Source organism: Xenopus laevis, chromosome 4S (assembly GCF_017654675.1).
Source record: "Xenopus laevis strain J_2021 chromosome 4S, Xenopus_laevis_v10.1, whole genome shotgun sequence".
Taxonomy (NCBI): domain Eukaryota; kingdom Metazoa; phylum Chordata; class Amphibia; order Anura; family Pipidae; genus Xenopus; species Xenopus laevis.
In genome coordinates, this window is record NC_054378.1 from 76,555,415 (window position 1) to 76,687,216 (window position 131,802).

Sequence of the window (131,802 nt, forward strand, 5' to 3'; positions counted from 1 at the left end):
AATGTAGGACTATGTAATGGGGTCTGAGAAAAGGCAGATGCCAGATTTATTACAATAGATAAGCAGTGGAATCTATAGAGGCAGTATGCAAATGGAAGGGTGAGAACTAATGCATTTGGTTAAACTTCAACTCAAAGCAACCATATAATCTATTGCGCGTGAATCAGGTCAAACCTCTTTTCCCCTTGACCCCCCCCCCCCAGCGTTAGCAAGTCACTCAAAGTATCCTTGCTCACTGCTAATACCCCAGTCACAGAATAAGCACCAGGCATGTCCCTTTTCTACCCATCTACTAGTATGTCTGTGTGCACAAGGGTTTAAAAAAAAAAAATCACTGGTAGCCAGCCCCCCCTCCCCCCTTACAAGTTAAAAAAATCATTGGTCGTCAGGACTCGGGCCGGTCACCTGAAGCAGATTCTACGGTGGAATTAATGTGAAATGAATGTGATACTTTATACTGTGTGCCTATAACTGCCTTATTTGTTGCTCCTGTCTTGACATGCTGCAGACCAACTATAGCTTGACTTAGCAATTCCTATTTTGTTTTAAATGCATAAATAAAAAACTTACAAAAGAATAATAGACTATATCTCCTATCTTGTAAGTGTGTCCATTTGCCATAAAAACATAACATTAAGAATAATAAAATATTGTCAACCAAATGTTGTTAATTTCTGCGCACAGACGCATTTTCTGTTTGTTTTGTCTAAACTGCCTTTTTAAAGAATTGTTGACAGTCTAGACATGCTTGGAATACAGATTTCAGGAGAAGAAATAACTGACTGAATTTCTAAGTGCACTTTTTTGCCTGGTCCATTTCCCCCCTCACTTGGCTATGCTTAGAGAATGATTTGAAATTATTTTCCTCTTTATATAAAACAGCTGTAATTATATGTTAGTTAAAGGCTAATTTTAGCAGATGACACATTCAACACATATTCTAAGTGCAGGGAAAGTGGGGATGTGAATTATGCTGTAAACACAGCAGGTGCTGTCCCCTTTTAGTTCATTAAAGAAGTCATAGGTGTCAGAACTAGGGGGCCATGGCTGCACCAGAATTTTCACTATTTATGGTGACCTAGCCACTACTGACCACTTTTGGTCCCTGTCCATAGCTTAATAATTCATGTTCTTGGGAGTTATTATTTCTTGATAGCTGTAGAACAGTAAGTTAGAGTGCATTAGTAATAGATCAGAATTGCAATAGTATCATTGTTGTTGCCTCCCCCCTCACAGACTGATAAATGTCAATGATACATCACATTCTGTATTCATCTACCCAGCTGCATATTCAATTATATGTATTTCCCACGCAGACAGAACTATTACAAATAGACATCAACATGGATGTCAAGGTCCCCTACCCCAATGCAGACAATGATGATTAGGTAGAGGGATGCACCGAATCCAATTTTTTGGATTCGGCCGAACCCCCCAATTCTTCACGAAAGATTCGGCCGAATACCGAATCCTAATTTGCATATGCAAATTAGGGGAAAACATTTTTTACTTCCTTGTTTTGTGACAAAAAGTCACGCAATTTCCTTCCCACCCCTAATTTGCATATGCAAATTAGGATTCGGTTAGGCCTTCAGAAGGATTCGGCCAAATCTGAATCCTGCTGAAAAAGGCTGAATCCCGACTGAATCCTGGATTCGGTGCATCCCTAATAGAAATAGTGGTTTTGGGGGCATTTAAATGAAATGATTGGCCTTCTGCAATGAATAATTGCACGCCCGAGAGGTAGGTTTGTTACACTGATGGCCTGAAAGCTAGAGAACTAGGTCCTAATTAAATTCTGTGGTGCATGTTTTAACTATTTTTCAGAGCAATTTACCAAATGTAAAATAACTCTCAATGTTAGAAAAGAACTTTAAGGGGGTTATCAAAATCTGAATTTTTCGGATATTTTAAATAAAACTCCAACCAAACTAGAATCCACGATTTACCCTTATTTATCACTAAAAAAACGGGTGGGGAAAAACCGTGGCTTTTTCTGATTTCGTGCCAAAATTTCCGGATATGACGCCCAAAAAGTCAGAATATTTGATTTGCACTTTTTGCAACCTCAGGTATAATAAATCTATCAATTCAGATTTTATAGTAAAAAATTTTTTTTACTTTTTTTGTGTTTTTTTGCATTCGGACGGAGTTTTTATTATTCTACTTCCTGTCGAGGAAATTTATTTTCGTTTATGTGTTCTGCCCTAAACAATATAACAATGGCCTAATTTTTTTTTACACAACTTTCTTGAACTATTTCTCTAACAGCACAAATAATTATTTCATGTTTTCATTACCATTGCAGAAGAAAGGGATGAGCAATAACTTCTATTGGCGGGAAGCCTCTTACCGGAGACCTTATGCACACAGGTCACTTGGATTTATAAGGTAGGTTTCCAGGCAACTAGATTTTTCCTAAGTTATAAGTAAAAGTACAGGAGGAACCAAGAAACAAGTATTTATGTTTAAAGGGAACATAAACATGTTTGAGCAATTTTTGCAATGCAAATTAGGGGCGGGGAGGGAAATCACGTGATTTTTGTCACAAAACAAAGAATTAAAAATGATTCAGATTCTTTTCGGTATTCGGCCGAATCTTTGCGAAGGATTCGAGGGGCCAAATCCAAAATATTTATTGATAATATATATATATATATATATATATATATATATATATATATATATATATATATATATATATATATATATATATATATATACGATTTGTGTGCATGTGGTCATCTGTAGTCACTGAATCCTTTTAATATATTAATATGAATCTAAGTTAATGCAAAAAGGTGAATCAAGTCTCACAAAAAATATAAAGCAAGATTCCATGGAGGTGGGAGAGATATAAATGAAGAAAATATCTAAAAAGTAGAAAATGGTCTAATTTATATTTATAACTACTTTCAACCAGCCTCCTATCCGTATTGGTATGCAACCCCTTCTTTCAGACCACTTCCAGAAATAGAGTAGTGCAGTGTAGAGTAGTAGACTAGAGTAGTGTATATACATACATCAAGGATGAAAAGGTCCCCAAGTGGGATTGAAACGTCGGATAAGATGCTATCATAATAAAAAAGCATACATTCACAATTTAAAGAGTGTGCTGCTGTTCCTTACACACAATGGCTGATTAAATCATTTGTGATCAAGATTAATCCCAATTTTGAAAAATCTGTCAGGGTAATATACTTTATTTTTGACCACTTAAAATATAGTTTTATTACAAAAAAAATTTGCATTTACATTGAATCATCAACACATCACATTTATGTGACTTTTCTTATTCAAATGTACAGATATTTATTTTTCAGAGCTTTTGGGAAAACAACCAAAAGTTTAAATGTTTAAAATAGGACACAGGCAATTCTTGACGCATTTACAGTAAGTGCCAAACGCAACATGTTCTGTTCCACCTGTGTTCGGCACTTACATGGGTCTTTGAGAGGACGCCCCATTAAAGAAGAATTGAGTCTAGACCTGCGCTCCCCTGTGGTTGAGCATATAATATATGGTTATCATGTACTGGTAAAAGCTGCTTGTTTGCTATAGTTTATATAAATAAGATGTTGTGCAACCATGGGAACAGCCATTCAACCTGGAAAAAAAGGAGAAAAGGTAAAGATTACATAGCACATAACAGGTAAGCCCTGTAGAATACAATAGTGTTTTATCTGTTATCTGCTATGAAACCTGTGCTTTTTTTCCCCAGAGTGTGTGTTGTATTTATAGATATACATAAACACGTTTTGTTTTTAATTTCAGGGGGTTATTTACTAAAAACAGGATTCTCATTACAAAAATGTGTTTTCCCCTTTAAAACTCCAACCAGAAAAACACTGTGCTATGCAGTGCCAGTATTAATATTAAAAGCTGAAGGATGAGAGAGACCAAAATCATTCAAAACACTAAAGGTAGTTATACTAATCTGGTTCTTAATACCACCAAGGGCAGTTATCAAATTCACAGTAAAGTTATAAATATGCTGTAACATTCACTTTAAAGGGGTGGTTTACCTTTAAGCTAACTTTTAGTAGGTCATAATATGACGAATTCCAAGCAACTTTGCAATTGGTCTTCATTATTTATTTATTTGTTATCGCTTTTGACTTATTTACCTTCTTCTTCTTCTGTCTCTTTTCAGCTTTCAAATAGGGGGTCACTGACCCCTTCTAAAAATAAATGCTCTGTAAGGCTACACATTTATTGTTATTGCTACTTTTGATTAGTCATCTTTCTATTCAAGGCCTCTCCTATTCATATTCCAGTCTCTTGTTCAAATCAATGCATGGTTGCTAGGGTAAATTGGGCCCTAGAAACCAGATTGCTGAAATTGCTAACTGGAGATCTGTTGAATAAAAAGCTAAATAATAATAAAAAATGAAAACCAATTGCAAAGTATCTCAGTACAAAGCTCTCTACTGCATATGAAAAGTTAATTTAAAGGTGAACATCCCCTTTGAAATTTAAGACTGTAAGTAATTAACAGAGAATACAAATCCCTTAGGGTCAGCAGACCTTGTATATGTATAATTTATATTTAACGGCTAACAGGGGGACAAAGTCTTTATAAAGAATCAGGTCAGTGTAGTGTAAACCTGTGGACTGTATTTAAATGTATTTTTAGTCTCCTGTACCCCCCACATCTGTAAAATATAGTAAAGTAACACTTTTACTTTAAGCAATAATATGTGGCCTGAGAACTTTTATATTGATAAAAGAGAACCAAAGAAGCATACTGCACAGAAGAATAGTTCTTGCCCCTTTACAGTGGAGCTTGCACAATTTTTACCCTGGTTTTATGGGAAAGGCACTTTCTACAGTAAGCTGCCAAGATAACCTCTTGCCTTATATCTGTAGCATAATTATGCAGTCATTCATACTGTTTAAAAAAAAAAAAAAACCACACGTACATCAGAAGATATTTTTTAAAAATTGATTTCCCTTTTATATCAAACCAGCGTTTTAGAAGGGCTCTTGGCAAACAAGATAAAAGTGGGGCTTTGATGCTACATTGCCAAGATATTCAAGAGTAAGAGAATCTGTAAAAGAGAATCTGGTGAGCGTGACGTAGATCAGCCTCATATGGCTCCTGTGCATTGCAGTGCAGGTCCATTACAGTATGAAAAAATGTGCTGGTATTATATTCCCAGTCAGGTATGTAACTCTGGTTTAGTCACAGAGTGGCTCATTATAATTATCAGGTAAGATACCAGGGTTACAGCTCATCTATATGTTTCATAAAGGAGTCTCCCGTGAGCTTCTCTTGGGCTTCCTTCATTGCCTCAGTCACTATAAAACAAGCAAAGAGATGTAATGAGGCAGAATGCATAGAGCTTAGCAAAAAATACATGACTAAAGGCCCAGCTAATAAGCATACAATGTGTCTGAAAACTACTTATAATACACAAAAGCCATGAATATCCTTATAAATGGTGACTAGTGATGTCATCAGTTATAAATGGGGAGTAGTGATATAATTTGTCACATGACTCACTAAAACGTGTGTGTTATAATAAATAAAGTACCCCTTTTTGGAAAATATGAAGATATTAGAAGTAACCTCGGAGTACCATGACCTGTATAAAAGCCGGAGGCCTTCAGTCATGGGACTCCTCTGTGACTTTTAATATCCTTATATTTTACAATAGGGGTTACTTTATTCACTATATAAACTGAACAAGTGCACGGGTGCTAATAAAAATAAATACTTTATCTAGTGATCACATCAGCAATATGGCAATATACAACCTCAACCAAATAAAGCCAATAAAAAAGTCCAGTTCTGAAAATCATCATCATCATTTATTTATATAGCGCTGTCAAGATACGAGATACGCAGTGCTTTAAAATGCAGTAAATAAGTATAGCACAGCATCATACAATGCAAGCAAGGTTTCATTTTAGACTTGGTACCACCCTTGATTTTAGAAACAGTGTGGCAGGAGGAAGTGATATTTAGATTATCTTTCCCAGCAGAGCCCCCCTATACAATAAATTTCTCCTTATGTATTATGCTTGAGGCAAGGCTGGCTCTGATGAATAGGCAGTAGCTATTTTCACTATACATATTAAGGATTTTTGGAATAATCACAATTGGCAGAATATGAAGTGCCACAGGGCTCTAATTATCCTTTTACTAAGCCTTGAAGGAGAACGAAAGCTTACCCAATAATCTTTGCAGAAATAAAAGTTCACAACATAGTGTACCGAGTCGCTAAGTTAATTCAGTGTTACAGGCATTTGAAGAGTTAAAATCTACACTCCTAAATGTCTTTGTTCCATTTATCATATGGCAACACCAGGGTAACCAGTTGCTCATGCATGAAAATTCCTCCAACCGTGAGCGATGTCAATCAAAGAAGCAAAGCAGCGATCATAAGTGGAATGCGGCTGCACGTAGTGTTAGTTCACACGAGGAGATTTTGTCTCCTGGAGACTAATCGTCTCGTCGCGAAAATCTCCCTGAACTGCCTCAGCGTGTTTTCCCATAGGCTATAATGAAAAGTCGCCTGTGCTAATGCACACGCAGCGACAAAATCTCCCCGAATCTCCTCGTTTGAACTAACCCTTAGAAGGGAAAATGCCTCAGGTAGTGTGAGGATAGAATGCAAAGAATTTTGTGAATTTTTTGAAAAGAGCAGCATACAGAGCAAATGAAAGCACTGATAGTAAAAGCAGAGTTTCAGAATTCTCTGAAAAATTTATGAACATGCAGTTAAAATGCATTACACTTAGGGGCAGATTTATCAAAAGGTTGAATTTCGAAGTTAAATATACTTCTAAAATTCGACCATTCGGCTATACTTTGACTTCGAATATCGAAGTCTAAGTTTTTTTACCGAATTTGACCATTTTGCGGTCGAAGTAAAATCGAACGATTCGAATGATTTCAGCGATCGATCGAACGATTTTACTTTGACTACAAAAAACTTGCATTAGAAGGTCCCCATAGGCTAACATAGCACTTCGGCAGGTTTAATTTGGCGAAGTATTGAAGTCCAATTTTTATTTTTTAACAGACAGTACTTCGATTATCGAACGGTCGAATATTTACTTTGAATCAAGTCGAAGTAAATTCAAAGTTGTAGGATCCTATTCGATGGTCGAAGTATCCAAAAAATTATTTTGAATTTTGAATTTTTTTACTCGAAAATTCCCTTGAATTCACTTCGCCCCTTGATAAATCTGTCCTTTAATATCAACCTTTCCTTGTCCTTTAATTAAGGCTTGAAAAAAGGGCTACTTAAAATCTTTTTTGCATCTAGATTTGGAGTTCTCCTGAACAATTTTATTTTCTGCTTGTGTAAATTTGACGTAAGTTTTCTCGGCGTACACCCGACCCTATAATGGGAAGAACAGTTTACAGTCTAGAACTCTTAATTAACTAACCTTCTCAAATGGCAGAACCCATCCAACAAGTTCTATTTCTCTAGGTCTTAACTAGGGTTAACAGGGTTGTCCTTTCATCAGTTCATTTTAATCCAATGTTCAAGCCATAGATTTAAGTTTCAGTATCTAATCAGCATTTGTCACAAATAGCTTAAAGTTACAGTAGAACAAATTGTTTAGCTCTTCTGCGATTAGCCATATTATACTAAGGCAAAATACTTTTGACTGCGTTCTGCTAAACGGGGTCATTGCATTAATCTGTATCAGCATTTCACTAAGTAGTAAATAGTAATATAATGCTTCTACTAATTGATGGGAGTAAATGCTCTCTCTTTTTTTTTTGTGATGGTGGATAGATTACCAAAAAAAACAATATTTGTTTATAAACACAGACAGCAAGAGACAGACAAGCCCCTTCTTATCAGTAATATATTTCAGGCCTAATGAATGATGATGAAAATTAACAGCATAAGAAAAAGTCAATTCAGAAGAGAGAGTTACAGTAAGTGCCAGCAATGTGCACATACCTTGTTCAGCAGTGTTGTAGAAATACTTATAACTTGGGTTTCCTTTGGAGTTTATAATCTCAGGATGAACTTTACCAGAGGGATCTGCAATAAACAATGTAAAGAGACTCTTACTTGCACAGCAACATGTAATATTACATGATCCAGCAATGGCTTAAATGAGAAACCATGAAGTGCAAGTGCAGCATGTCAATCATAAGCCAACATCTAAAATGGTCAAAGTGATCATAAAACGAGCCTACTTCAGTAAGAACAATACACACACACAAACGGAGGGACACCTTTAGTATCAGAGTACAATATGCAAAATTGCAATAAACTGTGCCTTCTTTACTCCTGTACGCAAATTATCAAGTTTGCATTGGATATGGACATTTAATAAATAGCTTATAATGATACATACATTTGAAGAGCTGTGTAAATACCTCTAGGTAAGTGCAAAGGAAACCATTTGCATTCAGTTCATACATAAACTAGAAGATTTAAAACATTGTTTACCAAGGAAGAGTATTCTAGGGATGTAGCCACCATCTGGGCTTAAAGATTCATCTTTTGGCTCCTCTTCATCCTAGGTGAAAATAACGTTGCATTAGTAAATAAATCTTTCCAGTAAAATGAGTACGAGTTGGTGACAATTTCAGTGAATTTGTGCATACATGGTATGTAATTTCAGAATGAAATGAGAGATGTTCACCTTCCACAAAATTAAACTTTACACTTCAATATTAGAAAAAAGGTCAGTAATAGAAAGTGGTTGGTAAAATTCTGGAGAACTATCTGAAACCAACTGAACTAAAAAAAAGTTTTTGAAGGTGAACAACCCCTTTAATGGCCGAACAGAGAAAATGTAGTATGACCTAAGGAGCACCATAATACACACAGTAAAGACAGTGGCAGACGGGGGGAGTGCTTTGTCGTCATCTGGAGGAATCAACCAAAAATACCTGCCCCTCCGAAGCCAGTAGAATTGCTGCATATAACATACTTTACATGCAACAATCCCAAGTAACGGTACTAAACTGTACTTTTTCCACAATTTTCATCTATTTATGAATTTTACACATGTAAAGTGATTTACATGATGCATTTCAAATGGATCTGGAGGTGCAGATATTTTTATGTAGTTTGATGTGACAATTCTTACAGGTGACAGTTCCCAATCTGTCATTGCCCTAATACACAGTGGATATAATTGGTTAAGTGTTAACCCAATTTGCAGCTGCTGGCTGAAGATGCCAGGAATTACAGTGCATATCTGTATGCCACAGGCATGACTTAAAAATAACTAAAAAACATATAAAAAAACTCTCTCACCTCCAAGTTAACCATCACAAAATTATGTGACAGTTCTGAAATCTCCTTGCTCTCTGCAAATTTTGGCTTTAATGCTGTAAATAATACAAACCAGAGATCATACAACAATGTTATTTCTCTGAACATCTAGAATCTATATTTATCATCTCTACAAATAAACCAGCGTCTTAGGCTAACATTGAAGGGGTGGTTCCCATTTGAGTTGACTTTTCATATGATGGTATGTAATTCAAAAACTTTCTTCCGACACTTTCAAAAGGGGGTCACTGACCCAGGCAGGCAAAAAACTATATCTCTGTAAGGCTAAAATTGTGTTACTTTTTACTTATCTATTCAGTCCAACTCTTAATCATATTTTAGTCTTTCTTTCTAATTACTGCATTGTTTCTTGGTTAACTTGCTTAAATTCCATAATGGAGAGCTGTTCAACAAAAAAGAAAATAGTCCAAAAACAATAACAAAGACAAACTGCGCATTTTTGCAAAATTAGTCTCTGCATCATACTAAGTTAATTAAACAAAGAACAACACCTTTACACCTGTAATTTAAAGGAGAATAAAACTAAAAATCATTGGGAGAAGTAGCACTTGTTTGAGAAAAAAAAAGAAAAAAAAGGGTTACTTTTGTGCAGTGAACAGCCAGCCCTCTTGCCTGCTTCCAGGTATTCCAGTCACTGTACAATTTAGTAATCTGTATTTTTTTTTTATTAGAGACAATCCCGACTTGAGAGTACCAAGTACAGGTACAGGCAAATGTCATTTAACACAGTCCTCTGCAGAGATGCAATCTTATAAGCCAATGCTATTTTCTGGCTGTACAAAGACTTGATTTTCAAAATATTATCGTAGTACTGTGATATTGGCTAGGTTACTTAAATAAAAAAATGTTGTATCTTAGCTACCATGACATTCTAATAAAGTCATTCCAAGTAGCAATGGTGAAACAGAAATACTTTTTACTTTACTTTATTTAATTCAAGTACCTTTGCAGGCTCCGCACCATGTCTTGTGGATCACTAGCATAAGAGGTAAGCCACTGAAAAACAAACAAAAATCATATATAAAGTAATGAAACCATAATGTACTGTTGTGCTATACTGTTATAACTGGTGTGTTTGCTTCAGAAACACTACTATAGTTTATATAAACAAGTTGCTGTGTAGCCATGGGGGCAGCCATTCAAAGCTGAAAAGGGAAAAAAGGCACAGGATACACAGCAGATAACCGATAAACTCTGTAGAATACAATGGAATTCTTTGGAACGCATCTGTTATCTACTATGTACTGTGCTTGAATGGCTGCCCCCTTGGCTACATAGCAGCTTGTTAATATAAACCAGGAGTGCTCATACTTTACTTATGCGGGGTCTACTTTTAGTGATGTTGACCCATTATGATCTACATCCATAAAAAGCATTGTTAGCATTCCGTGACATGGAAAATATTACTTAAATATTATATTGATTTGTGAGAATTTATATTGCTATATTTAAAAAACAACTATTTCTGTGTAACCGTAACATCATAAATATCTGAATGAAAAGCATGAAATAGGAGGGTGATTTAGACAAGCGGTTTGTCTTGAGATCTACCGATTACCAGCTAAAGGTCTACTGGTAGATACTGATCTACCTTTTGGGCACCCCTGATATAAACTATGGTTGTGTTTCTGAAGCAAATACACCAGTTTTACCAGCACAATGCAACAGTACATTAAATTGTCATTCCTTCAAAACACTTTCCTTTAAGGCGGTGTTAATGTTTAGTATGTTATAGAATGGACCATTTTAAGCAACTTTTCGATTGGTCTTCATTATTTATTTTTTACAATTTTTTAAATTATTCAGCCTCTATCCATCTTTCAAATGGGGGTCACTGACCCCATCTAAAAAATGAATTTGTAGCCGTACAGCGCATTTGTTTGTCATTGCTACTTTTTATTACTCATGTTTCTATTGAGGCCTCTCCTATTCATATTACAGTCTCTTATTCAAAGCAATGCATGGTTGCTAGGGTAATTTGGACCCTAGCAACCAGACTGCTGAAACTGCAAACTGGAGAGCTGCTGAGTAAAAAGCTAAATAACTCAAAAAACAAATGAAAACCAATTGCAAATTGCCTCAGAATATTACTCTTTACATCATATTAAAAGTTCATTTAAAGGTGAACAACCCCTTTAGGAAATGAGGCTTAAAGGGGTAGTTTACCTTCCAACACTTTTTTCAGTTCAGTTGGTTTCAGATTGTTTAAAGACTTTTTCCAAATTCTTTCTATCTTCTAAGTCTGACCATTTTTCACCTTCTAATGCATTTCTGGGAACTGGGGGGTTGCAGACACTATAAACTGGTCTAAATTGATACATTTAGTTGTCCCTGACAAGCAGAATTCCTGAGTTTCATTAAAGGCTGCTGTTAGAATTGATACAATAGTTGCTAATACTCCAGAGATGCTGCTGAGCAATGTATCAACTAAATGTTGCAAAATTGTAACAGTTCAGAATCTGCATCTGAATTACTGAACTGCCAGACTCAAACACCAGACACAAGGACATTAAACTTTAAAATTAGATTTTGGAAAGACTGTAAAAAAATGGAAAGTAAATGAAAAAAGAATTTATTTCTGGGGAACAATCTGAAAACAACTGAACGTAAAAAAAAAAGTGTTTGGATTGTTAGGTGAACAACCCTTTTAAGGGAACATTTTGAGGATCTCCTTTTAAATAACTTTCAGAATTTATCAGAAAACTTACCTAGAAGTGGCTTCCTTCTTCCCATCTTCCAGGGTTCTCCAATGGATATGATCCCCAAATCCTGCCACAGTATAAAAAAAATATGAATGAGATGTGCAGCAAAAAGTGTTGGGACACCATAATTAGAATCCGGCAGTATGCCTAGGTGTGATATATTACACTACCTGCGAACTATATACTTCCGACCATACAGAGAATCAGTGCTTCCCCTTCAATTAGCATTGGCATACAGTGTCTTTCTAACCTGTGTATTGAATTTAAGATCGGTTATATGAAATATTAATTAACTCATTGCTTGAAAAGGTGTGCACTCTTGTGAGTAATGAAGCCCAAAAAGCTACAATCTGCTTTGCAAAAGAAATGTATTTATTGAAAAAAAAAATGACCTTATAAAATATCTGCATATGGCAAAAGTAAGTGAATCCTTAGGATTATCAAATAATTTAAAGGTGAAATCCGAGTCTGGTGGTTTCAGTCAATGGGTTGACAAATCAGGTGTGAGCAAGAGACACTGCAAAGCCACACATACAACACATCTGTGGATGAGTATCATTGCTCTCTCTCTCTCTCTTATGCATAAAAAAAGGGCATAGTTATGTGACATTAAAACAATTACGATATAGACAGTTTTCTCAAACCATAAAATCAAACATTTTTGTGAGCAATTACAATCAGCTTTTAATCCCTTTGGCAAAGATCATTTAAGAAAAATGACTTATAAATAAGACGTCACTGGAAACTTTCATATTTCCTGGTTTGGCAGACATAATCACATTAGCCAGAAACAGAAAAAGCAGCAACTATGTAATGGTGCTCAATATGCTGCCATTTCTTTCTTCTATTGTACAGTGTGTCTGCTGTAGAAGCCATTGTCTGGATATATTTACAATGGCAATGCTGCTTATTTTTGGTAACTATTTAACCTTGAATGCTTCTTAAATGAATAGTAACATCAAAAAAAATAAGTGTTTTAAAGGAATGAAAATATAATGTAGCGTTGCCCTGCACTGGTAAAACGGGAGTGATTGCTTCAGAAACACAACTATAGTTTATATAAACAAGCTGCTGTGTAGCCATGGGGCAGCCATTCAAGAACAGTATACACAGTAAATAGATAAACTCAGAAGAATCCCATCGTATACTACAGAGCTTATCTGTTATCTGCTGTGTTTTCTGTGCCTTTTCTCCTTTTTCAGATTTGAATGGCTGCCCCCATGGCTACACAGCAGCGCATTTGTATAAACTACTGATGAGTTTCTGAAGCAAACACGCCAGTTTTATCAGTGCAGGGCAACTCAATGTGTTCACCTATATTTCCTTTAGTCTAGCTTTCACTTAGAGGCAGTATGTTTCTGTCCTGTTATGTACTGCTAGTTCTGTTTCAATGTAGCAGAATCGAATAGAAGCTCCTCCTGCACTCCCTGGCCTACGTGTTGATTGCCCGGTGCACGGTGACAAAGGGATCCTCCAACTGCAAGTAGGTAAGAAATCACTGGCACTCAAAAGGCAGGTGCAAGCAGGGACAGTCCCTTGCGTTTTATTAGCAGAAAATGCAACGTTTCGGGGTCAGGCCCCTTTATCGCTTGATAAAGGGGCCTGACCCCGAAACGTCGCATTTTCTGCTTATAAAACGCAAAGGAATGTCCATGCTTGCAACTGCCTCTTGAGTGCCAGTATTTTCTTACATACCTCAATGTAGCAGAAGAAGTCAGCCCTGCATTCTTCACAGATATGTTAACCAGCTAGTTTCTGATAACATTGCTGCTAAAGTCAGAACCACCAGAACAAAGAATAGAATGGGACCATCAAATACTATTTTCAATAGCAGTTATACTTCTAAATAATAATGGCATAATTAATGTAGATCAGAAACTTACTAAGAATTAGCAGGTAAATGGGAAGGAAAATGTTGCTGGAAGATTTTTTATTCTTAAAAAAAGGACACACAGTGGGGTGGGGTAAAATATATGCAGCACCAGCAATCTAAATGCATTTTGTGTACATCGTGTTCCTTAAAGAAACCCAGAACATTAGCAGCATAAGAGGGATGCAAAGCTCAAAAACGGTAGCCCTGCATTTCCTTAAGTTTTTAGGAGGTGCGCCTGAAAATCTTAAGAAAATTTATATTTTGTGAACAAAACAAGTTATGCGTTATACTGCAGGTTACACAATAGTAATCTTAAATAATGATATATTTACTGATCACCCACATATCACCGTCATCTGCAACACACAAGGCTCCCAGAAACACATACTAATAGCTGTGAAACAATTGTACTGTGGACTAGACACTCTCTGCAATCTTACACGAGTTTTCCCTCTAACAAAGTCACTATACTAATTCCTAGAGCTTTCCCAGATCAACTCAAGCCCATGTATAAATCAACACAAAGAGAGAGTTACCTCGACCGAGTCCTGTATCGGCAAACACCGGGGCAAGAAATAGAAAGCATATAGAGAGCACAGCCAGCCCAGCTGCATTAAGGTACCGCATGTTCAACAATAACTCGAGTATGTAAGACAGAAAACCGGCGATTTAAGTGAACAACTTGCACTTCATGGACGTATAGTTCCTATCGCTCAGACAGATAGATTATACCACGTGACAAAGCACTCCAGTCATAGGAAGAGTCGCTTCTTCTTACAGGAAATAAGAATTCTGGGAGGGCGGGAGCTCGGAATCGAGGAAGGTCATAGTGATTGGCAGACAGTGACAGGCGTAGCTTAGACTAGAGGACATTAATGTTACTGTAGGAGAGCAAGTCATATGATATATGTTCTGATGGCATTTTAAAGAGTAGTATAAGCATTAGGATTGCTCTCTTACACCAAATGACTATTTCCGAGCTTATGGCTGATATTAATAACAACATATTTCGCAGCGCTGAAACTATGAGGTCTTTAATTTGCAGGCTAGGATAACCATAAAAAAACCCTCTCCATATGGAACTGTGGTTATGTGTCCACTGCCTGCCAACTAAGTAGAATGGGGCTCAGCTGCCCAAAATTAAATTTATCCTGACCGTGCTCTTTACAAAACAACTTTCTAGCTTTAGGGAACCCTCAGGCCTGGATTTGTGGAGAGGCCACCCAGGCCTAGGGCGGCAGGATTTTAGGGGACGGCATGCTGCCCAACCACACCCACATTGGTTCAGTAACACTGGGGATGTACAGGAGATACAATAGTTTTTTTAAATTTCCTGTGCGCCAATCCCCAATCTTTTTAAACAGGAGATAAAATATTTTGTAATATTTACGTTTTTTTTCTTTTTTTAAATTTCCTGTGCACCAATCCCCATTGCTTCGGTCCCGATGATGAAAATTTGAGCAAATAAAAGGGAGGGGACGGGCAACGGACGACAGTGGGCCTAGGGGCGCCCGCTATGTAAATCCGGCCCTGGGAACCCTAAGCACACATAGATGTCAACAAACTACTTGTTGTTATTGGAAATAATGGCCAATTACAGCCAGGAATTTTGACTCCTTAATTCATAACTATGTTTAAAGTGAAAGGTTTGATAAAATATTTAGGACTTAGGGTTAGGGTTGCCACCTGGCCAGTACTTTACCGGCCTGGCAGGTAAAAATTATGGTTGATCCCAATTTTATCAATAGGGAAAAAAGATGAATATATAGGCCGGTATTTTTTTCCAGAAAAGGTGGCAACCCTAGGGTTAGTTGAAGCTGGCCCAGATTGGCAAATGCCAGAGGGCTGCTGTAAGATTACAAAGTCACTATTGGGCTTGTGGGTATCATGGCAGGGTTTATTATTCATAAAACAACCTGCAGCTCTTGCTGACTGATACAACCCAGAATCTGGAAGATGTAGAGTACAACAACAAGTAAAATATCTTGCAGACTTCTCTGAAGCTCTGATATGAAGTACTGACAGCTCCCATCTTGCCTTATGTTGTCTTACAGTAGCACTTCCTTCTCCAATAAGAAGAGCTGCTGGTGATGCCCAGTGATGTTATATTTCTTTTTTTCTCTGCACACAACTGATACTGTTTGATATTGAGCAGGGTGCTCAGGGCAATTGCCTTCAACTATCCGATCCCTCTATCACCTGTGCACCAGGTGTTCATTACACAAGGCCAGGGTGAGCGAGCGGTGCTTTGTATCCTTCAACTAAACCCCCACCAAATACATCTTATTCATCTGGTTCATATGAGTAAAAGGAACAGTTAAATATTCTGACTACAAATAGAAGTATTCTTAACTTCACTTATCTAACAGTGCTGCAAGGCTATTGCTGTATTGATTTAGTACTTTGGAACGTCAAATTACCAAACATCATAACTGATTTTTGCAGCAAGAGATATGCTGACATGTTAAAACTATCAAGATATATAAAAACCTGTTTGTGAAACAGGATGTGTTTCTAAATTTATGACATATAGTGTCGGACTGGGACACCAGGGGCCCACTCTAAGTATTATTTTCTTCCTCTCCTCACTCAACCTCTATTCTCCTATTCTCTTTTCTTTACATGCTATAACCTATTATTCCATCCATTTAGCCTCTTTATTCTCATAGAAATAGACAATGACCATGAAATAGGCCAAATGTTTAGAAGCAGGAGGGCCCACTGACACCTGGGCCCACCCGGAGTTTTCCTGGTATCCCGGTGGGCCAGTCCGACACTGATGACATACTTTATGTGTAGAAGTGTAAAATTTAATTTTTCACCTTCTAAAGCAGCTCGGGGGGGGGACTCTTTAACTGTTCTTAATTGATACATTTAGTTGGTACATTTGTTATCTTTGGTCCTGCTAAGCAGAATCCTTGAGTTTCATTAAAGGCAGCTGTTCGAATTGATAAAATACAGTAGTTGCTAATAGTCCATAGATGCTACTGATAAATGTATCAACTAAATGTAGCAAATTGTAACCGTTCAGAATTCTCCTGATCACTGAGCTGCCAGACGAAGACACTATAGAATGGCAAAAGATAAAAGATGGAATGTAGTTGAAAAAAGTCTTACTTTGTCTTTGTTTATGGTGAACAATCTTAAAATAACTGAACTGAAAAAGTGTTTGGAAGGTGAACAACCACTTTAATGTTCATTTTGTTTAGATACTATGATAACAATATTATTTTGGGTGTTTTGACACGCTCAGTAAGGCAAGAATGATACTATTTTGCTCCAGGCATCCACTTTCACGTTTGTTTACTTATGAGTGTTTAATACAATGTCTGGCAACTAACAGACTTTTTGGCATCTTTTTCAGGTGGTGGGTTATTTAGCGTTACTCTTTGTACATCACTTTAACCTTGAATATGCCATTTTATAATTTCAACCCTCTGTGTGGTGCACACTTGTGGCTGTGTACCTATGCAGTCTCCCTAGTGGTATTTAAACAGAAAAGGGCAAAACCCAAACTCAGACAAACATCGGTTCAATAAATGTATTATGTTGTTCACCACTAAGGACCTGTGAGTTTGGTATTGCATGATATTTTATATATAAATAGCAAACAGCCCTTTACCTAGGTGTAATGGGATATAAAGAAAAATAGACCAACAATGTGAATGTATATATTTAGAGATATATACAATGTCGGACTGGCCCACCGGGATACCTGGAAAACTCCTGGTGGGCCCAGATGTCAGTGGGCCCTCTTGCCTCTAACCATTTGGTTTATTTCATGATCATTCCCTATTTATTTATGGGAAAAAGAGGCATAATAATGGAAGAATAGAGTATAGTATGCAGAGATAAAAGAATAGGAGAATAAAGAGGTAGAGTGAGGAGAGGAGGAATAATAGTTTGGAAAGTGGGACCACGGTCTAAGGTTTTCTGGAGGGCCCCTGGCATCCCAGTCCGACACTGGATAATAGTAAGAGAGAGATATAGGTGGAAAGATAAATACAATATACATCCAGACACCAACACACACAAAACTACATTTGTTTTTTATGTTAATACAGTAAAGCATCATGTGATATGAGCATGGTCTTCTATGAGCTGGCTATCATAATGGCCATCAATGACCGCCCGCCAGTTTCGGTGCATTTGATCACACAGCATCTATGCACGTTCAGAAATAAAATTATACACTTTACATTGTAAAACTTTAAATCTTTATATACACAAATAAGGAGGAGGGTATGCTCTATCCTCACTGAGGGACACGGGCAGCCAATGAAACTAGTGTTGGACTGGCCCACCGGGATACCAGGAAAACTCCCGGTGGGCTCAGGTGTCAGTGGGCCCCTGTGCTGCTAAGAAAAGGGGCTTGACAAAGGGGTTTTACTCCCCGAAACGTTGCATCGCACTCCGCATTGAAATACATTTTTGAAGATTTCTCACAGTCCTGTGTGCCGTTGGAATTCCTTTGCTGTACTCTGCTAATAGGGTTGCCACCTGGCCGGTAAAAATGATGGTTGATCCCAATGTTATTAATAGGGAAAAAAGATAAATATATAGGAAGGCTGGTATTTTTTTGCAGAAAAGGTGGCAACCCCAGCTGCTAAACATTTGGCCTATTTCATGGCCATTCCGTTTCTTTGAGAACAAAGAGGCTAAATAGATGGAATAATAGGTTATAGTATGTATAACTAAAAGAGACTAGGAGAATAGAGGTTGACTGAGGAGAGGAAGAATAATAGTACTGAGAGTGGGCCCCAGGTTTAAATGTTCCTGGTCTAAGGTTTTTGGGTGGGCCCCTGGTGTCCCTGTCCGACACTGAATGAAACAATGGCGTGCAGCTTCAAATAGAGAAAATGATATATACTGAATTATTGCCACGATAATTAGCCATGTATCTTCTGTATACTCCTGTAGCCAATCGCCGCGTCTAACACAAAATCGCCGCCACCGAAACAAATCACTCATGACGCTTACGTCACCATGACCTAAGTTGTCCATCCTTCTACGTACGTTACGACGTTAAGTCCCACCCTTCTCCCGCACTCGCCATCTTCGTTACCGCGTGCTGTTTGTAGGTCTCTTCAGCTAGGTAGGTGCTACTTTCTCTGCTGAATCGGGAGCTAGCGGCGGCCATTGAATGGTCACTATACACCCCTAGGATACCGTGCGCTTTAAAGAACTGTAGGCGGTGTGTAGGCCGACATAGGCCTTGTTGTTTTGCTGAGTGACTCCATCGGGCCTCTGTGTGACTCCAGTCTATTTACTGAACCCTGTGCGGGTTTGGAGAAAATTGTAGGCTGTTCAGCCTTGAGGGTCATGAATCATTGTCGTGTGTTGCCGAGTGTGAGCTGCATGCTATGCCTGCATTCACATTGGCTTCTATCGGCTGCATTTGTGCTTTCTATGCGCTCTTTTACTTCCACATTTTGGTGTTTATTACTTTTAGTTCTTCCACGATTTGCACATCTGCTAAGTACTTGCACTGGATGCGGGAATTATCTGCACCTTTGGCAAGAGAATTATCTGTGACTGGCAAGAGGTTTAGGATTTTAACATTTGGGAACACATTTAATGTGTTTTTTTTATCATGTGATCTGTGTCTTAAACAAAACGGCAGCATAGGGATCTTTATGGCTACAACAAGATGAGGTTTAGAGTGTTAAAAATAGCTTACAAAATTCAGCCAATCAGGGAGGTACTGGGCCTAGGGGATCTGGTCAAATATAAAATAGCATCACCTTAAAAGGGAGACTATGGTGTTTGCTGGTGGCCTGGCTTTTATTTTATGGCAACTGATTAACCTGTAACTGAGAGCTCTGTATGTCTGTGCACAGGCAGAGATCAGTTTTATTTCATACTAACTGTTTGGAAAATAAACTCTGCTATACTTGAAATCTACCCTCCATTGTACACATTTTTTCCTTTTACCAACTACTTGTAGGGACAGGTTTATTAAATTGATACTTACGCCAGAAATTGCATCTATCATAATATTGTCTTTGCATACTATCTATAATTTTGCCATAAAAGTATATGCAGATGCATTTACATTACTCATCTGATCCCCCATGTTCCTCTACGAGGGGGCTGCCATATTTGAGCTTCAGCAGTCTGTTCCAATAAGAAACTCCAACAGACAAGTTGAGAAGGGACAGTCAGGTTGGCAAAAAGTCAAGTTTAGGATCTTAAAAGTAACAATTACTTGCAAAAGCCGCTCTATGAATGAAAAACGACCATGAGCTATAAGTAACTTTAGATGTACATTTAGTTTATTTTAGTGTCAGTATCACTTTAAGGTTCTAATGTTCAAATTTTTTTTTTTTGAAAAAAAACAAATTAGAATTTAAATGCACCAACTCAAATGTAAAGTTGAATGAGATTTTCCTTCCATTCGTTTTTTTTCAAAGGAAAATTCGTTTTGTTCGTATTAGATTCTAGTTGAATTTTCGGGTCGTTCCCATTTGATTGTATTTTAGACGTTCACATTTTTTCATAACTAATGATGGGAATCCTTGAGCTTATATATATATATCTCTATATCTATATCTCTATATCTTAATATTCAAGAGAACCAGCACTCCCATATATAAAAAATTCTTTTATTTTCGTTACATCAGTATCCAACGTTTCGGTCCCTGCTGGGACCTTTCTCAAGGATATATATACATACATAATTTTTTTTTTTGCCCCTTCATCTGTTAAGTAGATCTGAAAAGTACTTATTGTAAACACAAAGTCTTCTGTCTGGCTTTTCAGGGATGGGTTTCTCAACACCTCTAGCCAAAGTCCTTTTTAGATATAAGGTCCAAAGTAGACCTGTTCTGGACTGTGAATTTATTTTTTTAAAGACAAAATTATACTTATGGAAGCTGCACTATAGGGGTGTAAACATCTAAATCTCTGTTGTGGGTTAAACATGTTAATTAATTGTAGTTTGTAGTAACCTACACTATATCTCTACTTGCTATTTGATAACCAGAAAAATGGTATCATTTGTCATCTTTTCATGTTTTTGTTTTTTAAATAGAGTATAGGCTATAACACACAAGTTGCTGTCCTATTTTGTTGGAACAGCTGGGAAATTGACAATATGTCTAGCCCCATGTCAGATTTCAAAATTGAATTTAAAAAAAATCTGTTTGCTCTTTTGAGAAATGGATTTCAGTGCAGAATTCTGCTGGAGCAGCACTATTAACTGATTCATTTTGAAAAATTTTTTTTTTCCCATGACAGTATCCCTTTAACTTCCATTAATGGAGATGTGAATTTTTTTTTCTTTCTTATGTCTCAGTGAGGTAAAGTGACTGACACCTGTTCTTTAAATGTTGGTAAGCTAGCTATTTAAAGCTGCAAAACATACTGCTGCTAGAAATTGCTCCTTCATGCCTTTAGCTGAGACATTTTGTGGCTCTTTTATTGTGATTATCAGAGAATGTCTGCTGTGTGACACAAATCAAGGACTAATATGGCTAAAAGGAGGAAGGTGCTACTGAAAAAATACTGACATGCATAAGGCAACCTTCAAAATATTATTTTTTAGCACCTTTATAAAGCTGCTGTTCTGTGTAGAATATTTATATCCTCCATGTAAGATCAGTTTAGCCTGTAAAGTAATTTCTATGCTTGTATATGTGTCCAGAAATTGAAGCAAATTGAGTGATGGCCTGTCTGTGTTCTAAGCATTGGGAAATCCAATACCAGGCCAGCTGCCAATTTCACCATGATTTTTACATTCTGTGAATTATTGTATTTATACAATGAGCTTCCCTATCAGCCACGATGCTCACAAATCAGGCAGTAATTGCTGTTACTGTCTATTTTGTGCTCTAAAGTCATTGACAAAGAGATCAAGGGAAATTTGTTTGGGGTCACTGACAAGGGGGCTAAAGGGAGCTGTTGCATTGTTGGAGGATGTATGACTGGAGATATTTACTTCCAAAGACAGAAAATGCACTATTTGAAAAGTATAGAAAAATGGGAGAGGAGCAAGTCTGTGGTTTTTCAAAATGTTGCTGTTCCATAGGCTTTTTCTGTTTGATGGCAGTTCTGCTTTATACTAAAATTGATTAGCACTCTTTAAAACTGCTAAAGTTTTGAAATAGAAAAAAAATCTACAAAGGAATGAAGCCCACATTTTCCTGTTTACATGGTAACCAGCCTAAAGTATGTCATTTTGGTTACCATTTTGTGTAATACATGAAAATGTATTGCAAATGCAAAGGAATATGATTCCAGGTCTGTGGATATACCTCAAAGCAGCAATTTGATTTTGCAGTTATCATGGAAAGTGTAGTGATTTCTAAGTCCCTGTGTTGCCTAAACTAACCTTACCCTCCTGTTCACTGGATTGAGGGATCTGGGACATGTAAAACAATCTGTCTCAGCATGTGGACGTTTAGCCTTTGAGCAAGACTTGTCTCACAGTAGTCCATTTGAAAAGTTCAGGCTGACAGCTGCAATATCAGCTATGTGGGGCTAAAATAGGTAACAGTAGTGCCCCTTAAAGCAAATTTCCATAATGAAAGCAACTGTAATTGTAAAAATGTTGTGCATGCAAGTGATATAGGAGCCATGGACGTGTCTCCCCAATCCTCCATCACATACATTCACATTAGCTGGGGCACTCGGCCGTGAATGCATGCCGACAGCTGTTTGCACCAGGAGCTCCCTGTCTGTCTAGCTGGCTTTGCTCATGGGGGGTGGGGGATGTTTTCCACAATTACAGTGGGGAAGGCATTTTTTGTTAATCGATGCCCTTTCAATTAATAATCTTGATATCTGAATTGTATGTACCCCCTGCTTATTAACATGTTCTGTGTCTGTGCCATAGGCAAAAGTAGTAAGGCAGTTTTCATTTGTGTTCTAATATAAATATATTAGTCTAGTCTTCTTTGCATTGATTGCATGCCTTATCTTATGAAACGTAATGTAAAAATCAAATTGCTTTATCAGTGTAACAGCAGTGTCTACAGCTGTAACATGTACAATACCCTTTTATTTTTTTTAATTTATTTTTTTTAGGTTCAATATGAATCAAGAAAAGTTAGCAAAGCTTCAAGCACAAGTCCGAATAGGTGGAAAGGTTAGTATCTGTTTGCCTCATACTGTTTGTGTTCTTCTGAATTGTACAACACTGCAAAATATGATGGCACTTTCTAAATAAATTAAAAATGTTTAAAGATAAGCCCCCAAAAATTATAACTTTATTTTTGTACAATGAAAGCAGATAATTCTTTGCAGTGTTTTAATATGCATTAATATAACATTTTCTTAGTAGTTTGTAAATGTAATTCCTATTTAAAGCAGTATCTGACTCTTCCTTCCATTTTTTTTCCATTGGCTACTCCAATAATTGAAATAGTGTGTCAGAAGTCATCTGTCTAGACAAGACTTCAATTATCACAGTGCCATGTGCATTCTGTGTTCACAACAGTCGTGCGAAGAATTAAGAGAATTATGTAGGATCTAATTTTTGATGCACTTTTTCCAGCCTTAAGGTGGCCATAGATGCAAAGATCCGCTCGTTTGGCCACATTGCCAAACGAGCGGATCTTTCCCCGATATGCCATTAACAAACATGGTTATATCGGGGGTAATCTGATTGTTCGGCCGTATGGCCGAACAATCCGATTACGATGTGCCGTGGGCTCCGGCGGGATCGGTCGGGTCAAAATCAAACCTGACCGATCTCCGCCGGACGAAAGATGTCGGCACATGCCACGCACAATTCGAAAATCATACGAATCCTCGATTCGTACGATAGGATCTGTGTGTCTATGGCCAACACTAACCCCAGGTCAAAGTAGGTCAGTTTTAAGTGTCATCAGGAGATCAGGATAAGGCTTGCAACTGGACTGATGACTGAAACTTTTTGTTGATAATTTTTGGGGTGTTGCACCAAAAGGGGGGGGGATGTTTGTGAGGGCTGCAAATGAACACAATCAGCAAGCCCAATGTGGTGTAGCAGCCTTTGATCGGCCAGACTTATGTACTCCAGCATTAAATATTCCTGTGTACCTTCAGGAAATATGCACATCAGTTATGAGCCCCCATATTGTGAACAAAATGTTTCTGTAAGATTATGAATTATAACAAGTTCTACAGTATAGTGTGGCAAAGATCAACAACAATAAATTTAAAAATGGTTTTATATTAATTGTACAGATATTTACATAAACAACTTCGGGTGACTTCGGAAAACGAAGCACCGCGAGTGCCATGCCGCTGCCAATTTTTCATCCTAGCATGGGAAAGCAGTTTGGGGAGATTAGTCGCCAGGTGACTGCATCTCCCCAAATCTCCCAGTGTGACCTTACCCTACGGGTTTGAAACAGAATTGTGGTAATGAGGGAAGGACTGTTTATGTGTTTGACTTGTAGGGTGAGAGATCTACAACTGCAGGAATTTTCACTCTTTACTTCCCTACAATTGTCCCCTCTTGCAGGGCACAGCCCGCAGAAAGAAGAAGGTTGTGCACAGAACAGCAACTGCAGATGACAAGAAACTTCAGAGTTCCCTCAAGAAATTGGCAGTGAATAATATTGCTGGCATTGAAGAGGTAAACTATTACAACTGGTGGTCTGGCTTGTAACGTGGTAACACCTTTCTCAGGAATGCATTATCAAAGTCTTCATGGTATGGTGTAGTGTACCACTCTAATATCTGTGTATGTTGGCCATAGAAAAATTACTAACACATGCCTGTAGCGCTGCTCTATGTAGTTTTGCCTCAATCTTTGCTAATGAAAATAGCCACCTGTATCAGAAGATCCCTGCTTTCTTCTTTTAGTGTGAGCTATGTCTCTGACCCATCACATACGTAGTCAAGTCCTTCACTTCATGTGAATTTAAGAGGGATGTGCAAATTACAATTGCCATTGTAACACCATACACGGGCAACTCTGAGTTAGACTTTAAGGGGGGCCAATTTTGAATACATTTACTTGATATAGATTTGTTTTCTTGAAGTATATAGCTCAAGCTTCTTTGTTCTTTGTATAAATTATTTTAATAGTGAATCGTTGTTTGATTCAGGTCCCACAATTCAATACCTTATGGCTGCTGATTTAGGTTTCTGTGTTACACTGCGGGTACAATAATCCAGGAAAACGATTGAATCAAAGACCGCTCCAGGCAGTATTTTTAAACTGCAGTGTGTTTATTAGCAGTGTAGGCACACTACATGTTTTGGGCAGAACTCTTTATCAAAAACAAGGCATTATGGAATCAAATTGTAAGTCCATCTAAGTGATCAAGAAGACTGCCTCTTTCAGCCTGTCCTTGTTCATTAAAAACAAGTCCAAGAAACAAGACTCGGTAATGCCATAGAGCAGTGATCCCCAACCAGTAGCTCATGAGCAACATGTTGCTCCCCAACCCCTTGGATGTTGCTCCCAGTGGCCTCAAAGCAGGGGCTTATTTTTGAATTCCAGGCTTGGAGGCAAGTTTTGGTTGCATAAAAACCAGGTGTACTGCCAACCAGAGCCTCCTGTAGTCTTCCAGTCCACATAGGGGCCACCAATAGCCAATCACAGCCCTTATTTGCCACCACCCAGGAACATTTTTCATGCTTGTGTTGCTCCCCAACTCTATTTACATCTGAATGTTGCTCACGGGTGAAAAAGGTTGGGGACCCCTGCCATAGAGAGAGCCTACCCAGGGATGCACAATTCATGTAGCCCAATTATTCTACATATATAGTCAGCAGTATTAGCCATAACTCTTGTAACGCTTTTTATGATTATACTTGTTACCTTTTCACGGCAGAAGTTCAGTGATGCTTCAAATCTAGCTGGCCATTAATACCTGATAGAAAAGGAAAAATAGTCAATATTTTCTGTTACAAAAAATAATCAATATTTTCATTACAAACTTAGCAATGTCATAAGAAACATTTTAGGCAAGTATAGTCATTCATACCTTTTGTTTGCTGCAATCTAACTTACTTATCCAGAGTGCTTCTCTCTGGAGTAGTAATTTTTACCAATCTCCACCTCTCATTGGTCTTTTTACCACTTCTAAGATCTTCCACTTTAATTGACTCACATTGTGTTTTTCCTCAAAAAAAAAGTCTCGATACAGTGGTATCAGTGTATGTATTAACATTATTTTAACTGCTAAGATATATTGTAAAGCTATCCCAATACATATTAGTTTGACAGTGCAGCTATAGGGAAAATATTTCAGTGGCAACTCATTTAGCAAACTAATGACTGTAATTACTGAAAATGCTATAATTGTTATACTAAAATACAATACATTTTTAGTATCAGATTTGTGAAGTGCAAGTTCAGTCCATCCAGCCACAGCATTATTTAATAAAATTGGAGTAGAAGATTACCTGTCTTTTTCTTCATCTATATATATTGCGAGTGTTGTATAAAAAAATATGATTTAGTTAATAAAGTACCCCCTCTTGTAAATTATAAGGATATTAGAAGTTACCGAGGAGTTTCATGGAACTCTGAGGTAACTTTTAATAACCTCATATTTTGCAACAGGGGTTACTTTATTTATTATAATAAACAAATTTCAGTGAGTTATTTGACAGAAATGACATCAGAACTCACCGTTTATAACTGATGACATCAGAACTCACCGTTTATAAGGATATCATTTACAGGATATTCATTGCTTTTGTATATTATAAAAATATAATCTAAAATGCCCAATACCTATTACTATGAAGACTTGTAGACAAGGCTGCCCTTTGTTGTTTGTGTTAAAAATGATGCTGTGATAAGTGTTCCTTTGCCCAGTCTTCATTTTAGCATGTTCATTAATGTTTTTTTTATTGCTTATTGAACCAGTTTGCCTTTTATATATATATATATATATATATATATATATATATATATATATATATATATATATATATATATATATATATATATATATATATATATATATATATATATATATATATATATATATATATATATATATATATATATATATTATAGTACAAACACCTGCACTCTGTCCACTTTTTTCTCCAAGCCGGGTGCTCGGTCAAAGTCTTTATACATGCATAGAATGGACCAGCACACCGTTTTCTTCAATCAAACGTGTTTATTCAATACACACTGTGCATCCAACGTTTCGGCCCGGATGCGGGCCGAAACGTTGGATGCACAGTGTGTATTGAATAAACACGTTTGATTGAAGAAAACGGTGTGCTGGTCCATTCTATGCATATATATATATATATATATATATGTATATATGTATATATGTATATATGTATATATGTATATATGTATGTATATATATGTATATATGTATGTATATATATGTATATATGTATGTATATATATGTATATATATGTATGTATATATATGTATATATATGTATGTATACTGTATATGTATGTGTATGTAACACATACGTGTTCTGGTATCTCTACAGGTGAATATGATTAAAGATGATGGTACAGTTATCCATTTCAACAACCCTAAGGTCCAGGCTTCACTCTCTGCCAACACATTTGCCATTACTGGCCATGCAGAAGTAAAACAGATAACAGAAATGCTGCCAGGAATCCTCAGCCAGCTGGGAGCAGACAGCCTCACAAGTCTACGCAAGTTAGCTGAACAGTTTCCCAGACAGGGTAAGTTTCTCTGAAAAGCTCAATATAATTGTGGTACTTGGCAGAACATAAACTAATTTTATCCTGGCTAACTAGTTCTACTGGTTTTGAGGACAGTGAGCTGTTTTAATGGCTTGTGTTCACTTCTGTATCTCTGGTTTTATGTTTTTTGCCTAGTGGTAATGATGTTACCAATATAACCAGCAAAGCATAAGCTCTCCAGGAGAGCATTACCAGCTCCAAGACACACAGCTTACTGCCTTGCTTAAGCTAAATAGAGAAAATGATACTTTGCTTGCACGATCAATTGTAAAGGTGTTCACACCATAATTGTTGCAAAGGTCTCTGTATAAACTAGTTCTAGTTTTGCATTTAAATAATAAAAACAAAGATGCAGAATGTTGCAATTCTTCCTGATCATTGTTTGGGTCAAATTATGTTGCAGAAATGTACGTTTCATCTGATTCTCTCAGGCATTAGGTCTGATTTGTTCCACAGACTTCTAACTCATAACAGTAAAGGTATTCCATGGCAGCAGTTTTGCTTATTTTGTCACAAGTGACTTTGTAAATGTGGAATCTCTAATTGTGAGCCTTTTTTATTGTGAAGTTACAATTTTTTTTTTCATTTCCAGTTTTGGATAGCAAAGCATCCAAACCTGAGGACATAGAAGAGGAGGACGATGATGTTCCTGGTTAGTATTATGTGGAAGTTATTTTAAACTATCTTTCAATAGTAAATGAAATCACTAGAAAAGTTGTAATATAACAAGTTGGAGAAATTGACCAGTATATAACCCCTTCCATGGATGACAAATTGCATGTAATTGATTTCTTTGGGAATCATTATTTTATGTTTGCCCACAAGCAGTTTGTTGATGTCAGTATGTGTAAAAATTGGTACTTTATCATTTTGTGTATTTTAATATTTAAAGCCAGTCCTTGTTAGTTTAATAATGTGTTTTAGCTCTTCAGAAAATTGTATCTTACAATCACAGCTAGTTTATAATTTTCTTAATGTATTTTTCCCTAGGAAAACCCATCATGGTGTTGCAGAATTTTTAGTTAAACAATGGCACCTTTGGAGGCAGATCAATAAAACCTTTAGCCTCACTGTAAACTTATATTCCCATCATTCTATCTCTCGCTTGTGTCCTGTCCCAGAAGGCAGGGTTTTCCCCACAAAGGTGAAGGTGGTAGCGATGGCAGAATTAGTATGGCAAGCCAGCAGACCTTTATGTAAACTTTTCCTATATCTCGTCTAAACACGTGTAGTTTGCAGATCTTTCTACTATCTAGATGTGCTTCCTTGGATATCACAGGCGTGATCATATATGTTAAGTAGTGGTAAATGGCGGGGGGGGGGGAAGTTGTATAATCCTTAAATCTGTTACTACTTCTATTAAAATATACCTTTTTTTTATTTTTAGAACTTGTAGGGAACTTTGATGAAGCATCAAAGAATGAAGCAAACTGAGACATGCTGTTCTTTGGAAGATAACATGGACTTGATTTTAACAATACGAAAATCGACTGTGTGGTTCCAAAGTTTTACAAGCAAACATCATGTTAATAGTTCCATAATATAAATATTTTGTATTTTAACAATGCTGCTGCAGCATTTTTCTCTGTGTATTTTGCGTTTTGCACTTCCCCCAGGACTGATCTTTTGGACTAAGTGAAAAATGACATTTGTGTCTGCTTTAAAGTGCTGGTCAGAGAACAGAAGCCCTCTGATAACACCATTTCTTGCCCCATATGTAGAAATAAAAAACATCTTCAGATCTGTATACCTTCCTTTTTAAACCTCTCCATCAGTAAGTTAACCTCTAAACTTCAAAGTATTTTCGTTGAGAATGTGGCTCCAGTAAGTTAACGTGGATAGACATAATGTATAAAAACTCAAAACCTTGAGTTAAAACAAATTAATTTTGTCTGTGACATTATTTTATATATTTTTAACAAATTTATTTTAACATCAGACCTAATTAGTTAATTTCCTAATGAAACCCACTGTGGTGTAATTGTACGTGTGTTTTCTCCACCCATGTATTTGAGCAGAACAACCTGTATAAACTTGTATGCTTTTCAGCTGTCTGAAATTAAGTGGCAGGGAAATTGCTTGTGTGCAATTGCCATAAGAAAGAAACACCCCAAAACTGGTTAATATAAAATTGTCCTAATTTCAGTATTTTCATGCTGTTGGGACTGTGATTGGGCTCATGTACTTTGAAAAGCATTACTTGTGCATTCCTTCTCCCCAGGTTTACCTTCTGGTTTAGGAGCATTTAAAGTATGTCTGCTGCTGCGGTTGGTTTTTAGTCTTGCATATCTCTGGGCACTTATGATACCTCTTTCCCCGACACTGACTGCTGTTCGAAAAGGTTTGCTCCATGAGGGTTCCATTCTAATAGTATACAATCATAAATTGAACTGGAAACTTAAGTCTAAAGAATCAAAGGACTTTTCCAGAGCTCTCCGAGAGATATAATGGTGTGCTGTCAGAACAGAGAAGCTTTCACTTATCTGAAAGCTTGGGGAAGTCTACTTGCAACTGTGGTCATTCTCTATACACACACAGACATTCCAGTACTGGAAGTACAACCCTGAAACCGCAAAATATGTATCATCCACGTGCTGGGGTATAGTGATTTCAAAGGTAGGATCATGGAAGAAGAGGTTACTGGCCTTTTAATTATTTGGAGAAAATCTTCCTCCACTCAACTGCATTTTCTGTTGACAATGCAGTCCTCTTCCAATGGGATTTTCAATCCTATTTGAAAACTGCTTAGAATTAAATTTTCCTTGCATTATAACTGCACTTTGCCAGTGCAGAGGATAAGGGACAATGACAGCCCTCCCATGAGCTAAGGGGACTGTTGTGTCAACTGCTAAATTTAGTAGGGATGCACCAATCCACTATTTTGGATTCGGCCAAACCCCCGAATCTTTTGCGAAAGATTCTGCCGAATACCAAACCGAATCCTAATTTGCATATGTATATTAGGGGTGGGAAGAGGAAACCATTTACTTCCTTGTTTTGTGTCAAGAAGTCATGGTATTTCCCTCCCCATCCTTAATTTGCATATGCAAATTAGGATTTGGTGCATCCCTAAAATTTAGGAAACCTTTGCTTGGAGTAGAAAGATGCCTTTAGCCATTTTTAATAAACCAAACCATGTACATTCCAAAAATGTTATTTCCAGGGGTCCACCTACATATAGAGTACATGCAGGGTGCTCATTTAGCAGCAAGTGTTTAAAAAGGGGTTGTCCTAAATTTATTATAAGCCCAGATCAGAAACATTTTATAAAGGAAAATAATCGTAATTTGGAAAGTAGTGTCTCCTGAATGTACCTATACAAAATAGTAGTTTTATGGAGATTTCTGATTTGAATTGTCAAAAACTGCCCGCAGTCTACCAGATTTTTAAAACACCGCTCAAGCATGGGGTGTGACACATTATTCAGAGATATTCTGTCAGTTTATGTATTCTTGCTGTGGAAATGCAGTCTCCAATACCCCAATTATTAAACTGAAATACTGGTTAAATTAAAAAGGGTCTTAGAGTATAACCTATCCAGTATATTGCACCATTCACTGACTCATCAGCCTTATTACCAGAATTTGATGTCTGATTCTGGGATCTTTTGGGTTAATAAGCAGTTCTCTTCTGCCCAGGTAAAGCTTTCAATGGAAGTCAGTGAGGAGTTTAATACCATACTTATCTAACTATTAAGAAACTGAAAATGCAAAGATCAGACACACAATATTCCTGGTTTTGTCATGTACCAATATTTTGTTTAACTGTAGCTGTGTAAATATATAAAAGTGTGCATGATTGCTACATCCACATACACACCACTTGAAAGCAGTTTTTTGGAACTGGAATACATTCACCTGACTCAAGCACACATTTTTCTGAAGTCCCCCAACATAAATGAAATGATAGCTGCACATACGTACCATCAGTGGTCCATCCTCCACCATAAATCCAGAAAAAGTTTGTTCGTACAGCACCAGTAGTATCAAATTTTGGCTTGGAAGCCAGAGTTCCCCTTTAAGGGGTTGCTCCCCTTCCAACACTTTTTTTGGTTCAGTTGTTTTCAATTATTCTATTTTCTATGTGTGACAGTGTTTCTAATATTACGTTTAAATCTTCATCATTCACCTTTTTATGTCTTTCTGAAGTAGTTGGGTAGGTCACCAACTCTGTGCGGCTGAGAAATGTATCCACGAATGCACCAAATTGTAACAGTCCAAAAACAATTTTTTCTTCAGCACACCACTTACTTTTTCAAGGTGCATCCGCTCCAAACTGCCTCCAAGTCAGCCAAATTCCTTATCTTGAATAATAGGATATGAAGCACACCATCCTCAGACTTTCCCTTTAAAACATTTTATTTCAGCGGAATTCACACACAACAAATTGTAACAGGTCAGATTCTGCTCCTGGATCACTGAGCTGCCAGACTGAAACACCAGAGACAGGAACTTTAAACTTCAATTTTGGAAAAACTGTAAGAATAAAAGATGGAAAACAATCAAATCTTTATTTCTGGTGAAACATTTTCTGGTGAACATAAAAGGGTTTCCAAGGGGTTTTGTTTCCTATAAATAAAATGTTGCCTTATAATGTATAATGTAATTCAAAGCATCTTTTTACTATATCAACATTTTAGGATGTTCAGCAGTTTTAAAATAATCTGAAGATGTCATTTCTGTTGCAAGTATCATCTGTCTACCCCCTATTCCCTACACTGGGGATTCTGACCAGCTCTGCAAATTGCCAGTCAGGGCCTGGTTCTGACTCTGGAAACAATTTAAATGTGAACTCCGGCTTTCAAACCAAAATTTGATAAAGAGGCCCACATAACTCAAAAACCCCTAATATAGCCATCACAGCTACTGGTTTCTTCAAATAGTATGTATAAATGCCATTTCCTATGCTGCTATCCAGCTGGTTAACAGTTCTTCTCTTTCTGTATCATTTGAATTCCTGGCAGGGAAGGAAGTACTAAACACTGATGTTACAAATTGTAACAACTTCTCCACAGCTTACAGACAGCATGCAGGAACTACATACCCCACAATGCATTGCTCTGTGATGTTGCTTTCCTTATTGAACTCACGTGTGCAGGGGATTGGAGGATACAGGCTAAGGACTGATGGTTGCTGATATAAAGTAACAGTAGTCAGCCAGCTCAACAAAGTAGTCTGACAGATCAGCAGGGGGGCTAGGGTTAGAGAACTGTTCCAAAGCATTAAAAGTCTGCATATTTTTTAATTGATGTATATTGCAAAGTTGCTTGAAATTATGTTTATTATGCAAAAAGCTCAAGTTATGTTTTTGTGGCGGTTCCCCTTTAACAAAAGGCAGGCTTGGAAGAGAACTGATTTCTGCTACTAAGTCAGAACCAGTGGTGCAGCAAGGGATAGATAAATACATGGTCCAACTGTAGTTACAAATAACATTAAAACCAATACTAGGGGAAAGATTTGTTTTCTTTCAATTATCATACAAGACACATTGAACAAGATCCGAGATAAAAAAAATTCTCTCACAGAATACTATAAATGTTATTTTTAAACAAGTGTTTTATAAGTATTTTATTTAAAAGAGGCCAATGCTTCACTTCACTTCACAATGCTCTCCCCTATGTCGAGGCCGCTGTAAGACCGCCTCCTCCCGGGCAGGGGGCGCTGGAAGTTTCCCGGTGCTTGTCTCGCCTCTCTATTCTCTCGTCAGTCCGGACATGGCAGTGACAGTAGTGCGAGGGGAATACGGAGCCTGGACGCTAATTAGGCAACAACAGCAGCAGAAGGGCGGGGAAGCGAGCCCGGCTCGTTGGAGTTCAGAAGCTGTGTGAGGTTTGCAGCTCGTATACAACCACTCGTCTTCAACAGTGATCTGGCGGAGGGAGGGGGAACCTGCTGCTCCGATTGGAGCTTGTGCTGCTCGCTCGGCATGAGGAGCTTGCGGGTGAGTGCTACTGACTGGCCGCATAGAAGCAGCCTGTGTTAAACTGTAGCTTTCCAGCTGTAGTGAAGCTATTTCCCAGCATGCCCTTGTACCACCACCACCAGCAGCATCAGCTCCAGAGAAGAGACACAGAGCCGCAGTTTGGCGACCCACGAGGTGCAACATAATCTCATCTCACAGCCGGTCTCCTGAAACATAAGCAGAAGCCTTACGCCTCTTGGAGTCTGATTTGATGCATTTGTAGGACAGAAGTCATCTATACTTAGTGCATGCCGGAATAAATGGGCAATAATTACAAGCCAATGCTGTGTAAACGCTACATTATTTGTATAGGTTTGTGTACATGTCCTTAGTTGTGTCCTGGAACCTGATGTTGCAGTATGCAGCACATTTCTGAGCTGTAGCAAAGGCTGCACATCACTTTTGTCCTTGTGGGAGGAACGCGACCAAATACATCAGGCCCACATCAAGTATTCTGAAACAAAAAAAAAAGTTCTAACGTATTTATTTGTTCAGAATCCAATGTTAATTATTTGGGAATATGTTTTAACATAGGCAGCCCCAAATGTGTGTCAATATTGGTCTTTTGCCCCAGATAATGCTCCCTCAGTGTGCAGCACCTAGTACAACATTGTCCAGCCGCTACTAATGGCGGTCTACAATTCTCAGTCATTTGCTGTTGGCTGAATCACATATTTAAAAAGTAATATGTTTCAGCATAGAACTGAATTTATGTGGGCACAAAAATACAATTTATGATATCCATGCAGCCCTTTAAATACATTTATGGATAACTATTAGGGCAAACAGTGTTGGACTGGGGCACCAGGGGCCCACCCAAAAACCGTAGACCAGGGGCCCACTCTCAGCACTATTATTCTTTCTCTCCTCACTCAACCTCTATTCTAGTTTCTTTTCTTTACATACTGTAATCTATTGTTCCATCTATTTAGCCTCTTTGTTCTCATAGAAATAGGGAATGGCCATGAAATAGGCCAAATGTTTAGCAGCATGAGGGCCCACTGAAGGCAAAGGAATTAAACCTTTATATTATAAACCTTTCACACATCTGAACATAAATATGTATTCATTTGATGTCCTGCTGTACCGCCTTACTTTGAAATAAACGGTATTTATTTTTTTTACTTAAGCCCCAAGCCCCCTGGCCCTTTGTGTTCCAATATTTGGTCATGATCAAATGCTTTTTAACTCATCCTAAATTTAAGAGATATTGTACATTGTTGTATCAAAGATTCAGATATTGTTCCATAAACAAATTAACCTTCACTCCAAATATCATATGAACCACTTAGATTTTAAGCAATATTGGACATGGATCTCCTTCCTACTGTCTTTCTTACCACATGGCTCTGTGTACATATAGACACTCTGCATGCATATATATATATATATGCACCGAATCCAGGATTCAGTTTGGGATTCGGCCTTTTTCAGCAGGATTCGGACGAATCCTTCTGCCTGCCCGAACCAAATCCTAATTTGCATATGCAAATTAGAGACAGGGAAGGAAATCGCGTGTCTTTTTGTTACAAAACAAGGAAGTAAAAAATGGGTTTCCCCTTCCTACCCCTAATTTGCATATGCAAATTAGGGTTCGGTTTGGTATTCGGCCGAATCTTTCGCGAAGGATTCAGGGGTTCGGCCGAATCCAAAATAGTGGATTCGGTACATCCCTAATATATATACATTATACATGCATACGTTAACTGCACTTCATGGTCTGCTTCCAAGAGAATCTGTTTGGAGCAACTAGGAATTTTCTACAAACTACCCTGTAATTTGCTTTCAGACTGGACCCCACCAGCCACTCTTCTTTAAAGCGTTTAATCACATTTTTTTTTTAATCATACATAGATACATGGCCAGGGGCCGAGTTCTTTTATATATGTTATGGAATTCCAATAGGACAAACTTATTCTTTGTTTAGCTCGAAAAATGCTCGTAGGGACCACTATGTAAAACAAAATAACATTTAATGGGTTTAGACTGCTTATTGGCTGCATGGATCAGTTGTATGTATTTTGTCGATTGCATTGTTAACAAAATGTTGCCTTATTTGTGTTTATAAAGCCGGTACCAAATTCTTAAGGAGAAATTTTCTACCTTTTTTTAATATGTATATACGCACCCTTTTCTAAACAATAATGGGGTTATTTCCCCTATCCATCACTATGGAATATAATCATTTTTGTTTGTATTTTAATAAGGCTGCAAAAATGAAACTGAGGGTACAGATGCATGTGTACATTTTGAGTTAGACATGGATGCTCCAGTAAGGAGAGCGAGGTAGTATCCTGTGAGGGATACATATTATATAGCCTCAGTTTTAGGAGTTTATTAGAGGAAGATGGATTTCCATGGTCGAGCAAACCAGTTTTATTAGCAAGTACAGACATTTGAACAAAATGGTGTTATTTGCATACATTTCTAAACTTATAGTTATCAGTGATGAAGTTATTTGTCATAACTAAGTATAATGGACAGCACTAGGAGTAATTGCATGAATGTATATCTAAGTAATAACCAGCTGTGTAGAGTATGTTTACCTTGCATAGCCTCATGCTTAGGTTATAGGTCTCCATGACTGTGGTTAGATTTTGAGGGACTAGATTCATGGTTTGTCTCATAACTGATTGCATTACACTGCTGCATTAAAGGCAAGCAGTGTTATTTACAGACAGAATGACATTTGCATGCAGAAGTCTTATATGCATGAGGTCATCCCTAAAGTGTATCATTGAATGGGCGAGGCACTAGGAGTGCCTTTGTGTAGGTCTTGCATTTGCTACAATGCAAACTGTAAAATATAAAAACAGTGCAACTACAGTTCCTGGAATTCCCCTAAGGTTCCGACTCAGTTTTTCCCGTTTCTCCCGGGCGGCAATCACAATATCACAGTCTGTATGAGTCAGCGCTAAAAGCTAGGAGAAAGAATGCAGCATAAAGAGAATCTAAGTGTAGTGGGTTGTTGGTAGTTGTAGTTCCACACTGTCCCAAAAATCCACTATAAGGTGCTAGATTGCTTTTTACACACATCACGTACCTTGTTTATATAGTGAATAAAGTACCCCCTCTTTAAAATATAAGGATATTATAAGTTACTGAGGAGTTTCATGACCATATAAAAACACGAGGCCGAAGGCCGAGTGTTTTTATACAGGTCATGGAACTCCGAGGTAACTTCTAATATCCTCATATTTTGCAACTGGGGGTACTTTATTTATCATAATACACAAATTTCAGTGAGTCATGTGACAGAAATTACATCAGAACTCCCCGGTTATAACTGATGACTTTAGAACTCACCGGTTATAACTGATGACATCAGAACTCACCGGTTATAAGGATATAATTTACAAGATATTCATGGCTTTTGTGTATTATAAGTTGGATACATACAAACGTTTATAAACTTTAAAGCTTTCAGATATATGAGGAATGGAGTATTCTGTGACTTTTCCATGCTGTCAGAGAGAGTATATAAAGCGCAGGAGATAGTGTATAACCTTTTTATTATGTATAAAAAAGAGAACAAATATTCCACTCACATTTGAGAAGTTATTTTAAGGCACATCAAATCTCCGTTTTGGGTTTACAATTATGCGTGTTGGTATCGTATCTGGCTCCATTACAGTACTGTGCAGATTTACAGTTGATGGCCCATATAGTGTTCTGCAGTTTCTGGTTCACTGCTCTTTTATTTTAATGACGTGTGTGTATGTATGTAGATATGTATATATTTAATAACCAACAGGACTGACGTATCTTAATGACCAAGGGGCATGAAAGTGTTTATTGTTAATGTGAAGTCAGCAATGACCTGCTTGTGGAATGGGAATATACCTAGGCTGGCTTATAGCCCTATGATTAATGTTCTCAGACCCTTCAAGAAAAGACAGAGTGTGTCAAACAATGGAAAAATATTCACAGAGCAACTTCAAATTTTTTTTTTAATGCCGATTGTGCCTTCAAAGATTGGTCATCAGTCCCTGCTTATAGTCTAATGTCCCTAACATGTGCATGAACACTATCTGGTCAGATTGCTTTGTTATTCTCTTTTATTGCATGCTTATGGGTTGCTTTTTGAATGTACTAATACATCTGGAACACCACTAACATGCCAATTATCTTGAGCCATTATCTGGAATAGCAGTTGAACTAATTGTATTCCTGCAACTTAGGTCTGGTTTTGTAAACATTATGTCCATAAAACAATATTATTTCTACATTTTCTTCTATTTCACCTCACTTTGCCTTTGCTTCACATTTCATTTTGTACTCCTCTTTGCACTGTGAATCTTAGTAGAAATGTTTAAGACACTGGTATTATGAACTATTATCCAATTTAATGTAGTGTGACATCATGTCCTTCTTGTTGGCCAATAGAAACTGTAAAAATTAATACATTAATATTTCATGTTAAAAAAATAAACCTTTAGAAGTTGACATATAGCACTGTGGACTGGTAGAAAGGTAGCAAAATAGGTGGAAATTATTAGGAAATAACTAGTATATTTAAGCAGTGAATCTAAGTCTAGCTTGCTGCAAGAGCTTGGGAAACGAAGCAGTGTGTGGTTCATTGGCTCGTTGTAGCTATCAAGTTCATTGCCGTTGGTTCAGCTATGATGTGCTGCAGAGCATCATTGGGCTGTGTTTCAAGGTCATGACGCTCAGGGGTATGCTGTATAAATAATGAGTAGGGAGTTTCTGGGAGTTGCGTGTGTGTGCTGGTGATGAAAGCTATGTCACTGTATTGTATAAGCTTTACAAGCTTCATTAGAAAGGTTTGCTGTTTTTATTGGTTTACACCAAGGGGCAACAATAATTGATAATAGTTATGCATTTACACCTGCATTTGTTTTCTGCTCTTGTGTATGCATATATGCCCAAAAAGTTTCAAATTGGGGGTTATGTTTTTCAGGACAAATTCCAACCAGCATTGTTAAAAAAAAAACACCAAAAAAAAATTCTGCTTTCGCTATTATTTCTGGTAAATGTTTCTCAGTTACTGCTTGGCTATGTTTCAGCAATAAAATCAATACCTTTTGCTGGAAATTATTTCTATATACAGCTGTATAAGAACAAATAAAATGAAAGGGGTTGTTCACCTTCAAAACACTTTTTTCGGTTCAGTTGTTTTCTGATTGTTCACCATAAACAAAGCATTTTTTTTCAATTGCTTTCCATCTTTTATTTTTTACCATTTTCCCAAAATGTAAGTTTAAAGTTAAATGTTCCTGTCACTGGTGTTTCAGTCTGACAGCTCAGTGATCCAGGAGCAGATTCTGAACTGTTACAATTTGCTATTGTATCAACTATTGTATCAATTCTAACAGCTGCCTTTAATGAAACACTGGGATTCTGCTCAGCAGGGACAAACATAACAAATGTATCAATTAAATGTATCCGTTTAGAACAGTTAGGGGCAAGTGAAAATTTAAAGAAAAAACAATTAGTATTTTGAGCAAACTTTCGTGTACTTCGACTAGGGAATTATCCAAATTCGAATTTGAAAAAAAAAGTGAAAATCCGAATATCGAAATTTATCATGTACTGTCTCTTTAAAAATTTCGACTTCAACCATTCGCCATATAAAACTTGCCGAATTGCAGTTTTAACCTATGGGGGACCTCCTAGAACCTATTTGTCAATTGGTGGACTTCGCAGTTATTTTTAGGAAAAACTTAGAATCATACGATTCGAATGTGCTATTACTTCGATTTGTGCGATTCAAATTCGATCAAAAAACTGACTTATTCAACCAAAAAAAACTTCCATTTAATTTCGGTTGGTCTTTTTGAATTCGAATTTCGAAGTTTTTCAAATTCGACATTGCTTGGGTCTAGAAGCAAATGTTAACTTTTAGTATGTTATAGAATGGATAAATGTAAGCAACTTTTCAATTGGCCTTCATATTTTCTATTTTGTAGTTTTTGAATTATTTGACTACTTCTTCTGACTCTTTACAACTTTTATGTTGGAGTCACTGACCCCATGTAAAAACAAGTGCTTTGTAAGGCTACAATTATATTGTAATTGCTACTTTTTGTTATTAATCTTTTTATTTATCCTTTCCTATTCATATTCCAGTCTATTATTCAAGTCTCTCAAGTCAATGCATGTTTGCCAGGGCAACTTGGACACTAGCAACCAGATTGCTGAAACTATAAACTGGAGAGCTGCTTAATTAAAAGCTAAATAACAAAAAAACACAAATAAAAACCAATTGCAAATTGTCTATGAATATTGTTCTCTGCATCATACTAAAAGTTAATGTAAAGGTGAACAACCACTTTAACCAGTCCTATGTATACATCCTACCCCTTCTTCCACCCATAACTGTCCTCATAGAACATTACATAATACACATGCATACCTGACCAATGGTTATTTCTCTTTATTAATTTGCTTGTATACCTGGATGTAATTTCTTATATAAACCCATTTTTATACTGTATAAATTACTTAATTAGCCAAGTTATATTATAGAAAATTTAAAATGATCCATGTTGGATGGAAATCCATCATGTACTTTTAAGGGTGGTTAAAACTGTAACATGAGATGGCACTTCCTATTTTTGGTTGTATCAGTATTGTGCAGCAGTACATCATTGCTGATAATTTTTCCTTTTAGTAGGTCAAAGTACAAATTCATGGACTGAATTATATTAAAACGTTTATGGAGGAGACAGAATTTTAAGTATCATGGAGTCCTCCGCTTGCCATAGAGTGCTGTATCTGGCTCTCAGGCTGGGCGACTCGTTATACATGTCTTTTTACAAAGTATTCTGTTGAGCATTTAAAAGGTAATTCCTATTCCCCAGAGAGGCTGTAAATCCTATTTGCTCTGAAAGCTGGACATGACCATTTAAAGGAGAAGGAAAGTCTAAAAACAACATTATCTCAAAAACGTAGCCTTAATATAGTCAGAAACATGTTTCCCTAACTCACCGTCCTGTTGCTTAGTTTGCCTATGAAATGGCAAAGTCGTGTCACTGAATGCTGTACCTGTTCCAAGCCTGTGCAGCTTCCTTTTCTCCCTGAACATAGATTTCCCCGGGCAAAGACATGCGCACTTCACAGCAGAGAGCTCCATTCTTCTCATTCTTCATTTGCATATTGAGCTTGAACGTGCAGAAATGCTTGACGCCGTTAGCCCCACCCACTTAATCCACATTTGCATCGTAGCTTTTTCCATTGAAGCTAACCTCCCCTCTATGTTTCAAGTGGTTTGCTGTGAAGTAAGCGCAGACATGTGGGAGTTATTTAATAGCAGGAGCCTAAAATGAAAGGGAGATTTACGATCTCAACACTGTTAGTGTTTACACAATGCGCAGCAGCTTTGATTGTGTGTCAACCGAAGTGAAAAAAAAATGAACGCATACGCAATGTGGAGGAGCTGGGGGGGAAGTGACATCACCGATTTGAAAATGGCACCGGCAATCTCCTGCATAAAGAAGACACTTATAAGACGCGTAACTTCTAAATAAATCTGAACAGAGAAGCGCTAATACAGCGACTCAGGAGGCACATGTATGTTAAATCTTTTAGTGCCATTTTTGTTGAGAACCTTTCCTTCTCCTTTAATGCATGATTATGCCTTGTCTTTGCTCCAGAGAGAGTGCAAATTAAATTACAAACAACCTGTCTCCTTGTTAACTTTTCAGGTGCCAAACTTGTCTAGACTGTAGTGTTGTATTTTGGACATGAGCTGAAACGGGCCTACAGATCATTAGAGTTTGTGTCCCAGAGTTATGTAAACCACTATCAGATCTCTTATCGTTTTATAAATTTAGTAAACTAATGGAGTTTGCTGTTCTTTCCCTCTGTAATTTTTTTCTGGGATGTTATAGGAAGTTTGGTATTTAGTATTTTCTGCTTCATTATTACAACAAATTGCCCAGCCATTGCTCCATGGTACGTTTCATTTGGCTGTAGTTAAAACAATTTAAAAAAATAAATAAATAAAAAAAGAGGTGCCAAACTGCATGCTTAGGGGCAGATTTTTCAAAGGTCGAGGTGAATTTTCAAATGGAAGAAATTCGAATTTCAAGCTATTTTTTTGTGTACTTCGACTAGGGAATAGTCCAAATTCGATTTGAATTTGAAAAAAAATTCAAAAATTCGAATATCAATTTATCATGTACTGTCTCTTTAAAAATTTGACCATTCGCCATCTAAAACCTGCCGAATTGCTGTTTTAGCCTGTTTGGAACCTACTTGAAATCAATTCTTGATTTTTTGGGGAAAAAAACGAATTCGATCGAATGCGCTATTCCTTCGATTCGATCAAAACGGACCTATTCGACCAAAAAAAACTTTGGTTGGTCTTTTTGAATTTGAAGTTTTTTCAATTCGAAATTTGACCCTAAATAATAAAACTGCCCCTTAGTGTTAGCAGTATCAAGTTATTTAGGTGTGTTTTTGGAAATTGTTAAAACTATTTTAAACTGCTAACGAAAGGAAAAGTTCTCAATTTAACTTCTTACTCCATACGCTCTCTAATGTGCCCCTTTGAGAAATATTTTACCCTCAATTTTTAACCCGCTGGTGTTTATTCATCCAGTTTTATCTACCTCCTCTTTCCAAGCCATACCACTTTTATAGTGTCTCTAGCCCTTGTGCACAAGCACTAATGTTTCACATTCTAGGGACATTTATGAATGGTTTCTTAAGCTAGTATCTACGTAAGTGCTTCAAGTTTCTGTGGTCTATAAAAGAAAAGCATTCAAACACCAATAAGCAGACACTACCTCTATCTGAACAATGATCTATGATATTAATCTTTTTCCTGCCTTGACATTAAACTCTTCTAAAGGGAATTTGTGGCTATATTAAATTTGACTAATTACATTAAGTTCATGAAATGCTAGTGAGAGCTTAAAAGCTGTCATTTCTTCCATGGAGTGCCTTAAACATTAGCTATGTAGTGACCTGATCTAATAAGCTTAGTGTCCCAGTTTAGCTGTTAATCAGCTTCCGCAGTGACAGTGTAATAAATACAGTAGCATTTCTTTTTTTCAGCCATTGTATAAACACCTTATTGATTAAATCCCTGAAAGTTTTTGAGCCTTTTAAAACACACATATTATACAGTTATGGATTTTCATATACAGGTATGGAACTAGTTATCCAGAATGGTCGGGACCTGGGGCCTTCCAGATAACGTATCTTTCCGTAATTTGAATCTTCATACTAGTCTACTGTAAAATCATATAAACCCAATAGACTGGGTTTGCATTATTACAATGAAAAAGGAAATTATTTAAAAAAAAAAAAAAAAAAAAGTGACTATTTGGATAAAATGGAGTCTATGGGAGATGGCTTTTCAGTAATGCGGAGCTTTCTGAATAACGAGTTTCCGGTTAACAGATCCCATACCTGTATTATGGGGTCTATCTACTAACATTCGACTTTCTATTTTGTTAGCAAATCAAAATTTTCCTCTAAAAGTTGTTTTTTTTTGTTTCTCTAAATACTCAAGGTTTATAAAAATGTAGAAGAACACAAACTGTAATACAAAATTTCGGCAAGTAAAAACAGTCAAGGTCCTATAAATATAAATAGGAGCTGTGTTGATCCTATTGGACCTTTTTTTTAGCCATTCGAAAAACTCAAGACAATTTTCTTTTTTTTTTTCCCTTTTCCTTTACTAGTCATATGCATTGCTCAGGTGTCATTTTTAAAAGTTCTGGGGGACTCTTCTATTTCAGCACGTTGCTTGGCTGTCCATGCCCTTTTGCACCTCCTCTTCTTCATTTGTTCAATACTTATTCCCTGTGTCATTCCACTTTACTACACATAACTTAATTTATGGACTTATTTGTTTTGTGTTCTTTGTATGTGTGGATTACTTGAGTTGTTACCAACATCTGTTGAAAATTTCATGTCAATAGCCCCTTTAGAAATATATTTACTGAGAAAAACGTTGACGTGTTAAATACTTAGTTTCACTGCTGTATATACAATCAGAACAGCTGCTGTCAAGTATACAGAGCAGTTGGGCATTATTTTAAATAGTATGAGATTTTTTAGATGGCAGAAAGAAACAAGACAAACCACATTTTGTAGCAAGTTGCGTTAAGGCCTAAAAAAAAAGTAAATTTTCACTTGCTTGATCATGTAAATAAATACCTTGATAATTGTTCCTGCTGTATTGAATTGCTGTTCATAATATGAGAGTTTTAGTCATAGTTGAATTAAGTAATTTATTTTTATTTGTTTCCATTTCTAGCCCCAGACAAAAGCCTAAAAAGGCTTTTGACCAATGGAGAACTATTTTGAGGAAGAATCCTACAACCTGGATAAAGTATTGGATGAATTTGAAAAGAATGAAGGTATAGTCTATTCACGTACAAATTAAGGCTAATACTGTAACAATATCTTCCTATTTTACAGAGGGTTTGGCAAACGGAGGTCAATTTGTGTCAGACCATAAACCATTACAGTGTTAGAAATTCAGATGAATGCAAAATTTTGAGCACCACTGGCCAAGTAAACATTACATATTAAGGGGGTTATTTACTAAACTCCGAATGCCAAAAACCCGAAAAATTCATCTTCGACCTGCCGAGGTTGCATATAATGGGAGAAGTTCCAAAGATTTGTTGATCTGTGCTAGGTTTCGAGCAATAATCCAAAGATTTCTGGGTTTTTGGGCAAAAATCAGAAAAATCTTAGTTTTCAGGTGGAAAATCCGAAAAATTCATGCGATTCGTATTTTTCACGATTTTTTCGTGTTTTTTCCCACAAACAATATTTTCTGAAAAGTGTATTAATAGATAAGGTGAAAAAACCTGTGCAAATTTGGTTGGCGTTTTTTTCAGAAAAAATGTAGATAAATTCAGACTTTGATAAATAACCCCCTTAGTGAAAAGTAGTAAACTAATGTTAAAAAACATTTTCAAATGTTACATGAAACTGTTTTACAACACAAGAATATTATTTTGGACAACCTTCCCCAAATGTCCACCGTTTGCTACAAAAAATGTATTAAAGGTGAATGAATGGTAAAATACATTGTTGTGCGAAAGGTTGTCACGTGCTACAGTATTGGCTATTTTAGTCACTGTGGGTGCTTAATAAAGTGGGACCTCAACACTGTTTTTACCTTTCATTCTCCTGTAAAGATAACTGAAACTGATTATATTTGCTGTTCAGTGTTTGTGTTACTATGTCTCAATGGCCTTCTATCAATTTGACAAAATTGTGGGTGATTGCGTTTCCTTCACCGCAGGACTTCATGGTAAACATCTGATCTACCATGCGTCAGGCCCACTACCATGCGTCAGGCTGACTACCATGCGTCAGGCCCACTGCCACAATTAATCAGCTCTGCTAAAAAACATGAAGTAGATGTTTTGATAGAGGCCACTCCGGCCACCATGTCTTGTAGCTAATAGCAATGCTCATATTTGCAGGGAATCGCAACATACGGTGTAACGTTGCTGTGAGGATGGGATGTCAATGATTCTGGAAACCATAAATTTTAGCTGATATGCAAGATAAAAGGCAAATGTAAAAAAAAATAACGTACATTATGTTTCATGTATTTTTTTTTCTAATCTGTTTGACAATTACTACCCCTGTAATTTCCCGCTTTCTTTTGAGGCAGCTGGTAGGCCACTTCACTGAATCACTTTGGACCTGTAATAACTTCTGCAACTGGGTTTTTGAATGAATGTGACCACTGGCACTGAACACTTTTAGTAGAGTTTAATTAAACAAATATGGCTAACTATTGAAGAGCTAACCATTGTCATAGTTATGGAGGGCCATCATTTGTTTGCCCTATGCAATGAGGAGGGCTGCGTCAACTATGAAGGTGGTAGAATGTTGGTAGAATGTTTTCAATTTTTAGGACAACTTTTGTGTTTTTTCTAAAGAACATCAAACATACTGCTGATTTTGTTAAATGAAAAGCCAGCAACATCAAAGCAAATGCATTTTGCTTTTAGTATGCATTTCTAAAGTTTTATTTTCAGAAGACGTTGCATCTTTATTTTAAACATTAAGTTTCACTATGTAGTAAAACATTACTGTTGTATATACAGTATGTTGTAGACATATAACGTAACTGTTTGCTTTGTGCTTTCTTTCCTCCTCAGATGAAACTGTCTTTCCAAAGCTGTTAGATGCTAAGTGGAATCAATTCTTAGAACCACATTCGCATAAAGTCACTGATAAACCAGCTCTTGACAATGTCTGTAAATCAATCATTGCTATTGAAGCTCATCTCAAAGTCAGGTCACCCAGCTTGACAGCCCTTGCAAGGTCCACATATGTGAATGGAGAAGTAGGTATTGTGACTCCTGAAATGCCTAAAATGGTGATAGGAGACACCGATATGGCAGAGGATTCACTTTTTAACACTGGTCCCTCTGAAATTGTATGCAACTCTATTGTGGAGAGTCAAAGTTTAGAAGTTTTAGATGATGTACCAGTGAGTATTAACAATGAAAAAAGTGTTCTTCTTGATGATGGATTTTCTCCGTACAGTAGCCCCAAAAGTGTTCTAAACTCTGCTTGCTTGACCATGAATAACGGAAAGCCCTCACACGGTCAAAAAATTGTTAATGACCAAGATAAAGAAGCTGTAACAATTTCAGTCCTTCCAATGATCATACAGGATACTACTAACGTAAGCACAGACCCAGCTTTCAATAAATCTGGCACTGAAGAAGCTTATAGAGCATTAAAACAAACCACATCAGTTATTCTGCCTGAAATAAAGCCTTATTCCATACAGGCTGCCCTTTCATGTGAAAATAACAACAAGATACCCAGATGTCAATTAAATAATACAGATCTACTCAGCATTTCACCAGTGGTTGAAGCATGTAGTGAGAAGCAGCAAAATCATACAACTTCCTTGCATGAAAAAAAACTTGCAGCTGTGTCTGCAACTGCGTTCTTTCCAGTCACTGCTGCTGAAACTGTACTAGGTAATGAAGCTCTCCATAGTGCTGATTTTTTTGACATTGTTGTAAAGAACGTTTCTGACTCGTGTGTGTTTAATGGTGACCTAACTAGAACTAATGGACTCTCACAAGAAAACAATGAAATGTTTTATGCAAGTAAAGAGTTGGAAGGAGGGGTAGATGCTAATATCTTATTGGAAGATGCATGCATAGCTTATAAAGAAAGAATAGATTTGTCTGAAGAAAATGGAACTAATGCACCAATGTATCTGTACAATGGGTGTGATTCCTATGGAATGAAAAACCCTGCTGTAGCTCAAAACCCAAAGAATTTACCATCAAAAGAAGATTCTGTGACAGAAGAAAAAGAAATTGAAGAAAGCAAGTCAGAATACTATTCTGGTGTTTATGAACAACAGAAGGAAGATGACATAACTGAGAGAGGTGGAGTCTTGTTAAATGCCAAGGTTGACCAAATGAAGAACAGTTTGCATAGTCTTTGTAATCCGGTTCCATCCATGCATGGGCAAACCTCACCAAAAAAGGGCAAGATTGTGCAATCCCTCAGTGTTCCATATGGTGGAGCTCGCCCCAAGCAGCCAACTCATCTCAAACTCAATATTCCACAGCCATTGTCTGAAATGTTACAGTGTGATCTCATTCCGCCAAATGCTGGATGCAGCTCTAAAAACAAAAATGACATGTTAAACAAATCAAATCGGGGGGATAACCTGATTTCAGAATCACTACGTGAGGAAGTGCACAGCCCTGTTACTGATACAAATGGTGAAGTCCCTCGAGAAAACAGGGGACCTGGCAGCCTGTGCCTTGCAGTGTCTCCAGACAGCCCTGACAATGATCTGCTTGCTGGACAGTTTGGGGTACCCATCTCTAAGCCATTTACTACTCTAGGGGATGTGGCTCCAGTCTGGGTGCCAGATTCCCAAGCACCAAACTGCATGAAGTGCGAGGCCAGATTTACATTTACCAAAAGGAGGCATCACTGCCGAGCTTGTGGAAAGGTATGTAAAGAAATGTGGTGTTTCATCAGGGCAACAGTAATCACGGCAAATTATTCATAACAAAATGTGTTCAGCAGATTCAGTTAAAGTAGACTTATAAGTTACACAGTAACAATTCATCTGCTCAGCCTCATTTTGAAGTAGATAAAATATATTTTATTAGGAAACTCTGGGGAGATATAAGGGAAAGCTTGCCTAAAAGTAGATGTTCTGTATATTATTTGGTAGTCAAAGATGATTTCATGAAAAAAGGTTATTTGTAAAAAGTACAAAATGGGTAGAGACTAGACAATAAAAAGTAAGGAGTAAAAAACTAGGTATGTAACGTATATTAAAATAATTTTATGATTTTAATATTTACTGCACATTTTCTACAGTGCAGTGATTTGTATAACCATGCAATTATCAAATGCTTAGTGCCTTCACACAAAGTGCCTTTAATAAAAATTATTTTATAAATTATCATATTTTCTTTATATGTAGTCATCATCTTTTTTGTCTCATTTCTTGGAATCGTTCTACTTATGTTCTACTGATATGTTCTTTACCCGAGACCTATCTTGTCCTCTAAAGTAATTGGCTTGTCAACTGGCTGTAGGGGGATTTTCAGAGTTATAGCTTAGTAGCTGTTAATGAGCCATAGGTTGAAATAGTGCTCTAGATTTACATGTTGTACAACAGTTATTGCAATATGTGTATTGATATGTATATCAAGCAAAGAGGCAAAACTTACAATTGAAGGGAGGCTAATTCATATGACTATATATTTTAACATAAATTCATGTTGGTGGCAAATGTTTGACGGTAATGTTTTACTAGCTTCAAGACGAGGCTTTACATTACAGGGGTCCTCAACCTTTTTTTTACCAGTGAGTAACATTGATATGTAGAAAGAGTTGGGAAGCAATGAAAGCATCAAAAATATTCCTGGGTGGTGCAAAAAAGTGATCTGATTTGGTAGCTCCTATGTGGACTGACAGCCTACAGGAAGATCTGTTTGGCAGTACATCTGGTTTTTATGCCACTAAAACTTGCGTCCAAACCAGGAATTCAAAAATAAGCACCTGCTTTGAGGCCATTGTGAGCAACATCCAAGGGTTTGGTGAGCAACATGTTGCTCACAAGCCACTAGTTGGGGATCACTGCATTATAACAAGACCTCTTTATCCGGAAAACTTGAGATAATAGGTTCTTCTTCTGTCCTGTAGCATATACTAGTTTTGCACAGTTTGGTAGATGATGTTTAAGACTTACATTTTTTGATGTATACTTTTAGTATTTATAGTATATATAATTACATATTATATATGTTTTATTATTATTCACTATTTTAGGTGTTCTGTGCCACTTGTTGCAGTCTAAAATGCAAACTTCAGTACATGGATAAAAAGGAAGCTCGTGTGTGTATTATTTGTCATTCTGTGCTTATGAATGGTAAGTTATATTAATTTACATGCAAATAGCCAGTGACTTTTTAGTGAACATATTTAATAGAAAATAAAACCAAAAAAACAAATATGGCTAGTAATGTCATCATAATGCTATATACTTTATATACTGAAATTACTACACCAGCCTAAATTTTCACCTTAAAGATTCAGGCCTTCAGAGTTGTCACAGGAGTTCACCATGTAGGATATGTTTGTTAGATGTGTCAGTAACTCTGCACATGCTTAGTGTTCTCAGGCAGCTGTTTAGGGGTCATTGCAAATCATCAAGTAGAAAATGAGGTTCCCCTGTAATATAGGCTGTTGCTACAGGGTTAATTATTAAATGCTAATTGCACAGATTTCAGAGCAGCTGTGAGAATCTAAATTAATTACTACTCAGTCCTATGTTGTGGCATTTATGTTCTATCATCACAGTGTATTTTAAAACGGTCCCTATGATCAGGTAACTGATAGTAGCCAGGGTGCATTCTGTAATTCAGCAGAAAAGACATGGAGGTAGCGGATGGCAAATCTTCTCTGATAAAAGGCTTTGGTTTCTAGTGCCAGTACAGAATCCTAAAATATAAAACATTACATACAAAGATGTTACCCTACTTTTTCTAACATGTGTTTTTGGAAAGGTTTGCAGTTAGCAAATTAATTTTCTTCACAACATTGCTTCAAAATTCATCCTATAGAAGATGTTGGCAGGGTTTGAAAAAAACCCCCCAAAAAACAAAAAAAAACCTGCTTCCTTACATTCCGTAGGTACCATATTAGTCTGAGAAAAATTAGAAAAGGAAGTCTGATTACATTTTTTTTATCTCTCTCAGTATTCCATCAGGCCCTGGTGCCTTTTCACATTCATTTAAGTAAAGTGGGTCATTAAACTCAGTTTATATGAAAAGATAACTGATTTGATTGATCTGACTAATTTGAATTTTTATATCCTTTTTAACCAACTTATTTAAGGTTTTAAATGGAGCCACTGCATCTTTTTACTATACATATAATTAACAATTTGGTGAGTTGGTCTTGTCCTGTGCTACAATCAGTTCCTCATTTTCTATATTTTCACAGGCCTATTTCAGCCCCTAATGCTGGCATTAGCATCTTTTTACTATACATATAATCAACAATTTGGTGGGTTGGTCTTGGCCTGTGCTACAATCAGTTCCTCATTTTCTATATTTCACAGGCCAATTTCAGCCCCTAATGCTGGCAGCAGCCTCCCTCTTCTGTTCTCGTCCAGAGCCATTGTCAGTTCAGCGAAGAAACGTGAGAATTTACATTTTGATATGTAATCCACCGAGTGTGTTTCCATTGGAGCCAACAAAATGGTTCTGGACATGAAAGAAGAAGTAGGCCACCACTAACGGTATATGCTTAAATCAGCCTTCAGATTTCAGCAGGCTTATTTTGACCCTGTGTTGCTCTAGCCTTAAAGGAATCAATGAGAACAGTAATGATTTAATGTAGTATAGGTTATATAATATAGGTAACAGCCATTTCTGTCCTCTGAACTCTGAAGTTTTAATGTTATTGCTGCTCTCTTTTTTCATGTCATTTTTCTTTTCAGGTCTATTACTATTTGTCTTCAGTTCAGATATAAAACAACACACAATTAAAAAATGTGAAGACTAAATACATCTTGTCTTCAAATTTTGTCCGCTATGCTAAAGGGTATCTTTAAGCTGAACAACGGAAGTGCCTATATATAAATACAGCCTTGATGCTGTGGTACTTTTTACCCCAGGCTTTTGCATTTGTTCCCTAAAGCACCAGCCCCAGGGAAAAGAACGGTGAATTTGCCTTTTATTGCCCTTTAATCTACTCCTTTGTAAAATAAAACTGTTATTTAGACTATTTCCAATGCTATATTTTGGGGTTGATTAAGATTTTGTAACCTTTTCCATTCATTTTCATGTATATTTTAGCTCAAGCATGGGAGAACATGCTGAGTGCCTCAATCCAAAGTCCAAATCCAAATAATCCTGCTGAATACTGCTCAACTATTCCTCCAATGCAGCAGGCACAAGCTTCAGGAGCACTGAGTTCCCCACCTCCCACCGTCATGGTGCCAGTGGGAGTGTTAAAACATCCAGGAACTGAAGGTAAGGCTTGAATTTATTAAATTTTTTAATATACTCTCAGGAATCTGAGATTATCTGTAAAGTAACTTCATGTAATGCAGGACAGTAAGGAGGTAAATCTACCCCATGGTTATTAGCGCCATAGTTTGCTCATGGCCAGTAGAGCATGGCAACCAATCGGCAGTTTGGATTTACTGTGATGTAAAGGCAGTTTGGAAAATTAAAGCAACATCTGATCATTTGGGCAAGGCGAACTTTGTGACACGTGCTTATACAGGTGCTTTTCCCTTTTCATCTGAAAGTGTGTCTTGGCCTCTGCTGTAATAGCATATATCATAGTAGGCTAATAAGGGCAGGAGGTTACACCCATACTGGGTCCTTAGGTCTGCAAATACTTTCAATTTGGTTCTAAAGATGCTGATGTACAATTTTTTTTTTTTAGAGGTAAAAAAAGTAAGGGAAGAATTTTCATGGGAAGAGCATGGTCTGGAATTGAAAACCGATAATATCTGGTAATATAGTATGGGACCTGTTATCCAGAATGCATGGGACCCAGGATTTCCTGCACAAGGTTTTTTTTTCCTTCATAATTTGAATCACCATACCTTAAGACTACAAAAAAATGAACATCGTTTACAGTATATCTTAATATGTTCTAAGGGGCAACAATTCATTTTTGTTCCTTTAAAGTGGCTGTTCCCCTTTAAATTTAATTTTAGTAGGTTATAGATTGGCCAATTCTAAGCAACGTTTCAGTTGGTCTTCATTATTTATTTTGTATAATTTTTTAATTATTTGCTTTTTTCTTCTGACTCTTTCCAGCTTTCAAATAGGGTGTCAATGACTCCATCTACAGGACAAATGCTACGCATTTATTGTAATTTCTTTTTTTTTTTATTACTCCTCTTTCTATTCAGGCCCTCTTCTATTCATATTCCAGTCTCTTATTCAAGTCAGTGCATGGTTGCTAGATTAATTTGAAACCTATCAACTGGATGGATGAATTTGCAAACTAGAGAACAGCTGAATAAAAAGCTAAATAACTCAAAAACCACAAATAATAATAGACAAAAACCAATTACAAATCAGTCTCCAATTATCCCTCTCTACATCAAACTAAAAGTACAATTAAAGGTGACCCCTTTAAAGTATACTTTGTCTTTAAAAGAGTTAAGAGTTGGCCATATGCATAAAGATCCACTTGTTTGGTGAGGTCGTCTATTGGTCATCTATATATTGGGCTGATCCCGTTTGGCCCTCAGGCCAATAACTGGAGTATAACAGAGACCTATGCAGGCTGGTCAGGAGCTGAATGCATTAACATGCCAATGCAGTCCTCATCTAACCAGTCTGATATCTCCTTGATTTTTGGCCAGGTGCATGTAAAGGAGGCCATCAGGAAATGCCCCTACTGGGCAGAGAAGCTGCTTACTCAATATGAAGGGGTCAAATCGGCAACTTTAATCTGACAGTGTATCGCCATCTTTGAAGTGGTGAGCAGCAATGAAAAATTCCAGACCATATTAGCTCAGTAATATGTTTCATTTGCCATAATTGTTTGGAATTAATAAAGAATTGTCGTATTGAACTGATAAGAAGCACAATGTGCACCACCTTTGAAACTGATTGATATGTTCTAAGCAGTGTAATCCTTATAATTTATATGTATACATATTTGGCCCTTGTATTACTGTTGCATGGCTCACAGCATTGTTTGGCGTCACTGAGTAAGACCGCTTGCTTAGCAGTGGCATTTTCAGTTAAGGTTATAGTCAATACATGGGCTTTTTTTGTAGACATTAAAGGGGTTAAATTCCTTTCATTCTGCTAATTCCGGCCTCTCTTGAGGTGTGTCATTTTAGCTTCCTGAAAATTCCTTTGTTTTGCTTTAGGTCTCCGTTCATTTTTATAAAATTGTTGCCAGTTTTTTTTTTTTTTGAAATTCCCTTTTTCTCTGTAATTATAAAGCAGTACCATACCTCCCAACTGTCCTATTTTTAGAGGAACAGTCCCTCTTTTGACAGCTCAACCCCGCTGTCCATTTGTACTGGGAAGTCCTGTTTACCTCTGCCCCGAACAGCCAGAAAAAAAAACTAAGTTTCTAACTTAATTGGCTTTTGGCAGACAGCCCAGAACAGCTGAATATAAGATACTTTTGTAACAATTTTGAGATAAGCAAATAAGTAATTGTAACAATATAATATAACGGGTCCCTTGGGAAATGGTAGACTCACAGCTTAAAGTGCAATTCACCTTCATTAGCAAAACTGTACTAACTGAAAAAAAACACAGAAATATCTTCAAACTTTCATAACCTGCCAAATTTTGTAAAATGAACATGGTAATTAGGGGGTATGGCCACAAAAATGGGCGTGGTCAAAAAATTCTGCACGCTAGGCGAGCCAACTTTTTTGTGCCTCTTTTTATTTCCAAAATGTTGGGAGGTATGCAGTACCTTGTATTTGATTTAACTAAGCTGCATCAATCCATATTGGTAATGAAAGAACCCAATCGGGTTTTTGTAATGTTTAAATGTTTCTTTAGTAGACTTAAGGTAAGGTGATTCAAATTAACAGAAAACACTTTATACAGAAAATGCCAGGCCCCACTCATTCCAGATCACTCACTCTGGCAGCCAACTATTTTTTTCAGCTGTTTCCTATTTCCACCCTATGTTTAAATGCCATTTGTATAGCACATTTAACAGTGTTTACATAGAATTGTTGTATGAGGGGGCATGTTAGAGCAGTGACACACATACACAGAGTTTTGTCATCCATATCCGGACAACAAAATGCCTGAAAATGTCCTGCCATTGGGAGAGCATTGCAATCACTGTAGGTATGACAAATTGTTTAAGTACAGGAAAATTATCCATTTTTATCCTGATTGTTTTAAAATGTGCATGCTGCAAGGCTTATCAGAGATTCATTTAGATATGTTTTGCAGACTACACTGGTTCAAATGCAGTATGCATTCAGCAATACACAACAATAAAGGGCTGCATAGAATTTAACACAAGTTTGCAAATTCCAATTTTGGCAGATGGCAACCCGCTGTTGCACAGATTTCAGCATAGCCCTGTCTAGTATATTGACCTGCCAGAATTATACAGAATGGTTCATTCTTCAGGAAAATAAGATATACTGTCTTATGCACTTGAGGTTTATAAATCAAGACTACTTATGCTCTTAACGGGACTAAATGTGAATCCTTGTCACAAATATATTTTTCCCCTACTTCTGTAGGATTTACATGGGCGAAAAGTTGAACTTGATGAATGTGCCTTGTTTCAACATCAACTACTATTTAACTTGTGCATACAGGGTATCTTATTGATATTTTAGTTAGTAAAAGTAAGCAGCGAGGAATGTCCCAGTGGCCAGATTATATGAAGTATGGTGAAATCTTTTTCTCTTTTAGCTAATGGATAATTTTTTATCTTGACCCGGTTTGTTGTATTTTGATTCCTTGCCTCTCTACAGGGTCACAGTCAAAGGAACAGCGCCGTGTTTGGTTTGCTGACGGAATATTGCCCAATGGAGAGACTGCTGACTCTGAAAAAGCAAACGGTACTACAGTGACTGCAACACTTACTGTGTCACATACCAACAATTCCACATCTGCAGAGGTGAGGATAGTTAACAAAATAGTTTTTGTTTTCATGTAAAATATCAATTTGGGCTAATTTATGCAATTCCAGTAGCCTCAGGCCTTTTCTACTAATTTGTTTCTCGTGGCAATTTAGCATCTATGATTGTAAGTAGTATCCAATCAGAGATCACACTTTTTTGATGGTTTTATTTATGATTTACTGTATTTTTAACTTTTTAAATGTAAACATATAGAATGAAAAGCCAGAAGTATGGTACAAAAAAAATAACTGTTCATTTGTCAAGCATTTTAAACTCACGTGCCTTTTATGGTTCCAAAATGGACTGGGTTTTGGCAAAATCCGAAGTAAGTTATCAGTTCTCTCATATCTAAAAACAATTTGTAATGTCTATTGTGTTTTGTAGTCTGAGAACACTTCTGGCTTCTGTGGCAGTATAACTCAGGTTGGAAGCGCAATTAATCTTATTCCAGAAGATGGGCTTCCTCCTATTCTAATCTCTACTGGAGTAAAAGGAGGTATGTTACACATAAACCACCTTGACTGCTAGCAAAGGGCATAGCTTGCCTTAACGTTGCTTGGAGTTCTTCAAACTTTTGTCATTTTAAGGGCTTACACAAAAGATATTCAGTTAAATACAGACACTTCAAAACAATATATTAATACCAACTTCAGTCAACAATAAGGGAAGTCCCCCCACTTGGAGAAGTCCCCCCAATTTAGTATGACTCACAAGAAAAGTGTGACACCCTTGGGAACACCTTGAGATGAATTATCTTGGCAACAAGTATGTCTTATTTTAGATTCGTCTGTTTGTTATATACAATGTATAAGCCTGGAAGAAGGCCTGTTGCACAGGATCTATTCATAGTTGGCACTTAAGTAGATATTCACTACAGCCTGTTCTTCTACTAATGTCTTGTAGGCCTTGTGCACTGTAATTTTCTATTTTTATTTACTGTTTTGAAAAAAAAAAAAAAAAACTGTGTATGGATACTTGATTCTTTCTGCCCATCTCAATTTATTGGTGTCCTGACCTGTAGGTGGTTCACTATGGAAGGTCACATGAACTCACCTACTTATCTTATTACGGTCAGAAAAGCATTAGCCACTGACTCCTATTAGATGACCTTCCTTGATGTTCATATGCTGCATCAGTAAATGTGGTGGTTTCTTATAATTACTGATAATATATTGACCTGGTGTGACTTTAGGTAAAGTTTTTTTTCCTATGAAATCCAGTTTGTTCTTTAGGCCCTTATTCTAGATGGATATTTACGGGATGCTTGTAACTGTGGAGTAAGAACTCAATGCCCACAGGTTATGTATCTATGTTATCTGACTATAAACTCAATAGCATTTTTAGAACAAATTATATTTATGTGAGGGGGTGGTTCTGAGGAGCGGAGGCTCTAAGCTGTGAACAAACCGTACTGTTCAAAATAGCCAGCTTTTTGCTATACTGTGCATGCACACCCAGCTCAGTACTGCAGTATTCCAGTAGTTATCGACTAGGAAGTTTTCAGTGAATTGGATCACCAGCCTGGGCCTCAAGGAAACTTAACTAGATTAGTAGGTGTTATGTTTTGGGCTTCTGTACCAGCCCAATGAAACTACAGCTCTTCAGCAGTAAAGATCTGTGTCTCCAAAGATGCCCCAGTAGCTCCCCATCTTCTTTTCTGCTGATTCACTGCACATGCTCTGTGTTGCTGTCATTTAATGAGCTTAGCGACCTACAAGATACTGAACATATATCATAAAAATGTCACAATATAGCAGCTCAGAAACCAGCACAATTAACAGCAGGATTTAATAATCAGTCCTGTAGCATCATCTTATATGACAGGCAAGCATCATTATCTGCTTGATGATTTATGATGACCCCTAAGCTTAGCTCAACAGCTGTTAAAAGCACACTGTGCATGTCACGGACACTCCTAACAAAATCCAAGATGGGAAACCTGTGACAACTTTCAAGGCCCGGATCTTCAATCCTATAGAGATGCTGAACCTTTAGGCTGGTTCAATAAGTTCAGTATATAAAATGTTATTTCTAGCCATATTCAACTGGAGGGTATGGAGTGCCTAACAATGTGACACCCCACAAAAAAATGATGCCGTTCCTTCTCAGAACAAGAACTGTTTGTTCTCTAGCCTAACCTCTCAACTGTAAGAGAAAATATGTTCTAACATACCTGATGTTCTAGGTAAAGTTAGAAATCATTATAGTTCCTATGCCTGCAGTAATTTAGACCACACCCCTACTCTAAATCCCTGCATATCTATCTAACTGTCTTTCTATCTGTCTGTCTCTGTCAACATCTGTCTATCATTAAGACTATGAAGATTTTCATTCATCCAGGTCATGGTTTATCCAGCATAGGTAAATCTAAAACAACTGGACTTACTGAGTAATCATTGAAGACGTTTCACTACTCACCCGAGCAGCTTCTTCGATTGAACTGAAGAAGCTGCTCGGATGAGTAGTGAAACGTCTTCAATGATTACTCATCAAGTCCAGTTACTTTAGATTTACCTATACTATATATCTATCATTAACTATCATTCAAAGGAAAAAACTGAATTTCTGCTTCCATTAAAAAAATGTGACTTTGTGTCCTACAGATTACGCAGTTGAGGAGCGCCCTTCCCAGATGTCTGTGATGCAGCAGCTAGAGGATGGAGGACCAGATCCTTTGGTTTTTGTTCTAAATGCAAATCTTTTGGCCGTGGTTAAGATTGTGAACTGTAAGTCTTTACGCTAACGAGTTCTTTTGGAGTATCTCTTAATATTTCCAGTAATGTTCAATGGTAATTTCCATTTAGGGCAGTGTAAAATACTGAAATGGTTAAAATGAGAAATCTGTAAAGGAAGGTGCAAAGACTGTATGCCTTTGTTTAGTCCATGACAGTAAATCTTTGTATTTTTGTTGTTTGGGTGTTTTAAATAAAATCCTAATCCTGTTTGTCATAGTCATAGGAAGCAATTATTTTTTTGTATCTACTGCTATGCTGCTTCATCTGCAGTGAGGTCTGTCAGAAATCAAGACTTTTTTTATATGGCTGTTATCACAACAAATGTGTAGAGGAGAACAAGGTGCTCCAGAATTAAATGTAAAGTAACTCACCATACAGTGAAAGTGGTCCGGGTGCACCAGCCCCAGATCCCCAGCTTTAGGGAGAGGTACAGCAGAAGATAAGGAAGCAGAGCTGTCCGGCACTCAAACGGATCCACAGGACCAGAGATATTCAGTTAAAAGATATTATTAGTAGAAAAATTAAAAATATATTTGCATCTCCATCCACCCTACGCGTTTCGCACCTTTTAGGGTGCTTGCCTCCAACAAGCATTTGCCTGCCACATCAGTGCACACATAAAGTTTTTTCACCTACTTTCATCTTGCCTAGGTCACTCTCCCATATAGTTATTTATATTATTAATATTGATGTATGTTGCAATATTACCCTCTCCGTACTGATCTGTTCTATTTTCCCATTTTCTGCAGATGTTAACCGGAAATGCTGGTGCTTTACTACAAAGGGAATGCATGCAGTGGGGCAAGCTGAAATTGTAATCCTATTGCAGTGCCTGCCTGATGAGAAGTGCTTGCCTAGGGACCTGTTTAGCCATTTTATTGAGCTGTATCAAGAGGCACTTGCAGGTATGGAAACCAGAATTCTCCCTGGAGCTGAAACAGTGTGCACTTGGTTGGGAGAAGCCTGCAGAGAAAATTATATTAATGTTGTTAGAGCATTTTATATAGTATGAGTATAAAAGCCAGTACTGATTATATTGTTGATCTGTTTTGAGATAGATATATATATATATATATATAGATAGATAGATAGATAGATATATGTCACAAATCCTATTGCACAAACCCCTTTTGTAAGAGAACACACTCTCAGGACTTAACGGTATATACAGATTTTAAATAATTTATTAAAGGCAAAAGACTGATGTTTCGGCAGCCTTAAAGAAGTAAGTCATCTGTTTAGGTTAAGTTTATACATCTCTGGAACTCCGTAGGATAATTTATTCAGAGTGAGTAAATGCAGTGTACTAGAATAAACCTTTCTTTCAAACATCTGCTTTAGGCCTTCGTTCCTCTGTCATTTGACCTTTGGTTCTTTAACCGAAATACATTTTGTGATTTGTAGGTAATGTAGCGGGGAACCTGGGGCATTCCTTCCTGAGCCAGAGTTTCCTTGGTAGTAAGGAACATGGTGGATTTCTTTATGTTGCACCAACCTACCAGTCCCTCCAGGACTTGGTTCTTCCCGCAGAGCCTTACTTGTTTGGAATCCTTATTCAAAAGTGGGAGACTCCATGGGCGAAAGTGTTCCCCATACGTCTTATGCTGCGTTTAGGTGCAGAATACAGATGTAAGTAGAATTGTGGATTATTTTCTTTACTAAAATGACAACTGCTACTTTGTTTTTCTTGGTAGTCCATTTATGATGTTTGCTGTAATTTTTATTTTAACAATTCTTTTATTAAATTTTAATGTACACATTTTCACAGTACATAACAGGTTATAGTTTGTTATTGTACAAAATGTGTAACATAAATAAACATAAACTGCACAAAAAAGAAACTAAAAAACCCAACATTGCAGTGTCATTAATCTCAAACTTGCATGTGGTTGCCATCTGTTCTTCCTTCGCATGGCATCATAGTTCTAAGATCTTGAGTAAATACACTTTTAAGACCATTTGTAAGTCTGCTGGACAGTGCTGGCATCTGGGAAACTTTTGTCTGATTTCAGGGTTCATTTTATGTAACCTGTGGGGTGTGCAGTATATGCAATTGGGGGTATTTTAGTTGAGTTAACTAAATAGTTGGTCTCTAGAACATCTTCCCATTGTTCTGGGGTAAGTTGTGGGATGTCTCACTGCCATTTGGTGCATAGTTTGGATAGAGATGTGCTTCCTGCTAACATCAATCTGGTGTAAAACACCAAGACGGACTTCTTGAGTTGCTCAGTGTGTTTCTATATCTCTCGGGGATGTGTCTAGGTTTTGGGCTTTGAATTGGGCCCCCATTGCATGCCGCAGCTGTAGGTATCTGAAGAGAATTTTATTGGTGAAGGAAAAGGTCTGTTTCAGCTCCTGGAAGTTTAGTAGTGTGCCCCCTGACAATATATCCGAAATATATTTGACATTATAGCGTGCCCATAGCTGGGGGTCTGCAGTTGTTTTCAGCTGTATGAGGTTTGGGTTGTACCACAGGGGAGTATATTGTGAACAGTGTGTTTGGGGTTTTGGGAATTGCTTGATTGCTATTTTCCAGCCCTGACTATGGTTTTTATTAATGGGGTTGCCTTTTTGGTGTAGGAAGTTTTTAAGCTCCTCTAGGGAGCCCAGGATTTTTGCTTCAACTAGGGTGGCTGCATTGGTAAGCAAGGGTGAGGTCCAACTCCAGGTCACTAAGTTGTGCCACTAAGTAGTATGTATAGGGGTTTGGTGCAGCCAGCCCCCCTCTTTTTGTTGGCAACCAGATCTTGGGTTGCTCCAGTTCTCAGATCTATTTTCCAAGTATTTTAGGATAGGGTTAACATTGAGCTCCATAAATTTTGATAGGCCCGGGTGGATCCAGATTCCTAGATATTTAAATGTGCTCACCCAGTTCAGTTAATTTGCCTGGTTGGGGGAATTACAGAGGGGTGGGATGGGTCTATTGGGACAATTGCAGATTTTGTCCAGAGAAGGTTGTGTGGCCATTGATGATGTTTAGTGCATTTTGATAATTCATTTAGTGCATTTTGATAATTCATGTATAATCCAGCAAGCGGGCGTGCTAAATTTCTTTGCATGTTGTTTATATCACCCCCCCCCCCCGGTATTCCATCTAGGCCAGGTGTCTTCCCTGCTGGGAGAGCCGATATGGCAGATTTGACTTCCGACGGAGTGATGGCTTGTGCTAATTGTTGGTAGATCTGTTCTGGGAGTGCAGGGAGTTGTATGGATTCTAGGTAGTATTGGAGGTCTTATTGGGTTATTTGGAGTTTAGATGTCTGTTTCTATGTTTCTGAATATAATTTTCTAAAAGTCTGGTTGTTTGCTAGTAGTTTGATATTGAGACTCCTTATTGAATTATTTTTTGACATTGTTGACCGCACATTTATTTTAAAGTACCTTAATCACACAACCTAATTATACAATCTATTTGTTGATTCCTGTAACATCAGTTTTTTTTAACAAAATGATCTACCCTTCCTCACAGCTTCTTTGGTTTTTCCTACTGTGAGATGGGGGTCAGTGACACCAGCAATATAAATAAAAAAACTAGTGCTCTCTGAGGTTACAATTCTAACAGGAACAGGGAACAGAAGCACCTGTTTTGTTGCTTACACATTTTTCCTTTTTACCTTATAGTGTACCCGTGCCCGCTCTTCAGTGTTCGATTCAGAAAACCTTTGTTTGGGGAAACTGGACACACCATCATTAATGTTCTAGCTGTGAGTTTTCGTGCCCTAAAATTAAATGCATCTCGTGTAAGACATATTTTGCTCTAAGTATATTTTTGATGGCCTAACAAGTATCTCTGGAAGTGGCATGTGGCTGCCAGATTTATCCACCACACTCACTTGTCTATAAAACAGCTTTACGTTTAGATGTAAACAAATTATCAGTGTTATTATTTGACTTTTAGAAGATTTTTCTCTAATTTTATGTTGATGGAAGAAGCTGTATAGCATCTCCCACTTAACACAGATCTGATGTTGAATTTATTTCTGTATTTAACAACTTATGACTGTTATTGCCTGGTAGTGTTTTTGCTTCACTTGATATGAGTCACAATATAGAAAAAAATTACAAAGAAAAAACCTTGTAAGTCTTCTTATATTTCTTCATTCCTCTGACCTTTTCTTTTCTCATTTTTAGGATTTTAGAAACTATCAGTATACTCTGCCAGTGGTACAGGGCTTGGTGGTGGATATGGAGGTCAGAAAAACCAGCATCAAAATCCCCAGCAATAGATACAATGAGGTACAGATCCCTAAGGTTGCAACAAGCCCTTTTAAGTGTGTAGTGTATTTATTACATGTATTACATGTATATTGTACGTATTGTGTTCATCACAGCTGTGCATTCCTTTGTCTGTCAATGCGTGCATACTTACTTATTTAGTGAGGTGTGCATGTCTATGAAATTTCAGGAGTCCTGATGTTTCAGTTGGCTTCTAAGTGAAATTCTTAACACAGGAGTTTGTTCATGTGTCTGCGTCATTTTCCTCCAAGTACTCCAAGTTATCTGGTTACTATTTCTTGTGTAGTGTTGCCCAAGAAGCACAATCTATCTACAATTGCAACCTGAGCCGACAGGCTTAAAAGAAAGTGTTCCTTTACCTAATAATAAATTACTGATAACCGAGAAATATATGCTACAGATAGCATCACAGTCTGCATCCTGGATATTAACTTCTATATTCTGTTTTTTGCATCAGACAAAATCTGTTTTAATTATGACATATAAGGGCAATTATGTCATTCTTACCCACAGATGATGAAAGCAATGAACAAATCCAATGATCATGTTTTGGCCATAGGCGCATGCTTCAATCAGTTGGCTGACTCTCACCTTGTATGTGTGCAGAATGATGATGGTAATTACCAGACCCAGGCCATTAGTATCCACAAACAACCACGTAAAGGTGAGCAGGCTATAACCTACTTGTCTGGCATTACCAGGAAAGTTAGAGATTCTGTGGTAGGAAACCATGTTTTTTCTTTTCTTTTTACAAAATACATATGTTAATAGCACTCCTCCAGCAAAGTCTTGCATTGAAATCAGTTTTTCAAAAGAGCATAGAGATTTTTTTTAAAGGTGTTGTTCACCCTTCAAACAGTTTTTCCAGTTCAGCTGGTTTCAGATAGATCACCAGAAATAAAGACTTTTTCCAGTTACTTTCCATTTTCTATTTGTGACCGTTTTCTAATATTAAAGTGTAAAGTTTTATTTTTTACCTTCTAAAGCAGCTCTGGTAGGGGGTTCACAGACACTTGAACTGTCCTAATTTGAGTTCAGTTGATATATTTATCTTTGTCCCTGCTGAGCAGAATCCCTGAGTTTCATTAAAGGCAGCTGTTACAATTGATACAATAGTTGCTAATATTCCACAGATACGGATGAGAAATGTATCAACTAATTGCATCAACTAAATGTAGCAAATTGTAACAGTTCAGAATGCTCCAGGACCACTGAGCTGCCAGACAGAAACACTAATATTAAACTTTAAACTTACGTTTCGGGAAACTGGTAAAAAAAAAATAAAAGATGGAAAGCAATAGAAAAAAGTCAATGTTTATGGTGAACAATCTAAAATCAACTGAACTGAATACAGTATTTGGTAAGGTGAACAACCCCTTTAATATTTAATTTTGAAATCTGACACGGGGCTAGTCATGTTGTTAGTATCCTGGGTGCCCTCAGCTATGTGACTTGTGCACTTGTGCACTGATAAAATAAAGTCACTCTCTACTGCTGCACTGAATGTCTAAGTGCTATAACTCCCCTCCACCACTCCCCCTTTTTAATACAATAATACAATTACACCCTAACATTCATGACAGAATCCTTTTAACAGCTTTGATATTTCATGGAGTCTTCTTTTATAATTGTAGTGACTGGAGCCAGCTTCTTTGTCTTCAGTGGTGCACTAAAATCTTCTTCCGGATACCTGGCCAAATCCAGCATAGTAGAAGGTAAAATGTAAAACCTGTGTTTCATGACATTTACCAACAGGATTTGGCAAATTCACAACTGTGTGGCATGACACATTAGTATAGTATACGTATAGTGGTATAAATAGTTGGGTTATTTAGGCTAAAATGAATGGATTCATCAAAATTTTGCCATTGTGCAGAACATTTTGCATGATTAAGGATATGATCAAATCCTTTGTGCTTTGGTCAAACCCTTAAAGTCATGTGAATTGAATGCTCTGGGCAAATGAAAGTTGGTTAGATGGTGCCTTTTGTTTATTTTTCTAGAATTGATTTAAAGGTTTAATTAAATTAAAGGTTTAATTATTACATTGATATACTTTGTTTTGCAAATGTAAATATTCAATAAATACCCAAGTATTAAAATTGTGAGTGTATTGTCCACTGCATGATGCAAGCTTTTCTATGTCCCAGACGGTGTAATGGTTCAGATCACCGCAGAGAGCATGGATGCCCTCAGACAGTCCCTTCGGGAGATGAAGGATTTTACCATCACATGTGGAAAAGCTGATGCAGAGGAAACACAGGAACATGTCTATGTCCAGTGGGTGGAAGATGACAAGAATTGTAACAAGGGGTAAGAACTTTGAACCCCACCAATAAATCACTAATTACACCCACTCTTGTTAGGGTATTCCATAACCCCAATGCTCTTAAAATGACCCCTCCTAAGCTGATGTGGAAAATACACTTTCCTTTGGCCCCATTGGATGGTCTCTTGCCATTTGCACAATCCTATAAGCATAAGGTGTTATTAGAGAAATGTTTCTGTTGACCTATTTATTTGTACGCGTTAATGGTAGCCCCGCTAAGTTGCTTTTTTTTAGGAGAATAATCCTAAATTTTCAACCCTTCTAGTTAGAGCATACCTTCTTTTTAATTTGTTACCCATGTCTGTGTTTTGTCCAACAAATAACAGGCAATCTTGTGCTTGTATCTCTTGAATTGAATGCTTCTTTTAAACATGTCAACATTCTCCCATGTCTGGCACTGAGGCTGCAACCAAGTGTATTCTACTCTGTTATTCCTAAATCACGTTCCAGTACTAAATTGCCTAAAGCGATCCCTTACAAAGTATTTCTAGCTTGTTTGTAACTAGGTGCATTCATTTATCCCCTTTGAACCATCATCATAATAAGTAGCAATAATCAGAAGTGCAGTTTATATTAATAGAGTTTCCTGTAATGTAGAAACTAGAGCCTTCATCTCTATAATTCCATTCACAAGCTACACAAGATATACATATTGTCTCTTCATTTACATTCTTATGAGTAATGCAAGAAGAGCAAGGAAAGCTGTTTAGGAGTATAATGTATTGCCTTAGGAGAGCCTTTACTTATGTCTTTTGTTGAAGTTATGCATTTTATTCATCATTCCACTTGAATTATATTGTGATTGATGTTTTTATGTGAACAGAATCAGCCAGCAGAATCAAACTCTAACCCTATTTCACCTTTGTTCTTTGCAGAGTTTTTAGTCCGATCGATGGCAAATCAATGGAGTCTCTGACCAGTGTCAAGGTTTTTCATGGCTCAGAATACAAAGCTAATGGAAAAATCATTCGCTGGACAGAGGTATACAGTGAAAAAGGAAATTCATATACATATATTTACAGTTGTGTTCAGAATAATAGCAGCTTGTTTTAAAAAAGTGAATAAAGCTCAAAATCCTTATAATAGCTTTTATTTCCATACGCAATGGCAACACTGCACATTCTATTCCAAATCAAAACATGAAGACAAATTTATCAAATTTGTGTTATTCCTTTACAGAAAGTGAAGAAAAGGGAATATTAGGCTGTTCCAAAAAATAGCAGTGTCTGCATTCTTCTTTACAAACTCAAACATTAACTGTATAAACTGAAAAAACGTTTCAGGATTTTTCTTTTCTTTGAATTACTGAAATAATATTTAGTTGTATAAGCAGTGTTTCTGAGAACTGCTGCACTTCTGTATTGTAACCAATTTTTGGCACCTGAAGAAACAAGTAAGGGTAACAAGGAATAGCCTGTGAGGCAGATTAACTGCTCAAAATAATTGAATGCTTACGCAGCATGTTTCAAACCTACTGCCACTTAGTCAAGTGTGTAAGCATTAAATTATTCCCAGCAGTTAATCTGCCTCACAGGCCATTCCTTGTTACCCTTACTTGTTTCTTCAATTGCATTGTGGCAGAGGCACATACAAGGACTTGTCAAAAACCTTACGGCTTTGTGTTCAAGGGTACCAGTCACATTTGTGTATAGTTTGATATTTCTGGCACCTGTTACATTCCACAGTTCTTCTACATTTCTTGGTTTTGCCTCAGAAACAGCATTTTTGATGTCAACCCACAAGTTTCTATTGGGTTAAGGTCCAAGGATTGGACTGGTCACTCCATAACATCAATCTTGTTGGTCTGGAATCAAGATGTTGCTCATTTACTGGTGTGTTTGGGGTCATTATCTTGTTGAATTTCAAGGACATTTCCTCTTCAGCATACGTAATTCGGCAACACGTATTGAACATGTATTGGAACTGATCCATGATCCCTGGTATGTGATTAATAGGAACAACATAAAAGTATGAGCAACATCCCCATAGCGTGATGCTTGGACACCATGTGCCATTGCCTTCACAGTGTACTGTGGTTTGAACTCAGTTTTTGGGGGTCGTTTAGCAAACTGTCTGTCGCCCCTAGACCCAAAAAGAACAATCTTGCTTTCATCAGTCCACAAAATGTTGCACCATTTCTCAATGTGTTCTTTGGCAACTTCAGCACGTCTTTTTTTCAACAAATGAAGCCTCTTGCCGATAGCTTGGCTTCACGTAGGTGTCTTCTAATTGTAACAGTACTCACAGGTAACTTTAGACCTTCTTTGATCTTTCTGGAGATGATCATTGGCTGAGTCTTTACCATTTTGTCTAATCTTCTATCCATTTGAATGGTATGTTTCAGTTTTCTTCCAAGTCTTTCAGATTTTTGTTGCCATTTTAAAGCATTCAAAATCATTTCCTGCACTTTTTTATATGTTTTCCCCTCTCCAATCAACTTTTTAATCAATGTACACTGTTCTTCTGAACAATGTCTGGAATGATCCATTTCAGAGAGAAATGCACTATAATCAGCATGCACAACTTTTGCTGCCTTCCTTCCTTCAATAAGGGCCATAATTGACACTTGTTTTTTCACAGAATGGATGCGCTTACTAATTGAACTTCACACTGCTATTATTTGGAACAAGCTATTATTATTTTGAACACTGCTATTATTTTGATTACACTGAATCAGCAGCATGCATGTCACGACTAGGGTTGCCTAGCCGGTAAAATACCTGCCAAGGCCGGGGCCGGTATTACAAATTTACCAGCAATGTAGCTGCCGGTAAATTTGTAATACAATTAAAAGGAGCCCTCGGCCTGCCCCCAATCCCCTGGAATTTACCTTTTCTTTACTTCTTCAAACATCCGTGGCGCGACCCGTCCCAGTTCCAAAGGCAATCAAACTGCAAAAGGTTTATATCAAAAAAGATATATGTCCCAAGGCCTCTTAGTGTAAAAACAAAAATAATTTATTGATATTCACATTTAAAAAAGTATTCCGTACATACTACCCCACATATCCCACCTTACGCGTTTCGCACCCTCCGGCGCTTAGTCATAGGTGATTAAATGTCAGCCTTACTGGCCAAAGCATTAAGTTGACCTGTCTGATCTGTGCACATAAGGTAGTTCAGATTTCTTGCCAGCAGCATTGAAAATGTTTGTCTGCCGCCTGCCAGTATCCTAGTGCGTCATAGAGAAAGCTATGATCTATATTAGAATGCAAATGCTGCTGAATTCAGTAATTAAAGGATCAGTATAAATGTATATACACATTATTAAAGCATAAAGCACATAGTAAAGCTTAAAATCAATGTTTTGTTTTTAAATGTATTTTCCGCAGTTGCTTCATAGTTACTAATGTTTGATAAATCTGCTTTTTGTTAACATTAGGTTTTCTTTCTGGACAATGAGGAGCAACAGAGTGGCTTGAGTGACCCTGCTGATCACAGCCGACTGACTGAAAATGTGGCCAAAGCCTTCTGCTTAGCACTTTGCCCACACCTCAAGCTACTGAAGGAAGATGGAATGACCAGGTTGGGTCTGCGGGTGTCACTTGACTCGGACCAGGTAGGAGTGTGAATGCAAGTCAATAAATAAAATAGTTATACAGTATATATTTGCAATTTTATTTTATATTGTAACCATTTGGGCTATATTTAGGCACCAAACCTCAGCCCGTCCCCTTCTCTCTGCAGTCTGCACATGCTCCGATTGTCCTGTAGTTCTGCACATGCTCCCATTGTCCTGTAGCTCTGCACATGCTCCGATTGTCCTGTAGTTCTGCACATGCTCCCATTGTCCTGTAGTTCTGCACATGCTCCCATTGTCCTGTAGCTCTGCACATGCTCCCATTGTCCTGTAGTTCTGCACATGCTCCCATTGTCCTGTAGCTCTGCACATGCTGCCATTGTCCTGTAGTTCTGCACATGCTCCCATTGCCCTGTAGTTCTGCACATGCTCATTGTTCTGTAGTTCTGCACATGCTCAGATTGTTCTGTAGTTCTGCACATGCTCAGATTGTTCTGTAGTTTTGCACATGCTCCGATTGCCCTGTAATTTTGCACATGCTCCGATTGCCCTGTAGTTTTGCAACATGCTCCGATTGTCCTGTAGTTCTGCACATGCTCAGATTGTCCTGTAGTTCTGCACATGCTCAGATTGTCCTGTAGTTCTGCAAATGCTTTAAAACTCAAATCGAGTTTTTAAAACTCGAATCAAGTTTTTTAAACTCGAATTGAATTCAATTCAAATTTGATTCGAGTTTTCGGGTTGATTCTATGCACCCAAATTTAGGAAATTAGATTTTTTTAATAAATTTCGAGTTCAAGGGATTTTATGGCAGTTTTTAAAAACTGAATTCAAATTCAGCCTTTGATAAATGTGCCTCATATAGTAATGTCTTATTAATTAGAGATGGGCAAATAAACCAATAAAAAGATTGTAAGATTAATTTTGCTTCTTTTGCAGGTTGGATACCAAGCCGGAAGCAACGGGCAACCCCTGCCTGACCGATACACCAGTGATTTGGACGCTGCGTTGGTACCAGTGATACATGGAGGCACGTGCCAGTTAAGCGAAGGACCTGTCAGTATGGAGCTGATATTTTATATCCTTGAGAATATCTCCTAGGAAAGACATATGTCTCTTCACAAACTGCCATCGCCCAAACCATTTGCACTTTAACTGCAAAAGATTAATTTTTCTTTTCTTTTGCCAACACTAGTATTAGGTCAGGGTGCGAGAGGCGGACACCTGAACTCTTAAACCTTCTATGCATTTTCAGCAGTAAGGAAAAAGCTGCAGCTGGGAATTTCCTGTTATTATCCCCGTGTGAGACCAAGTGTTCAGTGGCACTGACTGTCCAGCTGTACAAAGTTCTCTGTAGTGCCAGGGGGAGAGACATTCGAGTTTAAAATGAAAACTCTAAATACAATCAGGAATCTCGCTCTGACCTCATTTTCATCATCACTGCGACTTTTTTTCCTGCTCGCGTTATTTTCTTCATCTTACTCAAGTTTACATTGTCACGACCAGCCTAAGCCTTGAATCCTTTCTCAATGATACGACCCGTGCATGGCAAGGAGACCTTTGTTACACAGCCTGCAATCAATCACTACCCACCCCACAAGCATGAATCCAACGTTTTCCTAACTGCTTGGCTCTGCTGTAAAAGGGTCAGCAATATTATTATTATTTTTTTTACAGTTCACAAATCTTTTGTCTGTGTCTCTGATGGCCAATTTGCGTTGCCCAATCTGTAGCCTCCAGAGAGCAGGATTCCACCCGTCATGAGAGAATGTATGTAATATACAATCTAATTGTATGGTGTTTCTATTGAAATTTACAATTTGGAGCTTGAAGCACTATACAAATTATTTGTGTTTCTACTGACCCCTGTTTGGCAGTGCAATGCAAATGCACTGACTCTATGGAAGGCTATTGAGTCTGCAAGATCATATGATGTACCAAATGTTTCTTCTTGGAGCCATCCTGTTGTCATGCAGTTATCTGCTTGTTAAAGGGGAACTATGGCAAAAATGAACATTTTAAAATAAGCTTCATCCTACTGAAATAAGAAACTTTAAATCAATTGAAAACTCTGTACTGTTTTTGAAATAACCAAGTTTATTGTCAAATGAATGATCCAATATATGTTATAGGTGAGGCTCCCTTTCCTAACAGATGAATTAGAGCTCACTCAAATAACTGATTCCAGTACAAACAAAATGTAACAAAATAACTGTCTTTTGCACAAATCCTGCACGTAGAAAGACATGATGTCTGGTGATTTCAATAGAGTGAGCTCTAATACATCTTCTAGGCAAAAGGAGCCAGGGTCGGACTTGGGCGACGGTACACCGGGAAAAAACCCAGTGGGCCCTCTGCTCTTGTGGGCCCCGCCAGCCCAGATCCGCACCCTGCACGTCTGTAGCTTTTCCTGCAGTGCGCGCGATTGTGCACATGTGCATATGCGCTGTGCCGCTCCACCAGTGAGTCAAGTTTCAACCCGCCTCAGGCCCCCAGGCCAACCCTGAAAGGAGCCCCCAATAACATATTGGATCTAAAGGCTCCCATACACGGGCCGATAAAAGCTGCCGACAGACAGTCGGCAGCTTATTGGCCCTTGTGTGGGGCCATTTGACAGGCTTTCCCGATGGATATCTGGCCGAAAGTTAGCCAGATCTCGATCGGGCAGTTTAAAAAATCCTGTCGGATTGCGGCTGCATCTGTGCGTGTATGCAGTTTCCCTATCCGATTGCCCGTATCTGATGCATTATGATCGGATTGTTGGGCCTTAGGGCCCACGAACAAATGAGCCCGATATCGCACACACTTCAATGTGGGCATATCGGGGAGAGATCCACTCATTTTGCGACATCACCAAACAAGCTGATCTCTACGTCTATGGCTTAACTGTCAATGAATATCTGACACCCAACTGCTGCACGAAGAGAGACTGAAGAGAAACAGACGTTGAGAGATGAATAGTTAATTATATTTAGAAAGTTACTTATTTCAGTATGCTGAAGCTTATATGACATTAAAATGTTCATAATAGTTCCCCTTTAAGAAATTCCATCCTTAGTGACAGATCTACCTAATTGCTTACAGGAGAAACACCGCTGTAGTGAGAGAGATTTCATGGCAGCATATGATATGCTCACAGTCATAGAATGCAGTATTTTAGTATGGGGTTTCCTTTACAACTCTTAATTTCAGCTTTCCTGTAGCCTTTTTTTAATATATTTAATAACTAATTTATTTTTATAGGGAGTCCGCTGCCTCTTCTGATAAGCTAATGCATTGCCTTTCATCCTGAGCTTTTATTTGTGTTCCAATGTGGTGCAGGATTTTATTAGAAGCTATACATAAGGGGAATGTGTATTGTTGGCCCAGAGGTAAGGCAAATCATACCCGACATTCTCATGAATTGGACCAATACAGTGTTCTTTAAGATAACAAAGCCAGTAAGTAATGTATAGTAAGCTATGTGTTTTGTATAGAACTATTATGCTGACTCACAAAAAGGTGTCAGTGCTTCAGTATTAGGGGGCACAATATGGCAGCAAAATAAGAGATATTTTCTATCTTTATTAATAAGTGCAGCCCAGCAACAGCTTCCTAAAGTGGGTCACAGCCCATTCTTCTGTACAGTTATTGGCCAACACTTCAGCCTTGGGTAACATGCAGTAATATTAAGGTTTCTGCTTTACTGAACCCATTCAGTAGTTATTTAAAAAAGTATATATTAGTGTCTGGTGTATCTCTGGAGTAGACTTAATCCTTACACTTGCTCCTATAGAAGGCACTCAGTCATGAGATCTCTAGTCTAACCGTCTTCATGGCATTCAGAGCCAAAGTGGCTACTCATAACTGTTATTTTTCATACTGGCAGGGGGGCCTGTAGTTCTCACCTATATCTTTATACTCTAACGAAGGCTACTTTGGAGTAGTTTTAATACAATTTTACAGAACCTTACATAGTTCTGATTTTATTTTCACAATGTTCACATCTTTCTATATTTTAACAGTTCAGTGGCTTGATTTTATCTGCCTTTTAAATTCTTCATTGCTGTAGAGGGAAATTTTTTTTAAAAATGTAGGTTTAAAGGAACAGTAACACCAAAAATGTAAATGTTTTAAAGGAATGGCAATATAATATACTATTGCCCTGCACTGGTACAACTGGGGTATTTGCTTCAGAAACAATAGTTTATATAAACAAGCTGCTGTGTAGCCATGAGGGCAGCCATTCAGGTTCTGAATAATCCCATTTTATACTAGGGATGCACAGAATCCAGGATTCGGTTTTGAATTTGGTCATTTTCAGCAGGATTCGGCTGAATCCTTCGGCCCGGCCAAATCGAATCTGAAGCCTCCATATGCAAATTAGGGGCGTGGAGGGAAATTGCGTGACAAAACAAGGAAGTAAAAAAATTTTCCCCTTCCCACTCCTAATTTGCATTGCAAATTAGGATTCAGATTCGGTTTGGTATTCTGCCGAATCTTTCGTAAATGATTTGGGGGTTCAGCGGAATCCAAAATAGTTGATTTGGTGCATCCCTATTGTATATTACAGAGCTTATTCGGTATATACTGTGTATCCTGAGCTTGAATGGCTGCCCCATGGCTACACAGCAGCTTGTTTATATGAACTATAGTTGTGTTTCTGAAGCATACACACCAGTTTTACAAGTGCAGGGCAACAGTACATTATATTGTCATTCATTTAAAAAACTTTCATTTTTGGAGTTTCTGTTCCTTTAAGCCACTTCATTATATTTTCATGAAGAAGTGAGTCTTGTTGGTCTGTAACCAAGATGTTTCTCATTTACTGGTGTGTTTGGGGTCGTTGTCTTGTTGAAACCCCCATTTAAAGGGCATTTCCTCTTCAGCATAAGGCAACATGATCCCTTCAAGTATTTTTATGTATTGAAAGTGATCCATGATCTCTGGTATGTGATAATTAGGCCCAATATCATGATGCTTGCTTTACACCGAATCAGCAGCGTGCATGTCATGACTGTTGGTTTTCTATTACTCTATTACACCTTCTAGTAAATTATTTGCCATATAGAAATATAATTTCTACCAAAAACAGTGATTGATCAGGTTAGTGATGTCAAACTGCTATTATTCTGAACACAACAGAATATTGTATTGTAAAATGATTTTGCTATGTGGACTGCTATTTTCGGAGTATGGAAATTGGTTTACATCTCATTTAAAGTAACTATTTCAGCTTTCTAATTGCTCTTAGAAGTTTGTGTTGTGCTTTAACTCTTTCAGACTACCCCAGCCAGCATTAATGTAGAATACTAGCCAGCTGGCAAGTCTTCCATTGCAACATAAAATATTTCCTATAGACAGCTCTGCTATAAACAACATTACACTTTGATGTCTTGCAAACGTACCTTTTTTTTGTTGTAATCTTGAAGAAAATGTTCATCCTGGTGATCTCCTGGAGTATGATGGAGAAAAGCAGGGCCCACCAACACTGCTTGAAATATTCATGTACTCTTTCCTTTTTATTAATATGCTGACGGACAGATTGTTTTTTTTTTTTAATGGCACTAAATTACATATCCTTTGTAACTGTTATTGAAGAAAAATCCTCTCTATATAAAATAGACTGAAGCACTTGTTGTAAAATAAGGAGTAGCATTATTATGTAGCAGCTGCCCCAATCCCTGTGTAAATAATCTGCCTTAGTAAGAACATATTGCTGGAGAGGAAGCGAAAAGGAGAGTTTATTGGTTGGATTCAATCAGATTTAATTAAGCTGTTTCCTATATAAGTTTATTATATAACATAAAAAAAAGTTTAAAAAACAGCAAATCAGAAGTAGCGACTCCTAGGTGACACTACAGAAAGTTCTAGATGAGGAAGCAGGACACAAGGGGGTCATCCCAAGCAAACACATATTTGCGCTACTCATGGTGTATAAGAGCATCAGTCACATGGAGTGGTTTATTTCTATTGTGATTGGCTGGCGGGGCTCGGCTACCTACACGTCTACATTGGCCAGCCTTTCAGTTACATTGGGTTGAAAAAAAGATAAAACCCCTCCAAATGAAAACCCAGCATCCATACACACACCCCTCCCTACTTTCACATAAATGCTATATACCCATATCTATACTAACTATAGAGTTTAGTATCCCCGTAACACAGGATATATACAATAGATATATTTTACAGACCTAAATGTGACTTTCTAGTAAAGGCCTATTACAAGCTCCAAATCTGGCGTGCGGTGTAGAACTGTAATCATGAATCATTGACACTTCCAGGTGGGTAAATATTTGAGATGGGTGAGAAGCAGTGCTGGGTATTGGGTTTGATTCTATCCCAGGGTCTGTTCTACAAGGAGTTTATATTCTTTCTATGTCTGAATGAGTGTTCTGTTTGTGCCCCTCTTTTTCTCCCCACAAACACATACAGGCAGTTAATTTTCACCTAACTGAACCCATTGTTGCTTCAATATGTTGACAGTACAGTTTCCCTTTAATTGGCATCTTTTGTATTTTATTGCCTATATGGTTTTCCCCCTTTACTCTTCATCTTCTCCTTTGATTTCAAAACTGCTCAATGGTTGCTAGGGTGATTAACTCATAGCAACCAGATAAGTTTATATAAAGCTTGAGAGCCAAAGAACAAATGTTAAAGAACCCCTTCAATATGAAAGAATGGAATTTAATACTATTTCAGTGTGTCGGGATTTACTGGTAGTTCTGGATATAAAGCGTCAGTCCATGTGTATTGTATATTTATTCCAGACTGTGGATGACACTTTATATCCCTGAAAGCAGTAAATATAAAGTGTATATACTTGTAATCTATCACCTGGCTGTTGTCACTCACGACCTGCTTGTGTCTAAGCTTAGTTGCTTCACTTGAGCATTGTTCTATGATAGAAAACGGAGAGGGTGTGACCAGTGGCTAGGGTTAAATACAAACACGAATCACCCCTTGATTTTTATCCTTCTAATTCCGGTGGAGGTCTGACTACAGTCAGTATTCAAAAATTTCACAATATCCAAAGAATAGAAAAGAACCCCCACTAGAACAGACTAAACTCAGGCAGTCACAAAGTATTATTGACACACTTATTTATAGTTAGTTGAATAGACACTTGAATATGCCACTTATTAAATTGTTATAAAGTGCTGTGCAATAAATTATAAAGTGCAGTGCAAGGATTATTAGTGAGGAGCTTGAAAGACCAAATTTCTTCTTTCCCACAATATTATTAGACAATTAATAGTGATACCAAATTGATCACCAATTTCTAAATTACTAGTAGTGCTAAAAAAATTATTTAATAATTATAATTGATTGACTAAAATGAGAATATTGAATATATTAGATTATAAAGTGCTACAGTGCTAAATGAATTTAGTAGTCCTTCCTAATTAGTAAGGTTCAATTCGTTAAATAACTAGACTGCCATTAGATAGGATAAAAATAAGAAATTAATTAAATCATTGCTCAAATTCATGAGAAAAGGAGGAAAATGAAAAAAGAGAGGGTGGAGTTGTCCCAAAACTACTACCTAATTTGTTCTATCCCTAGGATACCACAAAGGTGGAGAAGGCAGAGTAACCGGGACTGTGGTCTCGTGATTAACTAAGCCCTAAGCTGATTTGAGAGACTACGATATCCTATAAAACCACAATTCCACGGTCTCCTGGGAGTTTAGTATTGCAGAGAAAGAGAAGGAGTTGAACCGAGCAAAGATTCTTTCCACCACCCTCCAAAAATTGTTTGACCCCAAGTTGAGTAATAACGCCTTGACAAAGCTAACATAGCGAAACGCGCGTCGGCGTTTCATTTCCAGATCTGGTTATCTTTTAAAACTATATACTCAACTTGGGGTCAAACAATTTTTGGAGGGTGGTGGAAAGAATCTTTGCTCGGTTCAACTCCTTCTCTTTCTCTGCAATACTAAACTCCCAGGAGACCGTGGAATTGTGGTTTTATAGGATATCGTAGTCTCTCAAATCAGCTTAGGGCTTAGTTAATCACGAGACCACAGTCCCGGTTACTCTGCCTTCTCCACCTTTGTGGTATCCTAGGGATAGAACAAATTAGGTAGTAGTTTTGGGACAACTCCACCCTCTCTTTTTTCATTTTCCTCCTTTTCTCATGAATTTGAGCAATGATTTAATTAATTTCTTATTTTTATCCTATCTAATGGCAGTCTAGTTATTTAACGAATTGAACCTTACTAATTAGGAAGGACTACTAAATTCATTTAGCACTGTAGCACTTTATAATCTAATATATTCAATATTCTCATTTTAGTCAATCAATTATAATTATTAAATAATTTTTTTAGCACTACTAGTAATTTAGAAATTGGTGATCAATTTGGTATCACTATTAATTGTCTAATAATATTGTGGGAAAGAAGAAATTTGGTCTTTCAAGCTCCTCACTAATAATCCTTGCACTGCACTTTATAATTTATTGCACAGCACTTTATAACAATTTAATAAGTGGCATATTCAAGTGTCTATTCAACTAACTATAAATAAGTGTGTCAATAATACTTTGTGACTGCCTGAGTTTAGTCTGTTCTAGTGGGGGTTCTTTTCTATTCTTTGGATACAGTGGCTAGGGTTGCCACCCGGCCGGTATTTTTCCGGCCTAGCTGGTAAAATACCTGCCAAGGCCGGGATTACAAATTTACCGGCAATGTAGCTGCCGGTAAATTTGTAATACAATCAAAAGGAGCCCTTGGCCTGCCCCCAATCCCCTGCAACTTACCTTTGTTTTGCCTCTTCTAGCGTCCGCGGGTCTCTGTTGCGTGGCCCCGCCCTCTTTGATGTCACGCCCCACCCCTTTTGACATCACATCACGCCCCTTTTGAGGCCCCGCCCCCAGCAGCCGGTAAAAAAATGTATAAAAGGTGGCAACCCTACCAGTGGCGTAACTACCGGGGAGCAGGGGGTGCAACTGGGCCAGGGTCGCAGGGGGCGGCTGCACGGCCCGTCCCCACCTAGTTCCGTTACTGGGTGTGACAAGCTCCATCCCTCTGGAAATGTGTTTTGGGCAGTTAAAGTTTGGATGAGATCAATTTAGCTGTCAGTTTGCTCTTTATTTCTCCAAGATGAAGTCAAATGTAGATCTAAATCAGCTTTTACTGTACCAAGCCCAGAGACACTGTGTGTTTAATGTCAGTGCTAAATAAATGTTACATGTCTCCATTTCACCTGATTTGTGTCCAGCAATGAGGGGAATGTTGTACACGATCTGCGTTAGTCATTGACATGTGAGCTTTATTTTGTGCTGAATATAAATCATGTGTGAGTGTTGCACACAGCTGGCCTTACTTCTGGGACATTGCTACTAATGGGAAGTGATGAGCCAATCTGTCCTGTCCTGTCCCACAAGCAAAAATGTTTCTAAAGTCAACGGGTGTTTTTTTTTCCGGCCAATTTTTTGGCACGGTTTCGTGAAAAAATTCACACATGGTGAAATTCTGAATTTCACCACAAATCCATGGCTGGTGAATAAATTCGCTCATCACTACTAATGGGCAGGATCAGAGGCAAAAGAGCAATGGGGTTGAATGACTGGTCCTGTGGCAATGTGTATAATAAGCTGGGGCGGCCAATTAGTCGTTTGACACTTTTATTACCTGTGCTTAGGCACATATGCTTCACTTTAGCCCTTAATGTTGTGATAGCCACTGGGGATATTTGTTCCTTTTATGAAGTATGTTATGCAAGGCCATGACTAATAAGAGGGAATGATGTTTGAGGGTGTATCATGGGATCTTCACACTACTGCATGCTATACACACTTTCCCGTGGAGAGGAAAAACATGGGAAGAGCCACTCAACCGTCATGTTGGTTTTGGTTGGTTGCAATGGAAATGAAACTCTCACAATGGACACATTCTGCCTGGGGCAGGCAACTGTCAGTCACAGCATTACAAGTGTACCTTGAGTATAGAATAACTCAAAAGCGCATATTGCAGAGTCCAAACCTATAACTAACGATTCATCTTTATCTATTAGGGACCTTACGCATGGGCGTTTGAAGCAAATGCTCCTGTACTAAAAATGCATTCAATCTGAAGTTTGCTTTCAAATAATATATCACTAAATACACAGATACTAGATAATGAGCACACGTTGCACCATATCTTTTCTCCTATGGGCCCTTACACATGGGCATTTGACTGCTGTGTATATAATGCATTTTTATAAGCAGGTGTGTTTTTGAGTGTTTAAAACACATTTTTAGACCAGCTGGACACATGTAAAATGCATAAAAATGCTGCACTAAGAAATAAGCAATTCAATGCATGTCAACCAAGGGACACAGGTCTGATTGATTATTGGCTGCAACCAGGCAGGAGAAAATAAATGTTGGCTAAAACAAACCCATGTGTAAGGACCCTAAGGATTCCTATTGGCCAATGCTGATGCCCCTTTTTTGCTACTAAAAGCTCTTTTTACATTCAGAATCCTTTGGGGCGACCCTGCGGGAGAGTAGCATGTTCATTGCATGTCAGTTCTTGAGCCCAGTAGTGTGGGCGTTAATCAGAGCCCCCTGACCCACCTTTCTATGATACCTCACTTGTTTCAATGCAAATTCCACTGCAATTTGCTTGCTTCAATCATTAATGAAATATCCTGTAACTTTTTTGTTTTGAATACAAAATGTATTTTCCTTTAATAAAATTTTATTTTGTAATGCAAACAGCAACGCTGTCGTTTCTCCACACTGGTCTTAAGGTTACGTGGTAAGTAGGAGACCCAGACTGGAAAGGTGCACCATTTAAATTTAATACATTATATATAGTACATAAAACATTACCATGTATGAACAAACTGCTAGCTGTGCAATAAATAAATAAAAATGGCTTTGTCTAACAGTATGAAGAATGACATTACCCATGGCACAAACATTCATTTTGTTCTACTACTGGAGAATAAATTAAAATCTATAACCCTGCTGAAACCAGAAGGACCTGCATGCCCCTCTGGCACTGAAGGGGTTACTAAGCAAATGAATATGAACCCATATTTACAGCCTGTTTGAAAGGGAAGGCACATAGAATGGACAAAGCTTTAGCAGACACCATATTAGATAGAGGGAAGTGATTAGCAAGGGTTTAAAGGCACTTACAGGAAAGTGTGTAATGTGTGTAATATTTGTACTTGTACGTGTCTGTAGTACTTGTACATGTGTGTGTAGTACTTGTGTGTAGTATTTGTACTTGTCTGTAGTATTTGTACTTGTACGTGTGTGTAGTACTTGTGTGTAGTATTTGTACGTGTCTGTAGTACTTGTGTGTAGTATTTGTACTTGTACGTGTCTGTAGTACTTGTACATGTGTGTGTGTGTAGTACTTGTACATGTGTGTAGTATTTGTACTTGTCTGTAGTACTTGTGTGTAGTATTTGTACTTGTACGTGTGTGTGTGTAGTAGTACTTGGGTGTAGTATTTGTACTTGTCTGTAGTACTTGTACGTGTGTGTAGTATTTGTACTTGTCTGTAGTACTTGTGTGTAGTATTTGTACATGTGTGTGTAGTACTTGGGTGTAGTATTTGTACTTGTCTGTAGTACTTGTGTGTAGTATTTGTACTTGTACATGTGTGTGTAGTATTTGTACTTGTACATGTGTGTGTAGTATTTGTACTTGTACATGTGTGTGTAGTATTTGTACTTGTACATGTGTGTGTAGTATTTGTACGTGTGTGTAGTATTTGTAATTGTACGTGTCTAGTACGTGTGTGTAGTATTTGTACGTGTGTGTAGTATTTGTACGTGTGTGTAGTATTTGTACGTGTGTATAGTATTTAGACCAGACAGCGTTTTTTTGTAGGAGTCTCTGTAAATGAGGTGTTCGGAGACTGAAGGCAGAGAAGGGCCTTGTTGTCAGGGATGTTCATGTCAGTTACTAAATACAATGGCAAGAAAAGTTGTTGAAATGGACACAGTTATGATCTGAAAAGGAGGGCAATACATTTTTTACAAGGGAAACAGTGATGAGATTTGTGGCTTAACTAATTTACAACATGAAATATTTGCAGTGCAGATTTGCATTATTTCAGCACCAGGAACAGCAGCAAATTTACTCTGACAGGACTCCTGCACTTCTCATCTGTCCTATAACCTTTATCTATAACCTTACAATGAGACGGGGAGAGTATCTAATTCTCATACACCATACCTCCAGTTCTCATCTGCCCTGTAACCTTTATGTGTAATCACTGAACCTTACAATGAGACAGGGGAGAGCAGCGAATTCTCATACACCATCCCTCCAGTTTTCATCTGTCCTGTAACCTTTATGTGTAATTATTAAATCTCACCAGCAGGCAAGGCAGTGAGACAGCAGACAGAAGCGGTGTTGCAGGATATTCTGCCTCCTGTGTCAGATTTGTGCATTGATCTCAGAAGTTTCTAAAATAGTACATTCAACACATAAAGCTAGAGTGTAAGCTTAGCCGACACTGTAGCACAAAGCTCTGTTAAGAAGGTCTTTTGGTCAGCGCAGTCTCTAATCTGCAGACATTCTGCTTTGTTATGAAGACTATACAGACTTTTCCCATCAGTGGTTGGCTTCATTCAGACGTGCTTCAATGCTGCAGCAGTTGCTCTGCAGTCTTTGGTATGTAACCCCACGTTGTCCCCCGGGAAAAACAGTTGGCATGGGGTTAAATTATAAAGGCAACATCTTCATTTGCAGGATGCCTTCCGCCTTTGTGCATGCACTGGGGCTTACTAGGAAGAAGAAGAAGAAGAAGGTAACATTACCAGTTGCTCATTATGTAAAATAAAGGTATCTATGTATCTTTTATTTCAGATGGTGTAATTAGAATGCAAGAGTTCCCAGATACCAGCAATGTATGGGGGGGGAAACTATTTTGTATTCTGTACACTGACTTTACTTTTAAGACCTGAACTTCCTTCAACCCTCATAAATGCATCTGTAATTGATATCGCTTTCCAGCTCCAAAAATCAACCAGACTGCATCTGTTAGTAGTCGTGCAATTCAGGTTAGATTATGTTTTAAAAAGTGAAAAGCTTAATGTCTTATGTGGATAATTCTCCATTAGCACTTGTGACTGCTTGGATCAGCCCAAAGTCTACCTATGGTAGAACTGCATCTAGATTAAAGGTTAAAGATTAAATTAAACTTTGTACTGTTGGCTGTGTTCCCATAGGGTTACCATCTCACCAATTTAACATAGGACACTTACTGAATATACATGCTGGATTCATGGATCAACGATTCCAACAAACAGAATATGTATTCAAGAAGTGTCCTACTATAAAGGGGTGAGATGGTAACCCATAGTCATGTTCAGCTTGTGAAGACACCAATAAGTTCACTATGGTAACATAAAAGAAGAAGATTAATTCATTAATGCATGTTTTCCAAGACAATGGCTTCTGGAGACTGTTATGAAGCTCTGTGCATTTTAAAAGCTCAGCTCAGTTACACACTTATGAGCCAACTGTATCAGAGAAAAGATGTGGATCTAATATTGTTTGTAATTGGTTAGAATACAGCGTGGCTGTAGCTGATTTAAATCAGTTGTGGAGACCCCTCGTGAGCTGAAACACAACAGTCATCAAGTGCCTGCAGACTTCTATTGCAAAGTGATAATGTGCACAAACTCAAGCCACATTACAGTACCATATATTGATATTATATTGTATAACCTATCATAGAACTGGCACAACATAACAGTTATAGAAATAAGACAAGGTGCTCTAAGCAAATTGCAAACTGGAGTTGCTGAATAAAAAACGAATGAACTCAAAAATGATCAACTGGAAATTGATTCAGAACAGCACTTTTCTACATCATACTAAAAGTTAATTCAAAGGTGAACAACCCCTTTAAATTAATACTGCTCCCACTATATTTGGGGTTTCCCCCCCAATATACACACACTCACCCCTGATATAATCCCTTTAGTGGAGTTTTTTCCTTACCAGCCTCAAGTCATAGAAAGTATATGATGAATTCATTGCTAGAAAAAGCAGGAGCTGATAATTCTTTGATATGTACTGTGTGTTGAATGGGGCAAGTTTTATTTCATTAAGTTACAGCTGTGCCCATCTGTATACAGTTAGCTAAACAATGTGGTTTAACAATACAGGAATACAGGTATGGGATCAGTTATCTGGAAACCCATTATCCAGAAAGCTCCTATAGACTCCATTTTATCCAAACAATCCAAATTTTTAAAAATGACTAATTTTTTCTGCAAAAAATAAAAACAGTATCTTGCACTTAATCCAAACAAAGATATAATTAATCCCTATTGGAAGCAAAACCAGCCTATTGAGTTTATTTTACTGTTTTAATGATTTTCTAGTAGGCTGAAAGGACCAGTAACATAAAAAAAAATGTTTAAAAATTCGTTAGTGCACAACGAAAAATAAACACTAAGACAAAAGAAATTCACCTGCTGCTGTGTGTCTGTGGCTGCTGCTCCCGCTGTGTGCCCGTGACTGGCTGCTGACACTGCTCCCTGTGCTGACTCTGCCAAGCCGTCCCTTTCCCATGGTCCGAGCGCAGCCGACACTTCAGTACTTGTGGCGGCGTAGTGCAGGAAGCAGAGGGGTAGCGGCTGGGGTAGCGGCTGGGGCAGGGAGTGGTGGAGGCCCGGGCAGTCCGCAGCTCGGCGCTACCACCTGTGACTGCCCCAACTGCCATGAAGCTGAGGTTCTGTCCCGCCGGTGCCGGCGATTCATGTGCAGCTGCTGCGCCAATGAGTGCGCAAAGCTTTCTGCGGCCAATGAGTCACTGTTGCATCAGCCTGGCGCTGAGTGTTTTTACGCCGCCACCAGTACTGAAGTGTCGGCTGCGCTCGGACCATGGGAAAGGGACGGCTTGGCAGAGTCAGCGCAGGGAGCAGTGTCAGCAGCCAGTCACGGGCACACAGCGGGAGCAGCAGCCACAGACACACAGCAGCAGGTGGATGAAAGCGATGCCTGTCAGTGACTAGCCAGGGAGAAGAAATTGATCGTTGCAGGACGGATGGTTGCCTTTTCGCCGTTTCTGAAGCAGACAGGAAGTGGACATTCTGTAAGTTATTTTTTAATAAAGGCTTTGCTATTTAAAAGTTTCTTTTGTCTTAGTGTTTATTTTTCGTTGTGCACTAACGAATTTTTAAACATTTTTTTTTTATGTTACTGGTCCTTTAAGATATGAAGATCCCAATTATGGAAAGATCTGTCATCCAGAAAACACCACGTCCCAAGCATTCTGGATAACAGATCCCATACTTGTACTTTAAAATTCTGCATTTGTGGCAGTAAAATGGGGCTAAAATAATAGGCTTCAATTACCTTTCGTGGAACTTGTCCCATCACCAGCCACTTCTCAGTGACCACCTGAAGGTCTTGGCCGTTTAGAGGATCTCTTAGCCGCACCTTAATCTCCAATTTACCACCAGTTGGTTTCCTACCATCAAAAACCTAAAAAAAAAAGAAATCAGGGTTTAGCCACAACAGCTACACCTCCTGACACAGCAGACAGAAGAAGTGGTGTTGGTGAGTGACACATTTCTGTGCGGGGGTATGAGGGGGCCAAATAAAAGTGTCACGTTTAGTGCAGGGTCGCTCATTAGAGAAACAGTGACACTTTCCTGCTTTTAAAACACTAGGCACATGATAATATGGCAGCTGGAAAGTGTTTGTAGACGTTGTGCAGAAAGAGTGTTATCTTTCATCCACTGCTGCCAGTTAGGAAGCCCAATATTTGTTCTCATTATCAAACACTAATGTTGGCAAACTCTTGTACCTCTACTATCTCTCGGATCTCACACTGAGTCTCCAGCTTGTCCAGTTTTACACTCGCAGATCCAACCTGTTTATCACTTCTCACGAGAAAGAACCTATAAGAGCAGATGAGCATTTCAAAGAGAGAACAAAAAGTGATTGGTTAAAAATTAACGATTTGTTTAGCAATAGCCACTCAATAAGAGATTATATGCAGGTTCCTATTTAATATGACACCTCAAGGGGCATGGAAATGGGTTTTTCTTGCCGGCAACATTAAATATTCTATTTTTAATATGACACCTCAAGGGGCATGGAAATGGGTTTTTCTTGCTGGCAACATTAAAAATTCTATTTTATATGTTCTAGGCTCTGTTAATTATAAAATGTAATCCAATATGACTTCCTTTGCTTGGGGCCAGCCACACGAACCAAGACATCGCCGATTATATAGTGAATAAAGTACCCCCTTTTGTAAAATATAAGGATATTATAAGTTACCGAGGAGTTTCATGACCATATAAAAACACGAGGCCGAAGGCCGAGTGTTTTTATAAAGGTCATGGAACTCCGAGGTAACTTCTAATATCCTCATATTTTGCAACTGGGTGTACTTTATTTATTATAATACACAAGTTTTAGGGAGTCATGTGACAGAAATGACATCAGAACTCACCGTTTATAACTGATGACATCAGAACTCATCGTTTATAAGGATATAATTTACAAGATATTCATGGCTTTTGTGTATTATATATATATTATAAGGTAAATAAATTACGATGCAAATCTGCAGAATGCAAGTACAACTCCAGTCGTTCTGTTGTCCCCAATGTTTCTTTGTAAGCTCGTCCTGGCTGCTCCTTATTGATTAGTGAGATTCTTACCCCTTGTGAAAGATCTCAAACTTCATGCCTTTGGTTTGAATGACACGTTTGAAGCCCCTGTGATTCCGGTTTATGTTCAATTTAAACGACTGTTCATATTCTGTCCCAAATGAAAAGAAATCAGTAATATTTATGTTTAGAGATGTTGATTTTTACAGACAACAACACATTTTCATATAAAGTTGTCCAGATCTGCATTTCTTCTTTCATGGCTGACCATGACTTTTTCCTCCTCTCCAGTTCTCTCTTACTCATACCACTACCATTGCTCCTACTGCCAGCTACAGTTCCCACAATGCTTTGCCATATTCTGTGATTTACAGACCTGAGAAGATGGAGAATAGGAAGATTTTTGTACTAACCGTTAAATCCTATTCTCTCATCCTATATTGGGGGACACAGGGACCATGGGGATGAAGATCCTGCAGCTTGGAGAGTGGACACTTAGATGTTAACGGTGACCCTTCCTCCTACCATCTCCAGTTTTTTTAGTAACCGAAGGAGTAGGTTCACCCATAATCCAGAACAGTGAAGGAGTCTCCCCACCCCTTAACGATGATTTAAAGATATATACTCCCAACATGGAGCAGTAACTAACAGAGGTTAAACTATGTAAACTCCCATAGGAGGAAGATGAGGTTGGGTAGCCCCAATCCTTTTATTCATTTCGTATAAATTTACAGGGAGGGAAGGCCTGTGTCCCCCAACATAGAATGAGAGAAAAGGATTTAACGTTAAGTACAAAAATCTTCCTTTCTCTCACCTAATTGGGGGACACAGGCACCATGGGGATGTCCTAAAGCAACCCCTGAGGGCGGGACCTGTATCCCTTGTAAGGTGCTCAGTCTAATACGGTCTGTAACACCTTCCTCTCAAAGCTTGCTTCTGCTGAAGCCTGAGTGTGTACACTGTAGAAGCGTGTGAAGATGTGTAGAGAGGACCAGGTTTGCGGCTTGACACACCTGCTCGGCCGATGCCTGGTGTCAAACTGCCCAGGAAGTACTTATGGAGCGTGTAGAGTGAGCTCAGACTCTAAAGGGAGGCAGTCTACCTTTCAACGCATAGGCTCGAATGATTGTGGACCGAATCCATTTGGCTATGGTTGACTTAGAGGCTCTTGTACCTTTTCTTTGTCCCTCAGGAAGTAAAAAGAATGATTTTGTTTTTCTGATTATTTTCGTAGCCTCCAAGTACATCTTGATTGCACGTACAACTAGGCGTTTCTCTAGTGGGTTCTTTGGCTCTGGGCAGAGAGATGGAACCATTATATCTTGGTTTAGGTGAAACTGAGACACAACCTTGGGAAGGAAATCCGGAGTTGGTCTGAGAACCAATTTATTAGAATGGATAATCGTGAATGGAGATTGCCATGAAAGTGGCGCCAGTTCAGAGACTCTTCATGCCGATGTAATCGCCAAAAGCAACATCACCTTCTCTGTCAGCATGGCTATCGGAGTAGATTCTAGTGGTTCATAGGGTTCCTCCTGTAGAACTGATAGGACCAAGTTGAGGTCCCAAGGAGGAACCGGATACTTGTATGGGGGAACTAGTCTGGTCGCCCCCTGTAGAAAGGTCTTGATGTTGTTGGCAAACGCTAGCTTTTTCTGGAAGAGAATGGAAAGTGCTGAAACTTGTACCTTGAGGGAACTTAATGCTAGTCCCTTGGTGAGGCCTTCCTGGAGAAATGAGAGAATGACTCCCTCACCTGCCATCTGTGGGTTTGTATCTCTGGCTTCACACCATCCGATAAACGTTTTCCACACAATCTTAGCTGATACTAGTTTTCAGGCTCTCAGCATAGTAGGAATCGCCAGAATTAGGGCTTCAAGAGCCACGCCATTAAAGCCCACACATGTGAATTCAAGTGGACAATCGGACCTTGTGAGATTAGGTCTTCTCTCAGAGGTAATAGAAAGGGAGCGTCTGTCGCCATGTCTACTATATCTGCCAACCATGCTCTTCGAGGCCAATACGGGGCCACCAGTATGTTTTGAGTGCCTTCTCTCTTTATCTTTTTGATGACCCATGGAAGAAGTGACAGGGGTGGAAAGACATAGGCTAGGGAGAATGTCCAATGGATCACCAGAGCATCCACCACCCATGCCTGAGGGTCCATACTTCTTGCTACGAACTTTGGTACCTTGTGGTTGTATCGAGATGCCATCAAGTCCACCTCTGGAAGGCCCCATTTGTCTACTATCATTTCGGCTATCCAGTTGTCTACCTGCGGGCCGCTATGGATTGTGCTGATGCTCTGGCTACAAGCTTAGCTGCATCCAGTGAAGCGTCACAGATGTAGGTAGTAGCATCCGCTATCTGGGATAATAACAGATCTGTCAATGCTCCAAAAAGGCTTTTTACCCTGATTAGCGTTAATTCAAAACAATTCTTGTGGTGATTCCTTGGGTGCTCTGCCTCTGGCATCCCTTATACATTCGATTTATAGTAGCAGTTGGAAACACTCACAAACGCAGCATAACTGCAATTAGGCTTTTTATTCCATTACCACACAACATGTTTCGGGCACCTGGCCCTTTCTCAAGTGTGAGAAAGGGCCAGGTGCCCGAAACATGTTGTGTGGTAATGGAATAAAAAGCCTAATTGCAGTTATGCTGCGTTTGTGAGTGTTTCCAACTGCTACTATAAACAGATCTGTCAATGGAGCCTCCGAGCCCAGCAGTTGTGCCACCTGTTCCACCCAGACCTCCATTGCCTTGGCTACCCAGGAGATTGGTCTAAGTGCCGTTCCTGATGCAGTAAAAATTGTCTTACAGAAGCCCTCTAGTCTCTTGTCAATAGGGTCCTTGAAGGCTGCTGCATCAGCTACCGGAATGGTGGTAGTCTTTGATAGTCTGGATACTGGTGGATCGACTGCAGGCGGAGACGACCACAGCTGTATGATATCCTGTGGAAATGGATAGGCCTGTAAAATCCGTTTGGAAGTCTGTACCTTGTGATCAGGTGTCTTCCATTGAGACTTAATGATTTAGTCTAATTGCTTATAACCCGGCAGTCTTTTTCTGTCTCTTAAAAATGTTCTTTCCGGACTCTGCAGCAGAGGCTGTCTCCTCAATATTAAGGGTGTCTGTATGAGATCCTCCACTTCCCCTTGTGTTCTGGGAATATCGGAGTCTAGATAGGGGTCTAGTTCAGAATCTGTTAGGACCTTTCCTTTCTCATCAGAGGAGCTGATATGCCCTGCACTGGGCTCAGGGGGAGAATCTGGGGGCCGCTTAGCCGAAGCTGTGTGCTTTTCCAGAGATTTAGTCGAATTTGACAGCCGATCTAGGACCTTGTCCAAGGCCTCGGTTATGGATGCTAACTTCTGTAAGCCTAGCAGTGACAAGGAGAGAGCACGCATTAGTTCAGAGTCCGAACTCCCACGTGAAGTGGATGCTATGTGAGGAGTGGTTAGCTGGGTGGGATCTGGCGGTTGAAGGGTAGCGGGTGTAGGGCTAAGTGCAGGGGTAGGCCTGCATGTCGCACACACAGGCTCAGCAGAAGCAGCAAGAAATTTAGCCTTGCAAACAGTACAGGCAAAGAAGACTACCGTGGAAGCCATGTTTGAAGGTGCAAGAGGAAGAGCTATAAGAGTGTCCTCCAGGGCTGGTCCTATCAAATGTGGGGCCCAATTGGGACCATGTTGGCGGGGCCCCTAGACAAAGTGTTGCTGGCTACTGACACACCAAGTATTTAGGAAAATAAGGGCATACAGGCACAAAATAGAAAGGAAAGGGGCAGACAAGGTAACATAATAGGGGCACACAGGGTAAGAGAGAGAGGGAGGATATAGGAGAGTGGACTGGGCCAATTAGTTTGGGGCAGGCTGGGCCGATTCAGCTTGGGAGCAGGCTTGGTTGGATTGGGGGCAGGCAGGGCCTATCAAGGTTGGAGGAAAGCTGGGCCTATGAGAGTTGGGGGCAGGCTAGACCTATGGATTTGGGGATGGGCTGGACTCTCAAAGTTGGGGGCAGGCCAGGCAGCATCATGTGCTGAGGGAAATATTATCTGTGCTGCCCTGTGGTGCGGGGCCCCCCAGAGGTGCGGGGCCCAATTGGTCCAATTGGCCTAAGGCCGGCCCTGGTGTCCTCTGTAGGGTTAAACATAGATGCGCCCCCCACATGGATACAAGTCTCTATATGTGGCCCAGGCTGATAAACCCCGATGGAGAGTGAACAGGGGAGGAGACAGGTGCTGTGAGGCAAGCAGTATTGCAGCGAGTCTGAAAGAAAGAACCGCAGGGTTAACTCACAGCCAGTATGTTCCCCAGATAGAGTTATATTTCCTTGTTAGGGAGAAAGAGAGCAAACTTGCCTGTTAGAGTTCTAATCACCTCGCCAGCTGCTGTGCCGAGTAAGCTGTGGAAAGATGGCGCCTACTGACGTACTGTAAGATTGCGGTGGAGGGGGGCGTGGCCTGAGACGTGGGAACCCAGAACTGTTGCGGCTCGCAGGGGAATGAAGTCCACGTCTTAATACTGGACTGCTATTAAGGCTGGGGTTGCTCCATAGTGTATGAAGCGCAGAGCCGTGTGCCTGTGGGTGGGGGGTAGGGAGAAAATTCCTTACCTTTTCAGCCAAAGTTTCTGTGCCCATAAGACAAAAAACTTCCCTGTGTTGTATGAGACCCAGGCTGGTGCGGTCCTCCGTAGAGCGGGAACACAGCCTCAGGGATATAGGAGCCGTGCCTGCAGCCTATGTAGAGGACGCTGGCACAACTACGAATCTTAGTGAATTTGCTCCCAAGTGTCCGTGACTTCATTCTTCTGAGTAGAAGATTTAAGAGAATAGCACAACACCATGGGGCAAATTCACTAAGATTCGTAGTTGCGCCAGCGTCCACTTCGCCTCGCTTCGCCAGGCGTATTTTCACCAGCGCTACGCAAATTCATTAAAATCCGAAGTTGCGCTGAGGGGAAGCGTAAGATTGCGAAGTTGCGCTAACATTAATTCGCCAAGCAAAGCAAAGTTACGCTAGCGATGGTTAATTTGCATACGGCGCCAAATTGAAGTTACAAAGGAGGTATATGTAGCATCACTACACAAGCCTGGCAAACCTTCAAAACAGCAAATAAAATTTTTATTTTGCCCTACACATGTGCCCACTGTATAGTTAAGGTGCCATGAGTTAGCAAATGTAGGGGGGAAGGAGGGTAGCCCCAAAAATTCTTTCAATCTTTTTCAGCCTATCACCCATAAAAAAAGAAAAAACGCCAGGGTTTTTTGGGACTTTTTTTTTTTTTTTTGGAAACATTTTTAACTTTTTTTGAAGCAATCCCTATCTACTCTATTGCACTTCGCCTCGTCTGAGGTGGCGAAGGAAGTCTGGCGTAAAAGGTAGCGTTCAGAATAATTTGCGCGTCAGTGAATTTGCGTAGTTATGTCCGTTGCGCAAATTCGCCAGGCATAAGGGTGCGAAGTTACACTAGCGAATTTACACCAGCGTCCATTAGTGAATTAACGAAGATGCGCTACGCTGGCGAATTCGCGCTAGCGTTAGGAGCTTTGTCGTTTAGTGAATTTGCCCCCATGTATGTTGGAGGTGGCGAGCTTACCCCTTTTATTTAAAGTGACCACCTGTGCATCCACGTTTCGGGGGGGATTAACCCTCCCTTCGTCCAGGGCAGGAAGCATCGTGGAAAGGGTGAGAGGTGTGGTTCATCTACACACATTCTCTCTTCTGAGGACACTAAAGAAACTGGAGGTGGTAGGAGGAGGCAGGGGATGAAGCCCATAGCAGGAGGAGGAGTCACCGTTAACATCTTAGTGTCCACTCTCCAAGCTGCAGGATCTTCATCCCCATGGTGCCTGTGTCCCCCAATTAGGTGAGAGAAAACTGAAGCATGCGAGGCATTGTGGATACTGGCAGGAGGAGTTGATTTCTGATACATTTCTGTCGTCAGGCAAACTGAGAAGGAAAGAGCTAAGGAAGGACAGATACTGCTTTCAGTTGCAAATTAACTGTTACAGATAACTTTAAAATCCACCATTGCCTTTGGTGGAATACTAAAACACATGTGCAGCCTAATCTGGGTATTCAAATTTGATCGGATCAGCCTAATATCGCTCACTTCAATGTGGGCTTATCAGGGAGAGATCCGCTCATTTGGCGATCCCTGTATATGGCCACCTTAAGGGTTTGGAATCCATTAACATGAAAGATCCAACTGGGGATTTATAGCAGCTTCATCTGTACTTGGATACAGGGCCGCCATTTGGGGGGCACAGCGGGTACAGCTGTACCGGGCCCGGCGGTCTTGGAAGTGTGAAGGGGGGCCCGACTGCTCTACACTACCTGGATTGCTGGGTAGTGTTGAATATTTGAAGCGAATATTCAAAAGCAGCAGCCGGAAAAGAGTTAACAGGCCGGCTCCGCTGCCACCTCTGCAGCACAGGTCTCACAGCATTTCTGCCTGCCTGTGTGAAACCACACACTGACCAATAGCAGCGGAGGTGTGTTACAAACCCGCCTCTTCCCACTAGCTTACTCAACCAGGCGCTTATTGGATAGTTTCTCTGTATGATCCTGTGCCTCCTCGTGTCCAAGGACAGGTCGAATGCTAGTGAGGGAACGTCAAAACTCTGCTAGCAGTCATCTGAAAACAGGTCTATTTTTTTTTTTAACCCCTAACCACCAATGTTTTTTATGTTACTTTTATGAGGCACCCTGCACACCAATGTTTTTTTTTTTAAACTTAAGGGGGGCCCTGGCCAGCAATGTTTTTTTTTTAACCTATAGGGGGCACTGGCCACGTTTTTTTATAACTTGTGGAAGGGGGGCTGGCCACCAATTATTTTTTTGAACTTGTAGGGACGTCCTAACCACAAATGGTTTTTTATAACTTATTTTTATAACTTGTTTTTATAACTAGTTGGGGGGGGGTGTTTCAGCTAGGATGAATGTGTGGCTTTTGTAATGTGATGTGGGGTGGGCGGGATCTGGGGTGGGGCTTTGGGTCATGCTGGGGCGGGGACAAGGGGGCCCAGAAAATTTTGTTGTACGGGGCCCCGTGATTTCTGATGGCAGCCCTGCTTTGATATATCAGAGATATTTTCTGTTTTACAAGTTCACATTTTAATGAACTGACCCATTTCTCAAGGCTCGCAACTGTGTCAATTAATTATGCCGCACACAAATAACATTTGAATCCTTAATCGGAAGATATAACTTTTAGCTAGAAGATGAATGGTCAAATCTAAAGCACTGTTTTACTAAGCAGTAGCTGTTGTCAAATTACCTAGAGATGATAAATCAGCTATTTTTATATATGAAATATGTTGGTGAATAAATCAACCCCCGGGTTTTTATATACCCCTGGGACGCACAGTATTGCTATGCTGTTTTCTACCGTTCTAATTACATGAGGGGGAATATGGAGAAGTAGCTTTATAGGTAAGAAACCTACCTGGGGAGTTGGTATTTTTAATTACCAAGGTTTTGTTTTTTTGAGGCTGTTCCTAGGACACAAAAGAAGAATGTCATTTTAGCAAAGTAAACAAAATGCAGATATAAAATCAGAAAATCCAACATGTATTTCTATGCAAAAAATGCTAAATTGTACAAGTGCAGTGCAAGTGCAACCAACCAATTAATTTTCTAACTCAGCAATAGTTGGTGGTTTAGTAAACCAGTAAATCAACCCCAGCCTTTGTTATCAGAAAAAAGTCTCTCTCACTTTGTGTGCATCATATAAAAGAAAAAATACAGTAGGACCACAATAAAGTTTGTAAATAAGTATAACCAATTATATAAGAGAGTTAAAATGTTAAAAGGGTAATTTAAGATGCCAAGTTAGCAACGGGTCCAATAACCTATAATAGTCAGCAGATTGCTTTCAGACAAGTGATCAGTAAATGACATTACGGTACCTATTAAGTGACCTACATTCTGTGAGAGAGCTGTCTGGTGAAAAGCTTGGGTCCCCTGGTGCTTTGTGAGCTAAAATAAGCAGCACACACAAATAACCATGTATAAAAAGGTTAATTAATAGCAGTATGATCAGAATCGGTTTTAGAAACCCAGTTTTTAAATCAAGATAACACTCCATGAGTAGCTCTACTGATCACCAATACAGAAATGATTCACGTGGTTCTTGTGCCCCAGTGTTTCTCACCGAGCTCGGATATGGAAACTCAAACTTCACATAGGCATCCAAATCATTGGGCGCAACTCCTACAAGAGAAAATGTGAACTTGTGTGACAGAATCCAGAAACAAAACAGTAAAAGAGCATAAAGACCTCCCCTTACTTCATCAATGACTATCACTTACCTGATGGGGCTGGTAAGTTAATTCCTCGTACAATGATAAGTAGCATTTCTGTGCTGCTGAGTTCAGAGAAAACCCTAGAAAGGGAACAGAAACAGGAAACGTCAGACTTCACAGAACTACAGCTGCTAATGCTGTTTCATTTGATTCAGTGCCTCACTATGCAAGATCTAAAGCGCCAAAACTTGACTAAGCCTCTGACGCATATAGACCTAAACACCTCCTCAGGGCACCTAGTTCTTGAATGTGCTAAGCAGAGAACTGCCACAATTACTGAAAAAAAATATTGACCCAACCGCAGCAGCGCTTTCTCAACCTAACCTTCCCACCCTACTACATGCTGTGTGCCAGCAGTACATTAGACGAGGGGAAATCTGCCAGGGATTCACAGCATGAATGTGTGGGCTGCAGGCAGTAAAAAAAAATAAATAAATAAAAAGTCTGATGAAGCCTCTGTTCCTGAGGCTTATGGCTTTCCCACACACGTGTCTGTTACGCATTCCTAAGTAAGTTACATGATCCTATAGAATAGACCAAGTTTTAAAAATTATTTGTCCAAAAACACAAAAAAAAAAAATTTGTCTGCTCATAATTGTGTATCACTTCTGCTGGGATTGTGCTTTAAAGGGGACCTGTCACCCAGTCATAAAAAGCTGCATAATAAAAGTCCTTTTCAAATTAAATATGAAACCCACATTCTATTTTTTTTTATTAAAACAACCATACCTGTTATAAACTTACTTAAAAGTCTCACCTGTCAACCACATATTGCCTGCCCCTCCTCTTAGGCATAGAAGCAGGGCAAGCAACTACTTTAATTTTCCATTCTACTCTTCCTAAATATCACTGAACTCCCCACATTCACCCTCCCTCCTCAATGTATAATTGTGTAGCCAGTGCATGGGCAGGGGTATCAGGTCCCCCATTCTGGCACATAAACAAGATTTTGGCATGATGCAAAGCTTGCCCTAATAACAGTGTCTACAAATTGGTGCCTGCCGGTTTCCTGTAAATTCCAAGACTGAAAAACACAATATTTAAAGTATGTAAGTGAAATTTATTTCGCTTGACTATCATTACAAAATAGGATTTGGAATTATTTCTTAAGGTGAAGGTCCCCTTTAAAGTGGACCTGTCACCCAGACACAAAAATCTGTATAATAAAAGTCCTTTTCAAATTAAACATGAAATCCAATTTTTTTTTTTTATTAAAGCATTCATAGCTGTTGTAAGCTCATTTAAAAATCTCAGATGTCAATCAAATATTGTCTGCCCCTCCTCTATGCCATGGGCATAGAGGTGGGTCAGACAATTACTTTCACTTTCCATTCAGCACTTCCTAAATGTCACTGCTCTCCTCACATTGCCCCCATTCTCTTAACCATTTAATTGTGTAGCCAGGACATGGGGATGGACATCGGATCCCCCATTCTGGTGCACAAACAAGAATCTGAGATGATGCAAGGCTTTCCTTAAAAACAGTGTCCACAAAATGGTTGCTGCCTGCTTGCTATAATTATGAATTCCCAGACTGAAGGAAACCAGATTCAAATAATTTATACAGTGTAATTAAAGTTCATTTTGCTTGACTAATGTGATAAAATAGGATTTTGAATAATTTTTTTGGGTGACGGGTCCCCTTTAAGTCATGTACAAATATTAAAGGTAATGCTTAACTGTACCAAAGTTGCTGGTCCCACTTCCAGGGAACTACGTACATAAAACTTGAGCCTAGAAAAGCCTGGTTTGTTGGGCACAATAAACTCTTTTAAAAAATTTGGAGTATTGCTGTTAAGTCATGAATACTGTATTATAAGAGAGATCTTTTCCTAGAATCCCACAGTCCTATATGAGATGATCCTGTTTTCATACCTGACAATTTTTAATGTCTTGTCTTCAAAATGGTAGGGAGGAGGGTCAAGGCCTTGAGCTTGGGACAGCTGAAGGATCTCACAGTTTTTCTTGCAGTCCTCAGCCATCTTCTCAAACCTGACACAAGAGGAACATACTTGAGAGGATAAACATCAATGGCAAAGAGACTGTACAGCTCCCAGTTTCCCTAGTATAAGTGCCATGAGGCAATTAAGCAGGTAACTGTAAAAACATGTTTTATAAATTAGGTGAAAATTTTCCCCCAAAAAAGAAGTCAAACTCTGTAGATTGTATGTTTAAAATATAAACAATATTCTCTGCATTTTGTTACTTTTGAGGCTTTTCATTACATAAGGTACTCACCTTGTGGTTTCTGCAACATTGCCCATCTGCGTAAACTGCTTTGAGTAGCATATGCATTTCTGTGAGGATGATACAAAAAATGAGGGAACATTATCAACAACAATCCCTTTGTTTAATGAACAATGAAAATAATCAATCATCCTCTATTTCCTCAATCACAAATAGACATAATGCACTATGCACAATGTAGTATGCCCCTACAAGTAATTAGCATATCACTGCTGGCTAGGTCCTAAGCGGAATAAGAAATTTCACTGTAGAATCCTTCAAGAATGATTCAGGATTTGGCTGAATCCCAGTTTGCAAACTTATCGTTAGCAGTGCTCAATTATTCCTGCCACTAGTGTGTGAGACCTGTCATAAAGTCATGCTTAGTCAACTTTTCTTGTCATTGACTGCAACTGAAGACATCAATGACAACATTATACACATATACACATATTTATGAAGACGACCCAAGTAAAACATCTGGCACACAAAGCCCCAGTCCTTTTTTCATTGCTCTGTATTCCAGATGCATCAGAAAGGTCAGCTCCATCTGCATTTGTAACATTCCCATGTAGCTCAAGCAATGGATTATTTAGAACTTGTATAAGAGGTAGGAAGTAATGAGGTTCAGTTTGTTATTGACCTCATGCTGTTCATGCAGGAGCTTCATTAGCATGTTGTACACATCCTCTGAATTCTGTGGTGACTTTATGTCTTCATATTCAACAACTACAAAGTCACTTTCCTCATCATCTGGAAGAGATGGCACCTTAAAAACAAAGACCAAAATTAAGGTTAAGTTAAAGACTTGTGGATACAGAGCCTTCATCCATTTACCTAATTATTTAATGATTTCAAAACTTAATATTTCTTCTCTGTAATATTTTTTTAAGATTTTAATTTTTCAAACTACAAACAAGTTCTCAGTTCTTTTACAATTCTGTGAGTAGGATCTGTGAGTGCCTGCCATCTCCTGTTCAGCAGCGTTTACTTGACTAAATATGGCTTAAAGACAATCAATCAGTCTGTAAATTAAGCCAGGTATCCCGTGTAGAAACTGAATTTCTTCTGGCAACCTCTGCAGATTGGGAGTGGACAGGTTAGGCCTTTTTAGCATAGTATAGCAACTGCAAATAGCACATCCTGGAGTAAGCCTGAAGCTACAAATATTATCGAAGTGAGGAGAAGCATACCAGATGCAGATCACTGATGCAAAGTGCTTTAAAATAAAGCACTTTGCAGCAGTGATCTGCATCTGGTATGCTCTCCTCACTTCGATAATATTTGTACATTCTACTGACCAGCCGGAGATCATAGAGGATAGAAGCACCAAAGAATACTGGCTTAGGCAGTGCACTGGAATACCCACAAGTAAGCCTGAAACTGTAAGGCCCCGGTTAATCCCAGCAAACAGAGTTCCAGGGACCAAATGTTTGGAAGAACAAGCTTCTTGTTAATGTACCGAAGAACCTCGATCCAAAATCTCAAAATTACCAGGCAGGACCAGAACACGTGAAATAGGGAGCCTTTATCATCCCTACATGTAGGACACTGATCTGACACATTATTGTAAAGTTTCTGTAAATTATAGAGAGTTAAATAGGCCCTGTTTAAAAATGTTATTTCTATGCACCTATCCCTCATAGAGATGAACAACTCTGAGATCAGCTTAAATTAATTGTTCAGTATAAAAACTGGGTAAATAGATAGGCTGTGCAAAATATAATGTTTTCAATATAGTTAGTTAGCCAAAAATGTAATCTATAAAGGCTGGAGTGACTGGATGTCTAACATAATAGCAAGAACACTTCTTACTTATTCTGTCTTTTCCTGCAAACCACTGAGTCAGAGGGGGGTGGGTTGCTTACAGGAGCAGTATGAAGAACATACAAAAACTTGGGAAGGAAAATAATTTTTTTAAATATTAAGTCTGCCGGGAAGGAGAGCAGAAGATTCTCGGTGATATTTTTATTTCAAAGCAAGTCACGTGTACTTTTTTTTACCATAAAATTTTTTATGTTAACAAAAATCTTAAGAAGCCAGAGAGAGGAAACCAAATATGCACCATTCAATCATGCAAATGGTCTTGACTGGAGGATGGCAAAATAGAAGCCCTCTTCAATCTTTCTAACCTTGGAAATGTCCACAAGCTTTCCACTTTTCACATGATCGATTGAGACTTGAAGGGTGTGGGCAACTCTCATGTGTCGTTTGGCTTGTTCCAGGTCATTTTTTTGCTTGGCCTGGAGAGCAGCTTTTCTGTATTGTTTCTTGCGGTGTTCCAAAAATTCCAGTTGTTCTTGTACTTGAATAGTAAAGTGACATGATCAGTAATATGTAGTCACATGACTAGGACTGAAAGGAGAAGAACAATGAATTCATATTGTAAATGGTTTTAGTTACCGGTACGGGATCCTTTATCTGGAAACCCGTTATCCAGCAAGCTCCAAATCATGGAAACAAACAGTACTCGATGGTTACTAAGCTGCAGGAATCCATAGTGGTGGCAATGCAATGCTACTGGGGTTGGTAAATTATTTTTAGCAGACTTAAGGTATGGAGATACAAATTACAGAAACACCCCTTATCTGGAAAAACCTCAGATTCCAAGCATTCTGGATAACAGATCATATACCTGTAATATGTATGGGATCTATTATCTAGAATGCTTGGAATCTTGAGTTATATGAATAAGGGATCTATGTAAAACCAAGAAACAGACTTAATAAGCAACTTTGTTTTCCCAAATATGCATTAAATAGCTCTTGTATAATAATGCAGGATACCTGTAACACTGAATGCTTAATGTACCTAAAAAGGGGAGTCCCCAGCAAATTTCAAAAAATTTGGGGGCCCTGGACCGACCTTTACCCCCAGCACCCAAGACAACTTCTAGCAGTTTAATCTGTCAGGTTTCAGGGAAGGTGACAGTTGTATTAATACAGATGTGAACTGTTGTGCCTAGTGGTGATGGCGGCACGTTATACTTTCTGCAATGTTTTTTGTCTATGACATGTAACTTGTGATACATTGTTCTTCCTTGTTTTGACTTTATTTTGTAAACTGCTATTTTTATGCACTCAATAAACTACCCGAATTTAAAAAAAAAAAAATAGCTCCTGTATAGCCACACCGACAGGCAGCAGACATCATACTTTTAGGTACTGTCATTGTTTAAAAGTTAAGTCTTAAGCTATCCAATAGTCAGTCGCTCTAAGTGATACCACCTGAACTGGTTTGCATTGAAGGCCCGAACCCTTTCTCCCTTTGGGCTGCAGTCCAAAACTCGTGTCTTTTCTAGTACTGTGACTGTTACAAAGAGTCACAGCTGACAGAAGGGAAAAGACAAAATGTCACGCAGCCATTTATAAATACCTGCTGGAGGAAATTTTTCTTCACTTGCTATTTTTACTTGGGCTCTGATGGGTAAGGAGGTCTCTTCACTGTCGGACGCAGCAGGCATTACTATTGGCTTCACTAGTTGGGTGGGTTTAGAGTGGCCTTGTGGCTTTGATTGGCATTCATCCTATAAGAAATAAAGATCAAATGGCAGTTGAGAACACAATTGTTCCAGAAATTCCTGTTAATAAATGAAGATACTTCTGCTGGGAGTGCAAAAGGGCCCAGTCTAATGGTGAGTTGCTGGATATTTCTGGACATTGTTGGACTGGCATATCTGGGACCCACCACACACTGGGGTACTGAACAATTCCCAATACCAACAGTTCTGGACCTTATCCACCAAAACCATCTTTAGACGCTATAAATGGTAATTCAATTAAACAAATTTATTGGTAGTAAGAATTCATGCTATCATACAAAAACTTTTTTTGGCTTCATTTTTAAGTAGAAAGTGCATGTGGAAGCTCAAAATTGAGTGAAAAGCATAGCATAAATGGAAATAAATATGTTTTAAATAATTGTATAGCTGTAATTCACAAGCGATCCATGGTGGAACCAGCACTAAAAATAAAGAAGACGCCATAGCGTGAAGGAGAAAGGAAACAGTTACCCGCAGGTAAAAGTTGTAAGTGTGGAGGAGTGGAACCCATTGGGGAAAGGTCATAGTAGACAAGAACTGCCTGAAAGAAGGAGAGGATTCTAGACTTCAAGTGTGGGTGAGATCAATCTGTTTTTTTGTATAGCAGTTTTTCAGCACAGATATAGTGAAGGGGGAAGCGCCCTATGGAGGTCGCTGGTGCTGATGGACAGTGATAACAGTTGGAAGTGTGGAGGCTAATATATCCTACAAAACTTATATAAAGTGACTTTGGTTTGATGGGTCAGGCTCATCACTAATTGGAGTAATATGGGACCTAAAAAATCGTAAAGCTATTTTATTCTACACTATATACAAATACAAACTATACCTGGTTTTGATTTTAACAGCCTCTAGTTATGAGAATTAAATTTCAAATGTATAAAGGTTTTAAAACTTGATAAATTGGTTATGAATTCCTCCTTTATTGATATTCATTTTAAAATGTTTTAACTTATGTATTACATACATGTATTGTTTTAATTAGTAAGAAATATAAAGGTAGGCTGCCCAATTTTTAATTATATGTATAATAGTATGAATTCTTGTGACCAATTCATTTGTTTAATTGAATTACCATTTTAGTGTTTAAAGGTGGTTTAGGTGGATAAGGTCCACACCTGCTGGTATTGGGAATTGTTCAGTACCCCGGCCTCATGTTGTCTGCCACCAAATACCAGTTAAAGCAATCTACCTCCCCACCAATGAAGTGATGAGAGCAGTGGGACCTGCTGACAGAGTCTCTGGACTCTACGATTAAGTGTTCATGAGAATTGAAATGTGTAAGGCTGTGCCTTTGTGTACCAAATAAACTACAATCTTTTTCCAAATACTGTATAATAGACTGGCATGAATGTGGATTACTTGGCAGGGGTGAGAAGTACAGGCAATGCATTTCCAAGCGGGTCAATGTCCTCAGATACTAAATTGTGATAATGTTTGCTTTATTTTTTCATAAGTTTAAAAAGGCTGGTAGCTATAGTTTAGCAACATTATGGATGAATTCTTAAAGCAACGCAGCTAGAAACAGAACTTGCAATGTAGCCCATAGCCAGCAGCACGCTTAACACAAGAGGATCCTCCAGTAAGAAACCTGCCTCCTCTATGTACCTCAGGCTGTTCATGTAATCAATGCCACAGGCAGTATAGATAATTCTACAGGTACTGTGATAACAAATTGGCCAGTGAAAAATCTGTGTGCTATATAATAACAGATATATGTTTGATTAGGACTACAGAAGACTGTAGTCAGTGGTATAAAGCCAGGTATAATATAATCAACCCAGAAGATAAACAGTGCCATTAAATACAAAACTATTTTTGGTCTTCATTCTGATTTACATGAGTTTACAGAGCACGTGAAAAGACAAATCAAATCCTTAATGAACTACTGACAAACCTCATCATCATCATCATCTTCATCATTCCCTGCTGTTTTTGCCAACTTCTGGGCTGCCTCAAGTGCCTTCTCCACACTCCTTTCTTCCTCCGTTTGCTCCATGCCAGATAGTGGAGGAAATCCTGTAAGATGGTATAGTCTTATTCTCAGGTAGTGACTGAACAAGAAGTAATTTTTGCAAATGCAGTTATATTACCTGTGGCTATATAATATACATGGCCGTGGCTAAAAATTACCTGGTGGCACTGGAAGCTCTGACAGGTTCACCTGTCTTCCAGCTTTATGGGCTCGGATGGCATCCTGGTATTGCTATAGACAAAAGAAGAGGCTGATTTCAGAGGATCCAAAACAGAGCAGCAACATTATGGGTAAATGCTTAATTGTCATTCAACTACAGCAGAACTCTCATTTTATGTAAAATCAAGAAAATACATTACACATTATACAGTTGTGTTCAGAATAATAGTAGTCTGGCATCACTAACCTGATCAATCAGCATTTTTGGTAGAAATTATATTTCTACATAGCAAATAATTTACTAGTAGGTGTAGTTATGGTTGCCACCTGTCCGGATTTAACCCTGACAGCCCGGTTTTCAGAAGGGCTGCCCAGGTCAAGATAGTCTGCCCGGTTTTCCAACCAGATAGACTGTCTTGATCACCATACTTTAAATCTACTAAAAAATAATTTTAACATTAAATAAACCCAATAGGTTTCTTAAGCCGCCAATAAGGATTCATTACTCATTTGTGATCAAGTAGAGGTATAGGGTACAGTTTTAGAATTACAGAGAAAAATGTAGAAGTATGTTTTAAAATTTGGAATTATTAGAGTAAAATTTGGGAGCTGTATTTCGGAACTTTCTGGATAATGATTTTGCAGGTAACAGAACTACTCGAGTTCCTGCAGTATCAGAGACAACTGAAAGCACAGCATATGTCTATATATTCTATCTCACACACTCCTCTTACTTGTCATTTAATGTATGCATCTATGTATATACTTTGTATGGTTACATTATATATTTAGAAATTGTCTGTTATATAATTTATCATGGAATTTACAATAAACCCCACAGAATACAAAACTAACTTGTCCCACTGCAACATAAAGCTACTCTGACTCAAAAAGGCCAAAAGTAACTGGTATCTCTGCAACCTAGGCATTTGACTGGACTGATTTTTTTAGCCAACAGCAAATTGCATATTGCCATTTTAGACACATTCCTCTTTCTTTCCCTGCATGAAAATGGCAACCCTTTTTATATTCCATGTTTACCATACCTTGGCAATTCTTTCATGCATTCTGGCCTTTCGATCATCTCCACTGCTCTTGGCTTGCTGTGCTGCAGATTTATACTTTTCCATCCTCTGCTGCAAAGCTTGCAATAATGAGCCAGCTAATGGTCCTGGGTATAGAAAGCAAACATAGGTCTAACCTCATTTGAGTACTTCCATACCTCATAGTCAATGGTAATCAGATGAAGCATTATTATGGCAATGAGAATCTGTAGGGAATTTTTTGTTTGGCTCACTCATAGGAACAGTTTTTTCCCCGGAAAAGGGTTCTGGTGACCATGAGCTGATCCCAAAACAGAATCCCAAACATAAGGTGCGGCATATCTATCTCAATTATTGGTGGAGCTATATAATTAAATGATGATGAAAGCAGTTGTTTTTGTACCTTGTGTGTTAGAAATGTTGGACACAGGCGGTGCTGGTGTTGGATATGCTGGGATCTTGGATTCTGTGACCAATGCTTCATGATCTGGAAAGATGAGAAAACTGACATTTCTGCATCCAGAGCACATTCTTTGTTTTAAAATCAACAGCTGTGGTGGTCATATTTACCCTCTGGGGCGGCAGGCATGTTACTGAGATCCACAGGCTGTCCACTTTCAAGAGCTTCAAAAACTACACTAAATTTCTATCAGAAGAAAAAGCAAAAGCTGAAAATAATAATAATAAATGTAATTCTTGTCACTGAAATACAAGTGTATTGCTCCCTATTTTTATGAACACTCTACAGTTAATTATAATGTATAACAGGAGGATGTACTATCATCACATTATGTAATGTTTAGAATGACCAGTTAAAAATTCATCACAAAATACTTGTTTTTTTGGTGAAGAAAATAAAGGTTTTCATGTCTAAAGGATGTTCAAAGGTTATTAGTGAGCCAAGCATGCATTCTACCATTTTTATTATGATAATAGGATCTCTAGGGACAGGGTACTATGCAGTGGGTTCTCTTTAGAGTAGAAAATTTTCTGAACCTACAATACCTTACTAATTTTCATGTATTCTTTGGCCTTTTCAAAGTCTCCTGTTTGTTTAGCTTTTAGTGCTGCCAGTTTGTATTCTCTCTGTCTCAGGAGCAGCAGGGTTTTTGAGTCTGTGAAATTAATTTAATTTGATTACATATATATCAAATCCAACACTTATAAGTCTAAACTATACAATTCACTAAAAACATGCCCATCAAACCTTTACTGAACAAAAAATGTATTTTGAGACATCTTTAATGCTTGGGTTAGCACCTCACCTGTATCATTCTGAGAAACAACATGTGTCTTCTCCTCAGCTCCACCATCATTGGTTATGGCCTTACTGGCAGGGTCCTCTGGTGTTTCCAAATTTGTATCACCTTCTGTTGTTTCCATGGGTACAACGTTCAAATCTCCCAGTTCCTGTATGCTTGTGTCAGTTATTGGGACATCAGGTTTTGGGCTTACAGTGGGTTTCCCATAAGCCACTGGAGGTGGGATATCTGCCTCAATTACGGACCTTCCTTGCCTCACAACACTTAGCATAGATTCAAGTGTCTAAAAGTAGGAAGAATACAGTCACTCTGCTTGACTGCACAGAAAGAAAGCTGTTTCTATGCCAAGAGCAAATCGCTAATAATCCAGCTGACCTTAAATAATTCTAAATATCACAGCAGTATCTGTGGGCCCACACTCTGATTCAATAAGTGTGTGGATAACTCTGACTGATACTTATCACTATTAAGTCCTCCAAGAATTCTAAAGCTTAAATGGTCAGATTGAAGTAAGCAGGCAAATCCACCTACAATGCTACCTTTGCTATATTATGCCCACTTATAGACATCATAGCAATGATGATACACAAGAGAAGTGAATATTACCTGCATGCTTGAGATCTGCAAGCTCCTGCAGCACACACAACCAGTGTGGCTTAATAATTGGTGTCTAGTTCCCAGGCAGTGTTGTGGTCACAAAAAGGTGTTCTGTGGGTTGAACAATTATCACCTCTTGTTCTGCCTTATGCTTAAGACAAAGGCAGTCCAGAGTGGCAGTAGGGAGACAGTGGAATCCTATAGTTTAATTCAATGGGTTCATCTGCAGCTCACCATTAAGGAGAATATTGTTCATCCCACGGGGTACCCTGTGCTGGTATCCCAAATGATTAGTCGAAGAAAAAAGTAGTTGTAGGATGAATCCAAGCAGTCGTTTCAAGCTTTATTGAGGAAGTGTAACACACAGTAACAGCAGCTTTAAACGACTGCTTGGATTCATCCTACATCTACTTTTTTCTTTGACAGATCTTCTAGTTTCTTTAAGAAACATTATAAGACTCTTAAGGTGGCCATACATGGAGAGATCCACTCGTTTGGCGATGTCGCCAAACGAGCGGATCTCTCCCCGATATGCCCACCTTGAGGTGGGCAATATCAGGCTGATCCGATCGTAGGCCCTAGGGCCCAACGGTCAGATCCTAACAAATGGTAATGGGCGGTCGGATTGTGGGACCGCATCAACGAACAGATGCGGCTGCGATCCGAAGGGATTTTTAGTCCCATCCTTTCGGCCAGATCTCGATCGGGGAAGCCCGCCAGGGGGCCCCATACACTGGCCAATAAGCTGCCAACTTGGTCTGTCTGCAGCTTTTATCGGCCCGTGTATGGCCACCTTTAGTGATGCAGTGCACACTGTGGGTTAACTCATCAAGTTGTGCATGATTGGGTGCATATCCAGTAAAAAAAGTGTCCTCATAGGTGTCCTAATGAGGCACATACACACAGAGGCTTTTGTACAATCAAAAAAGTAGCATCTTTCCAACTCTCCAGGAAAAAGCACTTGATTAAGGGTCTTGACCCCAAATCGTTTGCTGGGATCTCACCTCAATAAAGCAGATTTGGAGTTGTGTGCAGAAGCATTGAGTGGGGTGCTTTTGTTCCTATTTTTGTTTACTCATAGGCTTTGCATGCTAAGGACCTTTAATAAATTAGTTCTGTATTAAATTACTTTGATCAAACATAGTGTTTAATGTTCTTTCTGAAAAACGTGTTAAGTGTGTTTGGCATACAGTTTTAAGAATTCATTGTTTCCCTTTGCAAAGGCATAAGCTTAATGAACACTTAATGGGTTGTAAGTTAATATTGCTTGTGTTTTGTAATAGTAAAAAAAAACGTTAAAGAAAAGAACACAGTTACTGTAAGCCAGCAGTTTTCCTGAACAAGACCCAAAGTAAATCTCCTGGCACAGAAAATTTAAGCCAACAGTACAGTTTGCACACAAACCTTTAGCCCCCGTTCATAGCGTCTAGCCTTGGCACTCTCATTGGACAGTTTGGCATTGCTGATTGCTTCCTTGTAATTGCTTATCCGTTGTTCTAAAACCTGGAGCATCCCTCCAGCAGGGATCTGATGAGAGAAAATATGAAATCATCATTTTTAACTTACAGATCTTCTAACAAATAACAGTTTTAAGACAAGCCTGAACAGAGGGATGTTTTGACCTACAATGTGTACTGCTAGGTGACCGCAGTAGTCCAACACCCCATGTACCACTGCTGAGTAACTTAATCTTATAGCTATTATTATGCTTAATTGATATACTGCTCTGCTTTGCATCACTTTATAAAGATTGTTAATCTGGAATTGTGATTCTATACAAAGTTTCTGGCTAGCTGCAAGATCATTGATTACAGAGGTCACTCAACAAAATATTCCACTATCTCCTGAAGCAATGCTATCAAACCTACATGACAAACTTCCAAATAAGTGCCTTGAAATGCTGACCTTCCAAGTATTAAATACCTATTAAATTCCAAACCCCATTACCCAATATTTCGCTGTATCCTTTTTGTAAACACAAAGACATACAATGATAAGAACATGTATTTGTATGTATAAGCATGAGCTATACAAACTACAAAGTAATATACTGGAGGGTGAAGGTGTTGTTGGGTCATTATGGTCTCTTTAAAGCAAACCCAGTAAAAGTTGTGAAAAATTCACATGGCCGGACTGTATATTTAAAATATATATGGCTTTCAGTGCTGGTGTATTATTGTAAATCGCTGATAATTGGGTCCAGACTTAACCAGTCCACGCAGTAGCACATTATGTGATCAATATTTCTGTGTGCAGTTTTAATCAAATATAGAGAAAAGATAAAGAAGGCAAGGCATGTCTAGCAGTCTTATTACGTATGCATCAGATAGGTGCTTCTGTATAAATAGTCCCACATAGTTAGTGACAAACAAAACATAATACAAAACTATTTAACAATGTAGGAGCAGCTTGGAAGCTTGGTATGACAGTTAGGTTACATCACAGCTATTATATTATTGTGAGGCCTTAACACCTGATTCCAAACCCCATTACCCAATATTTCGCTGTATCCTATTTGTAAACACAAAGTGTTGTTGGGTCATTATGGTCTCTTTAAAGCAAACCCAGTAAAAGTTGTGAAAAATTCACATGGCCGGACTGTTTATTTAAAATATATATGGCTTTCAGTGCTGGTGTATTATTGTAAATCACTGATAATTGGGGAAAGAAAGAAAGAAAGAAAGAAAGAAAGAAAGAAAGAAAGAAAGAAAGAAAGAAAGAAAGAAAGAAAGAAAGAAAGAAAGAAAGAAAGAAAGAAAGAAAGAAAGAAAGAAAGAAAGAAATTGGGAATGAAGTGCTATGTGTTAATTTCTTACAAAATTTATTGTTGACACTAAAACATACGGATGTTATGGCTTGGTATTGCCTGAGGATCTTCTATAGAAGATTTCACTTCTGTTGTTAAACCTGAAGTATTCATTGTCAGAGTGTTGCATCAGTCGCGTCTCATTGTCATAGTCATGATTGTTAAGCAGTAGTCATCTGGCTCAGTCAAGTCAGCATGTGTTTATAAATGTTGTTTTCCTTTTTAGTGCACAGGCTATCGAGCGTTAACTTTACCAGTGAGATAGGTTCCTCCTGCAAGGCCTGATTATCAGTTGTAGGTGCTCTCTTTGCCAAGCCTTGATCACATTTATCCGAGTGGGCCTGCAAATCATCAGGCTGTGGCTTGACATGAGGCTTTGCTTGCATAACTTTTTGTTTAAGACTATTGTGTTCCTCCTGTATCGCCACTTCACTTTAAAGTGGGAGGTATTTTGTGCCATTGTATATTTTGTGAGTACAATCTCCAAAGGTGGTATATAGTCATTTAAGCAAGATTCTATTAGCTTTGCTATACATCCTGCACAGTCACTGATGTATCTGGAGGGAGGAAATTAGTTGTCTTTTCAGGGTGCTTGTGTTGAAAGTTTAGAATGAACCTGCTGTCGCCTTTGAAGTACTTCTATCTGGCATTCCATGGTGATAAAAAGAGTATGCTTATTTGCTTTCGGGTGACAAACAGTCTCATTCTGATTTTGATAGGGAGCTCGGTGATTATATGTACCTCCAAATCATCCTGGAGCTCTGTGTTAAATCCTTGAATCCCCTAAAATTTGGTGCTGAGCATCATTTGGCAGGAGGCGAAAAGTTGTTATATTGGAAGATATTTTATACTATGCCCCCTTCATCCCCTATCCCGTTTATCTAAAAGTTCAGGAATCAGTAAATGCAGCACACTAGAATGAGTAATAAAGCACAATTTTAGGCAGAAAAAATACCCAAATAGTAGTGCTAACAGGGAATCAAACAAAGAGCATTAAAGGAGAACTAATGCCTAACTAAAGAAGTAGGCTAGAGATATTTTGTATATTATGTTTCTAAGGAAAGATCTATGCCACCAAAGATGCCCCAGTAGCCCCCCAGCTTCTTTTCTGCTGATTCATTGAACATGCTCTATGCTGCTGTCACTTACTGAGCTTAGGGATCCACTTACAATATACAGTAGACATAGAATAGAAGTGTCACAATATAAGGCCGATTAAATACAGACAATTACTACATGTAAGCACAGAAACCAGTGCAACTAGCATCAGAATTTAATAATCAGCCCTGTAGCATCAGCTTTTATTACAGGCCAACCTCATTTTCTGCTTTGCGACAACCTCTTCTCAACAGCTGCTCAGAGCCCACTGAGCATGTGAGTGTCGCTTTCCACTTTCCAAGATGGTTTCCAAGATGGTGACCCTGTGACAAGTTTGTATCCAGGATCATTGCTGCTATTGAGAAGCTGAAACTTTAGGCTGGTGCAATAAGTTCAGTATGCAAAATAAGGTACAACTTACCCTAAAGTGAGCCTTCAATTTCACCAAAATATATAGCCGTCCTGCCAAAAAAATTACTAATTCTCAATGTAGAACTATCACTACTGGTATACTATACTATCTATTATCAAGAATGCTTGGTTGTTGGGGGTTTTCCAATAATGGGGTCATTCTGTATTTTGGAGCATTGTCATTTGAGGCTACTAAAAATGTAAATATAAAAAAAAGACAATAGGATTTTTTCCAATTGACATGGATTTATGCAGCTTAGTTATCATCGATTACAAGGTACGGTCTAATTATAATAGAGAAAAAGCAAATTCTTGAAAAACACAGACCTGCTGATCTAAATAGTATTCTATTGGCTTATTCAGAGATATCTAGATAACAGGTTTGCAGATTATAGATCCAATACATGTAGTTCACAGATACTAACAATACACATTGCCAGAGAGAAGAGGAATATCATTGCCTTGTTAAACAGAAACATGAGGAAAAAATCTCATGCTGCAAAGTCCATGTATCTGTTAATGATGGTAGAAGCAATTACCATTTACTGCTTTTTAGCTCCTGATACTCTATAACGTTAGAATATATCTGGAATGAAGGTGTACAACGATGAACTGTTTACCTAGGCAGCAATCATCTTATTTATTTGGAATGTGCCAATATATTCTGGATCAATTTACAATAGGGAAAAGGAAAAAACATGCAAAAACATACAATATTGTAGCAAAAAATAATCAGAAGATCCCAGCCTGCACTGCAGTGGAACCAAACGGAGGTAGACAAATGACAACCTGGAATAACACTCTACCACTTTTATAAGAGAACACACGGAATTGAATCAAGGTTCTTACCTGCAACTGGGCATATAAAAAACTAGCAGCAGTGACTAGCAAGAGGGTGGTTAATCAATCAAGCTACCCAGGGGTGGACTTGGTCAATACAGAGATTTACAACTGCAATGTGCAAGTTGGGGATACTGCACATGACTTTTAAGGCTTATTTCACTGTATTTAACTCTAGTGAGCATTTCATCACAGAAGAGTTCCAGTATTGGCATGATTAGGCATCATTCCCCTTTAAAAAAAAAAAAGCAGTGGTACATTCGGACATGTCTCCACAGCCGGGGAAAAAAATGCTTATGTCCCCCAGAGCACTCAACCATACCTTACTGTCCAGAATGGGGAAAATCTATGAAGCAAAATAAATAAAGCAAATATTTATAACATGAACTGCACCACTGGTTTTCCATCAAATACCTGTGAACTATGTTGAATTTCTGCTACTAAATAGTTGACTTGATGTTCAGGTTCAGTGTGTTCCTGTTTCTCAGGTGCAGAAAGCTCTGACTCTTCAGTATCACTAGGAAGCGACTGTTCCACCTCCTCTTCCTCACCAACAACTTCCTGCAGCTCAGCCTAAAATTAACAAAATGATATAAAAAGGTGTAAAGCCATAAAATCACTAATGGGCAGATTTACTTTCTGGAGTAGCTATTAACTGTCTCTTCCAAATACCTCCTTTAAAGGGCACCTGTTATGCTAAAATAGTTTCCCCACCAAAGGTGCAGGCTAAAAGAACATGTATTCCAGCCTAGGGAAACAGTAGTTTTGTTTTTTTTTTTAAATGCCCCAGCCAGTGCTAGTACACCTGCACCAGGAGGTTGATCCCGGTGCAAGTAGTGCCGCAACTTGCTCATTATGCACATGCCTATGTCCCAACATGGGTGCTCGCACCAGGAGCTCCTTTATTTCAAATGCTAGCTTATTTTTTTTTTTAAAAAAAAAAAGTTACCTTTTGTTCCATTTATTTTCAATGAGACTTGAAAACTCAATGTTTTTAAAAGACGGGAAAAATAAGTAGAGATTTTTCAGTTCACTTTTCACAATTTTTTTCTTTAATAAATCCTAACCATTCGAGGTTTCAGAAAATACTTGCACTTTTTTTGTGCCTGTGATTTTTTTGAATCAAGGGAAATAAAAAAAAACTAATTTGATTTTATAAAAATGCCCCCAATTGTATAAAAAGTAACTGAAAATAGTAGTAATTTATTTATTTATGTCATGTTCTCAATACAAGTGTATTTTTTATTGGCAATTTCCAGTGTGTTTATATTTGCAGTGATCAATCAAATCTTTACCAACAATTCTTCATCTTCTTCCAAGTCGTCATCATCTTCCCCAGTCATGTCTTTCATACAATCCTGCGCCATCTTCTCTATTTCTTCCATAGGGAGTGGAGCTGCAAACAGAATGCTTTATTTCAAGGCAATGACATGGTAAAATATGGGTTAGAAAATCAAATGAGTTTGTAAAGAGGTAAAGTAGATCATTAAAGGCAGACTAAAAACAGTCCATGGTGGAAAATATATGAAAGATTTATTGATCTGCCACTGTACAAAAGCCTAAAAATGGAAGTCTTTTTCCCTACCCCAGAGAATTTCTCTAGAGAATACTGCATAGGTGAGATTTGATTTTCTAAACTAATCTATCCTAATAAATATTTAATAACTGCTAGGGAACTATAGTCCTTATAAGGAACCCTTTCAATGTGAATTTCAACTAGATAGTCGTGTTTTTTGTTTCTTTTTTAAAAGTACGTTTTTAATTGTTATAGTAAACAAACAAACATAATATCACATTATGCCAAGCCAATATTGTATTACAGTAAAGATTGGAAATTAGTTATACAAGTTTGGTGGACAGGTCCACGTGTGATCGAGTGTCTAAAACATGTCTGAGGAGTATATTAAGATATACTCTGCTTTAACCTACTAGCCTAGGAAATTAATCTAATCCCTCTTCACACCACTGGGTCTAAATTTTATAAAATTTTCCCTATGTGCCCCTTGCTTATGATGTGAGTTTAATTAGGGGTATGGCTTTATTGAACAATTGCTTCCATGTTTAAACTGATGGTGGGTGGGGCCCATTCAATGCATAGCATAATTCTTCCTAGCGTAAAACAGGAGTGGTCTGAATCTATTCTTGGTTCCCATCCCATTAGTAATTGTTACCAAAGTAGAATAAGCCCTTGTAGACAAGAGATGGAAGCAGGAAAATAAAACATTATAAATTGCAAAATACACTTTTACATTCACAGGCATGTAATAAAATGTTTTCTACACTGGAAGTACTAAGGGTATCTAAAACTGCATGTTCTCTTAAAGCAGGTTAGAGCTTTGCATCCCTATCCTATTAGTGATTGTTGCCACAGAGCTTTGAACACAAGAGATGGTTTTTCAGGTCAAATGTATATGACAATATATATAAAAATACACTTTTTTATCGCAGAGTATACCTCTAATTCCGTTAAGATGACACAATACTGTAGCTGACACACTGCTTACCTTTCCCTTTAGGCTTTAGTTTTGATGCTGCCTTTACTCCAGTTAAAGCTGCCAATTCAGCTTCCAGGTCTCCATCATCTGGGTCATCTGGAATGCCAAGCATCATATCCTCTGGACTGAAATCTACAAAAAGCCCCAACTGGGCACCAGAGTAAAACATGGAAAAAGATAACAATAAAATTAGTTATTTGCCTGAATCCTCTAATGATGTTTGTATTACATGTTATCTCATCTGTAAAGAAAAAAACCCTCAAACCATGCTATTTTGAAATAGAAGACCAAGAAATCTGCCTGGGAGTACACTGCTGAATTTCTAGATGCTATTCTGATGGTGGCCAGAGCCCTTACCTCATTAACAAATCAAAAGCAAGACTGAAGACACAAGCTTCACTTGTAGAATATTACCGCTCTCCAAAAACCTGCACTTTCAATATGTTTGTAACTGCAGTATACAGTGTCGGACTGGGATGCCAGGGGCCCACCAGAAAACCTTAGGTTGAGGGCCCACTTTCCAAACTATTATACCTCCTCTCCTAACTCACCCTCTTTATTCTCCTAGTCTCTTTTCTCTGCATACTATTCTATATTCTTTGAATATCAAGCCTCTTTATTCCCATAAAGAAATAGAGAATGACTATGAAATAGGCCAAAAGGTTAGAAGCAGGAGGGCCCACTGACACCTTGGCCCACCGGGAGTTTTCCTGGTATCCTGGTGGGCCAGTCCGACACTGGCAGTATATCCAAACATGGTCCGAGTGGGCTGGCAGGACACCAGGAAAATACCTGGTGGGCCCAGACCTGCTCCCGACTGCCCCACAAGAAGCAGCTGGTGTGCCGTGGCGTTCAAGCATACGCACAGCATGTCTTTCGTGCATGCATGCCCTGAGGCCTCAAGTTTCGAGGTCAGGAGGGGGCCCCCAGGAACTGCCATGAGGGCCCTTTATTTTGCAGCCTCAGTGGGCCCCCAAGGCTCTAGTCCGACCCTGCATCCAAGGCTGTAGCACAATCTCACTTGAAGAAGCAACTTCTACAAACTGCAAGCTTACCATTTCATAAATAGTAGAAGCCAGATCACTTTTATAACCAATCTAATTCATAGTAGGATAAATGGTTTAATAACCACCCACAATTTGTGTACCTCCTTTGCAGCAGCAGCACCTCGGCCCTTGGCCTGAGCAGTCTTTTTGCCTGGTTTCCTCCCCAACATTGCAACTCATGGACGTACTGACTGTTACAATGAGTGGATAACAAAAGACTCCTGAAGGAAAAAGATGAAGATAATGATCAGAGTGGATTCAAAGGTTAGACATTAACAGGGTTATTTATCAAAGTCCGAATTCATCTCAATATTTTCTGAAAAAAAGTGATCAATTTATTAATATACTTTCCAGAAAATGTTGTTTGCGGGGAAAAAATCTGAAAAAAACATGAAAAATACAAATTTTATGAATTTTTTCGTAATTTCCACCTGGATCTTTGCCCAAAATGTTGGATTATTGCACAAAACCCAGAGCAGATCAAGAAAAATCTTTGGAACTTCTCCCGTTGACTTATATGCAACCTTGGGGGGGTCTGAGATGCCGGATTTTCAGATTCTTCAGATTTTTTTTTTCCCCACTAAAAATTTGGGTTTTTCCTAAAAAAAAAACAACACAATTTTTTCAGGCTTTTGGTATTCAGAGTTTAGTAAATAACCCCCTAAATCTGCAGCATTATCTTATAGCTGCACAATATGCCACAATTTACTGTGTTTAGGTGCACTAAAATAAAAAGGTCAGTATAAGGGAGGAACATTGTTACCTCGTTAGTCAAACTCAGCATGCAAATATTAAGCTTCTGACAAACAGAAATAGGAAATTAGATATGTGTCTAGTGCATACAAACGAAATAAGAAGCCATTTTTTGGCAGCATTATAAAGTAATATTTACAACTAAATCCTTATATGATAGAAGATATGTGTACTTCATGTGCAGACAAGAGTTGCTGAAACAACACTTAGTTATAATAAAAAATAAAGTAAGAATTTATTTGCTACACTAAGGGGCATATTTGACATTAATTATAACACCTGCTTTTTAAGAGTCAAATATATATATATATATATAAAAAAAAAATCAATATGAACAAAAAATGATTAGATCACAAAAGTCAACATTCTATTCTATCTTTTAGAAACTTTATATATAGTGCTATCATCTTTAGGTCATTTTTAAAGGAACAGTTCAGTGTAAAAATAAAAACTGAATAAATAGATAGGCTGTGCAAAATAAAAAAATTTTGCTAATATAGTTAGTTAGGCAAAAATGTAATGTATAAAGACTGGAGTGACTGGATGTCTAACATAACAGAACAGAATACAACATCCTGCTTTTCAGCTCTCTAACTCTGAGTTAGCCAGCAACTTGTAGGAGGACCACATGCAACATACCGCAACTGTTCAGTGAGTTTGCAATTAATCCTCAGCATTCAGCTCAGATTCAAAAGCAACAGTCATGACCCATGTGCCCCCCGCCCACAAGTCTCTTATTACTGCTCGGTCACCAGGTAACCAGTCAGTGGAAACCAAGAGAGCTGAAAAGCAGGAAGTACTGTTTTGTTCTGTTATGTTAGACATCCAGTCACTCAGCCTTTATACATTAAATTTTTGGCTAACTATATTAGAAACATTTTTTATTTTGCACAGCCTATCATTTACCCAGTTTTTATTTTTATACTGAACAATTCCTTTAAGACCCTGGGACCCCATTGAACAAATAAATAAATTCTTTCAAAAGAAAATCCAATGAGTCTATAAAATCTATAAAGTGCACCTTTTAAAGTGGACCTGTCACCCAGACACAAAAAGCTGTCTAATAAAAGTCCTTTTCAAATTAAACACGAAATCCAATTTCTATTTTTTATTAAAGCATTCATAGCTGTTGTAAGCACATTTAAACATCTCAGCTGTCAATCAAATATTGTCTGCCCTTCCTCTATCCCATGGGCATAGAGGCGAGGCAGACAATTACTTTCACTTTCCATTCAGCACTTCCTAGAAATTGCTGCTCTCCCCACATTCCCCTGTTCTCTTCACTGTTTAACTGTGTAGCCAGGGCATGGGAATGGACATCGGGTCCCCCATTCTGGTGCACAAACAAGATTCTGAGCTGATGCAAGGCTTGTCTTAATAACAGTGTCCACAAAATGGCTCCTGCCTACTTGCTATAATTATGAGTTCCCAGACTGAAGGAAACAAGATTCAAATAATTTATATAATGTAATTAAAGTTCATTTTGCTGGACTGATGTGATAAAATAGGATTATGAAAATGTTTTTTGGGTGATGGTCCCCTTTAACTGTTTCTTGAAAGAACATTTATTTTAGTTGTAGTTCTAGAACATCAGGGTTTGTTATGTATAGAATGCTAGATTGGTAACATTGTACTTTCAAAAAATTCAGTTAATGTGTGCTTCAAGTGGTAACGGCTCTTTGCAGCCCAAGGTGCAAGCTGTACCCTCTCCCAAGGCAAAATTGCATAGATCAATGAAAACAGCAGCATTCCGGTGTAATTTAAAAAAGTAAATGTAAAACTTTAATAAAGTCACTGCTGAACTACTACTACTGAAAAGTTAATTCTACCCTACTGTGTGACAAGGTGGGCACCAATGTGACTGTTTAAAAACAAGTACCTTAGGACAAGATTGCCTCATCAGAGCAATGATGTCTGCACCCACGGATGAATACATACAAATATGGTAACTAAGGATTACTGTGCAAAGGCAAAACTAAAAGAGCAAATGCTAAGTGCACATACAAATAGAGTACATTTTCCCTTTAACTGCAAGAAGGTTGCAGCCACTTATAGTCATTAACTTTAATGGCCTCCACGGAGTGATGATTGGTGCCCAATCTGCAGACTGACAACTGTTGTTGGCATAACAATCCACAAATATCTGACACATCTCATCTCTATGAAACAATTACCACAGAGCTACAAGTTGGTCACCCCTAGAATTCAAATTGATATGATAAGCAAGAGTTTTGTGTCTTTCAAAGCCAGCCAGATATGGCCCTTCAGAAGATGTAACTGTATCATGTGTACACACAAATGATTGTAATTAAAAACTGTTTATGCAAAGCAGAAGAATAGATGCCAAACAAGAGTAAACCGTGTGTGTATACAACATTTTTTGAAATCTTTGAAAATAGTTGTGTCAGTTCCATCATTCATAATGGGCTCTGAAAGCACATAGTTACATAGTAAAGTTGGGCTGAAAAAAGTCCTTCAAGTTCAACCCCTTCAAATGAAATTCAGTGTCCATACATACACAAACTCACATAAACTATATACCAATATCTATACTAACTGTAGATTTTAGTATCAGTAAGCTCCGTATTAAGGAAAGGCAGTCTCCCACAGACCCCATTTTATCCAAATAATCCAAATTTTAAAAAGTGATTTCCTTTTTCTCTGTAATAATGAAACAGTACCTTGTTCTTTATCCAAACTAAGATATAATCAATCCTTATTAAAAGCAAAACCAGCCTATTGGGTGTATTTAATGTTTACATGGTTCTCTAGTAGACAAAGTACAAATATCCAAATTACAGAAAGATCTGTTATCCTGAAAACCCCAGGTCCCGAGCATTCTGGATAACAGGTCCCATACATGTACTTTATTTGCTTTACTAGCCACAGAATGACAATGCCTGGAATGCAAACCCCTAGATCCTTCTCAGTTAAGGAAACTCCCAATACACTGCCATTTAGAGTTGAGGTCACTGCTCACCTCACCACTGTGCAGAAAAAAAGTTAAGAAATACACATATTTCATAAGTAGGTGACTTCCTGGGCCACCCTCACTCATTTACCTGCAGTGACAGCAAAAGTTGCCTGTAATTTGCTTCCAAATCAATTAAAATATTCTTGATTAGAAAGGCCTAAAACATAAAGATGGGCAGAGGTAGATGTGCATTCAGGGGAGTGGCCAGAACATGCCAAGGGAATAATAGGGAAGATACCCTCCCCCCAAACAAAAACTGGGTTGACATCTCAATATATATATATATATATATATATATATATATATATATATATATATATATATATATATATATATATATATATATATATATATATATATAGAATAAAGTACCCCCTATTGTAAATTATAAGGATATTATAAGTTACAGAGGAGTTTCATGACCATACAAAAGGTCATGGAACTCCGAGGTAACTTCTAATATCCTCATATTTTGCAACTGGGGGTACTTTATTTATTAATACACAAGTTTCAGTGAGTCATGTGACAGAAATGACATCAGAACTCACCGTTTATAACTGATGACATCAGAACTCACAATTTATATGGATATAATTCACAAGATATTTATGGCTTTTGTGTATGATATATATACACACAGTGGGTACCCATGATTCCATTTAATGGTTTAAAACCTATATTCACAATCATTAAAAGGTAATTAAAGTAAGGCAATTCATTATTTCTTAGACACAGATCTGTGGATTACAAAGTGACAGTCTCAGATAATCTGTGGCTGACCAAGTAAAATGCTTATTAACAGCGATTTAATATAACTTCAGCTGTATGCAGTGCCCCGGAATAATAGACAAATAAAAGGAAAGTTATGAATTCATAGTATAAAGCTCCAGCAGCAGCACAGACAGTTATCAATGTATAGCTTTCACTCACTCACCAGCCCGCTCCTTGTAGAATCCCCAGTGAGTATAAAAGGATGCACTATAATGAATGGAGATGAGGGAGCAGATAAATGTTATCTGGAAGGGATTTCTGTGGCAGGTGTGAGGAAAGTATACCTGACAGTATCGAAGGACGAAGATGCCGACGCGCTGACAGGAACCTGAGCAAAAAGCACAGGATAAATGTGCCCTGCTCTGGTGCTGCTGGGCCTCTGCCTGATGGAATAGCTAAGACATTCGGAATGACCAGGGGCGGCCCACAGAACCCAGCTTTAGTATAAGAGCAATAATGTGTACTTCAGCTCAGTACCTGAGAATTAGTGGGACCTACTAAATGCCGTAAGGTAAGGAGCTGTGGGAAATCCCGGAAGAAAGCGAAAGCTGTCAGACGCCATGTGATTGCAGGTATTTCGCATGCGCGAGTTGTCACGTGAGACTGTTTCCTGCGGTCGCTGCGAGTTGTGACTTGCGTCCTTCCTATCGGTATTGTAGCAGGTGCGCATGAATATTGCCTCCAAGTCACAGCTCTCTCATACATTCAATACAAACATATGCACAGAACAAGCGTTCTCTACTTTGTGAACCCTTTGAAGCACAGCTCAATAACGCACTGGAATTTGTGTCCATTGGCAGCTAGTAGTTAAGCTTTATTATTGGTGTAGCACCAACATATTCTGTAGCAATTCACAGTCTATGGGGAGTTTTATCAGGAGCTAATGAAAGTGCCTGCATAGGCAGAGGGTGGTTGTTGTGCTCGGAAAGGCTACTTAACCCACTCCTTGCCAGCATGCTTTAATTTTACCTTTCTGCTTTTGTCCTAGAAACCAGGGCCGGAACTAGGGGTAGGCCCAAGAGGCGAGTGCCTTGGGCGCAAATCTTGGGGGCGCCAGGCACTTACCTTATATGAAGCCTACCCTAGTCTGGCAAGTGTTACCACATTAAAAAGTGGGTGCGCTCTGTGAAGCTGAAATGCTTTGTACACAACCACGCACGTGCGCCAATGCCGACGCGTGTCCTCGGTTACGCACAATTATGCACTTGCACACGCGTCCTCAGTTACCTACAATTACGCACACGAGTCCTCAGTTGGGTGCCATTGCAAACAGCTGTGGCAGGGACCAAAGTTGTCAATGGCCAGCTGGGTTGCCTGGGGAAACTGACAGACCTGGCCCGGCACTGCTATAAACACAGGGCATGTCATAGAAGAAAGCGCAATTACTGTGTTTTTTTTTTTACTGTCCCAGATACGCTCCTATTTATACATTTGCTCTCTTACTAGTTTCTCATCTGCAGGTGCCACGAGACCCGGATTTGTGGAGAAGCCACCAAGACCTGGGCCTAGGGCAGCAGGATTTCAGGGGGCGGTATGCCCAACCACTCTCACATTGGTCCAGAATCATTGGGAAGGTGCAGGAGATACGAAAGTTTTTAAAAATTCCTGTACGCCAATCCCCATTGCTCTGGTCCCGATGAAAATTTGATTGAGTAAAAGGGAAGTGACGGGGCGAGGAATGACAGCGGGCCTAGGGGCACCTGCTATTTAAATCCGTTCCTGGGTGCCACTACGGTATTCCTCTTTTTTTAATTTGTCTCTCTCTTTTTATACTGCTTTCCACCATCATCCAATACATTCTATTTTTTACCCCCTTTTCTCTTTTTAACCCGCCTTTTTTACTACTAACTTTGCATTTTGGTTCTCTCCCTCCATATTTCTGTGCTCTGACTTCCCCTAACTTGAAATGCATGCTCTACTTTTTTTGTACTGTTTCCAGGTTGGTGGGGAAAGGGGCTGAAGGGAATTAAAGCAAAGGAATAAAAGGTACACGCCCCAGCGAAATCTGCTTAAGTTTCTTGGTTTATTGAGATCTGCACACAACATTTCGCAAGATATACCCTTTCTCAATTCCTCAAGGCAAGTGCATGCATGGCAGATGTTGGGTTTGGCACACACCAGTGACATCATTGCCCCCAAGCAGACCCAGGCCCAGCAGCACAGATAAAAATAAATTGAAAAGAAAATGCAAATAATAATTTGTGGACCCCTTGTTTCTTTAGGTGTGCCCGTGACCCTGATTAATTGTTGTATATCTCTAAACCATTGGGAGTAGTAATCGTCTAAGAGAGAGGTCTGTGAAGGGGCCACTTGTATGAATTCTAACTGTTTCACCTATATACTATAATATTTTATAGTAATGGCTGCAATAAACTATCATCCTTGATAGTGTTCAAACATGGACAGTGTAGTCATCTAGTCACCACTATGACCAGACATTCCCATTGACAATGATTTGAAGTTAAAAGTGTAGGCCCACAATTGTCATCACAGTTATCTTAAAATGCATTGCTGGATACTACTACCATTTGCCCATACACATATTGCAAAAAACATAATCCCATTTAGATTGCTACACAAAATATACCCCCTATGGTTCCAGGAAGGTAAATTACCACAAATGAGTTAGTCTGTGTGGCGCTAGCTTTAGAGTTGCAGTGATACTGTAGGCCTCCACTAGCCCCATACAGTTGGGTAACTACGGGGGGAGGGGGCAGGGACTGTGACTGCACTAGGCCCTGTCCCCCCATGGGGCCTGAGTACAGAGTGAAATATTAGTTAGAAGGTGGTAAACTGCAAATTTTACACCCAGGCGTGTGAATGTTTAGTTCTCCTTGGGCCTCATAACAGCAAATCTTCTGGAAGCTATGCTGCCCTATCCAAAGAAAGTTTTATAGAAACCAAAATTTCCCACCAGAAATCCGTCTTAGTTCTAGTTAGAGCTGGTACCGGTTTTAGTCCTAGGAGTATAGATCTTTTCCTTTTTTATATCCCATGTGAGTATTTGAAAACTAAGCATGTCTGCTCACACTCAACCTCATTATTGCAATACTTTTTTATGACTACACTGAATATGGATCAGTGGATGGAATGCATCTTTCAGAGAATTAATTCTTCTTTGATTTACTGTGCCCAAGTCTAGTTTTCCACTGAAACATATAGTTAATATAGGTATGGGTATATATAATTTATGTGAAACTATGGAGGGGTGTGTGTATGGATACTGGGTTTTCATTTGGAGGGGTTGAACTTGATGGACTTTGACTTTTTTTCAACCCGATTTAACTATGTAACTATAAAGTAAACAATCAGGAGTAAACCGGAAAATGACTGCTGATTGACATTTTTATTTCAAAAATAGAATAAAAAAATGAAGTAGACCAAGCTTAAGTATTGGTGGCAGGTAAATTGGTTGACTGAAGCAGGGAGGACTAAAGAAAAACAGGGCACTCCATACAATACATTTAAAAAATAATACCCAATGTGTTTCAACCCAAGCGGAAGCAAGGAGAGGGCACCATTTCTTATCTTTGGCTTAAACCAGTTAGACATGGTGGATAGCTCTTGGAGCGTTAGAATGTGTCAGTTAGTGTCTGCTGAAGCAAATTTTGTATAAAAAGGGTGAATCAAGAAATGTAAACAATTATTTCCCCTATAGTTTGGTAAGGCCTCATTTGAATATCCAGGGCTGTTTGGAGCCTGAGTTGAAAATCATGCAAGACATTGAACTAGGGCAGGAACACAAACTTTAAGGGAGGTCTACAAAAGGTGAGGTTTTCTCTGAAGATATCTTTGCAGAGAAACACAAACTATGTACATTAAAGAAACATGACCCATTTAGATTAAATAAACAAACCATTTACACAGGACCTAGTAAGAACTAAAATGTATTATTTCCTTTGTTTTTCCTTTCCTTGATTGTGCTATTCTGTGATGTCTAATAGTTTACAGGAAGGTAGACTTTAAAAACATGAATGGAAAACGCCTCAGGGTGCTTTTCTGACCAGTTTTGCAATTTACAATATTTTTTTTCCAAGCTATTAAAAAATTGTTGTATAATGAAGTTTGTAACAACAGCTTTACATCTGCTGATCAGCTTTCTAGCCATACAGTCATGGAGACCATTTCCATGAGGAAAATTAAACTGATCTGAACTGAACTCTGTTTAGGAAAGAGATCAGAAACCTCAGATAACTTTGATCTGTTCAGAAGGAAAATAGAGGAACCTTTTCTGCTATTTGTCATGGCTTTTCTGAACATGTTAGCAGGGTTCGTAACAAACAGCAAAGATTAGTAAACTAATACGCCATACAAACATCAGTGAGCCTGTGCTTTCAGGGTCGGTCCACATGTTTCTATTTGGCAAACTAACCAAAAAAATGACAAAAAAAAGGGTCTAAGGCATCACTGGACCCAAAAACAGCCCTGCCATTAGTTGTTAATGGACACAGTATAGCAAAGCTCAAGAATAATTATTAGTGATGGGCTACTCTGACCTCTCTGTTATTAAGATAAATTATGTATGACCCCAAAATCTTGTGTAAGCACCAGAATGCACTATGCCCATGCACAGTGCCCTACATAATTATAGAGCCTGAGAAGGGAAGGGGCAATGTGAGAAGTGCAGTAATATGTAGGATATGTAAGTGCTGAATGGAAAGTGAAAGTAATGTACTACCCCACCTCTATGCCTTAGGCATAGAGGCGGGGCACATCATATTTGATTGACAGCTCAGATATTACAACACCTTTATAACAGGTATGGATGTTTTAATGAAAAAAAAAAATTTGTGTGCCATGTTTAATTTGCAAAGGACTTTCATTATGCAGCTTTTTATGTGTAGTGACAGGTCTGTTTTAAACCATAATGTCATGATAACTATACAAAGCTTGGTGATACCCACTCCCAACAGCCTCAGCTTTACAGCTATTTCATTTTGTTAAAAGATGGTTGTTACCCTAGACTGTTCTCATTTCTCAGAAGGGGGACAAAATGCTAGAAATTGCACCCTCCATTCAAAGTAGGCCCTCAATTTCTGGGCAAAAGGATTAACCAAAGTTTTGCTGCCAGTGCTTACATTTTAATTATCCATTAAAACAAAAAATTGCCATGCTGAGCACTTCTTTTCTGGTGATAGAAAACATCTACAGATGTAAATGAATGTTTTAGTAAAAATGATTAACTAAGTAAAGGTAGTGGTCACTTGCTTGGTATCAGCCTGGATCATTGGTATAAAAGGTATCTGGTTTCACACAACATAAAGACACCAAAGGTCACTTTACATGGGTGTTTACTAATCATTATAATAAAAAAAATGACAGTTTGAGAAAACTATGTTGCAAGTCACAAGTATTAACTTGTTTCTAGTCACTATAACTGTCAACGAACACATGGGGTTACTGCCTGAGGACAAAAGTTAAATAAAATCTTTTAAAATACAACCACACCAGCACACCTCCCAACATTTTGGAAGTAAAAAGAGGGATACATTTTTTTGACCACGCCCCTTTCTGTGGCCACATCCCCTTATTACCATGTTTATTTTACAAAATTTGGCAGGTTATGAAAGTTTGAAAATAATGCTCCTTATCTAAACTGTTTTTTTGTGTCTCAAAATTGTTACAAAGTATCTTATTTGCACCTGTTAGCTGTTCTGTGATCTCTGCTAAAAGCCAATTAAGTGAGAAACTTTGTTTCTTTTTCTGGCTGTTCAGTGCAGAGAAAATAGGGACTTTCCCCTGGATAGATGCAAACATGATCACTATCAAAGACTTTCTCTCGGGCCAGATTATAAACCTTTTCAAGAATGTAAAGAGGAACACAACATTCCATGTTCACAATTCTTTAGATATCTACAACGCAGACATTATCTGGCAACTGAGGTCAAAAATCAAACGACTCAAACTCCAACATACTTTGAAACCATATGCTTCAAACGCTCATATCCATCACATTTAATCTCATTACTTTACAATTGTCTTTCATCAGATGAATTACACCAACCATAGATGACGAAATGGGAAGAGGATCTAGATTTCCTGATTTCCGAAAGGTCTTCGTCATATGTGTGGGATACAGCCAGGAAAACATCTGTTTGTGCAGTATCCAGCGAAAGAGCGTATAAAATTATATTTCGTTGGTACTACACCCCGACACGTATTGGCAGATTTAGCGGTAATCCGGACCTCTCCATATGCTTTAGAGGTTGTGGGGAACAAGGTTAATTTATGCATACATGGTGGACCTGCACTGTAGCGCAGGAATTTTGGAAAATGGTAGCGACTCTGCTCTCCGAGGTACTCCATTGCACCTTACAAGCGTCCCCCCCACACATTCCTTCTAGGCATGAAGATCAGGGCCATTAGCTCCAAACAATACCAAAAACTGGCAACTCATATCCTAACAGCAGCAAGATCGCTATTAGCAGCAAACTGGAAACGACCACAAATACCAGGTCAACAAACATTGGAGACTTAGGTGAACTGGATCAGGGCAATGGAATCCATTAGAGATAAACTTCTGGACAGGAACTATGAAGGGGAGCTGGAATGGTATCCGTGGGACCAACACTTGGAAAGTTGTCGACCTGGAAATGTTGCGGCTACATAAGATATGGTATAGTAATGTATAGATTGCCTTGCCCCCTGGCAAAGTCACATAGAAGCCCGAATCTTGAAAATTCTTCTTTAATGTCTTGATCTTATCTCTTCTCCCTCTACTATAATATCCCTCTTCCCCTTGGATCTGACGATTTTATGACAATAATGCAAATATCATAAAACTCTAATAGCTTATGGCAGGTATAATATCTACAGGTATAATGTGAAAAGAAGAGTCAGGAATCAATGAAACACAAACCATTATTTACTTTGTACTTTATTACAAATCTCAATTTTTTCTTTTTCTGTAAACAATGCTAGAAAATAATGAAACAATAAATAATGGAAAAATAAAATAGGGACTTTCCAGTACAAATAAGGGACTGCGGGTTGAGCTGTGAAAAGAGGGACTGTCCCTCCGAAAAAGGAACAGTCCCTCTGAAAAAGGGACAGTCGGGAGGTATACACCAGTTTTGTGACTTTCCTACACAACTGGCAGACGCATCCAACAAGGCACAAAGGACAACACTACTTCTAGCTCAAGCACAGAAAAGAAGGGTTTTTATAAACCAACGAGTCTAATAAACTATATAAAGATACTCCTTGTCTTGGGTACACCATCCCCGCTCACCCTGTCAATTATCTCGGTCTGGTACGTCCTTCTCTCACACTCGGCAGCTCCGCTAATGTCCTAAATTTAGAACAGAAAAACTTTTCCCCACTAGGACAGTCAGGCGAAGTGACGCCATAAACCTGGCGCGGAAGTGACCAGTAACAAGCCACTGCCAGGTTGATGACGTCTTTGAGAAGCGCCGGATGTCCGTGTGTTCTCCGTCTGTGGAAAGATGGCGAATCGAACTGTGAAAGACGCGCATAGTGTGCACGGGACTAACCCACAGTACCTGGTGGAGAAAATTATCAGGACTCGCATATATGAATCGAAGTATTGGAAGGAAGAATGTTTCGGGCTGACAGGTAAACATACTTGATGAGACCATTAATATTCTAGTTGCTAATCTCAAAAGACTGGTGGTCGCTCAGAGCGTTGTGTTGTCTATAAATGTGCATTTATATCCCATAACCGATTCATGCTTTATGTAAAATGTACTTTGTTTTTACTAATCTGTAGTCACAGTTATTACTCATAATGCGCCATGTAATCTAAATGTAATGAAGGCGCTCAATCTGCTTCGGTGTAGTAACCTAGGTGTACGTTTTACAACATCTGCTCAGTAAATGCTATTATTATTGGTTTGTAAGGGTTATCCGAAAAGAAACTAACTTTTCTCTTATGTCATATCCCCCAGTCCCTGGAATACTATTTTGGACGCTGCAATGAGGCTTTTTTAAAAAGGCTATTGCAAAAATTAAAATGTAATATAAGCTAACAAACTTTATAAATTCAATCAATTAAATATTTTTTGCGTTTCTGCAATAATCAAGTTTATATTCACTATTCCTCTCTCAGCCTCTGTTTCTCCTCATTCTGTCTTCATTCCGTCTTTCCTAGCAGATCTATTAGAGCTCACTCACATAACTGATTCCAGTACAAACAAAATCTAACTTAATAACCCGCCTTTTGCAGAAATCCTGCATGTAGAGAGACATAGATGTCTGGTGATTTAAACAGAGTGAGCTCTAAATACATCTTCTAGGCAAAAGGAGCCCCCTATAAGATATATTGGATCTAACTGTCAATGAATATCTGACACCCAACTCCTGCAAGAAGACAGAATGAAGAGAAACAGATGCTGAGAGGGATAGTGAAGATAAACTTGATTATTTCAGAAACTGTACAGAATTTTCAATTCATTATATTTAGAAAACTTATTTCACTATGTTGAAGCTTATATTCAATTTTCATTTTTGTGATAGTTCCCCTTTAATATTAACACAGGCTGAAAATATTGGTAGTTGCTTGGTACAGAATTAGTGTAAAGGCTAAGAAAAGTGTTGTTTTTATACCACTGACAATAGTCTCCTGGCGTGAGCTGAAAAGGCCCACTCTTGCAGCGTTGTATGGAAAGCTGGCATGTATAATAGAACATAAACGGGGGGGGGGGGGAGGATTTTGTGAGACAGAAGGGGGAGATCCTAGAAATAAAACCTTATTCATTAGTAGTTTGTTCTTAATAAAAAAAATGTATATCTATATTTTAAATTATAGAGTATACTTTTAATGCAATCCATATTAATTTGTTTTTTATTTAACGCAGAATATTTTGGTACAAAGAAGAAAGCAAATAAATCATAAACTATGAAAAAACGAAGGTCAATTGAAAAGCTGCTTAAGATTAGTCATTCTATAATATATTAAAGCACTGCTTATCGGTGAAACACTGAGCATCTTATAAGGGTTAATTATCTGTGCTGTTTCAGCAGTCATTTCCCATGTAACTTATGAAATGCTCAGAATGTTTTGTTAAAGGAACAATAACACCAAAAAATTAGTGTGTTTTCATGTAATGAATAAATAATGAAGTGGTGCCCTGCACTGGTTAAATGGGTGTGTTTGCTTCAGAAACACAACTATAGTTTATATAAACAAGCTGCTGTGTAGCCTTGGGACAGCCATCCAAGCACATGACAAATAGTAGATAACAGATAAGCTATGTAGAATCGCATTGTATACTACAGGGCTTATCTGTTATCAGCTGTGTAGCCTGTTCCTTTTCTCAGCTCTTTCAGCTTTAAATGGCTGCCCCCACAGCTACCAGCAGTTTGTTTATATAAATTATAGTAGTTTTAGTTTTACCAATGCAGGCCAACAGTGCATTATATTTTAATTAATTTAATACACTTTCATTTGTTGTTACTGTTCCTTTAAGTAGTGTGCTTTCTAATATTCTTGTTAGATAATACTTCATCAAGAGAAAAGGTTTTTGAATACTTATTAAACTTTTTTTTAGCTGAGTTGGTGGTTGATAAGGCAATGGAACTTAAATTTGTCGGAGGTGTTTATGGTGGAAACATAAAACCAACCCCTTTCCTCTGCTTGACCTTGAAAATGCTTCAGATCCAGCCAGAAAAAGACATCATTGTGGAATTCATAAAGAATGAAGATTTCAAGTGAGTGTTCTATTTTATCACTTAGCCCAATGGTCCCAAATTATCTTTTGACTTAAAGGGACTTAAACCAGATGGTATGGGGGGGGGGTCCTCATGTGCCCTGCACTGAGCCTTCAGCTGAGGGAGTAGATGGACAAATGATAACATAAAGTTTACTGTGAACATTCAAAACCTTCTTTTTTTCTGCAGGTACGTTCGAGCTTTGGGTGCCCTGTACATGCGATTAACTGGCACTGCCACTGACTGCTACAAATACTTGGAGCCTCTGTATAATGACTACAGAAAAGTTAAAGTTCAGAACAGGGATGGAGGTATATTCCCAAACTATGTTGGTCCTGGCTTCCCTGCGATTGATGTTCTTTGTATATTGTAATGAGAAAATTATGTTCTTTACTACAGAATTTGAATTGATGCATGTGGATGAGTTCATAGATCAACTACTACATGAGGAGCGTGTCTGTGATGTCATATTACCACGGTTACAGGTATACATTGGGCATAGAAGTTTTCTTGCACAGCACATACTATAATGTTATTGACTGATGTCTGGATTGTTGGGATAGTGGAGCCTGACATATCACAGGCAGAGGATAAGTTCTATAAATGATATACTGAACTTACTGCACCGGCCTAAAGATTCAATATCTCTATAGTATTGATATATTTTAAAGTGTCAGTGACATGTACTTGCTTCGTGTTCTGTGAGAAGTGTAGGAGTTGTCGCAAATTATCAAGCAGAAAATGAGGCTGGCCTACCATAGAAGTTGATAATAGAAGACAAGACCATGTAACGAGAATTAATTACTAATCAGCCTTTTATTGTGACATATTGTGATATTTTGTGTATACTGTAAATTATAAGTCGGCCTCTAAGCTCAGTAACTGTCAGCAGCACAGCTTTTAAGGTGAATCAGCAAAAAAGACTGGAAGCTAATGCACTGCTAAAGGGCTGTGGTTTCTTTCGTCTGGTAAAGTACCTCTATACACAATGTGGAACATTTCTGCCCGCTTCCTTAGTTCTCCTTTAATGGCTAAGAACTGGGACTTAAAATTCTTAAAACACAGCTCATAGCTGCCAACCGAGATGCAGGTAAAATCTTGTTGGACTACACTTTTCAGCATTTATTAAGTATACAATTAATGATAATGGCAGTTATCACAGCTATACCTACTGGATACAAACGTGTCCGGGAAATTACTGTATGAATGCTGTGATCTCTGCTTATACAATTTTCATTAAATGAACTAAATAGAAAATATATTTCATACATCCTAGTTTATCTGTGATATGTGTGTTCCTTAGAAACGCTTTGTTCTGGAAGAAACAGAACAGTTGGATCCACGAGTCAGTGCATTGGAAGAAGACATGGATGATGTGGAATCCAGTGAAGAGGAAGAGGACGATGATGAAAAGGTATAAACAGTGGCAAGTCTTAACCTTTTTTTTTTTTTGTGGCAGAGCAGAGTTAGGTGTGACTTATACAATAAATAATGATCCACCTTGTGTTGGGTGATGGTTCCCCATTCATGCCATAAGAACTGTAAATCCTGTAGTCCATTTTCTTATGGCAAATGAGCTAAGAGAAATAAAGTTTTATAGAAGTAAGGTAATATAGTCCTTGAATTTTTGATGGTTATGACTTTCTCGATAGTATTAATGTCTAACTGGCATGCCATTGATGATATATCCGCAAATAATTTTTCCTGAAAGGAAGCTAGAATTGTGGTTATGATGAAATGTGAGAAGTTTGAGTTATTGATAATACTGTTTTTGTTGATTTGAAAGCACAATTGTGTGGGTTTTTTTTTCTTGCTGTGCAGGGTAGAGATCCCTCTCCTGAACATCACAGAAGAAATTACAGAGACCTTGACAGGCCACGTAGATCTCCTTCTCCCCGTTATAGAAGAAGTCGCAGCCGTTCACCAAGAAGGTAACTGTGTGGCAATGTTTGTATGCTAGAAAGTACCTAAACCAGAACCCCAGATACATATTTCATATAGTAAAATGGCTTTAACTGGTGATATTTGGTCCCATTATCTCATTACTATATGTGCAGAGCTTCCTATTATCCCTTTGCTGCTAGCATAACAAAAGTCTGTGATACTTTAAGAGAAATTTTCCTTTTAGTATGTTATAGCTATAGCTATACCTATTTTAGGCAAATTTTAATTGTACCTTAGATTTTCATTTTATTTGCCTTCCTCTTCTGTCATTTTCACTAGCAACCAAAAACCTGAATGACTGCCTGTGAGCCTCTAGTTATTTTTGTATTTTTTATGTTTTTATCTGGGCCCTTTACTATTCATATTTCTGGCTCCCATGTTGTGAGTGTAATTCAGCCCTGAACTATTGCTGGTTATCAATCTCTGGTATACAAGGTGCTGAGATCTTCTCCAGTGCTGGCTAATTATATTTTGTAATCTTAAGGCATCTACCTCTTAATGTTGTTTAGTTTTAGTTATGTTCATTACAAATAATGTATAGATAATGGTTTTAGATTTAAATGTTTTTAGACTTGAGCTTACCTGATGTTTACCTGATTTATTTTCGCTCTTTTTCTTATTTCAGACGCAGTCGCTCTCCTAAAAGAAGAAGGTGAGTAAGTTCATGACTTGCCAGGTTTTTCCCTATTTTCACTTTTAAAAAAAAAAAATTTCTGATCAAAATTGCGCAGAAATTATTTTCTCTCCACAAGCAATTTGTGTTGTTTAATGGGAAAGTATAACAAAAAGTTGGAAAACTTCTGCTTTAAAGTCATCAATATACACTTCAGTCTCACCATTTGAAACTTGTTCTAGCTTTAATTGATTTAAAGGAATTGTTCAGTATAAAAATAAAAACGTAGTAAATAGGCTGTGCAAAATAAAAAAATGTTTCTAATATAGTTAGTTAGCCAAAAATGTAATATATAAAGGCTGGAGTTGGATGTCTAACATAATAGCCAGCACATTACTTCCTGCTTTTCAGCTCTCTTGGTTCGCACGGATTGGTTACAGGCAGTCAACACAGTTTGAAATAATCTGCTCTAAAAGATTAAAAATTTAATGGAAATTATGGGTTCACTGGTCACATTGAGTTCCTACTCACTAAATAAATAGACACGTAAATACAGAAACTGAAACAAGATACCTCAATTATTCCTCATTTATTAGTCAGTCGGGGGTTAATACACACCAATGTCCATTAAACTTGCACAGTCACTATGAAGATAATCTCAGTCTGTTGTAGTATCAGAAAATCTCCCAGCAGCTTCTCTGTAACAAGGGTAGTTATTCACCACCAGGTCCCGTATGTTAACATCCCTTGGAAGAACAAATGCCGATATCGCATTGCCACTGGTAATACATCTCATGCACTTCTGGTTTCTACTTACATACACATCTTGACCCCGCTCTCTCAAGATTTTCTGTTGCCCTGTATCCATCCCCTTAAGCCAATGCTCCCTCCTGTTCTGCCACGCCTCTGATCTCCGTCGATTTCTGCTTTGTTTCCCATGTTGTCTCTATGGATCCTTGCTTGGAACATGCTCCTTCAGAGGCGATCAGTGCAGATTCTTTCCTAGACCTTCCACCGCAGAATATGAACAGGCAGCAAAAAAAAAAGAATTATTTCAGAAGTTTTTATTATACAATGTCAATCAATAAAAACGTTAAGTTTTTGTTGTTAAGCCTAACGCGTTTCATGACTAACTCAGGGTTTGAAAGCTGAAAAGCAGGAAGTTATGCTCTGTTCTGTTATATTAGACATCCGATCATAGATTACATTTTTGGCTAAATTAACTATATGACTGGTCAGACCGAGCCACCCAGCTCTTGGGTTTCAGGTCGACCAGTGCATGACTATCGCATTGAATTAATTCCCTGACGTGAGTGGGTAAAAAAACAGGTTATCTGGTCTAGAGACAGATGGCAAAGTAAAGCAGGAATTGAGCATCATAGTATGTCCATTGACAGAAACATCACAAGCTACATTATAAAGCTGTGTTATTCCCAATACTAGAGTGTACTACACTGGTAGAAGCTACAGAGATTCAAATGCAGCATTGTTTCTGAGCTGTTTTGGAACATCAGCTGTGTTTGGATAAATGTTTACAGTGTTCTCACCAAAACTATTTTTCATACGGTGGTGCCTTTATTTCCTAGATGACTAGCTGGCAATCACCGGGTATCAGAATGCAGAGACAATGAAAGCAGCTAGCATTTTGCCTTTTCTTAAGACACGCACACTGACTTGTACAACAAATGAATTTGTTCCATACGTCAGTCTGTGAATTAATAAATGACAAATTGCTAGTAAATCTGCATGGGCTTTAAGCAATGGCACTTTCACCTACTGCAAACTAAATATACTTTTCCTTATAAAGATTGTTGATACTAACTGGAAACGGGGGTGATTCTAGTGGTAGAACCATCTGAGGTGGCATTCCCGATCCTGTAACTAGTTTTTATTTGCCAAGATTTCATCTTGTAGGAACAACTTGTTGGTTACTTTGTGCCACATAGCTTTGATTTTTGGGTAAAAAGCGCAGATGTTTGGCGTGTTTTTAAATTAAACTTTTTGATATCATAGTCCTTCTCCACCTCGTCGGGAAAGACATAGGAGCAAAAGCCCAAGACGTCATCGCAGTAGGTCTAGAGAGAGACGACACCGCTCAAAATCCAAATCTCCAGGTATGATTCTTTAGACATAGTATATTTAGAGCATTTTTTTAAAATTGTGATGAAACAAATACACTTATTTTCCATTTTTTTTTTTTTTTTTTCCAAAAAGGACATCATCGAAGTCACAGACACAGAAGTCACTCCAAGTCACCTGAGAGGTAAGTTCTATACACATATACAAGCTTTCTAAATAACTCATGTCTTCTCTAAAAGCGTATGTCAGAAAAATGCTTCTATTAAAAAGGTGTTTTCCCAATGATTTGTTTAACAGGAGCCTGCTTGAAGGCCATTGGTAATTTCATACGGTGTCTGAAATTTTGTGGCACTTCTGTCACAAGAAGACTCGGTAGATCAGTAAAAATGTATTTCTGTTACTTTCTGGGCTTAAGGTGATTAAGGCAACCGAATGGTAGATTCTTATCACTTATGTTATTAACATGAAACTTTAAGATATAGCCATAGTTTCAGGGGTCAATAGTGCAACTGACTAAGAGAGAGAGTAGGATAAATCTGTTTGTGGTCAGGGTTTACTCTTGCCTCTCCTTTTAATGCATGTTTGTTTCTAAACAGATTAGAGCAACAGTTTATCTGTTAATTTGCATTTTTATGGTACCATTTTCCCAACTTTATATTATGAATAAAATCCACAAGTCCAATGACTTTTTTTGAGGAACTAATAATAAACCAGATAAAATTATAGAAAAGCCCCTACAAAGTCCCATTGTTGAAAAAAAATTGTGCTGGAGAGCTTACAATTTGCCAAGAAACACATTGATTGGCCAAAAGAAAAATGGTGCAAGATTGTTTTATCGATCAGGGGCTGCAGACGACCCCCAAATACTGAATTCAAGTCACAGTACACTGTGAAGACAGTGAAAGATGGTGGTGCAAGTATCATGATATGGGGATGTTTCTCATACTATGGTGTCGGACTATTTATCACATACCAGGGATCATGGATCCGTTTCAATACTTGAGATCACGTTGCCTTATGCTGAAGAGGAAATCTCCTTGAAATGGGTGTTTCAACAAGACAATGACCCTAAATACACCAGTAAATGAACAACATCTTGGTTCCAGACCAACAAGTGACTTTATGGGCCATTCCCGGACCTTAATCCAATAGAAAAATTGTGGGTTGACTTAAAAAATGCTGTTTCTGAGGCAAAACCAAGAAATTCAGATTTGTGGAATGTAACAGGTGCCAGAAGCT

General features: G+C 38.3%; 6 protein-coding genes across 12 annotated transcripts in view; 3 read left to right on the plus strand and 3 right to left on the minus strand.

Annotated features, from left to right (window-relative positions):
* Window positions 1-3,187: 3,187 nt before the first annotated feature.
* txndc12.S (thioredoxin domain containing 12 (endoplasmic reticulum) S homeolog) lies at window positions 3,188-14,606 on the minus strand (the record flags this gene model as incomplete). Its single annotated transcript, NM_001087287.1, is given in 8 exon segments — window positions 3,188-3,416; window positions 3,738-5,301; window positions 7,929-8,012; window positions 8,427-8,496; window positions 9,243-9,316; window positions 10,225-10,277; window positions 11,990-12,050; window positions 14,393-14,606. Coding segments are annotated over 7 exon segments (507 nt in total).
* Window positions 14,607-18,801: 4,195 nt separating this feature from the next.
* btf3l4.S (basic transcription factor 3-like 4 S homeolog) lies at window positions 18,802-29,237 on the plus strand. 2 transcript variants are annotated; one of them, XM_018260901.2, is made up of 6 exons: window positions 18,802-18,951; window positions 22,884-22,944; window positions 24,307-24,420; window positions 27,270-27,471; window positions 28,085-28,144; window positions 28,880-29,237. In XM_018260901.2, exons 2-6 carry the CDS (start codon window positions 22,891-22,893, stop codon window positions 28,924-28,926), a joined length of 477 nt encoding a protein of 158 aa, XP_018116390.1. In that variant the 5' UTR covers window positions 18,802-18,951; window positions 22,884-22,890; the 3' UTR covers window positions 28,927-29,237. The 2 variants fall into 2 exon arrangements, with proteins under 2 accessions (XP_018116390.1, XP_018116392.1); XM_018260903.2 differs by lacking the exon at window positions 18,802-18,951 and adding an exon at window positions 19,027-19,050.
* A 3,532-nt stretch (window positions 29,238-32,769) lies between these two features.
* Window positions 32,770-69,478, plus strand: zfyve9.S (zinc finger FYVE-type containing 9 S homeolog). The gene is made up of 18 exons (XM_018260905.2): window positions 32,770-33,432; window positions 43,688-43,790; window positions 45,561-47,395; window positions 48,730-48,829; window positions 50,763-50,939; window positions 54,404-54,549; window positions 54,938-55,049; window positions 57,157-57,279; window positions 58,038-58,193; window positions 58,693-58,917; window positions 60,910-60,992; window positions 61,420-61,524; window positions 62,038-62,188; window positions 63,159-63,239; window positions 63,675-63,837; window positions 64,729-64,834; window positions 67,235-67,411; window positions 68,312-69,478. The coding sequence occupies exons 2-18, from the start codon at window positions 43,721-43,723 to the stop codon at window positions 68,471-68,473; spliced, it is 3,972 nt and encodes a 1,323-aa protein (XP_018116394.1). The 5' UTR covers window positions 32,770-33,432; window positions 43,688-43,720; the 3' UTR covers window positions 68,474-69,478.
* A 9,734-nt stretch (window positions 69,479-79,212) lies between these two features.
* cc2d1b.S (coiled-coil and C2 domain containing 1B S homeolog) lies at window positions 79,213-116,887 on the minus strand. Of its 6 annotated transcripts, XR_005960970.1 has the most exons (26): window positions 116,422-116,845; window positions 111,862-111,981; window positions 110,724-110,862; window positions 109,515-109,615; window positions 108,634-108,792; window positions 104,469-104,591; window positions 102,471-102,750; window positions 102,211-102,320; window positions 101,776-101,851; window positions 101,609-101,692; window positions 101,209-101,333; window positions 100,162-100,234; window positions 99,926-100,047; window positions 97,863-98,013; window positions 96,620-96,792; window positions 95,131-95,256; window positions 94,500-94,558; window positions 94,137-94,253; window positions 92,268-92,341; window positions 92,111-92,169; window positions 91,403-91,454; window positions 83,998-84,097; window positions 83,133-83,226; window positions 82,679-82,807; window positions 79,657-80,094; window positions 79,213-79,483 (listed from the first exon to the last, which is right to left on the minus strand). XR_005960970.1 is itself a non-coding variant. In XM_018260910.2 (25 exons), the coding sequence occupies exons 2-25, from the start codon at window positions 111,928-111,930 to the stop codon at window positions 80,092-80,094; spliced, it is 2,598 nt and encodes an 865-aa protein (XP_018116399.1). In that variant the 5' UTR covers window positions 111,931-111,981; window positions 116,422-116,845; the 3' UTR covers window positions 79,213-80,091. The 6 variants fall into 6 exon arrangements, 5 of the variants coding, with proteins under 5 accessions (XP_018116399.1, XP_018116397.1, XP_018116396.1 ...); XM_018260910.2 differs by having other exon boundaries at window positions 79,213-80,094; XM_018260908.2 differs by lacking the exons at window positions 79,213-79,483; window positions 79,657-80,094 and adding an exon at window positions 81,956-82,388 and having other exon boundaries at window positions 116,736-116,887.
* Window positions 116,888-123,673: 6,786 nt separating this feature from the next.
* Window positions 123,674-131,802, plus strand: part of prpf38a.S (pre-mRNA processing factor 38A S homeolog) — a 9,566-nt gene continuing 1,437 nt past the window's right edge. The window contains exons 1-9 of the mRNA NM_001091749.1: window positions 123,674-123,833; window positions 125,768-125,927; window positions 126,117-126,238; window positions 126,327-126,412; window positions 127,231-127,341; window positions 127,749-127,858; window positions 128,497-128,523; window positions 130,498-130,598; window positions 130,699-130,747. Coding sequence (NP_001085218.1) covers window positions 123,704-123,833; window positions 125,768-125,927; window positions 126,117-126,238; window positions 126,327-126,412; window positions 127,231-127,341; window positions 127,749-127,858; window positions 128,497-128,523; window positions 130,498-130,598; window positions 130,699-130,747 — 896 coding nt within the window. The 5' untranslated portion in view covers window positions 123,674-123,703. The remainder of the gene's footprint in view (window positions 123,834-125,767; window positions 125,928-126,116; window positions 126,239-126,326; window positions 126,413-127,230; window positions 127,342-127,748; window positions 127,859-128,496; window positions 128,524-130,497; window positions 130,599-130,698; window positions 130,748-131,802) is intronic.
* The window catches only part of tut4.S (terminal uridylyl transferase 4 S homeolog), a 70,421-nt gene continuing 67,673 nt past the window's right edge, over window positions 129,055-131,802 (minus strand). Inside the window, exon 31 of the transcript XR_005960971.1 lies at window positions 129,055-129,492. The gene's annotated coding sequence lies outside the window, so the exon portion shown is untranslated. The remainder of the gene's footprint in view (window positions 129,493-131,802) is intronic.

Excerpts from the sequence above, each read along its gene's own strand:
- cc2d1b.S (XM_018260908.2), bottom strand. The coding sequence starts at position 111,930 with ATGTTGGGGAGGAAACCAGGCAAAAAGACTGCTCAGGCCAAGGGCCGA. Across the intron at positions 110,863-111,861 it reads GTGCTGCTGCTGCAAAGGAG|TTGGGGCTTTTTGTAGATTT; the intron begins GTACACAAATTG and ends TCTGGTGCCCAG. Across the intron at positions 98,014-99,925 it reads AAGATGATGATGATGATGAG|GATGAATGCCAATCAAAGCC; the intron begins GTTTGTCAGTAG and ends TATTTCTTATAG.
- btf3l4.S (XM_018260901.2), top strand. The coding sequence starts at position 22,891 with ATGAATCAAGAAAAGTTAGCAAAGCTTCAAGCACAAGTCCGAATAGGT. Across the intron at positions 22,945-24,306 it reads AAGTCCGAATAGGTGGAAAG|GGCACAGCCCGCAGAAAGAA; the intron begins GTTAGTATCTGT and ends CCCCTCTTGCAG. Across the intron at positions 24,421-27,269 it reads ATATTGCTGGCATTGAAGAG|GTGAATATGATTAAAGATGA; the intron begins GTAAACTATTAC and ends GTATCTCTACAG.
- zfyve9.S (XM_018260905.2), top strand. The coding sequence starts at position 43,721 with ATGGAGAACTATTTTGAGGAAGAATCCTACAACCTGGATAAAGTATTG. Across the intron at positions 60,993-61,419 it reads CCATCATTAATGTTCTAGCT|GATTTTAGAAACTATCAGTA; the intron begins GTGAGTTTTCGT and ends TCTCATTTTTAG. Across the intron at positions 63,838-64,728 it reads GACAAGAATTGTAACAAGGG|AGTTTTTAGTCCGATCGATG; the intron begins GTAAGAACTTTG and ends TGTTCTTTGCAG.